Consider the following 144,179-nt stretch of genomic DNA (forward strand, 5'->3'; position numbering starts at 1 on the left):
ATAATTTATAACTTTATTTTACAACTACTCAAGACCAAAGTACAATATATACATACAATTCACATATATTACAATAATATTTACAAGAAAGTGGTATACTCAATATACCTGGAAAAATCCCAAAGCGAAGTTATAAGCAGCCTACTCTGCTGCTTTATCTATCTGTCTACCTGCGACAATAATGAAAAAGCTATCGCTGCATAAAATTTACTCAGTTGTGCACAATAAAAATTTAAAATATTGTATATAAAACATTTATTGACAATTCACAATTCAAATGATTCACAATTTCATGTCACAATTTTCAAAGCTCATATAACACTAATTTGATCAAACAATTTAATAACACAGTGTTGCCAATCAATAACACAACTTAGGTCATGACACAAATTTTCCGAACATGCCGTGTTGTACACCACGACAAGGCATACTCACCCCATTAATCGAAATCAATGAGGGAGGTGGCTAGCTAGCTAATGAGTACTCATCCATACTCAGCTTAGACTGGCAAGTCAAAAAGGGAGGAATATAGTCATATTCACCCCATAAATGAAGGAGAAACATAGTGATATTGCCATGCAAAGGGTGAATCAAAACAATTCCAAATTATAATATTTAAATATTTCATACAAACCACAAATCACATTTTGTCTCAAAATTTTCATTTGCAAAGTAGGCAACACAATAGTTTCCAAATAAAATTCCCAAAGCCAAAACAATAAAAAAACTATTCCTATTACATACTAAATCAAATTTCAATAAGAAATACTTAAATAAGTTTACTATGCACAAACACAATTTAAAACTATAATGTTCAATTGTAATTCAAGCAACAATCAAACAAACATCATTTTCAAATTTCCATTTCTAAAATAAGCAATAAACTTTTCTCAAATAAATTTTCCTAAGTCATAAACTCACAACTCATTTCTCCGAATAAATTTTCTAGTAAAAGTAGTGAATATAAAAGAATTGTGCACAGACCTGATTTGAGTCGCCCCTAGGCCTTGACTCAATGTTTCTTATGCTTTTCAATATCCTTTTCAACTGAAACACAAAATTTAAAGTATTTCAGTACTCAGTTAAATTATTTCTAACAATAAAATCCAATATCTAAATTTTCTTGGTACTATTCCCTTCAATTTATTTCATTAGTCAATCTATAATGTTGACTATTAATACACACTAGGTGAATTAATTTTAATGTTCCTAATTTGTCACACTTTATAGTCTCTAAGTATTGGTATATGTTACCAATTTCGTTTTAAAGCTTATTGCATTTTATTGCCATTTTTCAGATTTCATGGCCAATGTTTACTATCTATTGGACCAAGCTACAGTGTAAATTTAATAGATTTCTCTTCATTAAATTGTTTCTCATTGTGTCTTCTTTAATTTCCTTTTTGAATCACTCCATTTGGAGTTGTATAGCTCAAGTTATGGTTAATTAACCATAACTAGGTCAAATCTAAGTTTTAGTTTCCTTTTTAGGCATTTTCGGTTCTGATTTTACTAATTTATTTGAACTGTTTGTGTAATAACCCTCACCCGTCTATAGTGTAGCCAAGAAAAGTGTGTTACACGGAGTGCCAAAGCACCTGATCTTATCTGATTTCATTATAGTTCTTGATTTATTTATTCAAAAATTTTATTCAAGGTTTAGGCTATTTTTACTTTTATCAAAATCTAACTAATTTGAAAATTTCAAAAATTTTAACGATAATCCGACAAAGTGTCGGCTGTAATTTGGACTAACAGTTCTTCTGAACCTGCCAAAGACAATTCACAACATATTCAAATTCATAGCTCAATTTATCTCAATAATATCTCATCAGTTTCTCAAAATTTCTTAAACTCAATCTCATTCAGAATCATTATGATTAGACAATCAATTCAGACATTAGAATTCTTACATTTCATTAACTTATATAATTTTCCAATTAAGTACATAAATTTGTCAAGTACAGGATATACAAATGAAATCACAATATACTTAGAATGAACAAAATACATAACATGTATAATTATGAGCCCTATCTACATGCATTGCTGAGGAGGTGACAATCTTGAACTTTTCTGACACTTCTGCAGATCTGGACTCCAAAAGTCTCAGTCGACAGTCTACTGGTTTTATCTTCAGTACCTGTGTGAGGAAGCAATTCCATCGCGCTAAGCATTTCTGCTTAGTGGTGCAATAGTATAACAAGAAATAATATATACAAATAAGGAAAGAAATAACTCATAATTTGGATATCCAGGAATCAATTATTCTAACTGTATTGTATTTTAAATCTCTAAGGTTCTGCAAATTGTGTCTTTGTTATGTTTCTGTTGCTAATCTCTTTTACTCATTTCATTCAATGCTTAATTTAATTGTACTGAAATTTTCGTATACTTAACTTAACTTAACTGCCTGAATTGAATAATGTTTTAATTGACTGCCCATGTAACCTATACAATGACCAGACTAGATAAATGGATATACTAGCACTGGGTACCTAGTACCTCGGGCCGTCACACCATCGGTCACAAAGTATCTCCCGGTGTGCAAACAGTGTAGCTAAAAAGCCATATCATCAATCAGGCATTAAGCCGAGTATAATAACACAATCTGTATAGTCATAGGCTATTAAAATCATAGTATGGTATAATAAGCCATAAAACACAATATGACATAAAGTCATTTACAGAACAGCTGTCACAATCCTATTAGCATGCGAACCTATCCAAACTAGTCAACTAGGCAAATTAGGGCATATTACAATGTTACATATTTGATTCTTTATTCATAGGGTTTATACATCTTTATGCCTTTCACTGGTCAATAAAATTATTGACCTTTTTATGCATCATGGACAGGTTGATTCTAGCATCAACATGTCACAATTTACAATTCAATATGTTGTCAATATAATGCAATTTACCCTTTTCACAAGTTGGCATTCATTGCCAAATCACTTCAAGCATCATTTTATGTAATTACCAATTTGCAATTTTAGTGTGCTAGATTGGTCTAGCTTAAAGTCCTATTTCTCTTGGTTTTTAGCTTCTAGTCAAAGAAGCAAAATTGTAGCTCTATGTCTTATTGCACGCGGGGCAAAATTTCAGGTCATTCTGAGTTGTATAGACCAAGATATGGTCAATTTACTAAAGCTGGACAAATTGCACCTTTAGTGCAAAATTTGGTCAATTTTAGGTCACTTTTGGTTCGGCAGTTTTCGTACCCGAATTTGTGCAAGCCATTTGACTTGGTTTTGGCCATTTCTGGGCTTTGGTGTCTTCATAATAATTGTAGATCTATGTCTAAACTAACCATGGTAAAAATTTCAGGTCAATTGGACCTGTTTTGAGTGAGTTATGGTCATCCCAAGGACTACTATTCATATGGTCAAAAATCTGGGTTGCAAGGTTGCTAATCCGGATTTGGTCATTTTTAAGGTCAGTTTCTAGGCAGAATTTTGGCAACATTTCTATATAAAAGTTGGTCTATTTGGTGTCTAGTTTCACCCCCCCATTGGCCTCATACCAATTGGGTTCATAGTTTGGCACTTATGGCCTAATTTAGGTACTGCCTTCAATACACAACCTGCACAAAGCACATACACTTCCAATTTGATATTCCTTATCCTCCTCATTACTTCAATATTCAATCAATAACACTTCCATATATATATTGTACACAATTCCAGCAACAATTTTGGGCAGAATATTCAAGTGCTCAATGCACACAATTCACCATTAAGTTCAACATTCACTTCCACCAAAATTCAACATATCTCAATGTCAATATTACACATACACTTCAACATAATCATACTTCAATATCACTTACACTTGCTGCCCACAATTTAACATTAGCATATTTCATTAATAACTACATGTTCACACACAAATTCATGGTTTAATAGGCTGCCAAAAATGGCAGTTTGCCCAAAGCATCAAGACCCATATTCAAACCCTTAATTCAAGCACTAACATGCACATCATTGGATATTAACTTACTACCACTTCCATTTAAGTTAATCAACCTTAATTTCCATCCATTAGAGGTAAGAAAAACTCAACTACAATAAACTTTCATGGCTGTCCAAAATTAAATATATCAATAACTCATCGAATCCTTCAAATTTCTTCACCATCCATCTCATCTCAACCTTAATACAAACTTTAATGAAGCAAGGGATGAAAAACTAGCACTAACCTTTTTTGAGCTTCACCAAAACTTCATCAAATCCTCTTCTTTTTGCTTCCAACATACTGCCCAAGGTGTGTATGCAAGCTTTGATGAAGAAACTATGGTGAAATGAGGGCTTGAACATGGTTGCATGGTGATGGAGGGAGTTTGGCCATGGTGGACTTCCATGGGGTAGTTTCGGCTGGTTATTTCCCAAGCTTGAAGATAATGATTTCTGCCCAATTCCACTTTGATATATCCCATTTATTTAAGGTTAGTGGAGCACTAACCAATAAATTAATGTTTAATGATTTAAAAGTTTCCTAATTTGCACATTTAGCTCAATTCTTTCACTATTTACATATTGTATCCCATTTTAATTTTTCATGACATTTCCTAAGTGCAATATCATTTATTTTTAATGGACATTTAGGTCAAAAGGCAACTCTAGGTGTCAAATGACCAAAATACCCCACTTCAAGTTATATTCCTGATTTTTCGGTAACACCGATTTTTGTCTGTTTCTCGATTTTTTCGTTTTTCTTTGTACTAATTTATTAATTTTTCTTTAATAACTCTAGTGTTAATTATATTTCAATAGACCTTTACTTACGTCCCGGAATTAAATTCTGAGGGTTCCCCACAGTCCTGGGGTCGGCAACGGCCTTCCCAGTGTGGTCACCCATCACTGCGGTGTCGGCTCGTTTAACTTAGCTTCATTTTCTCTCTTTCATTTGTCTTTGATTTTTCTTGCATTTTCTTCTTATTTGTTTCATCATTATATGTCTGTTGATTATCACCAAAGTGTAGTTCCAGACATTCCGACTTTCTGGGGCAGACATTAACCGTCGGAACAGTAGAATGTACGGACTACGAAAATGAAACACACAATTTAAGTTATTTCAGTACTCAGTTAAATTATTTCTAACAATAAAATCCAATATCTAAATTTTCTTGGTACTATTCTCTTCAATTTATTTCATTAGTCAACCTATAATGTTGACCATTAATACACACTAGGTGAATTAATTTTAATGTTCCTAATTTGTCACAGTTTATAGTCTCTAAGTGTTGGTATATGTTACCAATTTCATTTTAAAGCTTATTGCATTTTATTGCCATTTTTCATATTTTATGGCTAATGTTTACTGTCTATTGGACCAAGCTACAGTGTAAATTTAATAGATTTCTCTTCATTAAATTGTTTCTCATTGTGTCTTCTTTAATTTCCTTTTTGAATCACTCCATTTGGAGTTGTATAGCTCAAGTTATGGTTAATTAACCATAACTAGGTCAAATCTAAGTTTTAGTTTCCTTTTTAGGCATTTTCGGTTCTGATTTTACTAATTTATTTGAACTGTTTCTAATCACATTAAGGTCTAGTATTCTTCATAAGTATTGTTGCCTTATGTCTTAGGGACAACCAAAAATTTTGTTTACCATTTTTCAAGTCTTATAGAATTCTTTATAGACAAATTATTAACTTGGACTCAAAGGTCCTATATTGGCATAGTCCTCAATTAGGTCAATAGTTTGACCTTAAATTCTAACCTTATACATTTATAATTTGAGGAAGTTGTCTAAAACAATGTTTTAGGTCTCTTTCCTAGCTTTCCATATTGGTATGGCTCATTTAAATTGGACACTTCTGGTGGGAGATATGCTTATTTGAATTTTCTGGATTTTATAGTCAAATGTGCTAATTCAAGATTTAGTGTGCCAACTTAATCAAGTTAATTGACTTAGTTCCCTTGATTTTTGGGTTTTGGTCAAATTACCAATATTGTAAATCTATGTCTTATTGAAATTTTGAGACTGATTTCATATCATTTGGAGTTCTATGGACCAAGTTATGGTCATTTTACTATTTCTGGTCAAGTTGCACTTATATTGCAAAGTTTAGGTCATTTTTAGGTCAAAGTCAGTTCGGCCAGTTTTTGTAACCTAAATTTGGCGATCATTTTGACTTGGTAATTGGCATTTTTGGGCTTGGTGGTCTTCACCAAAGTTATAGCCTTATCTCTAGGCTTTCCAACCATATAAAATTTAGGTCATTTGGACCTGTTTTGAGTGAGTTATGGCCAAAAGACTGACTACTGTTCAAATGGTCAATTTCTGGGTTCTCAAAGTTTCAATTCTGAATTAGGTCATTCTTTTATGTCACTTCTAGGCAGAATTTTGGTAGGCTTTCAACATGAAAGTTGGCAAATTTTGTGCCTAGTTTCACCTCTAATTGGCCTTATACCATTTGGAGTCAAACATTTTCATTTATGGCTCAATTTACCTACTATTTTCAACACACACAACCTGCACATGAAATAACACTTCCAATTGTCATTCCTCCTCCTTCCAAAACTACAATTCTGCATTCATGAAACTTCTATATCCATTCATCACATCTCAATTGTGTCAATTTGGGCAGTTTATACAAGTCCTCAATGTACATTATACAACCTCAACTCAACAAGTCAAAACCAACCTAATATATATGAAATAACTAACTAATACATAAGAATTCAACTAGCAATTTTCACCATGTACTTCCACTAATGTATCAACACATTAAATTAATATTTACATTCTTGAAATTAACATTCTTCCATGTAATTCAAGGCTGCCGAAAATTGCAATTTTCCAAGGCCTTCATTACTTCAAGCAAATCTCTAATTCACATGTTTAATCACATATATACATGATATTAATTCACTAACTCTTCAAATTAGTTTAATCAATCTTAATTCCCATGAAATTTATATAAGAATAACTCAATATCTTCCACTCCCATGGCTGCCCAAAATTGAATAGTTCAATAACTCATCAAATCCTTAAAATTTCTTGACCAAATCACTTATCTCAAGCTAAACATAAACTTTACTTAAGAAATGAAGAAGAAATGGATACTTACCTCTTATGAAGCTTGTTAAAAACTCACCAAATCTCTTCTTTCTTGCTGCCAATATCTTTCCCAAGTTGTGTAGAGCAACTTTAATGGAGAACACTTGAAGAAATTGTAGCTTGATCATTAGGAGTGGAGCTTGCATGCAAGGTGTGGCAATGGTGGTTTTAGGATTCCATTTTCGGCAAAGTGAGAAAATGAACAAGAAGATGAGTTTTAGTGCTGATTATCTGGTCCTCATGTGGCTTATACAGTCCACTAATGCTCCACTAACCTTAATTAATTAATTAAATAATTCAAGTTCTCCAAAATTGCACTAATGCCCTCATATTCCCTTAATTCTTTTTATTTATTCTATATATTTGACTTCTAATTTTTAGGGCATTTTCAAAATTTAATAGTACTTATTTTTAATGGACAATTAGGTCAAAAGCCAACTTGGGGTGTCAATTGACCAAAATGCCCCTATTCGGTTTGTATTTCTGATTTTTCGGTAACACCGATTTTTGTCAGTTTCTCGATTTTTCATTTTTCTTTGTACTATTTTTTTTGACATTTATAATGTCATTTATACCTCAATAGATGTTTATTTAATTCTTAAAAATATTTCCCAGGGGTTTCCCGCGGTCCAGGGCTAGTCAACGGTCCTCGCCGCAACTTCCTAGTGTGGTCACCCATCGCTACGGTTTTTGGCTCGTTTAGCTTAATCACATTTCATTTCTCTTATTTTTTTTTCTTTGTTTTTCTTGTATTTTCCTCTATAGTGTTTCATCATTTCATGTCTCCTCACTAACATTTAAGTGTAGTTCCAAGCATTCTAGCTGTCTGGACTGACACTGGTCACCGGAATAGTAGAACGCACTACCGAATATAGGGGTGTTACGATTCTCCCCCCCCCCTTAAAATAAATTTTGTATCGAAATTTTACCTAATTTTAGTCTCTGAACAACTGTGAGTGCTGCCTCCACATATCCTCCTCTCGTTCCTAAGTAACTTCCTGGCCTGAATGATGGTCCATAACACCTTAACCAAATGTATATATTTATTTCTCAACTGCTTCACCTCATGTACTAAGATCTTTATGAGTTTCCCCATTATACGTTGAATTTTAATTCATTCCACCTTTTTAGAGGTAAGCAATTTTGTGTGCTAATGAATCCACTCTTTCTAAGACCTTATGTGATCCTATGGAGTGAGAACTTAGTTTTTCTCCTTTCTATATGATCGTATAATCTTCTTTCCTTTGAATTTGTGTAAGACTTTTAACAATCTAATATAACATTTAATTTGTTTGTATAACACCAATCTTCTCTTACTATTGTTCTGTCTAATATTTTGATTCATGTTTCCTTATTGAATGACCATTGAGGTCATGTTAGAATTACTTATCTAATCATGGGTTCTTTGACCATTCTAGTCAACTATCTTACTCATATTCGTAACATTTCTTTATTACATCTGAACCAATTGTTCAAATTTTTACTTCCACAACTCTTGTATTTATCGATTTTCAATATTATCGTATTCTAGGAAATGTCTTTCGCTAGCAAACTCTTCCAAAACTAATTCCAAAAGACTAGTCACTAACATATCAAAATTTATTTTTATACGAAGGACAACAGGAAGGCAAACAATGCTGGCACTAACATAAAAGTATGCAGACCTCGGGTCAAATAATAAATATGTATATCTTAGTTAAAAATTGAGAAAGTACCAGCAACAATGTCAGAAATCTCAGCCTCTTCCCTCTGCCGCAAAGTGTGTACTCTAGCTAAAGCATCACCTTGTTCTAGCTGATTCACAATACTCTTCTGTACCAAATCAAAGACTACTTATAAACATCCTTATCTTGGCATACCATGAGGAAGCACGTAGCTTTACACAATAATCCCATGTCGGTACTGTGATCTGCAGCTTACAATACAAATATTGAGAATATTACATAGTCACTACGTTATAACCTCATGGACTAGATTTTCTAACATCTTATCTGTACACTTATTTCCTTCTCTATCTTTTAAAGTCATATCAGTGGCCTCTTCATGTAATTATTTAAATTTAAAACTCATTACTTATATTTATGCCCAAGTAACCTATCAAAACACTTGCAGGCGTTACGTATCACCGTCCCTGCAAGCCCCTTCTCGGTCTTTGGTGAAAATTAAGGGTACCTATCAAAGCACCTGCAGGCATTACGTATCGCCGTCCCTGGAAGCCCTTGGGTGGTACCTATCAGAGCACTTTGTAGGCATTACGTATCGCCATCCCAACAAGCCCCCTAATACCGATATTCATTGTCTTTTAAAATCATATCAACCATATATTATCAATCCATGACTTTCCATGTAGGCAGTACTGCTATCTGTAATCCCTAATTGGTATACCAATCGATCCATACAATATACATAAGCCTAGGTTTACCTTGAGCAATTAAGCATTATTAATTGTCTAACAAAATTTTCATGTTCATGTATTGTGGAAAAGGTGGGTCCCATATCACTATTTCATGTGATTTAGCATATGGTGATAACAGAATTTCTATGTCAATGTACAGTGGGAAAGTGGGTCCCACATACCTATTTCAAGTAATTTAGTATATAGTGACTTAGTAGGGATAAGTCAATAATATTTTTCAAGAACCTTTCTTTAGGTTCAATTTCAGGATTTTAACTTTACATATCACTTTGGATGGTTTGTGGCCATTGTTTGGTTCCATTTGCTAAAAGGAAATTGTTTTTTTTATGTCTTGTCTTTATTTCCCCAATGACTATTTGAGCTCTGACTCATAAGTTTCTCCATCTTCTTTATTTCACATTGCCCTTGTGGGGTTGGGTTTGTACTTGGGCTTGGGCTGACAGATTATCAGCCATTTGTTGAAAGAAAGTGGCCATTTGTGTAGTAATTTGTACAGGTGAGGATGGTAAAGTTGGACTTCCGACTCTCTAAGGGGCTGGGGCCTCACCTTGTGCTTCCGCCGTCATAGACTGTTCTATTGTCTTATTCTTCTCTTCCATATCTTTTTATAGGATTTTCTATTTCTTATACAACCAACATAAGGAGATTTCTCTCCATTAGATCATATTTATGATGTAATGTACTGTATGTATCAAACCATGACATTGAGCAGTTGTACTATGAAGGAAAAATATTCAAATTATAGGTCAAAACAGAATTTAAAAACTTGCTCTGATACCACTAAACATGTCACACCCTACACCTCTGTAAGATGTAACATGATCCCATAGTACACCTAATGAATTACCGTACTTCGCCTACCGGTAACCCATTAAATATACTACAATGGATTTTAAACAATTTCTTACTTCTTTTTAAAGTAGTGAGCACTTTTGACAGGAGTTAAAACTTTTTAATCGAAGTTAAATCACACATTAGGTATGAAATAGCCACAAATTTTATAAAAATTTCAGCAGAGTGCCGTCTGTATTTTGACCAAAACAATTCTTCAAAAATCTATAGAAAACACTTTCAATATATTTGTTTCAGTCCCAAACTTCAATATGGCTCAACACAAATCAATGTCCTCAACACAGTTCAAACTCAATTCAATATCATTTTCAGCAATTCCAAAGATAAAGTGCAAAATAAATGAGTATTTCAAAAGCTGAAATAAGAGAATTGTTATACAACATTTGGACAGGCCAAAATAATTTATAACTTCATTTTACAATTGCTCAAGACCAAAGTACAATATATACATACAGTTCACATACATTACAATAATATTTACAAGGAAGAGGTATACTCAATATACCCGACAAAATTCCAAAGCGAAGTTACAAGCAGCCTACTCTACTGCTTTATCTATCTGTCTACCTGCGACAGCAATGAAAAAGCTATTGCTGAGTAAAATTTACTCAGTTGTGCACAATAAAAATTTAAAATGCGATATATAAAACATTTATTGACAATTCACAATTTAAATGATTCACAATTTCATGTCACAATTTTCAAAGCTCATATAACATAAATTTGATCAAACAATTTAATAACACAGTGTTGCCAATCAATAACACAACTTAGGTCATGATACAAATTTTCCAAACATGCCGTGTTATACACCACAACAAGACATATTCACCCCACTAATCGAAATCAATGAGGGAGGTGGCTAGCTAGCTAATGAATACTCATCCATATTCACCTCAGACTGGCAAGTCAAAGAGGGAGGAATATAGTCATACTTACCCCATAAATGGAGGAGGAACATAGTGATATTGCCATGCCAAGTGTGAATCAAAACAATTCCAAATCATAATATTTAAATATTTCATACAAACCACAAATCACATTTTATCTCAAAATTTCCATTTACAAAATAAGCAACACAGTAATTTCCAAATAAAATTCCCAAAGCCAAAACAATCAAAAACTATTCCTATTACATACTAAATCAAATTTCAATGAGAAATACTTAAATAAGTTTACTATGCACAAACACAATTTAAAACTATAATGTTCAATTGTAATTCAGGCAACAATCAAACAAACCTCATTTTCAAATTTCCATTTCTAAAATAGGCAATAAACTTTTCTCAAATAAATTTTCCCAAGTCATAAACTCACAACTCATTTCTCCAAATAAATTTTCTAGTAAAAGCAGTGAATATAAAAAGAATTGTGCATAGACCTAATTTAAGTCACCCCTAGGCCTTGACTCAATGTTTCTTATGCTTTTCAATATCCTTTTCAACTGAAACACACAATTTAAAGTGTTTCAGTACTCAGTTAAATTGTTTCTAACAATAAAATCCAATATCTAAATTTTCTTGGTACTATTCCCTTCAATTCATTTCATTAGTCAACCTATGATGTTGACCATTAATTCACACTAGGTGAATTAATTTTAATGTTGCCAATTTGTCACACTTTATAGTCTCTAAGTGTTGGTATATGTTACCAATTTCATTTTAAAGCTTATTACATTTTATTGCCATTTTCCAGATTTTATGGCTAATATTTACTGTCTATTAGACCAAGCTATAGTGTAAATTTAATAGATTTCTCTTCATTAAATTGTTTCTTATTGTGTCTTCTTTAATTTCCTTTTTGAATCACTCCATTTGGAGTTGTATAGCTCAAGTTATAGTTAATTAACCATAACTAGGTCAAATCTAAGTTTTAGTTTCCTTTTTAGGCATTTTTTGTTCTGAATTTACTAATTTATTTGGACTGTTTGTAATCACATTGAGGTCTAGCATTCCTCATAAGTATTATTGCCCTATGTCTTAGGGACAACTAAAAATTTTGCTTACCATTTTTCAAGTCTTATAGAATTCTTTATAGACAAATTGTTAACTTGGACTCAAAGGTCCTATATTGGCATGGTCCTCAATTAGGTCAATGGTTTGACCTTAAATTCTGACCTTATACATTTACAATTTAAGGAAGTTGTCTAAAACAATATTTTAGGTCTCTTTCTTAGCTTTCCATATTGGTATGGCTCATTTAAATTGGACACTTCTAGTGGGAGATATACTTGTTTGAATTTTCTGAATTTTATGGTCAAATGTGCTAATTCCAAATTTAGTGTGCTAAATTAATCAAGTTAATTGACCTAGTTCCCTTATTTTTGGGTTTTGGTTAAATTACCAATATTGTAGATCTATGTCTTATTAAAATTTTGGGACTGATTTCATGTCATTTGGAGTTCTATGGACCAAGTTATGGTCATTTTACTATTGTTGGTCAAGTTGCACTTATATTGCAAAGTTTAGGTCATTTTTAGGTCAAAGTCAATTCGGCCAGTTTTTGTAACCCAACTTTGGCGATCATTTTGACTTGGTAATTGGCATTTCTGGGCTTAGTGGTCTTCACCAAAGTTGTAGCCTTATGTCTAAGCTTTCCAACCATATAAATTTTAGGTCATTTGGACCTGTTTTGAGTGAGTTATGGCTAAAAGACTGACTACTGTTCAAATGGTCAATTTCTGGGTTCTCAAAGTTTCAATTCCGGATTAGGTTATTATTTTAGGTCACTTCTAGGCAGAATTTTGGTAGGCTTTCAACATGAAAGTTGGCACATTTTGTGCCTAGTTTCACCTCCAATTGGCCTCATACCAATTAGAGTCACACATTTTCATTTATGGCTCAATTTACCTACTATTTTCAACACACACAACCTGCACATGAAATAACACTTCCAATTGTCATTCCTCCTCCTCCCAAAACTACAATTATGCATTCATGGAATTCTATATCATTCATCACATCTCAATTGTGTCAATTTGGGTAGTTTATACAAGTCCTCAATGTACATTATACAACCTCAACTTAACAAGTCAAAACCAACCTAATATATATGAAATAACTAACTAATACATAATAATTCAACTAGCAATTTTCACCATGTACTTCCACTAATGTATCAACACATTAAATTAATATTTACATTCTTGAAATTAACATTCTTCCATGGAATTCAAGGCTGCTGAAAATTGCAATTTGCCAAGGCCTTCACTACTTCAAGCAAATCTCCAATTCACATGTTTAATCACATATATACATGATATTAATTCACTAACTCTTCAAATTAGTTTAATCAATCTTAATTCCCATGAAATTTATAGAAGAATAACTCAATACCTTCCACTTCCATGGCTGCCTAAAATTGAATAGTTCAATAACTCATCAAATCCTTAAAATTTCTTGACCAAATCACTTATCTCAAGCTGAATGTAAACTTTACTTAAGAAAGGAAGAAGAAATGGATACTTACCTCTTTTGAAACTTGTTAAAAACTCACCAAATCTCTTCTTTCTTGCTGCCAATATCTTTCCCAAGTTATGTAGAGCAACTTTCATGGAGAACACTTGAAGAAATTGTGGCTTGATCATTAGGAGTGGAGCTTGCATGCAAGGTGTGGCAATGGTGGTTTTGGGGTTCCATTTTCAGCAAAAGTGAGAAAATGAACAAGAAGGTGAGTTTTAGTGCTGATTTTATGGTCCTCATGTGGCTTATACAGTCCACTAAAGCTCCACTAACCTTAATTAATTAATTAAATAATTCAAGTTCTCCAAAATTGCACTAATGCCCTCATATTCCCTTAATTCCTTTTATTTATTCTATATGTTTGACTTCTAATTTTTATGGCATTTTAAAAAGTTTAATATTACTTATTTTTAATGGAAATTTAGATCAAAAGCCAACTCGGGTGTCAATTGACCAAAATGCCCCTATTCGGTTTGTATTCCCGATTTTTCAGTAATACCGATTTTTGTCGGTTTCTCGATTTTTCATTTTTCTTTGTACTAATTTATTAATTTTTTTTTTTGACATTTCTAATGTCATTTATACCTCAATAGATGTTTATTTAAGTCTTAAAAATATTTCTCAGGATTCCCCGCCTTCCAGGGCTAGTCAACGGTCCTCGCCGCAACTTCTCAGTGCGGTCACCCATCGCTACAGTTTTTAGCTCGTTTAGCTTAATCACATTTCATTGCTCTTATTTTTCCTTTGTTTTTATTGTATTTTCCTCTATTGTATTTCATAATTTCATGTCTCTTCACTAACATTTAAGTGTAGTTCCTAGCATTCTAGTTGTCCAGACAGACACTGGTCACCGAATCAGTAGAACGCACTACCAAATATAGGGGTGTTACATTCCAAACCTACAAAGTCCTCGATATGGCTTCCCACACCTGACACAACCAGAGGTATCTGATCTCGAGCTAGATCTGCTTCCCACCCCAAGGCCTGACTTGATTCTGCTCTAAAACTTATTCTTCTTTTGCTTCTTGCTAAACTTCCCTTCTTTATCCTTCTTAATTCTGGATGAAGAAATAGTCTTATTTAAGTGACTAAACCTGTAACACCCTCCCGGTAGCAACTCCGTACATTCTACTGTTCCGGTGACCGGTGTCGGTCCGGACAGCTAGAACGTCCGGAAAAATATTTAAACTAAAGTCAGGAACCATAATTAACTCAAATATTAATAAGAAAAATTTAGTAAAAATTTTAGAAATAAAATACAACCAAGTTAAACGAGCCGATGCCCTAGCGATGGGTAACCCAGAGGGAAGTTGCGGTTCTCGCAACTAGGAGCCCTAGACCCGTGGAAAAATTCATAAAATAATTTTTGGGACTCCAGAGAAGGGTCATTGAGGTTCCTATGGCATAGAATGCCAAGAAAATACTTAGAAAAATTTTTCAATCGGTACAGACAATTTTGACCCGTTAAGCCAAACGGAGGGCATTTTGGTCATTTCGCCTTCAGAGATGATTTTTGGCCGACTTGTCCAGTTAAGTAAATAATTAATATGACATAAAATATGAATAAACATTACTAAAAATTGAATTGAAAATGAGTAGAGAAAAGAAGAAAAGAAAATGAAGGAAAATGCTTAATTATGACATCACCATGATGTCATTTAAGTGCCCTCCACTAATCACCATTCAACAACACAACAAAGACTCTTTAAAAAGAGAAAAATGGCAAATTAAGAAACCAATTTTCTGGTTCTTCTTCTTCCTCAAAACGTGAACCTCCCCTCCATAACCCTCCATGAAAGTTTCTTTTAATTACTTCCATTTCCCATGAAATTCCACTACTAAACCCTAAGTCACCTTCATTAAAACTTGTCCACTCATCTTGGGAGAGTGTTTGGCAGCCTAGAAAAGGAAAGAAAGTGAAGATTTAACTTGGGAAAAATCTGCCACTTAAAGGTTAGTGCATCTATACACCTAAAACTCCTTACTTTCATGATTAAGGACTTGAATTTAGTGAGAAATTGTAGTTTAAATGAATAAAAGTTGTGTGTATGGCCATCATAAATTTCGGCTGTCCTATTGAAGGAATAGAAATGGAGTGTTTTGATGGACTTAAGGTGGATTAGAGGTTATGTTTAAACCATCTATGCATGTGGTTAGTGAATGGGTTAGTAATTAAGGTGTGTTGTGAAAACCTATAATGGGAACTAGGGTTTTAAGGGTGAAAATTGGACTTGGCATTTGAATTGATTAATGGACATTCTAATGGTCAATTAGTGACCATTTAAGGCAAGTTAATCATAATTTGAAGTGAGTTAATGCATGGCAAAACTGAAATGGAAGGCTGCCTAAAGACAGCAGAAATGAGGCTGAGATTCCAGCCCACTTAGACAGCCATAACTTTGGCTGTGTAGGTCCAATTGGTGTTTGGCCAATTGGACATGAAACTAGGCTTATAATGGCACATTTTTTCTGAAGAAACCATGCCCAAAAGACCAAAGCAAGAGGACCAAAAGTTGGCCCCAATCCGGATACCCTGCAACAGCACCTGCAGAAATGACCAAATGAACAGTAACTGTTCATTTGGCCATAACTCACTGTAGAAATGGTCAATTGACCTGAAATTTTTACAGCAACAAGTTAAGACATAGACAAACAACTTTCATGAAGAAACCTACCCCAAATTATGACCAGAACCTAACCCAAATGGCAGTCACAATCACTGTTCATTGTACTGTAGATTTGGTAATTCTGCAGTTTTTCCAATCCGGCCAGCTGTGGTTTTTGGATAATATCTGGGGCTACAAAACTCCAAATGTAGTGATTCAAAAAAGGAAATTCAACTAGACAAAATAAGGAACAACTTTCATGTTTACTATTTCCTCAAATTCCCACTGCAACAGTGCTTAATGGAACAGTAAAGTTAAGCTTCAAAAACTGAAAATTCTGCTCTCTTGTGTTAAGCTTAGAAATGGTAATGGTAATCAATTCCAACAAGTTTTAAATGTAAAATGTGGTGCATTGGGAGTGTTAAAACCAATGTACCTATTTTCTATCCAAAATTCAACATTTTTGTTGACCAATAAGGTGAATAGTGACACCAAAACTTGAAAATTCAAAGTTTAAAATTTAGAAATGCATCTAGGGGACTTTAAATTGCAATTGGCAATTAATACTAGCAAATGTAAAACTCAAAATGTGGGATCTTGGTGTAATTAGAATTAATATATCCACTAAGTATGAAAAAGTCAACATTTTGGTTGACTAGTAAGGTGAATAGTAATCAAAATAATTAGTAAATTAAGATGAATACCTAGAACCAATTCTAAGCTTAAATGCTTAGAATTGTATGACAAATATGGACTATGCATCCTAGTCAAAATTGTTAAAAAGAAATTAAGGCCATAAATTTGAAATCCATGAAATATTTATGGATTACTTGAAACATGAAAAATAAGTCACCAAATTGATGTGAATAATTAGTTAGGGCTTATATGCCCATCACAAATGGAATTCATAACATATTAATAACTCAACTTGAAATATAAAAATTGTAATTACATGAGTAGATTCTTGAATGTATAAATGAGAAAAGAAAAATGTTTTGAGTACAATGGTATAAAAGGATAATTGATGTGAATTGTGATCATATAAATGATCAAATGAATGTATGAATTATAATCGAAATTTATCATGAAATAATGAAGTCATAAAATACAATATATTAATATTTAATGATATTATGTGCCCTTGTATTGCCTAGACATGTGTGTCAGATTGGATAGTTTGGCATGCCAATAGGGTATTGTTTTAGCAGTACTGCGAAAGGCTTTATGCCTGTATTCATGGCTTTATGCCCGCATTCATGGCTTTATGCCAACATTCATGGCTTTTATGCCCGATTATGTGTTATCATGGCTTTTTAGCCATACTGACTGCATACGTGGTTGACATTCCGCGTCCCATGGTATGACGGCCCGAGGCACCAAGGTGTCCAGTGCCAACGACCCGTTATCCAGTTTAGTCAGCCTGTCATAGGTTACTTGGGCAGTGAAATTTATTGAGATAAGTTAAGAATATTAGCAATTTAAAATATTAGAAATTAAATAAAATAAATGAGTAAGATGACCTAAAATAAATTAGAATAGTTATTTATTAGAAAGAATCGAAATGAACTGGACAGATATTAAAATTTACTTATTATGAGATAATCTGAGACAACCTAGCAAGTATTGGGAAAATGCTAAAAGATTAGCAAAGAAAATTATAAAATAAATAAATATTGCAAATGAGACTTATATAATAATATAAGCATAAATTTATTATTTTCAGATTATTTTTTTTTCTTGTACATTATTACTGTATATTGGCGAAATAAACGCTTCCAAAGAAGACTAAATTAGGATAAAACATATTAAATTTTAGAAACTGCATGTGAAGTATAAATAGATCTTAATTATTTGAATGATGTTTTATTTCTATCTTTATTTGTATATTATTTCCTTGTTCTATTATTGCACCACTAAGCAGCAATGCTTAGCGCGATGGATTTGTTTCCTCGCGCAGGTACTTTGACTAAGATTTTTGGAGTCCAGATCTGCAGAAGTGGCTGGAGTATTCAAGGTTGTCACCTCCTCAGCAATGCATGTAGATAGGGCCCATATAGATCATATTTTGTATTTAGTATAAAATGCTAGATATTGTATTATAATGTAGATTATGAGCAGGTAATTAATAGAAATGTAATGTAATTTAATAAATTAGCTTTTTCATATGTAATTAATTTATATATCATGTAAATTATGAAATTATGTAAATTAAAGAAATTTGAAAATTTTACTTATGTGATTTGAGCATGAATGAGATTGTATGGATTCGAAGACAGATTTGAAATATATAGATAATGCATGGAAATGAATATGAAATTGAGATATATGAATGAGATGTAAATTATGAGATGGTTATGAAATAATTGATGAGATGTGATTTGTAAAATATTATTGAAACTTTCAAACAGGTAAATAGTAAAATACGTCAACTGGTAATAAAATATGGGAAACTCCGCTGGTTTCTCCGTCAAAAAATAATTAATATTAAAATATAATGAGATCAAATTATGAAAGGAATAAAGTAAGATAAGATAGGGTGCTCTGGCACCGAATGTAGCACATTTTGCTCGGCTACACTGTAGTCGGGTGAGGGGTGTTACAAAACCTCCCTACATCTATAGCCTTAGGAATTGTAGACTGTTTAGCCCGTGCACTTTTCATCTTCAAACTCTCTTTAATGATAACCTCTATTTCCATCTTTCTTGGAGCATCTACTATCTAATGAAATTATGGGTTTCTGTAGCCAAAATCAATGAGGATTATTTGGAGTGTAGCCTCTGAGTGTACCTCTTCACTTTCTTCTTATCAATATCATACTCCTACCCCACATATTGTAGAAGGTCAACAAACTTATCTGTATACTCGTTGACACTCATATCAACAATCTGCCTCAACTGCTCAAACTCCATCACCTTCAATTCCCTAGAGCTTTTGGGAAAGCCTAATTAGTAAAATCTACCACAAAGTGAGACCAGGTCATATTGTTGACCCTATCAGCAATTGGAATTGTACCAATATTTTGCCTTCTTACATTTCAAAGTAAAACTGGCCATCTAAATGGCCCTACTGTCACTAGTATCTAATTCATTGGCTATCATTTTGATTTCCTTAATATACCTGAAAGGATCATCTCCTTCCTTGTACTTGGGTGCATTTAGCTTTAAGTAGCCCATCATCTTTACTTTACCTCTACTACTTGTCCCGGTCTTTTGTGTGGGAACTGTAGGGGTTGTAGGGGTTGGCAGTAGCATTTGCTCTTTTGTAACTCTCTCCATGGGATTTATGGTGGTTAAAGAAATATGTGGTGTTGTTGTGGAGAGTATATGGGATATGGATTGAACGGTGGGAAATAAGGTGGGTAGGACATGAAAGAAGGATATTAGGGATAAGCCTAGGGTTTCTAAAACTTCCCTGTTGAGGATATTGATACCTAAACCCATACTTTGGTCCTGGCTATAGAGAAGATACAAACTCTAAATCATCCCTCCACAAAACTATCTTCTCCTGCTCTCCCCATGCCTAAAGGCTTGAGGTTCTCATGCTGCTGTGAAAAGCCATGAGAACTACTTCGTGCATCTACCAACATCCTCAATGTGCTTGTAGTCTCCCTACTGACTTTAAAAGACCTTCTAGGATGTTTTGAAAATTCTCCCCTTCCACTTTTATTTGCTCTCGCCCTGGCAACAGGGTTGACAAATAGTGCTCCAATACCCTCATTCTCGTGTGGAGTGCTGGTCAACCTAGTGGATCATCTTGAACCTAGCATTTCTGAAAGCAAACAATAAGTATTAAGCACATAAAAAGTTCATGTGAAATCACATGAACACACAACCTATAATCAGCCATAGCATGAAACATAACATACATATAACATTCATCATATAACATACAGGGACTTAACCCTACTAGACATGTATTTTCCTAATTGTGCTGGTCATCATACTTCCTTTCACCTCTATTCTATGCTTTTACTAGCATCTAGGTCCACTTATCTAACCTATAGCTCTGATACCAACTTTGTAATGACTCAAGCTAGGAGCCACTAATGGCGCTAGAGATTGAGTCAGCTTAAGGCTGTCAGAACCTGTAGTACGTCTAAAAGCCTGTTAAGCATACACGTGTTCCTAAATCTCACAATCTAAGCATATACCAAACCATTACACTTTAGTTTTTTCATTCATGCTTAAACATTCATAACATAAATGTTGATTCGAAATTCAAACCTTATATACGTAGAAAATCACTAAAGTGTAATTAGTTTATACATACATACTTACATGAGGAGTTAGCTTAGATTTCAAGCATGCATAATTACATCACTTATGCTTAAGATAAAACATTAATAAAATAATGACTACCAGCATAGTAACTATCCATTTACAATTTATATGTCCAGTTAAACACACAACATACATATAAACACTCTACAGCTACTCCTGCTAATCAAGCTCCAAAGAACTCTTCTATTCCTCCACTCCTACACCTGGGGTTAGGGGAAAAGGGGTGAGCTTACACAAGCTTAGTGAGTAAACTAACTAGCATACTTTAAATTTATCATCCATTTCATACATGTGTAATGCAATATTCAACTAGTTTTTCATAGCATAAATTATAACGGTCAAGTTTTAACCACTAGAGGCGCCTTTTGGTAGAATGGCCTGGAGAGTTGGAAGAACTCCAGGGTTGAGCGTGCTCGCTTGAGAGAAATCCTAGGATGGGTGATCTCCTGGGAAGTTCTCCATTCCACCTATGGGATAAAATCGTGAAACTTATGGCCAAAGCAAACAATTCCTCTAATGGTTGGAGCCTGACCATTGCATAAACATTTAACATAGGATGGACTTCTCACTAGTGACTCCCTTAATCCAATATGCCCGGCTCATACAGAGGCTCCTTAAGACTTTCGCTTAAAACATGACGCGTTTCATACACTAGAGGCATCGTAAAGATCTCTTCTTAGATTTTATGGATTCATTACCTACATAACATAACATAGTCATAACCATGGGGGGAGTTAGTGGGTCATCCAAAATCCATCATGCACCAATAATAATTATGCAATTATGCAACATATTTGTGTTTTAAATACATACACCCTAAATAAATATGACATGATGCATGAGGATGATTATAAATTAAATTTAAAAAGTTTACATTTATTAAGGTTAGAATTACTCATCTCTTGTAGCCTATCAACCACCTAACTCAAATGATAACTATCCTTAAATCCTCAACCTTCCGAGTCACTCAAGTCTGATCTTATAGCTTTGGACCCTAAAGAGTTATACAAGGTTTTAAAACTCTATACACATAATAAATATCTTATTCTAGGCCTTTAAGAACCATGAAACCAAGTTTTGGAATCTTAGAAAAGAAGGGAGAAAAAGTCAGGCAGTACCTACTTCAGTTGACGAAGTCTTAGGCTTTGGATGGCCCTTTTTGCCCAATACTGACTATGGTTACTGAATTCTTAGACTTCGGCTGCCAAACCTGAAAAATTTCTAGATTTTTCTGAGAAACTACATGCTTTGGCTACCGAAACTATGGTTATCGGTAGCCGAACCTAGAAATTTCCAAAATTCTCACATACATAATCCTTCTCCCATCAACACCCAAACTCACTCCAAAGTTACAAAACTCATACCAAGCATATAAACAAGTCTCTAGGGCCCAAAATAACTTGAAATCATGCTTAATTCTCACATAAATTAACCAAAACCTCAAATCCTAGGTTTTCCCCAAACCTAACTTAATATATTCAAGGATTCCCTAAAATTCATTAAGGGAAACTAGCCATTTAAGGCTCATAACACTTGACTAAACTAACAATAAACATGCAATTTCAACACAAAATCATAAAACTCTAACCCTAACATGCATAAATTTCCCAAATCTCATTTTAAAAATAACTTCACATGAAATTGAAGTTATATAAACCAAATTCCCCATCAACCTACTTAGATCTACCTATTAGATCAAAAAGAAAATAATGTTACCTCTTTTCTTGGAGCTTAGAGGTGAGAGAACAAAAGACCCAAGGCTTGAATCTGCTCTCTCAAACTTCTAAATGGAAGAATCCGCCTTCAAACTTTGGAAAATGTTAAGGAAATCTCCTCCAAACACTCTTTGCATCTAATAGTTGAAAGAGAGGGAAGAAGAGAAAAACCAAAGTGTTTTGGTAGAAGAACTAGCTTTGGTCCCTTTTATACCCTTGTCAGTAAAGGGACTTTCAGTTGCCAAAAGTCATGCTTTCAACTGTTGAAAGTCATACTGTACAAAAGGGACGCTTAAGTTCTTCACTTCCTTTCTAACCCAAATTTGGGTCCTCCGAAGACCCATACATAACCAAAAACAAACATTTATACACACACACACACACACACATATATATATATACATCTTACCACCACTGCCTTGTCAGTAAAGTTTTAATTTTTACTAGAATATTTCATTAATGATAGATATTCTAACATCAAAAAGTGGAGTGTATTACAATAAATTTGAGTTTTGATAATAAATCTTAAATATCTTAATCATAGTCGAAGATGGTATGTTCAAGCACTGAGTTATAGGAGTTAGTGCTATTTGACTTAAACTAAATAAATTGAATTAAATCATCATAATTTGGTAATTCAATTTGATTTTTATGATGATTCAGTTCGGTTCGATTTTAATTTTTAAAATTTTCAGTTATTTCAATTCAATTCAATTTTGAAGTCAAAAAAATTCAGTTGAACTGAACCGAACTAAAATTCTCCAAAATATAGCATTTTGCAATTTTTATCCTTCATATACTCTTTCACTCTCAGTTTTCAATCTCAAGTCTCACATTCACCCTTCATTGCACCATTCTCTCTTTCACTCTCCTCTACCACTCGCGACTCACCCATCTTGTTCTCCCTTTGTTCAAGCTTTCCCTAATCGACCAACACTCTCAAGTCTCATTATCGTCATCAATCCTTGTCGTCTCCACATTGCCAGCTTTATTGATTGAGGTTTGAAGGTTAAGCCACTCAATTTCCCCAAAGACCCACTGACTCTTCTCACTATCGTGCATCTGGGTCTTCCTTTGAAAACTTAACCCAAAAAAACTCAATATTGCTAACACCTAGGTCTTCCCGGATGTTGTTAGGCACTCGTTGTGATGCTACTTTAGTCTTGAGGTGACTGAATCGACCTCCTCTGAGTGCTCCATGATGCTGCTTGTTTTTCATCGTATATTCTTAGTGTTTGATTTCATTCTCTTCCTCATTCTAGTTTGTATTTTTTGTTTCTTAATTTTTTTTCAATTTGATTTATCATTAAATGGATTTAAGATTTGAGACTTTGATTCTTTATCATGTGACCAAGGGCTTCATTCCAAAAAAAATACGCCACTTGGGGACTTTGTCAGGACTAACTAGTAAAAGGCCTTTTTCATCTCAGATTCTCAGTGTTTGATCTCAATTTCTTCCTAATTCCAGTTTTTATTTTTTTTTCTTAATTTGTTTTTCAATTTGATTTATCATTAAATGGATTTAAGATTTGAGATTGTTGATTCATTTTTGGGATTTCATGGATTGATTTTGGGTTTCCCTTTAATTAGGGAATCACTTATGTTTAATTCATCTTACTTATTTGCCTTTGAATATATTGCCATCTTAATGTTTTATCTCATCATTTATCTCGCATTGATCTTGACTAATTTCTGCATTTGACTCAAAGAAAGCAGAAGAATTTGATCCTTGTTTGCCCATTGAACCTTTATTAGTAGAATGACATGGGCCACATTTTTTAGTAGACTTCCTATTGGCTTTAACTCTTCTTGTCTTCATATTTTTATTACTAGAAAAATCTAGATTTTCACACCCAGTTTTATTTAGTAATGCAAAGTTGCAAACTGGTTTGGGGATGGCAATTAGAGAGTGGGGGAGATGGGAAGAACAGTGTGTGTGATAATTTTGGTGTTCATTAAATCAAATCGAATTGAATTAGTGTGGTTAGGTTCAATTTAGTTTTCTTAGTAGTTCAATTCAGTTTATAAAATTAAGAATTTCAGTTAATTTGATTTTCACAATTCGATTTGATTTTAAACGAATGCTCACTCTACAAGTTAGACTCCGACCGTTATTATAATAATCGATTTTAAATAAAACATTTTTCTCATACATTTTTTAAAATAAAAATACCTTCTCTTTGAATTAAATTTTATATTAATTTTAATAATTAGACTAAAAACAATAATGACTTGAGAAGTAAATAAAACATTATTATATTTTTTATAGTTTCTTTTTCTGATCTTCCTTTCTCCCTTCTCTCCTTTTAATTAAGGAAAGCGTTAAAATTTCTCATTGAAATTAATATCATTAAATGGATGGTTAAATTTTGAATTTCTAGGTTTGGATTTGAATTTTGTTCAATGAAATATTCCATTAAAGAAATGAAGGATATATTTGTTGTGAGAAATTATATATTGAAATCATAATTTTACCTAAATATTCTAAATAATTGACAAATAAAAAAAATTAACATTATTTATATAAATTGTCTTATATAAAATTATGAATTCATAGTACAATTTCTCAAATCAAGAAATTAAGTTATACCTTTGCTTCTTTTTTTTTTCCTCTTTTCTAACAAAGAATCCCAAAATCTAACCCTCTCAACTCCTTAGAACTCCTAGCTTTGGCAAATGCCATAAAATTTAGGAGAAAAAAAAAAACACTTTGTAGTTTCATGATTTAATATTTAAAGGATCGTGATTTAATTTTTATCAAAACAATACCTTGAGATTGTCTCTGTTAATGGTCCAAATTACCCTAACAGTGTTAAATTTTTAATTGTGGCAATTTAAATAATATATTTTAATATAATGGGTCTAAAAAATAATAATATAAAATAAAAGTAAATAATCCTTTTTAAATGCAATGGGTCCCATAAATAAATAAATAAATAAATAAAATTGTCCCATAAATAAATAAAATTTTCCCATAAATAAATAAAAAAAAAATAAAATTTACATTTACAGTATTAAATTTTGATTAATTAAAAAATAAACAAAATGTTTTCTGTTTGTTTCCCGAGAAACAAACAAATGGTATAATTAAAAATCATATTACTTGTAGCTAGAGAATCTTCTTTATTTTACACAAATCATCCAAAAATTAATTAGGTTTAAAATTTTTTATGGGAATAACTATGGATTGATGCTTGGCCGGCGATGACTTTCTCATCAATGCTTTGCCTAGCCCTTTATTGGCTGACAATAGAGCATACTCACTACGACTCCTCCACCACTGATCTCTCTCCCCTCTATAAACTCTTTATCTCACTCAAATTCCAATCTCAAATTTCATAAAATCTCTTATCCTTCCTTCAAAAACTCTTTCTTTTCCTTCATAGAGTCTCTGTTAGTCACACCCATAAACCCACCTTGCTTTCTATTCCAAGAATTCCATGTCTCGAGTTATCTCGACAAACAAAGACGAACATATGATTCTTCTTTCAGTTTTTTGATGATAACTATAAGCCCTATGGAGTGTGGTGTTGTGAGTATTTATGGTGACCCAGAAGCCTCTCAATTTTACAACATTAGGTCCGAAAAGGAGCTGTGTATTGTTGCTATCAATAACAATGTTTTGCAATTTGATAATGTCATTGATTTTTTTTTAATGAATTTCTTAGTACATGAGTTGAAGAAGAAGAAAAAGGAGGAGGAGGAGAAGAGTTGAGAGATTATGGACTCATAACTGCTCAATGATGCTTTTAGAATTAGAGATTAAGTACCTGGTACTTTTGGTAGTAAAATTAATGCTTTTGGAAGTTTAATTTGTTTGCTGAAACTTTGACTTGGCAAGAATGAAATTTGGGAACAGTTGGAACGACGTTCTTCCCTTTCTCAAGAACGTATTATTCAGTTTGTTTATTTAATTTTTTTAATGAAAATTATAATTTTATTTTTTAATTTATTTGTGGGCCATTTCATTTAAAAGATTATTTACTTTTGGAGCCCACTATATTTAAAAAATTATTTACTTTTATTTTTAATTATTACTTTTGTGAGACCCACGATATTATAATATATCATTTTAATAAAAATTAAATCTCGATCCTTAAAGTGTCAAAGTTACTAATGTTGATGAATATTTCTGTGTAAAGGGCAACAAGAGAGCCCTTACTCATAATTATAAGCTAAATAAGCTCATAGATACAGGCACCAAGTATATAAATACATAATATATAATATGCATAAGCAATAAAAAAAAATGATCATGCACTCATCGGATTCATACTATATATATATATATATATATATATATATATGCCCTACATCACTAACCGGCAGATAGGCGTTTGGCCTTATGATTCAACACTTTAACATAGCGACCCATTATTCCTTTGAGCTTCGCTCTCTGTATGATTTCTTGCTTCTATTTCTTCACCCGCTGCTGCTTCTCTTCATTTTCAAAAGATTGAAGCGAAAACTACTTATGGGTTATCTAAAAAAAAATTATAGGGGAAATAAGAATGTATATGAAGTATATATTTTTAAAATTTTATGAATATAAATTAATAGAATAGAAATGTACATAAATATGTAATAAAAATATAATTTAATATTTTATAATTATTGGTTTTTTTAATAAATTTTTTATTTTTAATTTATTAATAATAAATGAATATTATGTGCTATCATCATAATTTGTGAATTAAAAATATTTTACTCAATTCTGTTTATTTTATCTGATATGATAATAAAAAGTGATAATATTTTTCATTAAAAAAATTATTTTATCAAAACATAGATAAATTGAAATTTAATAATAATAATAATAATAATAATAAAGCCAATAAAAAGAGCTAAAATAAAACTCTCATGAATAAATGTTAAAAAGGAAAATGATTTGTCACTTCGTTACCTAGTATATTTCCATGTGCCTATTATAGCTTTTCTTTTTTCAATGATGACTGCCTCTTCCAAAATTTTAGAACCAAATTTAAGATTTTCTGAACTTTCAATCAACCCCTTCTCTCCCTTTTATTCTCAATTTCAATCTTATCAGTATGCAGAGTATAATAATTCTCTCAGAACTGCCATCAATTTTGCACTTGATTGCATCCGTTCTTTAATGGTCGTCAGGTTCAAGTGAAGTGTTCGCTGATTTACATGAACTGAGGGTGGTTCTGATAGACGATAAATTAAATCAATTCTTGCCCATGTGGCTCCTCTGAAGCCTGTAAGAAGTTATTTATTTTATGATTATTTTTTTTTAATCAGAAATTCTTTTATGATTATGAATGTACTGGATATGTTGTTCCTTGGAAATAACATTGTTGCGGAGCATTAATTTTTACTATGCGCAGGCATTTGCTTGTGCTGCCCCAAACATGATTATTATTTCCTCATAGATGGTACAATATACAAGTGGCCTCGCGTTTATAGCCATGGAATGCCATTCGAAGAGGATATGCTACCTGTGCCTTCGAGAAATTTCTCCATGTAATATTTTACAAACACCATAAGAATTTGAATAAGCCTAATTAAAGTCCATATAGGACTTTGCAAATATTTTATTTCTAAATTTTTAAATACTGTAAGAATATTATTCTTTTATATAGAATTTTGCAAATTTAATATTACATAATAGTATTTAAAAAGAAAAAAAGAAATTCCTTTATCATCATTATAATAAAAAAAAGAAATTCTTTTACGATATAAATGACTAATATTACTCTCAAAGTATTACTAGTAAATATAAAAGCGTAAAAACCAAAAAAATATGCGTATATATGTGTATTCATAAATAAGGTGACTCTTAAAAGCTTTGCAAGCACAACTTCAACTATTATTGTCTTGTTTTTATACCAAACAAAATTTTATTAACAAAATAAAAAATATATGGAATATAAGACAAAAAAATAGAAAAAAAAAAGCCAAAAAAAAAAAAAAACCGCCTCCTTGGGGCAAATGGGAAAGAAAGACTGACATTCAAAAACTGGTAACTCATTCACTCCTACCGAAAAAACTAAAACGCGTTCTTCCCTTTAACTTTCAGTAATTGTACAAAAAAATTTTTATTTTTACAGGCGCATTTAAATCCAATTCAAATTGAAATTATTAATTAAATTAACGAAAGAGTCGTACCATACACGTTATATATATATATATAATTTTTTAATTAAAAATATTTTAATATTACTATTTAAAATTTTAAAATATTAGTAATAAATTTTAATTAGATAAGTTAATAATTGTTCTCAAATTAATAAATTTAATAGCAATAAATATTTTTTTTAATGATCATAAATTATTTTTTATATATAATAATAATAAAATTATTTTAAAATAATAAAAATAAAATAAATTTAAAGTAAATTAAATTTTATTAAATGCATAAAAGAAAGAGAAATTTTTTTTAAATATTAATTTTTCTTCAAAGTAAATATGAGTCTTAATTTTAGTGTAATTGACTTTTTAAATTAAAAATTAGAAACATAATAACATGTGATAATTACATTACATTTATTTAAAAAATATAGAAAATATTTAATGTTAAATTTTCTCTTTTAAAAAATTAAAAATTAATGAATATGCATTACTTTTAATAATTCAACATGTTTGAAAAAAATTTAATCATTAATTTCTCATAAAAATTCAAATATGCTTGATTCTAATTTAGAGCAGATATTTTAAAGAACATCAAACTTTTAGTTACAATAATAATTGAATAATCATTATAATATTAGTTAAATTTTAAAATTAAATATTTTGAGTTATCAAATTATTAGTAATTAAATACTAAATTTAATTATAATAAATGTGATCAATAATATTTAACTTTCCTTAACTGTTATTGACTTTTTAAATTAAAAAGTAAGAAACTTGTAATGAATAATAATTATATTTAATAATCAATATTTTTTATATTATTTAAATTTGAAAAATCAAAACAATTAAGAATCGTATTTAAAAATAAAACTATATAATAATTATATATTACAACTGTTTAAGAAATATAGAAAATTTGTTATCAATAAATTTAATTAAAAATTGCTACTTACTATAAATGTGACAAATTTAAAATCCTATCTCTTCTTAAATTTGTTTTATAAAATTTGAACAATATTTTTATCAAAAAGCGAACATGAAATATACATAAATTAATATATGTATGTTTATTAAGTATAATTAATAAATTAATATAATTAGCACTTAATTTTTTCTATCTCTAATTAAATTAAGCTTTTCTAGACATTTGTAATAATAATAATAATAATAATAATAATAATAATAATAATAATAATAATAATAATAATAATAGCTACTTATTATAATATTAAAATATAATAATTATATAATTTGTAACTTACATATACATAATTAGGGAATTAATAACTTAATCATAATTTATAGAAATTGTATCATTAATTAATTTTTCTAAATAATAATAAAATAATATAACATAACATGATTAATATTAATTATTTATTAATATACTATAAAAAATATCAAAAAAAATGAAAATTAGATATTAATATAAATTTATTGTTTACCATAACTATGAAAATCAATTTTTATTTTATTTCATTTTTTCACAATTCATTTTATATAGCATTCAATATATAATTAAAAATATGTATTTATTAAATGAATACTAAAATAAGATTAATAAAAATAAAATAACACTAAAGTAAATTAAAAATTATTAAATATATAAAAGAGAGAGAAATAAAGTAAAATATTTAACTCAATGTGACTACTTTCATAACATAATTTTAAATTATTTTATTAATTTTAAGATATATATAATTATTAAATTTTTATAATTAAATAAAATAATTAAAAATTTAAGAATCATTAAATAAGAAATTTATAAAATTATTAAAATAAGTCTAATATTTTTAATTAGTTAACCATAAAAATTATGATAATAACGGCAATAGTAAAAATAATTAATGGTAACAGTAATGGTAATAATTAATTATATTAATTAATATAATTATTAAATATGATCTCTATATATATATAAAATAAAGAGTATTTCTTATATCTAATTAAATTGAGGTTTATTCGTATTTGTAATAATAATAATAATAATAATAATAATAATAATAATAATAATAATAATAATAGCTACTTATTACAATATTAAAGTAATAATAAAGTAAATAATTTATAACTTATATATACATAATTATGAAATTAATAACTTAATCATGATTTTAAAAAAATTGTATCATTAATTAATTTTTCTAAATGATAATAAAACAATATAACATAATTAATATTAATCAAAGTAATAATATTAATTATTTATTAATATACTATAAAAAATATAAAAAAATAAAAATTAAATATTGATATAAATTTCCTATTTACCATAACTATGAAAATAAATTTTTATTTCATTTCATTTTTCTATAATTCATTATATATATATATATAATTAAAAATATATCATTCATTCCTTATTTTAATTTAGAGCATATATTTTGAAGGAAATTAAACTTATTGAAATTTTTTTTTATTTTTTTAAAAAAATTCAAATATCTCCTGATTCTTAATTCTAATTTTAAACATATATTTTTAAGAAAATTAAACCTAATTATAGGGTGTGTGTATATATATATCTTAATCACCAAGAATCTTGGTCACTGAGAATCTTGGTCCTAATTTAGAGTAGATATTTTAAATGAAATTAAATTTAATTAAAACTATTTAAAAAATATAAATAAAATTTAATGTTGACCTTTCATTTTTTTAAATTAAATATTAATTACTTTTAAAATTTCAATCATTAATTTCTCATAAGAACTCAAATATCCCTTAATTCCTGATTTTAATTTAAAATATATATTTTAAAAGAAATTACACCTAATGAAATTTTTTATCATTAATTTAAAAAAAATTCAAATATCTCATGATTCTCAGTTCTAATTTTCAATAGATATTTTAAAGGAAATTAAACCTAATTATAGTAATTAATAATTTTTTATAATTTAAATTTGGAAGAACATATTAATTAAAAATTATATTTAGAAATTTAAATTAGATAATAATTATATATTATAACTATTTAGGAAATATAGATAAAATTTAATTTTTATTTTTTTAAATAATCTTTAATAATTAGACATCTTTTAAAAAAATTCAATTATTAATTTCTCAAAAATATTTAAATATCGTTGATTCTTTGTTATAATTAAAAATATATATTTTAAAGAAAATTAAATTTAATTAAAACTATTTAGGAAATATAAATAAAATTTAATGTTGACCTTTCATTTTTTTTAATTTAAAGATATTTAAATTTATAAATTATATAATAATTATATATTTCAATTCTTTAGAAAAATACTGAAAAGATTAAACTTTCAAGGCAGAATCTTTTTTGTAGTTACCATTATTTTCTTCTTCTCCTTCGTTTTATTAGTTTTTTGCTTTAAAATAATAATCACCATTGTGATTCTTTCTGAATTCTCACTTCTTCCACCACTCTTTATGGTAATTTTGTTATGTTTTTTTCATTTGACTTTGTTATACTCAGTTTTGTGATTTGTTTCTTATTATGATTGTTGATTTTCTACTTAATTTTTCTGAAAAGAAAAATATTTTAACTTTATTTTAAAAAAATATGGGAAACCTTCCTTACTAAAAAGATTGTTTTTTTTTTTTTGCTTATTCTTTTGCAAGAATATGACCATTCTATTATAATAAAAGTAAAATAAAAATTGTATTTATTTATTTATTTTTAATACTATGGGAGGTATGTTTTATTTGTTGAGGTAAATCTTATGATGGATTTTCCTAGTGTTTAATTTGTAAATTTAATATTATAGTGCTGATTTAATAATATATTTGTGGTACAACCTCCAAATGAAGACACATGGCCTACACTGACTTCTTTACCTCATTTCAAGTCTGAAGAATCATTACAATTCAAAAATGATAGAATTTGGATCACAAAGAATAGAATATTATTTCTTTAATTTCTTGTACTCAAGAAATTGAACTTTGGTATTGATAAAAAAGAAAAAGTGTATTAGGCATATTGAAGATCTTTTTTATGTATATTTAGGCAGTAAAAAGTTAAGTTTCGATTATAACTTAAAAATTAAATGAGGGGAACAAATTGCTACTAATTAAATTGACAAATGAGGTAAGAAAAAAAATTACTAACAATAAATTTAATTTAATATAATTATCATATATGGGAAGTAGAAAATATTGCTAGCAATAAATTAAATTTAATATTGACACTTGACATTGCCACTTAGTGCAGGAGAAAATTTAATTACTTTAAATATTGTCACATGGCATAAATATAATTATTTTAGAATCCTATGTGGCAGCACCAAGGGAATACCACTTTGCTTTATATATATATATATATATATATTGAAATAAGTTTTATATTTAGTTAAATATTAATTTAATTATAATTTATTATATTAACTATTAAAAAATATAAAATAGGAATTAGTTATATTAATGGTTACAAATCCTTTTATTTTCATATAATTTATTCTTAACATATTAATATAGTTATATTGGTTTAATATTATTTGTTAATATATGATTATATTGCGGGAAAGAAATTGTTTACTTTTTTTTATGTATAATTCATAATTTTTTTATTTAACTATATTTTTAACATACTATTATAACTATATTATATTTATTTTATTTGTATTTGTCAAGAATTATACTATTGTAATAAAAAAGGACCTTTTTTTTCTTTTATTTTAATTTGGGTTTTTTTTTTAATTTCCATTTATAGATTTCTGCTACAATTTTTAATTCTTTATGTATAATTATTATTTAGCTTTTTTTTTTCAATTCAAATTAATTTTAAAGACAATCGATTTCTATCCATATTGAATTAGAATTATTAAATAATATAATATTTTATGTTTAAAAAATGCTATATAATTATATTTGAATTAGAATTAGTAATAAGTTAATTAATTTTAATAATTAATAAAAAATGGTCTTAAAAGGAAAAAGACATAAAAAATTAAAAATATTTTGAGTTTGAATCAGGTATTGATAATTTTTTTAAAAACATAAAAGTTACTATTTTTTAGAAAGATATAACTTTTTGATTTTTATAATTTTTAACAAAAAATCAATAATTTTTTTGATAATACGAAAATAATGAATTATTTCTAGAAATTATGAATTTCTTATTTTATTTAATTTTTTTTATAAAATTTTATTTTAAATTATAATAAAATAAATTAATTAAATAAAAATTAAGTATAAATAGGACTAAATATTTTAAATTTATAAAAGTTTTAAAATTAATTTAAATATTAAAAATTAATATAATTATGAAGAATAGAAAAATTAAAAATATTTTATCCCTTCAAAAGTACATTTATTATTCATATTTTTATAAATTATAGATTAGAGGTAAATTATAAATTAATTATATTTTCATTTTTTATTTTAATAAATTATTTTTTTATAGAATTATATATTTAATTAAAGTTAAATATGAGTAGTATTAAAAATTTTAAATTTATATAAATTTTAAAATTAATTTAATAATAAAAATTTCATTATAATTAATTTACTTTTGGCAAAGTCAAGGGAATATAATATGCGAAAAAGGGACGATTACGCAAAGGATCCGAAAGTTTCATTAAGGTCTGCCACATCCAGAGCTTACTGCTCATTCAGATTAAAAGTTTCCAACAGACCAACATAAACTCCTATGTGCCCTGTTACCACCCTATCGCATTGTTATCCAGCACAACCTAACGATAACCCAACAGCTCTAGCCACCTCCTGCTACTCCTGTCATCTTTTCGACCATCCACCATCAAAATGTACTTTATTTTACCGACAAACTAGCTAGGGCAGCTGGTACTCTAATGGTGTGACTCCTTTTACATCCCTAACACTATGATCTGCTTTAAATTAATATATATATATATATATATATATATATATATATATATATATATATATAGTTACAATTTTTTTAATTAATTTAAAAAAAGAAAAAGAGATTAAAAATATTATTTACATTAAAATTACTGCTTTTTAGCATAAAAATATAAATATAATAAATTTTTTCTTTTTTTTTAAAAGAAATCTTTTTTTTTTCTTTTATTTTAATAATATATTTTTTTTTTCTTTATTTTCTTTTCTCTTGTTTTTCTATTAAATTTCTCTTCAATTTTGAGGCAAAGAGGCATGTCAAGTATAAACAAGCTTTCACTTTCTTCATTAAAACAACGAAAGCAAAAGGCACAAGGCTCCCAAAAAGTTCAGAAACAGGCAAAAAGAGGATAAAAACTCTAACCCCAAAATTTTCTCAAATCTTTTTCATTTTCACTTTGTTCTCTCTGTCCTTGTTTGAAGTGAAATGTACTCTGGTCATCTTCTTCTTCCAAGTCCTTCACCTAGGTGTTTCTTATCCCTAAATGCATTCTTCATATTCAAGTTGCTTTGTTAGATAAAGCTCAAAAATCCCGATGCCAAATGGGTTAACGCTACTACTGTAAAACTAGCCTCCTCCTTCTTCTCCTTCTCTTGTTAGCTCTGGTGCATGTTGCTTCGACTTCAAAGTCCCAGCAAGATATAATAAACCAGTGTAATGGGAAGAGCTATTAACATCCCAAATATAACCCTGCAAGAAGATAAAATTCAAGAAATCCCAATAACGGAACAAGTATAAGTACTTATTGAGTTCATTAAATGATATGATAGCTACAGCTGAATCATGATACATGCTAATAGGTTTATCATGAAAATTGCAAACAAGATTGCTTATGAAAAAAAAAAGCAGAACATATTTAAAGGACCTCAGTAGTATCTCACTAGGATGATTATTTTTCTTTTCTAACCAAGAAAAAAAAAAGTAGTTCAACAAAGAAATAAGAATCAAACCCAGTGCTCAATATGTCAGGATGGACATTATATTCCTTCACAAAGACAAAGGGGACAATCCCTTGTGGAAATGCTGCCTGAAAATTCAAATATAATGAATACTCTGTCATCAACTCGGATAAAAAGTAGTCCAAGCATTAAAAAATGTTAATAACTAATCCGTGCCAAATGCACTCATTAAAAATACTCTACCTAAACTGCTTGTATATAGGGTAAGCAGAGTTTAATCTCATAGGGAATGAGTAAATGCAAATAAGAAGATAGACCTTAGAGACACAAAAGGAACTTAAAACAGACAAAATAAACATCTAATTTATCAAATTGAATGTGTAAAGTAAAATAAAGGGGGGTTTTGATTTGTATGTGCTAAACTACTGAAGCTAAACTAATAATTTTAGAATATAAACTAAGGCTAATGATACTTATGAATATTCAACACAACCAGATTACAATAAATTCAGTAAAGAGGGTATATCCACCATGTAACATGTATCAATCATTGACTAAAGATACAAATTTATTCAATTGAGTAAATTGGTTATAGAAGTTAACTACTTCCTTTTCTTTCCTTACATATTAGATTAACCAAGAAGTGTTTTACTGTAACGCCTTCACTTTAGGTAGTTCATACGTTTCATTATTTCGACGACTAATATCTGTTTGGACAGCCAGAATGTCTGGAACTACACTCAAACTAAAAGTGAGGAAATATAAATTGACTGAATAAATACTAAGTAAAATTAAAGAAAAGTAAAAGAAGTAAAGTACAACTCGGTTAAATGAGCCGGAAGTCACAGCGATGGATGTCCCTAATGGGAAGCGACTGTAAAGACAGTTATCAACCCTAGACCCATGGGAAAACCCTGTAAGATAAATATTGAAACTTAATTGAAGGAATTATGAAGATTAAATGACATTAAAAATGTCAAAGAAAATTTAAGAAAATTAAGTCAATTGGTACAGACAAGTATAACTCGATAAGCACAATGGAGGACATTTTGGTTATTTCATCCTCAGTGATGAATTTTGACCTAAATGTCAATTAAAATGAGAGAGATTAAAACACATAAAAATAAATTAAATTATGAATTTATGTATAAAAATGGAAAAAGAAAAGAAAAGAAAAGGAAATAAATAATTACCTAAGCATGATGTCATAATGACATCATTAACAAATTGTGACCAATATAAATTTAACAACTAATTTAAAAGGGATAAGAAGAGATGTAAAAAAGACAAATTGCATTAAAAAGGAAACATTTCTCTTCTTCTTCTTCTTCATGTAGCCGAAACTCCATGGGAGTTGTTTCCAAGCTTTTCCTCACTTCTAAATTCAAATTCCCTCCTTTTTCTCACCCTAAAACCTTTAGTCATCTTTATTAAAAATTAATCTCACACCATAAGAAAGATAGTGGCAGCCAAGAAGTGAAGAAAATTTTAAAGTTTAGCAAGTTTAAGTTGGACACAAACAATGTTAGTGCACTATAAGCTTTTCTTTCACGTATAGGTGTAGTAAGCATGCTAAATTAGGTTGGAATTTCATGAAATTGAAAGAAATTAATAAGGAATTGAATACCCCTAATTTCGGCAGCCATGAGATTAATTGGAGTTTGATGTTTTAAATTGAAGTAGATTAGTTCAATGATGATGCTTGATAAGATTATATGCATTAGAAGTTGTAGGGATTGAATTTGATTGAACCATGAAATTGAAATTAGGGTTTTGACCATAAATTGAGGATTTTGTGCTATGGCTGGAATTTGACCTTGTTGAGATGAATTGTTGATCATTAGAAGTGCTATGAATGTTAATTGAAGTTTGGGAGTTAAGAGAAATTGAATTGAGAGTGTTAATTTTTCATGTAGGAATTCTATACCTATGAGTCTAGCATGTTGGAACTGCCATAACTTGAATTGTGTTGTTTCAATTGGTATAAGGCCAATTGGAAATGAAACTAGGGTCAAAACGCTCCATTTTTTACGAAGAAACTATGCTAAAAAATTGTCCACAACTTGACCTAATTACTGCTTGAATTTGGATGACCATAACCTAAACCCAGAAAAATGATCAAATGAACAGCCATAACTCCCTCTAGAAAGGTCAGAATTGTAACATTTCACTTTAGCTAGTCCGTGCATTCGATTGTTCCGATGATTAATATCGGTTTGGACAGTCAGAATGTCTAGAACTATATGTAAACTAGAGTGAGGAGTCATAAATAGCCCAAATAATGAAAAGGAAAAATTAAGGAAAAATTTTAAAAATGAAATACAATAAAGTTAAATGAACCGGTGCCCCGGCGATGGGTGACTCAACAGGAAGTTGCTGTAAAAATAGCTAGTAGCCCTAGACCTAAGGAAAACCCTGTGAAATAATTCCTGGGATGCCAAAGAAGAGTTACGGCACCCTAGGTAGCATTAGATTGCCAAGAAATGGTTAGGAGAATTTTTAAGATCGGTACAGATACTTTTAGCTCCTTAAGCCAAACGAAGGGCATTTTGGTCATTTCGCCTTCAGAGACGATTTTTGACCAACTTGTCCATTTATGTAAGTGAATTATATGACATAAAATATGAATAAAAATTTATGAAAATTAAATTAAAAATGAGTAGAAAAGAAAGAAAAAGAAAAGAAAGAAAAAGAAAAGAAAGAAAAACAAAATTTAAATTCAATAATGACATAATGATGATGCAATTAAAAAGTGCTTGGCCAATCAAAATTAGACAAGCTTATTCATAAGAGATCAATGAGTTAAAAATGGGAAAAAGCCATCTTCTTCTCTGTAGACCCTTATTTTGTGATTAGTATGTGCATTGAGGCCGTGGGAAACCCGATGATGAAAAAATATATGACTGTAAGATGTAATTGGAGGCATGGTGCTGAATTATTAATTCCGTGGCATGATCTTGAAAAAATAAAAAATAATAATAAAGTTTTTGGGAAATTAATTTAATTAAATTTAAATAAAATTTTATTTTGTTTAAATTTAATATGGGTAGTTCTTAAATGGATCTAATTAGGTTTAATTAGGCTCTATGGGCCTAAGAAAGCCTAGTTATGGATTTTAAATGGGACCCATTTAATTATTTTCTAAAAATTAAAATACAAAATATCTCTCTCCTCCTTGGCCCCACACCTCTTCCTCATTCCCTATTGGTGCCTTCCATTTTTTCCTGTCTTCTTATTGGTTGAAACACCTCACCCATATCCCAGTCTTATTCGAATTCTGCAATCGTAGTTGTTTAAGTCATCTAAACTTTATCAACCTAAGACTCCAAATCCTACCACACCTCTTCCTCATTCCCTATTGGTGCCTTCCATTTTTTTCTGTCTTCCTATTGGTTGAAACACCTCACCTATATCCCAGTCTTATTCGAATTCTGCAATCGTAGTTGTTTAAGTCATCTAAACTTTATCACCCTAAGACTCCAAATCCTACCACACCTCTTCCTCATTCCCTATTGGTGCCTTCCATTTTTTCCTGTCTTCCTATTGGTTGAAACACCTCACCCATATCCCAGTCTTATTCGAATTCTGCAATTGTAGTTGTTTAAGTCATCTAAACTTTATCATCCTAAGACTCCAAACCCTATCACACCTCTTTCCCAAAACCCTATAAATACCCTACTAGAGAAGAGAAGAAGGGGATGATGGGGAGTAAAGAGGAAGAGAAAATTCAGAGCTATAAGAAATTTAGAGATATTTAAGATTCTTTGAGTTCTTCCTTATTTTTTTTCTTTTCTTCAAGAAGATTTCCATACAAGATTTCTGGAAGGTCAGTTTTTATTGTTTTCTTTTCAAGATCTATGCCACACAATTTTTTGATTTTATGCTCTTTGTCTTCAATTTATTTTATATGTTCATATAGATCATGTAATCATGTTTAATTTGAGGGGATACACAACTCTGCATATGTTTAGTTTCTGTCTCTTGTACTTTTATTATTTTCTTTAGTTTCTTTATTTTTTTTTATTACAAACAAAATTGGTAAGTAGCCCTAAGGTAAGTACCAAAGAGGGCATTTGCGTGGAGCTTATATGGAGCTAAATGGGAGTAAGCCAGGGATATCATTACCATACTAGAAGAGAAGAACCTTTTTTAAGGGTACCTTGCCCCAATGGCAACTGCATTTACCAACAAGTAAGTAGCTCTAAACTTCTCGAATAACCATTGGCATGAAATTGTAGTAATAATAGAACTCTTATTTGGTAAATTAAAATTAACCTTGTTTTTAACTTAACTGACTTTTGCATGTAATTAATTTAAATAAATACTTTGTAAATGAAAATTAATCTTATTTGTAAATTAAACTGACATTTGCATGTAAATAAATTTAATTTAATATTTGGTAATTGTAAAATAAATTTGCATGTTAGAAATCTTTATTAGGTTGTGATTGTTTGGGCCTTATGTGATATTAGAATAAATTACACATGTACATAATTAACTTAGTTCAATTATCCTTAGGGTAACTTGGTGAAAATTAATTAATTAGATTAAATAGAAACATAGGGTTATTTGAAATTGAATTTGTTTGTAAATTAAATTCTCAATAATAAATTAATTTTAGTCATCTGGTAAATATCATTTAAATAATTAGCAACCCCATAGATAGGAATTATTTGTGCATGAAAATTGTGTGTAAACAACAACCCTTTTGTGAATTACTTGCGTGTGTAGGATTAGAATTGCATTTTTAGGATAAAGTTTAATAAAGGAATAATAAACAAGACTTCTAGAAACATTAGTAGAGGGTGCACTCGAATTAACGAGGTTAGACCAGGCGTAAGGGGTGCCTAACACCTTCCCCTTACGTACCCACTATCCCGAACCTAGACATTGGGCTATGGTAATGACGGTTGTGGAAACTCTGCAAGAGTAAGTTGCCATCCATGACCCTCGGAAGAAACACTGAATATGTCCCGGTTATTACGGGTGGCGACTCTGTCTATCTATGCCTTCGTGGCATAAATCCTTAATCTTAGTGGTAGTGTTATGGGAAGACGGTACTTACCAGTGGTTTGATTCTATTAGGATTGTATGAAGTGCATGTCTAGGAAATGTTGTCTAAGGAGGTGGTACTTAAGTGAGACCATTGTGACTCCACCATCTTTCCTGGGCATTACCTGGTGCATTTTATATAATTTTAATGGATGATATTTCGCCTCACGCCCCACCCCTACAGTTTGGCGACTCCACTGGGGACTAAATGGATAGTTACTCCAACATGTTTCTATTAGTCTAATATTATTCCTTTGTTAAACTTTTTGCATTGCACTACACTATCACACGGATCACCCTTACCCTTTTAGCCTCGTTAGTACTAGCCAAGGAGACCATGGTTCTACTCGAGCTATGACGAATTGGTGAATGCTAGCACCCCATGCCCGTACCTTCGAGTATATAAAAGAGCCACAGCTCCGGCTGTTGTGCTTAATGGACAAGCTCTAGCATGGGTGACCCTTTTCCTACCCAATAAAGCCCATGAGCCATAGATTTCAACCCTAGGTACCCCGTAGATTTTTGTTGTGCTGGATTCGTATCCTTACTGTTCAAACTATAAGTTTTAGTGGTAGTTGAGATGAACCTGGGCCTATGCATAAACCCAATGTATGTATAGGCCCAAGTCCATTTTAAAACTCATGTTAAGCAAGAGGATGCTTACTTATGGTTAAACTTTAAGGATACAAATCATTTGTTTATAGAGTAAAGGTCGTCCTGGACCACCTCCTGTTGGTGCGTCTAGTGTACCGTAGCCTAGGATAGAATTTTTTTCCTTACCCTACACGTGAGAGTTGAAGGTATAAGGGGGCGAAGATTCAGTTCTGGAGACATTCTTTTCGGTTTATCATTTAGTGTTTGGTCAGATTTTGAGTTTGGTTTATACGGTTCGGTTTTGATTCAGTTTTGATCGTATTCGTACGGTTCGGTTTTGGTTTTGTAAAGGCAAAGGTAAAAATGAAAGTGCATATTCATGCATTCATGCATTGCATTTGTACATAGCATAAGATGTTAAAACCTTGTAATTTTTTTTTCTCTTGTAGTAAACATAGCTTTAGAACACATCAGGAAGACTTCTAATCAGGTCACTTGGGTTAGGGAGGGAAAGAGATTAGTAAGAGTTACACCTGCGCAAGCTAAAATGGAAGACACTAAGGTCATGTTTAGACAGATGCTTGAAGAAGCTTTGAATGCCAAGATGGCTGAGCTTGAAGGAAAAATCATGGCCAACTTTGAGAAGAAGTTAGAGATGGGTGGGCCTAGTGATGTTCAGGTGAAAAGGCCTGAAGAAGAGACTAGTAAAAAGAAGGCCTTTGATGACGTTTGGGATGAAGAAGATTATCTCCAAGACAAGGCCAAAAAGAAAGAAAAGGGGACAAGTGAGGAGATTAGAGTTGTTACTGAGATGATGGAAAAACTTCAGGCCAGTGTGAAAAAGCAAGTTGAATTTACGGGAATGGGGCTGTTAGATGCAGATGACTTTGACATCCAGTTGGATGAAAATCTACCTGAAAAATTCAAGATGCCTGATTTGGCTAAATTCGATGGTACTGGTGACCCAAAAACCCACCTCAGGTCTTATCTTATAGTCATGAAAACAACTGGTTTGACTAAGAACCAAGTCACTCAGTTCTTTTCTATGTCACTAGAAGGAGTTGCATCTTCATGGTATCATGGGCTAGAAGCCACTGTGAGAAAAGATTGGGAGGAGCTAGTTAGGAGATTTGTGCAACAATACTCCTATAATACAGCTTTAGATGTTACCCTGAGAGACTTAGAGACCACTAGGCAAAAACCAAATGAAACCTTTTCAGAGTATCTATTGAGATGGAGGAAAAAGGCCATGAAGATGACCAATAGGCTTGCTGAAAAGGATCAAGTGCGATTGGTAGTGAAAAGTCTGCAGCCTATTTATTATGAGAAACTTTGTTATTATCCCTTGGCTACCTTTGAACAGCTATATGATGCTGGGGTATTTGTGGAGGATGTATTGAACAATGAAAAGAAGAGTTATCAGCCCAAGAGGGGAGGATACCAGTCAGCTGGCAACATTACTGGGGAAAACAAAGTCATTGAGGTTCAAACCGTGTCCCGCACCCCTAGAAAGTTCTCTCAATTCAACCAACCTCTATCTAAAGTCTTCGAGCGACTCAAAGCTCGGGGTCTCCTCCAACCCTTGGCACCTAGACCACCACCAAACCCACTACCACCCAATTACAATGCTAACCTATATTGCCAATTCCATCAAACTCATGGCCATGACACTGATAGATGTTTTCGGCTAAAACACGAAGTTCAGGACCTGATCGATGCTAAGAAAATAGCTGACCCAGAAAATCGACCCAACACACGCACCAACCCAATGCCCAACCATAATGTTCCACCTCCACCAGGACTTTACATGATTTCCACCACCTCAATTGATCCTGACCAAATTCTCAACCTTATCCAACCTATCCAAAAGCTTGATGAACCTCAATCTGTAATGGCAATTGATATTTGGGATAGTTCCAGTGATGAGGAAGGTTTGTTAGATGTTTGGGTTGATTCGCGGAGAGGAAAAGAGTAGGGTGAGCCACATGACCAAGAGTGATAGATATTATCTGATCCACCCATGGAGAAGGACAACGTGAAGGGAAAACCAAGGTGTTGGTGAAGAGGACACGGATGAAGAGGATGATCGGTTCCTTAGGCAATTGAAAAGGACTCGGGCTAGCGTAGCATGCAGGAATTGCTATTGGCATCGAGAAAAACGTAATCGCACTAACCAAGGCCACGAGTGTACTCAAGGTCTCCACGGAGATAACTCGGAAGAGATTGCCAAAGTTGTGCTTATAGAAGATGGGGTCATATTACTTTCTCGATCATGATCTCCCGGTGAGGAGAAACCATAGCAGGGCTCTGTTTGTGACCGCTGAGGTTGGAGGGTGGAAAGTGCCTTGTGTGATGATAGATGATGGGTCAGCCATCAACGTATGCCCTCTGAAGATTTTGCCAAAATTAGGAATTTCTATGTCTGAACTAACTGGTTCTGATCTGGTTATCAGGGCCTATGATGATTCAAAGAGAAACGTGATAGGGGTATTCAAGACTATGGTTAAGGTGGGGCCTATAGAGGCGAAGTTGAGTTCACTGTGCTAGACATCCCCATGACATTCTCCTTACTGTTGGGTAGAATCTGGTTCCATCCCTTAGGTGGAGTCCCCTCTACACTCCACCAAAAGATCAAGATCCCGCACCAAGATGGTGTAATCACCGTCAATGCTGAAAGAGATGGGGAAGTAGCTATGCTGCAAGTGGATGGTTTGGTACCACTATTGTCTGGTTTCCAAGTTGCTGGGATCTATGGAGACTGGATGGACCCTAGGGTGGCCACTATGATGAAAGAGATGAAGTTTTTTCCTGGCATGGGTTTGGGAAAATGAGCTAATGGCTTAGTGACTTTTCTAGAAATAAAGGGGCAGATCACTAGATATGGGCTGGGCTATCAGCCAACTGAAGATGAAGAGGGACTCAAGCCCACCAAGTTTATCAGGGAAGGCACAATTGCATGGACTGATGACCAGGAGCTGCCGCATGTTGAGGAATTAGAACAAGAAGTCAGTACCATCAAGTTAAGGTCTGCATGGAAGCCAAGCTCTTGGACCTACACCCCTAAGTTTGAGTCTGTCTTTTGTAATGCTCACAGTAGTGATACTGATATTGTTATTTCTGATGTACTTGATGACGATTTTGAGGCAAAGTTAAATAATATGACTAGTCCTTTTGCTTACTTGTTTGATGTTCATCCTAATGGCTACACGCATGGCATTCATAATCATTTAGAATCTATTTCTGTTAATGCATTAAAATCAATCTCTATTAATTTGGGTACACCAGATGATCCTAAAGACATTAAGTTAGCTGAAGATTTAACCCAAAAAGAAAGAAATAAATTTATAGCCTTATTAATAAAGTACCAAGAAGCATTTGCCTGGTCTTATAAAGATATGCCGGGAATTGATCGAGATATAGTACAACACAAGATCCCCACAGACCCTAACATGAGGCCAGTAAAACAAAAGAAGCGTCGGCTTAGGCCAGAATGGGAAGAAAAGATAGCTCAAGAGGTGAAAAAGCTCATTGAGGCTGATTTCATTGAAGTAATTGAGTATCCCGAGTGGTTAGCCAACATTGTGCAGTCCCAAGAAGGATGGGCGAGTTCGGATGTGTGTAGATTATAGGGACCTGAATAAGTCTACTCCTAAGGATGATTTCACATTGCCTAACATTTATGTGATTGTTGACAGTGCTGCTAGCATGGCCATGAACTATTTCATGGATGGTTTTTAGGGATATAATAAGATCATCATGGATTTGATAGATAAAGCAAAGACACTTTTATCCGAATGGGGACTTATTGTTATAAGGTCATGCCTTTTGGGCTAAAAATATTGGTGCGACTTATCAGAGAATGGCTACTATGTTATTTCATGACATGATGCACAAAGAAGTTGAAGTATATGTGGATGACATGGTAGTAAAATCCCCAACTAGGGAGAGACATTTTGAGGCATTAGAGAAGTTCTTTCAGAGGCTCATCAAGTATAAATTGAGACTGAACCCTAGCAAGTGTGTGTTTGGGATCACTTCAGGCAAGCTGTTAGGGCATATGATTAGTAGAAAAGGGATTGAGGTTGACCCAGATAAGGTGAAGGCAATCCAGGAGATGCCAGCCCCGAGAACAGAAAAAGAGATTAGAGGTTTCTTAGGAAAATTACAGTACATCAGTAGGTTCATAGCTAGGCTCACAACTACCTGTGAACCAATTTTTAAGCTACTAAGAAAGAATCAGCCAGTGGTGTGGAATGAGCAATGTCAAGAGGCATTTGAAAAGATAAAGCAGTACTTGAGCAATCCACCAATTTTGTCACCACCCATCCCTAGCATCCCTCTAATCCTCTACCTATCAGTGGAAAACATGGCCCTGGGGGCAATGTTGGCACAAGAAGTAGAGAATCTGGAGAGAGCCATCTATTACATCAGTAAGAAACTCCTTGCTTATGAGGAGAATTATTCACTAATAGAAAAAACCTGTCTGGCTGTAGTATGGGCAACTAAGAAGTTAAGGCACTACTTTCAGACCCATCGAGTTATTGTAGTATCCCGGATGGATCCTTTAAAGTACCTATTTGAAGTACCGACGCTAGTTGGAAAATTGGCCAAATGGTTGGTCCTACTGTCTGAATTTGATATTGTGTATGAGACTCGAAAAACCATCAAAGGGCGTGTAGTCGCCGAATTTCTTTCTGAAAATCCAGTTAATGAAGAGGAAGAAGTCGAAACAGCCTTCCCGGATGAGAGTCTTAAGCTAGTAGAGGTCCAGCCATGGAAAATGTACTTTGATGGGGCCATGAATAAGAGCGAAGCCGGTATAGGGGTAGTTTTGGAAGCATCGAATGGAGAACAATTGTTAATGTCAAAAAGGCTATGTTTCCCAACCACTAATAATATTGCAGAATATGAGGCTTGCATTTGTGGCCTAGAGGCATTAATAGCTGTTGGGGCTAAAAATGTGGAGGTGTTTGGAGATTCAATGCTAGTAGTTTCCCATATTAAAGGTGAATGGGAATTGAAAGAAGAAAAGTTGAGGCCATACCTAGAGTATGCTAGGAAACTATTATTTAGCTTTGAGGAAGTGACGATGAAGCACATGCCTAGAGCTAAGAACCAGATGGCTGATGCTCTAGCCACGCTGGCATCCTTATGGGAGAAGGGTGATCAAAAGTTGACCCAGCCAGTTATCCTGATGAGGAGTAGAATCCCATGCTATGAAGGGTTAATAATAGCACATTTAGATCTAGAAGATGAGATGAAATGGTATGAGGACATAAGAAGATATTTAGAGGTAGGAGAATACCCACAGTCAGCCAATAGTAGGGATAGAGCTACAATTCGTAGATTAGCCACTCAGTTCACTTTGGCTGGGGGGCAACTCTACAAAAGGTTCTTCGAAGGACTATTGCTCTTGTGTGTGACAAAAAGCGATCGAGCGGATAATGGAGGAAGTACATGCAGGAGTGTGTGGTCCTCACATGAACGGAAGGGTATTAGCGGGCAAAATTTTAAGATTGGGCTATTACTGGTCTACCATGGATACTGACTGCGCTAAATTTGTGAAAAGATGCCATGAGTGCCAAATCCATGGGAATTTGAATCACCTACCGTCCAGTGAACTCTACAGTATGACTTCACCGTGGCCATTTTCAATATGGGGCATAGACATTATTGGGAAGATTTCTCCCACGGCTTCTAATGGCCATAGATTTATCATTGTGGCAATTGACTATTTCACCAAGTGGGTTGAAGCTGAATCTTATAAAGTAGTAGGGGCCAAATAGATAAGTAAGTTTGTGCGAAAGAACTTGATTTGCAGGTTTGGGGTACCCCATGAGATAGTATCAGATAACGGCAGCCAATTCAAAGGTGATTTCTTAGAATTAATTACTGAATTCAAGATTAAGCATCACAAGTCTTCACCGTACAGGCCACAGACTAATGGAGCAGTAGAAGCAGCAAATAAGAATGTGAAAACCATTTTGAGAAAAATGGTTGAAACCTATAAGGATTGGCCTAAGAAGCTCCCTTATGCTCTTTGGGGTTATCGCACTACTACAAGAACATCCACAGGGGCAACTCCATTCTCTTTAGTGTATGGGACTGAAGCAGTGCTATCCATTGAGTTAGAGGTCAAATCCTTGAGAGTGATACTAGAAGCTAAGATTCTGGAAAATGAGTGGGCCCAGAAAAGATATGAAGAACTAGCTTTGATTGATGAGAAGAGGATGCGAGCCTTGTATCATATGCAGGTTTATCAAAGAAAGATAGCAAGGGCCTTTAATAAGAAGGTAAAGCCAAGAAAGATCAAAGAGGGAGACATGGTTTTGAAACAAGCTCGACCCATCCCTTTTGATCCAAGAGGAAAGTTCAAGCCAAATTGGGATGGTCCATACATAGTCAAAAAGATCTTGTCAGGGAGGTCTTTGTAAGAATATCAGACCTGGATGGGAATGAATTTCAAGAACCAGTCAACTTAGACAAGCTCAAACGGTACTTTGTGTGAGATAGGCCCGTTAGGCTGTAAACTTACAAAAGACGGTCTAGGCAAAAGTAAGGGTCAAAAAAAAAAAAATGCTAGATTGAAAACTTGCGAAAGGCGGTCTAGGCAAAAGGAGAGATGAGAGAAGATCTGGATGGAAAACCTGAAAAGGTCATTCAGCAGGTTATAAAGCTTATTTCTAACTTTGGAAGGTTAGAAATTTGGCAAAACCTAATGTAAGAGAGAGTAATGGTGTACTTGAATAAATAAAGAATTTTTTTTATTGCATTAACTAGGAATGGATTTTATTTAATTATGATCGCGAATGTTTGTGCCTTGAGGGATACATCAAATGATTAAGTAATTGAACTGCATTGTTTTGATTTAATCTATGCCTTCTAAAAAAAAAAAAAAGGAGCTTGCTAGGTGGAAAACCCGAAAGGGCCGCTTAGGCAAAAGTTAGAGCAGGCCCGCTGAGATGAAAATCCAAAAGGACATTTCAGGCAAAAGTTAGGGCACAAAGAATGGAGTTCATGAAAGAGAAATGAGTCAAGATAGAAACCATGGGGGGAGAGAAGAAAAAAGAAAAATCAGAGAGAAATTGTATTGTGACCTTAAGGAAGTCTTTTTTTGGTGAACAATTCTTTTAAAAAACTTTGAGGCTATAAGAAAGTTTTTGCAAAAAGAGATCCCCCAGAGGACTAAGTTTTTTTAAGAATCTTTAGTAAAATCAGCATGCCCATGATAGGAAGTAGCATACAGGAAACATAAAAATCAGAGAGAATTTTGAGACCCAATCATTCTAAATTTTTCAAATCATGACAGATATTTTTTGGTAAGTCCTTAGACGTTGTTTAGGGCGCATGACATAGTTGTGTAAGGCATAGAAGAACATGCATCAACATGTCACCTGTGGGTGTGTAAGGCGTAGAATAACATGCATCACCACAGTTTCAATTGTCGAACTACGAGGGGGTCTGATTCTTCCTCAGGATAGCGAGGGGGATACGTAGGTAGTTTAGGACCGCTGTCCTAAATACGAACCCACAACATTTCATGACAGATATTTTTTTGGTAAGTCCTTAGACGTTGTTTAGGGCATATGGCATAGTTGTATAAGACGTAGAAGAACACGCATTAAAATGTCACCTGTAGGTGTGTAAGGCATAGAAGAACATGCATCACCACAGTTTTAAGTGTCGAACTACGAGTGGGTCTGATTCTTCCTCAGGATAGTGAGGGGGATACGTAAGTAGTTTAGGACTGCAGTCCTAAATACGAATCCACAACATTTCAAATCGCAGTTGCCAGTATCATGAGACCGTAACTAGTCTCATGACACAGAGTGTATCGACAGAGCAAGATGCACTCAATTTTCACATGACACAGTTATAATTGTTATGAGACTGTAGCTAGTCTCATGACGCAGAGTGTATCGACAGAGCAAAATACACTCATTTTTCACATGACACAGTTATTACCGTTATGAGACTGTAGCTAGTCTCATAACATAGAGTATGTCGACCGAGCAAGATATACTTGATCTCCATAGCCAATATTTCATAGTTATTAGAAATTTGAGTTTCACTTTGACGAAACTTGAGCAATGCTTTCACATTGATTTCAACTTTCGCCAAAGTGGGGGGCAAACTGTAGACCCTTATTTTGTGATGAGTATGTGCATTGAGGCCGTGGGAAACCCGATGATGAAAAAATATATGACTGTAAGATGTAATTGGAGGCATGGAGCTGAATTATTAATTAGTGGCATGATCTTGAAAAATAAAAAATAATAATAAAGTTTTTGGGAAATTAATTTAATTAAATTTAAATAAAATTTTATTTTGTTTAAATTTAATATGGGTAGTTCTTAAATGGATCTAATTAGGTTTAATTAGGCTCTATGGGCCTAAGAAAGCCTAGTTATGGATTTTAAATGGGACCTATTTAATTATTTTCTAAAAATTAAAATACAAAATATCTCTCTCCTCCTTGGCCCCACACCTCTTCCTCATTCCCTATTGGTGCCTTCCATTTTTTCCTGTTTTCCTATTGGTTGAAACACCTCACCCATATCCCAGTCTTATTCGAATTCTGCAATCGTAGTTGTTTAAGTCATCTAAACTTTATCAACCTAAGACTCCAAATCCTACCACACCTCTTCCTCATTCCCTATTGGTGCCTTCCATTTTTTTCTGTCTTCCTATTGGTTGAAACACCTCACCCATATCCCAGTCTTATTCGAATTCTGCAATCGTAGTTGTTTAAGTCATCTAAACTTTATCACCCTAAGACTCCAAATCCTACCACACCTCTTCCTCATTCCCTATTGGTGCCTTCCATTTTTTCCTGTCTTCCTATTGGTTGAAACACCTCACCCATATCCCAGTCTTATTCGAATTCTGCAATTGTAGTTGTTTAAGTCATCTAAACTTTATCATCCTAAGACTCCAAACCCTATCACACCTCTTTCCTAAAACCCTATAAATACCCTACTAGAGAAGAGAAGAAGGGGATGATGGGGAGTAAAGAGGAAGAGAAAATTCAGAGCTATAAGAAATTTAGAGATATTTAAGATTCTTTGAGTTCTTCCTTATTTTTTTTTCTTTTCTTCAAGAAGATTTCCATACAAGATTTCTGGAAGGTCAATTTTTATTGTTTTCTTTTCAAGATCTATGCCACACAATTTTTTGATTTTATGCTCTTTGTCTTCAATTTATTTTATATGTTCATATAGATCATGTAATCATGTTTAATTTGAGGGGATACACAACTCTGCACATGTTTAGTTTCTGTCTCTTGTACTTTTATTATTTTCTTTAGTTTCTTTATTTTTTTTTTATTACAAACAAAATTGGTAAGTAGCCCTAAGGTAAGTACCAAAGAGGGCATTTGCGTGGAGCTTATATGGAGCTAAATGGGAGTAAGCCAGGGATATCATTACCATACTAGAAGAGAAGACCCTTTTTTAAGGGTAGCTTGCCCCAATGGCAACTGCATTTACCAACAAGTAAGTAGCTCTAAACTTCTCGAATAACCATTGGCATGAAATTGTAGTAATAATAGAACTCTTATTTGGTAAATTAAAATTAACCTTGTTTTTAACTTAACTGACTTTTGCATGTAATTAATTTAAATAAATACTTTGTAAATTAAAACTAATCTTATTTGTAAATTAAACTGACATTTGCATGTAAATAAATTTAATTTAATATTTGGTAATTGTAAAATAAATTTGCATGTTAGAAATCTTTATTAGGTTGTGATTGTTTGGGCCTTATGTGATATTAGAATAAATTACACATGTACATAATTAACTTAGTTCAATTATCCTTAGGGTAACTTGGTGAAAATTAATTAATTAGATTAAATAGAAACATAGGGTTATTTGAAATTGAATTTGTTTGTAAATTAAATTCTCAATAATAAATTAATTTTAGTCATCTGGTAAATATCATTTAAATAATTAGCAACCCCATAGATAGGAATTATTTGTGCATGAAAATTGTGTGTAAACAACAACCCTTTTGTGAATTACTTGCGTGTGTAGGATTAGAATTGCATTTTTAGGATAAAGTTTAATAAAGGAATAATAAACAAGACTTCTAGAAACATTAGTAGAGGATTGGCACTCGAATTAGCGAGGTTAGACCAGGCGTAAGGGGTGCCTAACACCTTCCCCTTACGTACCCACTATCCCGAACCTAGACATTGGGCTATGGTAATGACGGTTGTGGAAACTCTGCAAGGAGTAAGTTGCCATCCATGACCCTCGGAAGAAACACTGAATATGTCCCGGTTATTACCCGGGTGGCGACTCCTGTCTATCTATGCCTTCGTGGCATAAATCCTTAGTACCGTGGTAGTGTTATGGGAAGACGGTACTTACCAGTGGTTTGATTCTATTAGGATTGTATGAAGTGCATGTCTAGGAAATGATGTCTAAGGAGGTGGTACTTAAGTGAGACCATTGTGACTCCACCATCTTTCCTGGGCATTACCTGGTGCATTTTATATAATTTTAATGGATGATATTTCGCCTCACGCCCCACCCCTACATTCTCCAGCAATAATCTGCCATCCCAACACCTCCTCTCCATTTCCTTTATTTTTCCTTCTTTCCACCATTAAAGCACTATCACCAAGCTTCCAAACACCTACCTTCCTTCACTAAAATTGTTGGTAGCCTTGATAAACCTCCATAGCTAGCCATTAAACCCAAGGAAAGTGGGAAGAAAGTGAAGGAAAATTGAGGATTAACCAAGAGAAAATTCTGCTCACACAAGGTTAGTGCATAAAACAAGTTCTCTTCCTTCTTTAATCTTTGTAAGCATGCTAAATCAAGTATAAATTGCATGAAATCAAAAGAAAATCATGAGTAAATGGAACCTCTAAATGTTAGCAGCCATGAGAAAGTTTGAGAATTGTTGGTTTTTACTGAAATTAAGTGGTTATTTATGTTATTGATGAGTATAGATGATGGATAAAGTGATTGGTATGAGTTTGGGGTTTTGGATTTAGGGTTTGGGGCAAAAATTTGGGTTTTGCTCATGTGTTGGTAATGGAAGTCCTCATGGTCAATTAGTGACCATTTGGCTGTGTTTGATGAGGAATTGAAGTGAATTGTGGCTTTGGATTTGAGGTTGGGTATGCTGCCTCATAGGACCTGCAGGGCTGGATGTGAGTCCAACAAGTTTGGGGCTTTATAACTTGAGTGGTGTAGGTTCAATTAGTGCAAGGCCAATTGGATATGAAACTAGACACATAATGCCACAACTTTAATGAAGAAATCTTACCCAGAAAACAAACTTAGAATATCCTAAAAATTGACCAAATTCGGGTAACCAATTCTAGACCTGGTAAAAGTGACCAAATGAACAAACTGTTCATTTGGCCATAACTCAATGTAGAAATATCCAATTGACCTGAATTATATATCAATGGAAGATTAGACAATTTAAAACAACTTTCATGAAGACCATAACTCTAAATTATGTATGGAACTAAATGAAATTGTCCATCAAAGTCAGGACACCAAAATTGCCAGAATTGATTCTGCCCAGAAATTCTAGAAAAATTACAATCCGGCCAGTTATGGTAATTTGGCCACAACTTGAGCTAGAAAACTCCAAATGGAGTGATTCAAAAAGGGAATTAAAGAAGACACATAAAGGAACAACTTTTATGAAGAAAAGTTTGCAAAATTCTCACTGTAGAATTGCCTAATAGAACAGTAAACTCTAGCACCCAAAACTGAAATTTTTTATTTATTTCCTATTGGTTTGAAGTATTGATTGGCAACCAATGCCAACACTTTTGTGAACCAAAATGTGCTAATTTCATGTTGTTAGAACCCATGTAACTATTATGTATGAGAAAGTCAACATTTTGAATAAATAGTAGGTGAATAGTAATCCTAAAGACATAAGAAATAATATTAGAAATTTATTCTTCTGCTAGTAATAAAAATTAAAACATTATAAATTATAATTAGAACATATAATGAAATAATGATACTTATAAACCCTTAATGGTATTTATGTGCCCATGTATTTGCCTAGATACGTGTGTCAGATTGGATAAATTGGCATGCAAATAGAGTATTGTTATAGCAGTACTGCGTAAGGCTTTATGCCTGTATTCATCGCTTTATGCCCGCACTCATGGCTTTTATGCCCGATTATATGTTATCATGGCTTTTTGCCATACTGATATGTTATCATGGCTTTTTAGCCATTCTGACTGTATACGTGGTTGATGTTCCGTATTTCACGTCCCATGGTATGACGGCCTGAGACACTGCGGTGTCCAGTGCCAATGACCCGTTATCCAGTTTAATCAGCCTGTCACAGGTTACTTGGGCAGTGAAATTTATTGAAATGAGTAAAGAATAATAGCAACTGAAAATATTAGCAATTAAATAAAAGAGTAAGAGTATTTAAAATAAATTAGATTAGTTATTTAGTAGAAAGAATTGAAATGAATTGAAACAATATTAAAATTTAATTATTATGAAATAATCTACGATAACCTAGAAAGTATTAAATGAAATAATAAAAAGATTTGTAAAAGAGATATAAGTATATTACTATTGTGAATTTAGGAATAAATTGCTTCTTAAGATGAATAAATTAGAACGAAAGATAGAAATTAGAACGAAAGATAGTTGATACTAAAAGTATTATATTAAATTAGATTAAATTTCAGAGTATCCAAAGTATAATCCATTTCTTTCTTTATTTGTATATTATTTTCTTTGTTATATTATCGCACCACTAAGCAGCAATGCTTAGCTCGATGGATTTGTTTCCCTCGTGCAGGTATTGAAGATAAAGCCCAGTGGATATTAGACTGAGATTTTAGAGTTTGGATCTGCAGAAGTGTCAGAAGTGCTCAAGGTAGTCACCTCCTCAGCAATGCATGTAGATAGGGCTCACATTAGTCATATTATGTAATTTGTGCATTATAATTATTTATTATATTTTAATGAAAATTAGGAAATTGTATGTAATATGCACTTGATGTAAATTATGAATTTATGTACTTAGTTTTCAAATTATGTAAACTAATGAAATTGAGAATTTTGATATATGTAATAAACATGAATGAATTTGAATAAATGAGTATGGATTTGAATTACATAATGATTTTTGAAATGATGATATGAGTATGGATGAATTATTGTATGAAAATATTGTTGAGATTTTTAAACAGGTAAATAGTAAAATACACCAAATGGCAATAAAATAGGGAAAACAGCACTGGTTTCTCCTTAGAAAAATAATTGATATTAAAAAATAACGAGAACAAATTATTATAAGAATAAAGTAAGATAAGATAGGGTGCTCCGGCACCGAGTGTGACATGTCTTGCTCGGCTACACTGTAGACGGGTAAGGGGTGTTACATTCATTGGTATCAGAGCACGGTTTAGGCGTTTCTGGGTCTAGATAGAGTTCATACCATGCATTGCATTCATATGGGTCGAGTTGACACTAATGCAGATCTTCGACTACATACATCAGGTAAATTTTGAGGATGAAATTTTTGTTAGAGGGGAAGAATTATAACACCCTTACTTTAGCTAGTCCGTGCATTCGACTGTTCCAATGATTAATATGGGTTCGGACAGTCGGAATGTCTAGAACTATATGTAACGCCCTCATTTTACATAGTCTGTACATTTGACTGTTCTGGTGACCTAAAGTCTGCTCGGACAAGTCAGGATGTCTGGGACTACACTTCAGTGATAATAAACAGACATAAAATGATGAAATAAAGAAAAAGAAAATACAAGAAAAATTAAGGAAAAATAAAAGAGAGGAAATGAAACTAGGTTAAATGAGCCGGCACCAAAGCGATGAGTGACCGCACCGAGAAGTTACGGCGCAGGCAATAGCCGACCCCAGGACTGCGGGAGACCTTTGGAAATAATTTTTGAGACATAATTAAAAGCCAAATGAGGTGTAATTGACATTAGAAATGTCAAAGAAAATTAATAAATTAGTATAAAGAAAGGTGAAAAATCAAAAAGACCGACAAAAATCGATATTACCGAAAAATCTGGAATGCAACCCGAAGAGGGGCATTTTGGTCATTTAACACCTAGAGTTGGCTTTTGACCTAAATGTCCATGAAAAATAAGTAGTAATAAATTTTGAAAATTGAATGAAAAATGAGATTAAAGATAAAATGTGATTAAGGGAAATTAAGGGGTGAAAATTGGGATAATTGAAAATTAATGATTAAACTATATTAAACTAAGTTAGTGAAGCACTAAGTGGGATATTAGTGGACATATATAAGCCAAAGTGGACAGAATTCATCTTCATCTTCAACCTCACTCCATTGTGCCGAATTGCTCCTCCCATAAAACCTCCATGGCAGAATGTTAAGAGCTTCCATAACTCCACCATTTTCAACTCAAAACCTAAGGCTCACTTCATTAACTTTAATCCTCACATCACAAGGAAGCAATTGATGGTAATTTGAAGAAGAATAAGAGAAGTTTTAACAAGCTCCAAATAGAGGTAAGTGTCCATTTTCTTCCCTTGCTTAATTAAAGTTTGTATTGAGGTTATGGTGAGTAGTTTGGTTGAAAAATTTGAGGAATTGAGTGAGTAATTGATGTGTGTAATTCTTAGCAGCCATGAAAAGGGAAGGTAAGTGAATTATTCTTATATGAAATTGATGGTATTTGATGGGAATTAGTGTGGATTAAAGTAAATTGTAAGGTTAGTAATTTAATCTCATGTGTAAGTTGTGATTAAGCTTTAGAATTGGGGTTTCAAGAAAAATTGAAGGCTTTGGCAAATTGTGATTTTCGGCAGCCTTGAGTTCCATTGGAGAGTGTTGATTTTATGAATGTAAATATTGATTTAGGGTGTTGATACATTAGTGGAAGTATATAGCAAAAATTGCTAATTGAATTCCTATGTGTTAGTTAGTTATTTCATATACATTATGTTAATTTTGACTTTTTGTGAATTGAGGTTGTGTAATGTATATTGAGGACTTGTATAAACTGCCCAAGTTGACAAATTTGAGATGTGATGAATGATATAGAAGTGCCATGAATGCAGAATTGTAGTTTGGGAGAAGGAGAAATGACTATTGGAAGTGTAAATTCTCTTATGCAGGTTGTGATTGTTGGTAGTGTATAAATTACGTTATAAGTGTAATGTTGTAACTCCAATTGGTATGAGGTCAATTGGAGGTGAAACTTGACATAAAATAGGCCAACTTTCATGTAGAAGTGTTGTCCAAATTCTGCCTAGAAGTGACCTAAAAGAATAACCAAATCCGGAATTGCATGACATGAAAACCCAGAATTTTTACCATATAAACAGTAGTCAGTATTTTGGCCATAACTCACTCAAAACAGGTCCAAATGATCTGAAATTTATACCATGGAAAGCTTAGACATAGAGCTACAACTCTTATGAAGACACCAAAGCTCAAAAATGACCAGAACCAAGTCAAAATGCTTTCAAAAGTTGGGTTACAAAAACTGGCCGAATTGACTTTGACCTAAAAATGACCTAAACTTTGCAATATAAGTGCAACTTGACTAGTAATAATAAAATGACCATAACTTGGTCCATAGAACTCCAAATGATATGAAATTAGTCCCAAAATTTCAATGAGACATATATCTACAATATTGGTAATTTGACCAAAACCCAGAAATCAAGGGAACTAGGTCAACTAACTTGATTAAATTGGCATACTAAATTTAGAATTAGCACAATTGACCATAAAATCCAGAAAATTCAAATAAGCATATCTCCCATAAGAAGTTTCCAATTTAAATGACCCATGCCAATATGGAAAGCTAAGAAAGAGACCTAAAACATTGTTTTAGACAACTTCCTCAAATTATAAATGTACAAGGTCAGAATTTAAGGTCAAGCCACTGACCTAATTGAGGACCATGCCAATATAGGACCTTTGAGTCCAAGTTAACAATTTATCTATAAAGAATTCTATAAAACTTGAAAAATGGTAACCAAAATTTCTAATTGTCCCTAAGACATAGGGCAACAATAATTATGAAGAATTCTAGACCTTAATGTGATTACAAACAGTCCAAATAAATTAGTAAAATTAGAACCGAAAATGCCTAAAAAGGAAACTAAAACTTATATTTGACCTAGTTATGGTTAATTGACCATAACTTGAGCTACACAACTCCAAATGGAGTGATTCAAAAAGGAAATTAAAGAAGACACAATGAGAAACAATTTAATGAAGAGAAATCTATTAAATTTACACTGTAGCCTAGTCCAATAGACAATAAACTTTAGCCATAAAGTCTGAAAAATGGCAATAAAATGCAATAAGCTTTAAAATGAAATTGGTAATATATACCAACACTTAGAGACTATAAAATGTGATAAATTGGGAACATTAAGATTGACTCACTTAGAGTGCATCAAAGGTCAGCATTATAGGTTGACTAATGAAATGAATTGAAGGGAATTTAGATATTGGATTTTATTGTCAGAAACAATTTAACTGAGTACTGAAATACTTTAAATTGTGTGTTTCAGTTGAAAAGGATATTGAAAAGCATAAAGAACATTGAGTCAAGGCCAAGAGGCGACTCATCAGAGATTTGTGCACAACTAGTTTTTAATTGATTTTGTTCTAAATATTTCATATGATTAAATGAAGTTATTTTCCTTATGTATTATGTTTGTCAAGTATTAGATTTAATTCAATGATTATTGAAATTGTTATAGTATGTATGAATTTAGCTTTGTGAAATAGTATTTCAACAAGTATTAAGTATTGTTGTGGATTAAATAAATTATGTTTTGAAAAATTGTGATAGAATATATTTTGAATTGTGATGGGCAATTTGCATGGAAAAATACAAATTTATATTTTGAATTGTGATGAGCAAAAAAAATTATTGGATATTGAAATTGACTTTGAATCGAATTGTGTTGTGATTCATACTCACAAAAAGGACAAAGAGATTCACGATATTATTTTGTATCTCACTATAGATACTTGACCAGGTTATTACCCGTCTATCTCATTTGTTGAGTAGACAATGGAGTTAGCTTTGTTTTGATTAGAATGGTACGTGCACAGGCTTAGATTCTCCTTTTTATTAGAGGTTAGATATAAGTTTTTATGTTATGGCCCTTTCGGAAGTTTCATTATTGTGATGTGTACTGTGCACGATGATTCAACCTCACCGACCATAGGGAGTTAGAATCCGATTTGACCTCCCCGACCATAGGGAGTTAGAATCACCCCGAAGATGGCCCTTGCGGACTAGTCTTGCATAGTTAGTGAGATAAAGAATGATTTTTGAATAGTAAAGAATTTCTATTTCAAATGGAATTTATGTATAATTGATTTTTTTGGAATTAATCTTTATTTCCATGATTGCTGAAATTACTTTAAATGTCAAGTTATGATTTGATAAATTGAATTTCTTGCTCAAAGTCATTTTAACTAACGATTTATATTATTGGTAATGAAGATTTTGACTTTTGAAATTTTATTGAATTTTGAGACTTTCAAATTAATTGTTATAATTTTGTCAATATATATCGTACTATGTTTTAAATTATAGTTGTGCACCACTGAGTTCATGAAACAACGGAAGCGTGAAAAACACAAGTTTATACCATTGAATTCAAAAATTTTTCACCTAGGGTCACATGCATCATGCAAGATTTATTTTTATCTATTTGATTTCAATGATAAACAACATATTAAAACTCTTTTAATATGTTTTTAGATCTGTATTTGCCATTTAAGATTTTAAAATTAATCAGATTAATTTTAGAACCCTAGATTAAATCAAGAACGATTACACTAACCTCTTGATACACTGCAGCGTGTCTACGCCTTTGAGATTCGTCTTCAGGACACCAGATGTTGTCTCTCTAGCTTGTCCACACCAAGAACACCTATGGCAGCCCTTGAACAGCTTCTAAAGCTTTTTCTATTAATTAGAAATTCAAGTTCTGCCTTTTAAGAGATTAGAGATGCAAACAGGACACTAGAAACAATTTCTAGTGTTCTTAATTCAAGAGATTGATGGCTAATCTCTTTGAATTGATGAGATGAAGAAGCATAGATGAAAAGCCTCAAAGTGACGTGACAAAGGAGAGGAGTGGCTGTTGGTTACTTTTCCTTTCATAACAACACTTAAATAGCTAGGTTAACACATTAAACCCTTGCCACATGTCACCCTTTGATTAGCTCTAGGTTTAAGTGACCCAATCACATTGTGCCAAGTGTCAAACCTATATTTAATCTTGATTTTAATCATCTTACATGATTAAAAAACATTTGGCAAGCTTATGTGTAATCCCATATGTCACCATCTCATGATGCCATGTGTCACACTGTGAAATGACCAAAATGCCCCTGTGTCTTAATTTTGAGTTCTTAACCCAAAATAATTATTTTTCTTCTTCTAATCAATTTATATCAAATATAAATTAATTAATTAATCTATATTAATTAATTTCTCATTAATTAAATTCATATTTAAACACTTTAAAAATAAATTTATTAAATATAAATTTAACTTATACTATACATCCAATAATCTAGATTTGGTTTCAAGTCATGCTAGGGACTTTGCAATTTAATTGCAAACCAAACCTATTTAATTAATCAATTAAACTCTTTAATTAATTAATTAATTAAATCATATTTAAATAGGTGATAACTTGTGTATGTGTGTGACTTACTAGGCTCATCACTAATTGGCAATGAGACATGATATCAACTCTTAATATCATCAGAACTCTTTCTTACCATAAATGACTTCTCTAAATCATTTTATGAACCTCATAGACCATGGTTAACACCTAGCATAGCATGCCATGGCCACCCAATTAGTAATAAGATTTACCTTAAATGAACCTATAATCATATGTTACCATGCACTAGAATCTCTCTGTTACAAAATCCCAACTCAAGCTGGAGTCATGGTTTATGTCAAACTCCATTTGCTATGAATATTATGTTCTCTTTTAATTCCAGTTCTTGATTAAAAAGATTTTCTCATCAGAAACTCTTTTCTGAATAAATCTATCTGTCCTGGCCAGGAACTTGAAACATCAAGAACAATTAAATGAACATAGGATTTTATCTCTGTTTACTTAGAGGAACAGATTCCATCTTGATCAACACCTATCTCCATATATAACTAGTAGGAGCCAACAGATGCCCATATACCCATACACAGTACAAGTATGAAAGCAGTATCAAACTCAAACTACCTATATACAAGATAACTGTGCTATCTCAGGTCTAAAGATTATATGTACTGATATGATTTATGACAAAACATTGACAATAGTAAACTCCATGTGCTTGTCATAAGTGTCACTGGTTTGGCCTACTTATCATTTATAAGTGCCTATCATGTTTGTTATATGGCATGAGATTCACCATTCCATCTTATTTATATCTCATATAAATAACTTGGGAACAAACATGAATACAATCTTTCTGGATAAGTCATGTCCTTATTATGAAGTATCCTCGATTGAGAACCTATTTATGATACTTTGTGCTAGAAATATTGTCACTCATATTCTTAACAACTTAAGAATAATATTTTTAACAAAATATCAATGGACCTTTTCTATTACACATAAATATATTATGTAAACGGAAAAGTGGAAATGCCTTTTATTAATAAAAATATGTACAAGATACATACTAAATGATATGATCTAGGGCATACTACTAACAATCTCCCACTAGCACTAGAGCCATTCATTACAATATCTTAGACCTATCTTCTCAAGATGTCGGTCTAACTGAGTCTGTGACATAGGCTTAGTGAATGGATCAGCTGGATTTTCAGTTGATGCTATTTTCTGCATGGCTACATCGCCTCGCCCAACTATTTCTCTAATAATGTGGTAGCGCCTTTCTATGTGTTTGGATTTCTGGTGAGACCTTGGTTCCTTAGCCTGTATGACTGCTCCATTATTGTCACAGTGTAGTGGAACTGCTGACTCAATGGAAGGAACTATTGTAAGTTCTGTCACGAACTCCTTTATCCAAACAGCTTCCTTTGCGACATCGATGCGACAATATACTCACCTCTATAGTGGAATCTGCGGTAGTGCTCGCTTGGAACTCTTCCAACTGACTGCACCTCCATTACAAATGAACACATATCCAGAGGTAGACTTTCTATCATCGATATCTGATTGGAAATCAGAATCAGTATAACCATCCAATTGCAAGTCTCCACCTCCATAAATCAAGGATAAATCCTTAGTTCTTCTCAAGTACTTAAGGATATTCTTGACAGCTATCCAGTGTTCCAAACCTGGATTGGATTGATACTTGCTAGTCAAACTAACAGCATATGCGATATCCGGCCTAGTAAACAACATTGCATACATTAAACTTCCAATAGCTGAAGCATATGGAATCCTGGCCATCTTATCTCTTTCTTCAAGTGTCTTTGGAGACATCTCTTTAGAAAGATGGATACCATGTCTCACTAGTAACAATCCTCTTGGAATCAAGCATGTTAAACCTCTTTAACACCTTTTCCAAGTATAGACTTTGGGATAAACCAATTATTCTTTTCGTTCTATCTCTCTATAGATGCGAAATCGCAAGAATATAGGTTGTCTCCCCTAAGTCTTTCATGGAGAATGTATTTGACAACCATACCTTTATAGTTGTCAACATACCTGTGTCATTACCCATCAATAATATGTCATCCACATATAAGACAAGGAAAGTGATAGCATTGTCACTAACCTTCTTATATACACATGGCTCATCCTCATTTTTGATAAAACCAAAGGATTTAATGGCTTCATCAAAACAGATGTTCCAACTCCTCGAAGCTTATTTCAACCCATAAATGGATCGCTTTAGCTTGCATACCTTGGAACCATCTTGGGATTCAAAACCCCTAGGTTGTTCCATGAAAATGTTTTCTTCAATGTATCCATTGAGAAAAGCTGTTTTGACATCCATCTGCCAAATCTCATAATCATAGTATGCAGCTATTGCTAATAAAATCCTAATTGATTTAAGCATGGCAACAGGGGAGAAAGTCTCCTCATAGTCGATTCCTTGCCTTTGGCGAAACCCTTTCGCTACTAGCCTTGCCTTATAGGTCTCTACCTTTCCATCAGAACAAATTTTCTTCTTGAAAACCCATTTATTCCCTATAGGTACAATACCTTCAGGTGGGTCAACAAGATCTCAAACTTGATTCTTATACATGGAATCAATTTCAGATTTCATAGCATCAATCCATTTTGAAGAGTCTATATCTGATATAGCTTCTTCATAGGTAAGTGGATCATCTCCATGATCTACTTCTTCATGAGTAGACAACTCTTATTCTTCTTCATGAAGAAAACCATATCTCACTGGTGGGTGAGATACCCTGGTTGTTCTATGAGGAACAGCTGTAGATGTTTCATCAACGGGTATAGGTTGACTAGATGGATCTATATCCATCTGATTTGTTGGTTGGTCAGAATTCTCCAATTCTAACTCTATTTGCCTTCCTTTGCCTCCTACTTGAACAAATTATTGTTCAAGAAATGTGGCATATCTATTTATCACAACCTTTTGTGAAGTAGGCAAATAAAAATAATATCCAAAACTATCTTTTGGATATCCAACAAATCGACCTTTTTCTGATCTGGTCTCCAATTTATCAGTGTTTAGCTTTTTGATATAAGCTGGACAACTCCAAATCTTAACATGCTTAAGACTTGATTTTCTTCCATGCCATATCTCATAAGGTGTGAAAGAAACTGATTTTGATGGAATCCTATTCAAAATATACAAAGCTGATTCTAATGCAAATCCCCAAAAGAAGATTGGCATATCAGTATAGCTCATCATACTACGTACCATATCCAATAGGGTACGATTTCTCCTTTCAGATACACCATTCAGCTGTGGCATTCCTGGAGGATTCAGTTGAGAAACAATGCCATCCTCTCTCAAGTATTCATCAAATTAAGTACTCAAATATTCACCTCCTCGATCTGATCGAAGAGCTTTAATACTCTTTCCTGTTTGATTTTCTACTTCAGATTTAAATTCCTTAAACTTTTCAAAGGATTCATGTTTGTATTTCATCAAATACAAATACCCAAACCTTGATTTATCATCAGTAAAGGTAATAAAATAATGAAAACCCCCTCTAACCATTTCTTTAAATGGACCACATACATCACTATGTATTAGCTCCAAAATATTTTTAGCTCTTAGCCCTTGTCCAACAAAGGGTGATCTAGTCATTTTGCCCTGAAGGCAAGATTCACAAGTTGGAGTAGGCTCAGAGCCCAATGAGGATAAAATCCCCATTTTCTCCAGTTTTGCAATCCTATCTTCTGCAACATGACATAACCTTAAGTGCCAAATATATTTTGAACTTGAGTTGGTTTTCACCATGGCATTGCATTCTTTTAGATCACTTGCATTCAATTTGTGTTTGTCATTATTATCTAAATAATAAAGACCATCATTCATATAACCCGAACCAACATATTTATTTCCAAAATAAATATTGCAAACATCATCTGTGAACTGAAATTTATAGCCATTTCTAGTCAAACTAGATATAGAAATGATGTTGTTAAAAGCATCAGGTACATATAAAATATTATCCAAACACAAAACATGTCCAAACATGTAAAAAGATTTAGATCCTATGGCTAAAGCTTCAACAGTTGAGCCATTGCCAATCCGGACTCTAATATCTTGAGAACGCAAGTCGCTCTTGTTTGCTAGTTTACGCATATCATTAGAAATGTGAAGCGCACGATATCTAAAACCCAAGCTGTAGATGAACTATGAGTATCATCAGAATCTAAATAACAAGATATGGACATACCTTCCGAAGGTGTATCCTTCTTGTCCTTCAGAGAAGCAAGATACTCTGGGCAGTTCCTTTTCCAGTGCCCATCTTTTTGGCAGTGGAAACACTTTCCTTTGCCTCCATCAGCTTTAGTCTTCCTTTTCTGTTTAGCTATTTTCTTAGAAGGACTAGAAATCTGAGGTTTCTTTTTCTTATTGCCTTTCTTCTTGTTAGACTTTCTAGCAGAAGAAGATGCAACCAAAGCTACCTCTTTTCCTTTATTGCCTGGCATATTCTTTTGGGCAATAACTAGCATGTTGAGTAAACCAGCTAAGGTGCATTCCTGTTTAGTCATATGGAAATTTATCACAAAATTGCCAAAAGACTTGGGAAGGGGGTGAAGGATCAAATCCGTCTGTAGTTGGAAATCCATGTTGAAGTCAAGATGTTCTAATTGCTCAATCAGCCGAATCATCTTGTGGACATGATCCCCAACATTCTGTCCCTCAGACATCCTCATACGGAATAGCTGTCTAGATATCTCATACCTAGCATTCCTGCTGTGCTCACCATATAACTCTTGTAGGTGAAGGAGGATCTCACTCGCACTCTGCATGTTCTCATGTTGCTTCTGTAACTCGTTACTCATGGAAGCAAGCATGTAACACTTAGCTCTCATATCATGCTCCTTCCACTTATCCAAAGTTTCATGTTCCTCTTGTGTGGCCTCTGGAGGTAAGGGACCAGGAACATTTGAATCTAGAACATATCCTATATGTTCAAGGTTCAGGACAAGTTTCAAATTTCTTAGCCAATCAGACAGATTAGGTCCTGTCAAACTATTGTGATCAAGTATGCTTGCAAGGATATTGGATGGTGGTGGTTGTTTTGTGCTCATTTTTATCAGAAAATTAACTGCAGAAAATAACCAGATTAATTAGTAAATGTATCATGTAATTAACCAAAATGATTATGGTCTTTTAATCAAATTGGTCCTCCCACTAACTTAGCGAATCCTACACTTCCAAAGTAGAAAACGGAAATCCTAGTTGGATAGATTTCTGGTGGGTGATTGAATTCTTATAATTCTATTGATCATCCTCAGGTACATCCATTATTGGAATTACAATAAACTATAAGTGAGCAACTCCTTGCCCATCACATCTCATGTGAGGTTCAATCCTTTACCTAGCCCCTAATGCTCAAAATCTCAGGTACATCCATTATTGACTTATCTTGCATTAGTTAAGTTGATCCCATTGAGCCAGTAATTATGCTAATAATTTTAATGTCCTCAGGTACATCCAATATTGGCCACTAAACCATTTACATATTTACAACATCTCATGCTTAACAATTATTCTTAAGAAAATCTCTTAAATTAATTGCATCTTATGCAACTATTTAAAATTTCTTAAAATAATTGCCCCAATGGAGGGCCTATGTTATAATTACTTTAATTATAGCATTTCCAACTTAATCATTTGTTTGGAAGATTTTATGGTCATTCTAATTACTATTAAGGTCTCACTTTGCACACTATCCATTAGCATGCATATATCATATAATAGCATACATTCCCATACATCTCATGCATTCATGGATAAGCAATAAATATGGTATGATCATGGACTTTCTAAGGGATTCAATTCTGAGCCACCAAGAATTGAATCAGGGCATTCCTAGGTGCATTTCATTCATTCATTCATTTTACAAGAGTTGCTGAAGGAGTACATAATCAACACTTGATCTTGAATTCCTCCCACTGGTCCCACCAATGCTCTTGACCTCCTTGAACTTCTTGCAATCCAATATTACATAGTAATCCTTGGCATACCAAGGCGAATTTACAAGAACTTAAATAAATGAAATTACAACCCAAAAATTATTACAAACTTAATAATACATGCCCAAAATAAATTAAAATAAATTAATTAATTTACAATCCCAAAGAAACATAAAAGAAATAAATTCAATCACATTGGTCTTTTATAGTCCATGATCATCTATCATGCATATCACTATTTAACAATTAAATAAAACATACATGCTTAAATTAAATTGAATATCTCATATTCAACTTAAAAATCCAGATTTGAATATAATTCAAATAAATTTAAAAATTCATATTTGAATCTCATTCAAACAAATTTAAAAATTCAGATTTGAATCACATTCAAACAATTTTAAAAATTCAGATTTGAATCATATTCAAACATTTTTAAAAAAATCAGATTTGAATCACATTCAAATATTTTTTAAAAAATCAGATCTGAATTTTATTCAATCAATTTTAAAAAATCAGATTTAAATATGATTCAAAAAACTTTAAAAATTCAGATTTGAATCACATTCGAACAACTTTTAAAATTCAGATTTGAATCACATTCAAACAATTTTTAAAATTTTGATTTGAATCATAATTTAATTGTGTGATTAAAAATCCTAATTCAACGTTTTAATTAGTCATATGATGAACCTTTCATCATGCAACAATTGCAGAATTTAATAACAACCATGCGCACCATGATCTTCCCAAGCCATGCGCACCATGTTGGAGTTCATCAAGCTTGCCGCCACACTTCTTGATCCAACCAGCAATGGATCAATCATCTCATGATCAAATCACACAATTAAATCATATAATCAACAATCTAAATGGCAAATATAGTGGCTCTGATACCAATTGAAAGAACGGAAGCGTGAAAAACACAAGTTTATACCATTGAATTCAAAAATTTTTCATCTAGGGTCACATGCATCATGCAAGATTTATTTTTATCTATTTGATTTCAATGATAAATAACATATTAAAACTCTTTTAATATGTTTTTGGATCTGTATTTGCCATTTAAGATTTTAAAATTAATCAGATTAATTTTAGAACTCTAGATTAAATAAAAAACGATTACACTAACCTCTTGATGTACTGCAGCGTGTCTACACCTTTGAGATTCGTCTTCAGGACACCAGATGTTGTCCCTCTAGCTTGTCCACACCAAGAACACCTATGGCAGCCCTTGAACAACTTCTAAAGCTTTTTCTATTAATTAGAAATTCAAGTTCTACCTTTTAAGAGATTAGAGCTGCAAACAGGACACTAGAAACAATTTCTAGTGTTCTTAATTCAAGAGATTGATGGCTAATCTCTTTGAATTGATGAGAGATGAAGAAGAATAGATGAAAAGCCTCAAAGTGGCGTGAAAAAAGGAGAGGAGTGGCTGCTGGTTACTTTTCTTTTCATAACAACACTTAAATAGCTAGGTTAACACATTAAACCCTTGCCACATGTCACCCTTTGATTAGCTCTAGGTTTAAGTGACCCAATCACATTGTGCCAAGTGTCAAACCTATATTTAATCTTGATTTTAATCATCTTACATGATTAAAAAACATTTGGCACGCTTATGTGTAATCCCATATGTCACCATCTCATGATGCCACGTGTCACACTGTGAAATGACCAAAATGCCCATGTGTCTTAATTTTGAGTTCTTAACCCAAAATAATTATTTTTCTTCTTCTAATCAATTTATATCAAATATAAATTAATTAATTGATCTCTATTAATTAATTTCTCATTAATTAAATTCATATTTAAACACTTTAAATATAAATTTAACTTATACTATACATCCAATAATCTAGATTTGGTTTCAAGTCATGCTAGGGACTTTGCAATTTAATTGCAAACCAAACCTATTTAATTAATCAATTAAACTCTTTAATTAATTAATTAAATCATATTTAAATAAGTGATAACTTGTGTATGTGTGTGACTTACTAGGCTCATCACTAAATTGGCAATGAGACATAATATCAACCCTTAATATCATCAGAACTCTTTCTTACCATAAATGATTTCTCTAAATCATTTTATGAACCTCATAGACCATGGTTAACACCTAGCATAGCATGCCATGGCCACCCAATTAGTAATAAGGTTTACTTTAAATGAACCTATAATCATATGTTACCATGCACTAGAATCTCTCTGTTACAAAATCCCAACTCAAGCTGGAGTCATGGTTTATGTCAAACTCCATTTGCTATGAATATTATGTTATCTTTTAATTCCAGTTCTTGATTAAAAAGATTTTCTCATCAGAAACTCTTTTCTGAATAAATCTATCTATCCTGGCCAGGAACTTGAAACATTAAGAACAATTAAATGAACATAGGATTTTATCTCTATTTACTTAGAGGAACAGATTCCATCTTGATCAACACCTATCTCCATATATAACTAGTAGGAGCCAACAGATGCCCATATACCCATACACAGTACAAGTATGAAAGCAGTATCAAACTCAAACTACCTATATACAAGATAACTGTGCTATCTCAGGTCTAAAGATTATATGCACTGATATGATTTATGACAAAACATTGACAAGAGTAAACTCCATGTGCTTGTCATAGGTGTCACTGGTTCGGCCTACTTATCATTTATATGTGCCTATCATGTTTGTTATATGGCATGAGACTCACCATTCCATCTGATTTATATCTCATATAAATAACTTGGGAACAAACATGAATACAATCTTTCTGGATAAGTCATGTCCTTATTATGAAGTATCCTCAATTGTGAACCTATTTATGATACTTTGTGCTAGAAATATTGTCACTCATATTCTTAACAACTTAAGAATAATATTTCTAACAAAATATCAATGGACCTTTTCTATTACACATAAATATATTATGTAAACGGAAAAGTGAAAATGCCTTTTATTAATAAAAATATGTACAAGATACATACTAAATGATATGCTCTAGGGCATACTACTAACAGTTCACCACTCAGTGATAGCTTTGTATGTTGTCGCAGGTGAAAAGAGTATAGAGTAGTTGAGTAAGCTTCTTTGAAGATACATTCAGATCAACTCCAGGTATATCATAGGTATATCCATGTACATAGGTTTTGATGTATGCATGTAATAATATGTATGTACATTATTTGAGCAGTTGTATAAAAACTCTTGTAAAATATTTTAGTATGTAATTAAGTGCAAATTATTATAATGTAAATTTAAGATTTCATTTACCTGTATAGTTTTGTAATATTAATTTTTGAGTCCTGTAATCAATAAAATGTTTCTTTTATGATGAGGTTGGTTTGAAAATGAATTGATTTGATTATTGAGATTTGAATTGTGAGATGAAATGAAGTCTATTGGGGTTGTATTTGAGAAATCATATTGGGAGTGTTTTCCTTTTCAGGTTTGAAGAACTGTTTTCTCAAAATACAGCCGGCACTCTGCCAAAATTTTGAAAAATTTTTATAACACCAGATTTTAATCGATGATTTAAATTTCACAAGAATTGTTTTAAAATCCCTTATAGCATATTTAATGGGTTACCGGTAGGCGAAGTACGATAATTCATTAGGTGTACTATGGGATCATGTTACATCTTATAGAGGGGTAGGGTGTGACATGTTTAGTGGTATCTGAGCAATGGTTTTAAAGTAAATTTTGAACTGTGAATTTGAAATCTTTTTGTTAGTAAATACAACTGCTCAAATGTTTGATACATATAGTACATTTACATCATAAATATGAACTAATGAAGAGAAATCTTTTTGTGTTGGTTGTACAGAAAATAGAAAATCCTGTGAAAAGATATGGAAGAGAAGAATGAGACAATAGAACAGTCTGTGATGGCAGAAATACAAGTTGAGGCCCCAGCTCCATAAAGTGTCGAAGGCCCGACTGTATCAGTTTCACCGGTACAAATTACTGCACAAATGGCCCAGCAAATGGCCACTTTCTTTCAACAAATGGCTGATACACTGTCAGCTCAAGCTCAAGCACAAACCCAACCCCTACAAGGGCAGCATGAAATAGAGAAGAGGGAGAGACCTATGAGTCAGAGATCAAATAGTAAATTAGGAAAAAGGAAGAACACTGGAGAGCTTAGTGGTTATGGATTTGATAGAGGTGGATCTTCAGGGCAGAAGCCACCAAGGTCCAGTCGTCAAACAACTAGAAATTCCTATTCTACTCGTATTTTCCATGTTTGTGGCAAACTACATGGGGGTATTTGTCGTAAGGCCACTGGAGCCTGCTACAATTGTGGAAAGCTTGGACACTTTGTTAGAGATTGTAGTAGAGCACCTCGATCTGCTCTCCGGAGTTCACAGACAGTCGGTCAGAATCGAGATAGAAATAGAGTTGGTACTCCTCACAACCATAACACAGTGAATCAATAGTAGCGCACCAGTCGGAGCGTCCACTATGCGCTAAAGAGAAAGAGTAGAAACTTTGGATGTAGCTGCTGGTAAGTTCTTAATTTTTGAAAGAAACAATTAGTTATTATTTGATCCCATCACTACTTAGTTTTGTGTTAGTGTTAGAACTATATGTTCTGTTGCTATTCCTTTACATGGGAATAAATTTTGATGCATTAGTGATTAGTCCTTTAAGATAAGGATTGTGATAATAAGTGAAATTAGTTTTAGAAGAGTTTGTCAGCGAAAAGTATTTTCTAACACACCATAAATTATAAAGCTAATTAGCGAGCCTACTTAATGTAAGGCAAAAGGACCTAAAAGTAAGTTTCAGTAATAGACTTGCTCTAGACGAGGGTAAAGATATTACAATTAGTAATTATTAATGGATAATGTAATCAGAATAAGTTTAGGATATAAGTGAACTCAAGAAGGATAAGATATAAGAAAATTTGATCTATTGGAATATATCATAGTAACTATGCAATGTTATTGATATTTATATTGTAAGCTACAAATTACAGTACTAACTTGAGATTATTGTGAAGAGCTACGTACTACTCGATAGTACACCAAGATGAGAATAATTGCCAATGGCATTTATTTTGGTATAGTTATGCCAGGATAGAATTTTATTGTTAGAAATGAGTTTGGAAATCCTACTTAGGGATTTAAAACTCAAAAGTTAGAATATCGAAAGGTTATAGTTCAGTACAAAAGGAAGTAAGTTATAGAATATTGATAAATAAAAGAGTTGTGGAAGTGAAATTTTGAATAGCTGGTTCAAATGTAATAAAGAAATGTTACGAATATTAGTACAGGAGTTGACTAGAATGGTCAGAGGGCCAAATTAGAATAATACCGAGGTATAGTGGATTTCTTAGGGGTGATAAGCGGTGCTAAATTTTGACTCGATAGTCGAGTCAAGGAATTGAGTCAAGGAAGAAGATAAGACCGAGAGATGAACTAATTAAAGTTAAGTTGTGGAATGAAAAGAGAAGTAAATAGGAAAGTAAGTATGAGAATTGGTCAGAACATAACCTGGAGGGTGCTATGTCTCTACTCCAAGATGATGCGTATTAATGGTGGAACACAATATCCAGTGAGGTGCAGTCAGAGCAAAGACGACTGAGATTTCACAGAAGGCTATTTCTGAGACGGTCGAAAGGCTCGAAGTAAGGGTGACACCATGGGTGTGTGCCATGAAGGCTAGAGAGGAGCTGAACCTAGATATTGATGAAACAACATAAAGAAATGAGGAAGCAAGGAAGTAACAGATACATCAGGTAAATTTTGAGGGCGAAATTTTTATTTAGAGGGGAAGAATTATAATGCCCTCATTTTACGTAGTCTGTACATTTGGCTGTTCTGGGGATTAAAGTAAATTGTAAGGTTAGGAATTCAATTTCATGTGTAAGTTGTGAATTAAACTTTTGAATTGGGGTTTAAAGAATTATTGAAGGCATTGGTAAATTGCAATTTTTGGCAGCCATGAAAGACATAGAAGATTGTTTAATTCTTATATGTAAATTACTATTTGGGAAGTTCATTAAGTTAATTTCATGTACTAGTACTTGATGTCATGTGTATGGTTGATTTTGATTAGTTGAATTTAGGTTTTGACTTGGTTATTTGAGAATTTTATGATTGGTTGAACAATTGACCTAATTGGATTGAGATTGAGTAAATGTATATTGCTGGACACTTGAACAATTGAGTTTTGTTTGATATTGAACAATTAAGGTGTTGTTGGACAATTGACCTAAATGCAATGTGAATGATGTCCATTAGAAGTGTCAATTTTCAATGCAAAGTATGGTTAGTAAGGGCAGTATGCATTTTAGGTTATAAGTGAATTTGTGTGACCCCAATTGGTATGAGGCTAATTGGAGACAAGACTAAACATAAAATAGGCCAACTTTCATGTAGAAGTGTTGCCTAAATTCTGTTAGGAAAGTGACACTAAAACTGACCTAATCCGGAATTGCAAACTTGGTAACCCAGAAATTGACCATTTAAACAGTAGTAAGTCCTTTGGCCATAACTCACTCAAAACAGGTCCAAATGACCTAAAATTTATATCGTTGGAAAGCTTAGACATAGGGCTACAACTTTGGTGAAGACCACCAAGCCCAAAAATGCCAATTACCAAGTCAAAATGATCGTCAATATTGGGTTACAAAAACTGGCCGAATTGACTTTGACCTAAAAATGACCTAAACTTTGCAATATAAGTGCAACTTAACCAGCAATAGTGAAATAACCATAAATTGGTCCATAGAACTCCAAATGACATGAAATTAGTCCCAAAATTTCAATAAGACATAGATCCATAATATTGGTAATTTGACCAAAACCCAAAAATGAAGAGAACTAGGTCAATTAACTTGATTAAGTTGGCACACTAAATATGGAATTAGCACATTTGACCATAAAATCAAAAAAATTCAAATAAGCATATCTCTCACTAGAAGTGTCCAATTTAAATGAGTCATACAAATCTGGAAAGCTAAGAAAGAGACCTAAAACATTATTTTAGACAACTTCCTCAAATTATAAATATATAAGGTCCGAATTTAAGGTCAAATATAACTTCCTCAATGTGATTACAAGCAGTCCAAATAAATTAGTAAATTCAGAACTGAAAAATGCCTAAAAAGGAAACTAAAATTTAGATTTGACCTAGTTATGGTTAATTGACCATAACTTGAGCTATACAACTCCAAATGGAGTGATTCAAAAAGAAAATTAAAGAAGACACAATGAGAAACAATTTAATGAAGAGAAATCTGTTAAATTTACATTGTAACTTGGTCCAATAGACAGTAAACATTGGCCATGAAATCTAGAAAATGGCAATAAAATGCAATAAGCTTTAAAATGAAATTGGTAACATATACCAACACTTAGAGACTATAAAATGTGACGAATTGGGAATATTAAAATTAATTCACCTAGTGTGTAGTAATAGTCAACACTATAGGTTGACTAATGAAATGAATTGAAGTAAATAGTACCAAGAAAATTTAGATATTAGATTTTATTGTTAGAAACAATTTAACTGAGTACTGAAACACTTTAAATTGTGTGTTTCAGTTGAAAAGGATATTGAAAAGCATAAGGAACATTGAGTCAAGGCCTAGAGGCGACTCAAATCAGGTTTGTGCACAATAATTTTATATTCACTGCTTTTACTAGAAAATTTATTTGGAGAAATGAGTTATGAATAATTTTTATTGCTTTAGCTTTGGGAATTTTATTTGGAAATTATTGTGTTGTCTACTTTGTAAATGGAAATTTTAAGATAAAATGCGATTTGTGGTTTGTATGAAATATTTAAATATTGTGATTTGGAATTATTTTGATTCACACTTAACATGGTAATATTACTATGTTCCTCCATTTATGGGGTGAGTATGACTATATTCCTCCCTCTTTGACTTGCCAGTCTGAGGTGAGTATGGATGAGTACTCATTATCTAGCTAGCCACCTCCCTCACTGATTTCGATTAGTGGGGTGAGTATGCCTTATCGTGGTGTACAACACGGCATGTTCAAAAAATTTGTGTCATGACCTAAGTTGTGTTATTGATTGGCAACACTGTGTTATTCAATTGTTTGATCAAATTTATGTTATATGAACTTTAAAAATTATGACATGAAATTGTCAATTATTTTAATTGTAAATTGTCAATAAAAATTTTATATACCGCATTTTAAATTGTTATTGTGCACCACTGAGTAAATTTTACTCAGCGACAGCTTTTTCATTACTGTCGTAGGTAGATAGACAGATAAAGTAGCAGAGTAGACTGCTTGTGACTTTGCTTTGGGATTTTGCTGGATATATTGAGTATACCACTTCCTAGTAAATATTATTGTAATGTATGTGAACTGTATGTATATATTGTACTTGGTCTTGAGCAGTTGTAAAATAAAGTTGTAAATTATTTTGGCTTGTCAAAATATTATATTATAATTCTCTTATTTCAGCTTTTGAAATGCTCAGTTATTTTGCACTTTATCTTTGGAATTGCTGAAATGATATTGAATTGAGTTTGAACTGTGTTGAGGACACTGATTTGAGTTGAGTCATATTAGAGTTTGGGATTGAACATATATATTGGAAGTTTTTTTTACAGGTTTTTGAAGAACTATTTTGCTCCAAATACAGACGGCACTCTGTCGAAATTTTTATATAAATTATTGATACTTCAAATTTGTTATTTGGTTTCACTTCAGTTAAAAAAAAAGAATTTAACACCTGTTAAAAGTGCTCACCACTGTAAAAAGAAATAAGAAAAGGTTTAAAATTCCTTGTAGTGTATTTAATGGGTTATCAGTAGACAAAATTTGGTAATTCATTAGGTATACTATGGGATCATGTTATGCCTTATGGAGGGGTAAAGTGTGACATGTTTTAGTGGTATCAGAGCAAGTTTTTTTTTTAATTTTGTTTTGACCTGTAATTTGAATATTTTTCCTTCATAGTATAATTGCTTAATGTCATGGTTTGATACATATAGTACATTACTTTATAAATATGTACTAACAGGAGGAAATCTCCTTATGATATTTGTTTAGGAGGTATAATATCCTCTAATTGCCTATGGAAGAAGGGGACCGTTCAGTCGATCAATCAGTAGAGGCTGAGGTATAAGGGGAAGCCCTAGCCCTTCAAAATGTGAGTGGATCAGCTGCACCAACCCCCTCAATACCGCAGTTCCTTGCTCAATTTGCTAAGCAGATGGGTGCGATGTTCCAACAGATGGCTGATAACATGCCCACTCAAGCCCCACTGTAGACACCAGTAGTACAACCACAGCCTTTAGCTAGGCAGCACGACAAACTGATTAAGTATGAGGCTACTGAGTTCAAGGGGATAGTGGATCCACTAGAGGCAGAACAATGGTTAGAAAGGATGGAAAGAGTTTTTAGGAAGCTGCACTGCACTAATGAGCTAAAGTTTGAATACTTAGTCTCACTTCTACAGGGGGATGCATATGACTGGTGGAAAACCATTTCCCACAATTTGGTGGAACCCCCAGTGCTGACATGGGACGACTTTCTCAGAGAGTTCAGACAAAAATATGTCCCAGATGCCTATGTAGACCAGAAGCTACAGGAGTTCTTAAGCCTAAAACAAAGGAATAAAACAGTGGCAGAATATGAGAGAAACTTCTCTCGATTGAGTCATTATGCAGGAAGCCTGCTTACCACTCCTAGAGACAGATGTAAAAGTTTTGAGGCCGAGTTAAGGCCTAGTCTAAGAATGCAAGTTGTGGGCTTCCGACACTAGAATTTCTCAGAGCTAATATCGCAAGCCCTGGAATTGGAAAGAATTGAGAATGAAGAAACAGATAAAAAGGGTACAGAAGAAAAAGAGAAAATTAGAAAGACTACTGATCAAGTTCCTGATAGTGGGTTAGGAAAGAGAAAGCACTTTAGAGGATCTAGCTCACACGAATCGGGTAGAGATAGATCTTCTGGACAGAAACCACCTCGATCAGATCAGCAAACTCAGCAGAAACCCAGAAATGCGCTGTCGGATCGACTTTGTGAAACTTGTGGTAAACCACATAGTGGGGTATGTTATAGAGCCATAGGAGCATGTTTTAATCGTGGAGAGACTGGTCATTTTGCTAAGGATTGTATAAATCCATGTCGTTCTGGATTATTTACTACACCAGAGGGATCAGCCCAAGTTTCTACCCCAAGAAGTTCACCATCAGTTAGTAGAGGCAGAGGTCGAGGTAGGGATAGTACACCTGGAAGTCAGAGTACTATGAATCAGCCAGAACAAGGTGATGCTCTAGCTAGAGTATACACTATGCAGTAGAGGGAAGAGGCTGAGACTTCTGACATTATTGCTGGTACTTTCTCAATTTTGAACTGAGATATATATATGTATTGTTTGACCCAGAGTCTGCATACTTTTATTTTAGTGCCAACATTGTTTGCCTTCCTACTGTCCCTCGTATAAAAATAAATTTTGATATTTTAGTGACTAATCTTTTTGGAATTAGTTTTGGAAGAGTTTGTTAGCGAAAGACATTTCCTAGAATATGATAAATTATTGAAAATCGATAGATAAAGGAGTTGTGGAAGTAAAAATTTAAACAGTTGGTTCAGATATAACAAAGAAATGTTACGAATATGAGTAAGATTGTTGACTAGAATGGTCAGAGGACCAATGATTAGATAAATAATTCTAACATGACCTCAATGGTCATTCAATAAGGAAACATGAACTGAAATATTAGATAAAACAATAGTAAGAGAAGATTGGTGTTATACAAACAAATTAAATGTTGTATTAGATTGTTAAAAGTCTTATACAAATTCAAAGGAAAGAAGATTATATGATCATATAGAAAGGAGAAAATAAATGTATGACTATTGTAAGAAGACTATTGGGTAAAATTTCGCGAGCAAAATTTATTTTAAGGGGGGGAGAATTGTAACACCGCTATATTCGGTAGTGCGTTCTACTGTTCTGGTGACCGGTGTCTGTCCAGACAGCTAGGATGCCTGGAACTACTCTTAAATGTTAGTAAGGAGACATGAAATAATGAAATACAATAGAGGAAAATACAAGAAAAACAATGAAAAAATAAGAGCAATGAAATGTGATCAAGTTAAACGAGCCAAAAACCGTAGCGATGGGTGACCGCACTGGGAAGTTGCGGCGATGACCGTTGACTAACCCTGGACCGCAGGGAACCCTGGGAAATATTTTTGAGACTTAAACAAACATCTATTATGGTATAATTGACTTAGAAAATGTCGAAGAAAATTTAATTAATTAGTACAAAGAAAAATAGTAATTTGAGAAATCGACAAAAATCGGTGTTACCGAAAAATTGAGAGTACAACCCGAGGAGGGGCATTTTGGTCAATTGACACCTAAAGTTGATTTTTGACCTAAATGTCCATAAAAAATTAGTAGTGTTAAATTTTGAAAATGCCATAAAAAATAAAATGAAATTTATGTATAAAATGTCATTAAGAGAAATTAAGGGGGAGTAAACTTAGGATAATTAAAAGTTTAATTATATTAACATATATTTTAAGTTAGTGGAGCACTATGGGATTATATAAATAACCAAATGGACATGTGTATTCCCATTATCTCTTCTTCTTCCTCATTCTTCACTTTGGCCGAATCCAATTGTTCCCAAAACCTCCATTTTCGTCCCAAGCAAAAGCTTTCATTCACCTATGATTAAGCCATGGAATCATCAAGTCTTCTTCATTAAAGTTGGAGTATACAACTTGGGGAAGATATAGGGAGCAAAAAGAAGGAGTTTTGGTGAGGTTTAACAAGCTTCAAAAAATAGGTAAGTGTCACCTTGCCCCTCTGTGAGGCATAATATGATCCCGTAGAATACCTAATGAACTATCGAACTTCACCTACCGATAACTCATTTGGTACACTACAAGGGATTTTAAAACCATTTTCTTACATTTTGGAAGTGGTGAGCATTTTGGTAGGAATTAAAATCATTTATTCAAAGCTTAAAAACTAGTAAAAATTTTTTTCCATTTTTATTTTTCTGCAAATTTTGTAAAAATTTCGGCAGAGTGCCGTCTGTATTTTGAGAAAACAGTTCTTCAAATACATGAGAAAAACACTTCCAATAAATTTTCCACAACTCCCAACCTCCAAATAATCTCAAGTTAACACAATTCAATTCATTCCACAATTCAACAAAAAATTTATCAACTTAAAATATTTCATAACTTCATTCACAGTGCATATAGTACGAAATTCACAAAAAGAAAATCCAAAATAACATTATTATAATTTATTGTACAACTGCTCAACTTTACATTGATACATAGAATACTACAATGTTTACATCAAATAATTACAAGGGCATAAATAAATACTCGTACAAAAAGGATAAGTGAAGTCCACTATCTCAGTAGTAGCTCACTCTATTGTTTTCTCCTTGCCCTTATCTGCGACAGTAAAATAAGCTATTGCTGAGTATAAAAATACTCAGTGGTGCACAATAAAAGTTTGAAATACAATACATAAAATATTCATTGACAAAACACAATTTAAATATTGCACAATTACATTTCACAAATTATCAAAATTCATTATAGCACAATTTTGGGTCAAATAATTTAATAAATACAGTGTTGCCAATTCATACACAACTTAAGCCATGACACAAAATTTCTGATCAATGCCGCATTGTACACCACGATAAAGCAATCTACAACCCCATCAATCGAAATCAATGAGGGAGGTGGCTTGCTAGCTAATGAGTACTCATTCGATCTATAACCTCAACTGGTAAACCAAAGAGGGAGGAAAATAATCGATCTCAACCCCATAAATGGGGGAATAATATGGCACTGTCATGCTAAGTGCAAATCTGAAATCAATTTAAAACAATTTATTTAAATATTACATACAAAAATCAAATCAATTTTCAAAGTTATATTTTCATTCACACAGTGGCAACACAAAAGTTCTTAAACTCATAATGCGTACTAAATCAATTTTTCAATGATAAAATGCTTAAATAGGGTTTATTGTGCACAAACCTGACGTGAGTTACTGCTAGGCCTTAACTCAGTCTTTTGTCCCTTGCGGGTCTTTTTCAGCTAAAACACAAAATTTATAGTGTCTCAGTATCTTTGCCTCATAATAATTCCAATAATTAATCTCATTATGCTTAAACTTCATTCTTGAATACTTTCATGTTGAGGTTACTATTCTGTAACATCCCCATTGCACATGTTCTGTACGTTCTGTTGCTCCAGTGGTTAAATAACAGTCTAGACAAGTCAGGATGTCTGGAACTACACTTCGGTGATGGTGAACAGACATATAATGATGAAATAAATAAAAAGAAAATACAAGAAAAATAAAACAAAAATGAAAGAGAGAAAATGAAGCTAAGTTAAATGAGCCGGCACCGCAGCGATGGGTAACCGCACTGGGAAAGCCGTTGCCGACCCCAGGACCGTCGGAAATCCTCTGAATCTAATTTTGAGACATAAATAAAGGTTTATTGAAATGTAATTGACACTAGAAATATCAAAGAAAAATTAGTAAATTAGTACCAAAAAAAAATGAAAAATCGAGAAACAGACAAAAATCGGTGTTACCGAAAAATCGGGAATATAACCCGAAGTGGGGTATTTTGGTCATTTAACACCTAGAGTTGCCTTTTAACCTCAATGTCCATTAAAAGTAAATGATATTACACTTTATAAATGTCATGAAAAATTAAATGGTGATACATTATGTAAATAGTGAAAGAATTGAGCTAAAGGTGCAAATAATGAAAGTTTAACTAATTAAACAATTAATTTAGAGTTAGTGCTCCACTAACTCCAGCCTTGGGACATTTATCTAAGTCATTAGTGGGCAGAAACCACTTCATCTTCAACCTTCCACAAGCTAGCCGAATTTCCACCATGGAAGAACTCCATTGCCGCACCTTGCTCTACCTCCATGCAAGCATGTTCTAGCCATCCTTTCCACTTCTTTCCTTCATTAAAGCTTGCATACTCACCTTGGGGAAGATATTAGCAACAAGAAAAGCAAGATTTGGTGAAGTTTTGATAAGCTTGAAAAGTGGTAAGTGTCCAAAACCTCTCCCTTGCTTTAGTAAACCTTGTGTTTAGGTTGAGGTAAGTATTTTGGTGAAGAGAAATGAAAGAAATAGTTAGAAATGGACTTGTCCATTTTTGGCAGCCATGAACCTTTATTGAGCTTGTTATTTTTACTTCTAATGAATGGAAACGAAGGTTGATTAATTCAAATGAAAGTTGTAGTAAGTTTATATCTAAGTATGTGCATGTAGTGTTTGAATTAAGGGTGTGAAATGGAACCTTGATGCCTTGAGCAAACTGCCATGTTTGGCAGTCCCTAATAGCATGAATTTGTGTGTGAACATGTAGTTATTAATGAAATATGCTAATGTTAAATTGTGGGCAGCAAGTGTAAGTAATATTGAAGTATGATTATGTTGAATTGTATGTGTAATATTGACATTGAAATATGTTGAATTTTGGTGGAAGTGAATGTTGAGCTTAATGGTGAATTGTGTGCATTAAGTGTAACACCCTCACTTTAGCAATTACGTACATTCTACTGTTCTGGTAACCGGTATTGGTCCGGACAGCTAGAACGTCTGGAAAAATATTTAGGCTAGAGTGAGGAGTCATAAATAACTCAAATATTAATAAGAAAAATTTAGGAAAAATTTTAGAAATAAAATACAACCAAGTTAAATGAGCCAGGGCCCTAGCAATGGGTAACCCAGTGGGAAGTTGCAGTTCTCACAACTAGGAGCCCTAAACCCGAGGAAAAATTCATAAAATAATTTTTGGGACTCCAGAGAAGGGTCATTGAAGTTTCTATGGTATTAGAATGCCAAGAAAATGCTTAGAAAAATTTTTCAATCGGTACAGACAATTTTAGTCTGTTAAGCCAAACGGAGGGCATTTTGGTCATTTCGCCTTCAGAGGTGATTTTTGACCGACTTGTCTAGTTAAGTAAATAATTATTCTGACACAAAATGTGAATAAACATTACTAAAAATTAAATTGAAAATGAGTAAAGAAGAAAAGAAAAGAAAATGAGAATAAATGTCAATTTTGACATCATATGATGTCATTTAAAGGAATTCCCACCAATCACATTAAAGCATCACTTAAGTAAGTAATAAAAGAAGATAAATAACACCAAAAAAAGGAAAAAGCAATATGCTTCTTCACCAAATTAAAGACCAGTCGTCTCCCTCTTCTCCCATTGCCAAACCTCCATGAAAGCTCCACCAAAGCTTTATAACTCACCAAATCTCACCCCAAAACCCTAAACACCCTTCACAAAAATTAACCCCTACATCAAGAGAAAAGTTTTGATTATCATAAAGTAAAAAAATTCTAAGGTTTATACAAGCCAATAAAGAGACCAAAGAGGTTAGTGCATGTTAATTACTTAATCTTGTTTATTTCTTAAAACTTAGTTTGAATATGAACAAATAACTAAGAAATTAAGATAAATCATGTGTGAAATTGAGAATGGACTTTTAGCCAGCTTTATGGGAGTAGTAGTTGATGGTTTTAATGGATTTAAAATGGCTTAGAAATGGTGTTGATGTGTAGACAAAAATTTGAAATGGATTAGTATGCCTAATTGACGTGTGTTGTGTGAACCTTGAATTTGAGCTAGGGTTTGGACACAAAAACTTGGATCTTGTTCATGTGTTGGTGAATGAAAGTTTAAATGATCAATTAGTGACCATTTGGCTGTGTATGATGAAGAATTGAAGTGAGTTGTAGCTTGGGATTTGAGTTTGGCTAAGCTGCCTTGGGTGACCTGCAGGTCTGGATATGAGTCTAGCCTGTTTGGGCAGCAATAACTTGAATTTTAGAGGTTCAATTGGTGTTTGGCCAATTGTACATGAAACTAGACACATAATGGCACAACTTTGGTGAAGAAACCATGCCCAGAAAACCAAACCAAGTTGACCAAAAGTTTGCCCTAATCCGGGTGACCTGCAATCTGCCTGGGCAAAATGACTAAATGAACAGTGTTTGGTCATTTGGCCATAACTCAATGTAGAAAGGTCCAATTGACCTGAAATTTTACCAGAAACAAGTTGAGATATAGACCAACAACTTTCATTAAGCAACCTGACCCAAATTATGACCATAACCTAGTCAAATTGCCAACCAAACTTAGGTCACCAAATCTGGCAGAACCAAATTGCCCAGGAAATCTGGGTACAGGTCACTCCGACCAGTTATGGTAAAATGACCATAACTTGAGCTAAAAAACTCCAAATTGAGTGATTCAAAAAGGGAATTAAAGAAGACACAATAAGGAACAACTTTGATGAAGAAAGGTTAGCCCAGTTTTCACTCTAAAATTGTCCAATGGAACAGTAAATTTAGGTAATAAAAACTGAAAATTTAGAAATGCATCTAGGGGACTGTAAATTGCAATTGGCAATTAATACTAGCAAATGTAAAACTCAAAATGTGGGATCTTGGTGTAATTAGAATTAATATATCCATTAAGTATAAAAAAGTCAACATTTTGGTTGACTAGTAAGGTGAATAGTAATCAAAATAATTAGTAAATTAAGATGAAGACTTAGAACCAATTCTAAGTTTAAATGCTTAGAATTGTATAACAAATGTGGACTATGCATCCTAGTCAAAATTGTTAAAAAGAAATTAAGGCCATAAATTTGAAATCCATGAAATATTCATGGATTACTCGAAACATGAAAAATAAGTCACCTAATTGATGTGAATAGATAGTTAGGGCTTATATGCCCATCACAAATGGAATTCATAAAATATTAGTAACTCAACTTGAAATATAAAATTTGTAATTACATAAGTAGATTCTTGAATGTATAAATGAGAAAGAAAAAATGTTTTGAATACAATGGTACATGTGAATCATTGTTTAGAATTGTGATCAATATGAATAACATAATGAATGAATAAATGAACCATATTAATGTATGAATGAGACATTAATTGTCATTATTGTAGAAAGGAGAAGTATTTTGAGTACAATGGTATAAAAGGATAATTGATGTGAATTGTGATCATATAAATGATCAAATGAATGTATGAATTATAATTGAAATTTATCATGAAATAATGAAGTCATAAAACACAATATATTAATATTTAATAATATTATGTGCCCTTGTATTGCCTAGACATGTGTGTCAGATTGGATAGTTTGGCATGCCAATAGGGTATTGTTTTAGCAGTACTGCGAAAAGCTTTATGCCTGTATTCATGGCTTTGTGCCCGCATTCATGGCTTTATGCCAACATTCATGGCTTTTATGCCTGATTATGTGTTATCATGGCTTTTTAGCCATACTGACTGCATACGTGGTTGACGTTCTGCGTCCCATGGTATGACGGCCCGAGGCACCGTGGTGTCTAGTGCCAACGTCCCGTTATCCAGTTTAGTCAACCTGTCATAGGTTACTTGGGCAGTGAAATTTATTGAGATAAGTTAAGAATATTAGCAATTAAAAATATTAGAAATTGAATAAAATAAATGAGTAAGATGTCTTAAAATAAATTAGAATAGTTATTTATTAGAAAGAATCGAAATGAACTGGACCGATATTAAAATTTACTTATTATGAGATAATCTGAGACAACCTAGCAAGTATAAAGAAAATGCTAAAATATTAGCAAAGAAAATTATAACATAAATAAATATTGCAAATGTGACTTATATAATAATATAAGCATAAATTTATTATTTTCAGATTATTTTTCTTTGTACATTATTACTGTACATTGGCGAAATAAATACTTTCAAAGAAGACTAAATTAGGATAAAACATATTAAATTTTAGAAACCGCATGTGAAGTATAAATAAATATTAATTATTTGAATTATGTTTTATTTCTATCTTTATTTGTATATTATTTCCTTGTTATATTATTGCACCACTAAGCAGCAAAGCTTAGCGCGATGGAATTGTTTCCTTCGCGCAGGTACTGAAGCTAGAACCCAATGGACGTTTGACTGGGAATTTTGGGAGTTTTGATCTGCAGAAGTATCTGAAGTATTCAAGGTTGTCACCTCCTCAGCAATGCATGTAGATAGGGCCCATATAGATCATATTTTGTATTTTGTATAAAATGCTAGATATTGTATTATAATGTAGATTATGAACAGGTAATTAATAGAAATGCGATGTAAATTAATTAATTAGATTTTTCATATGTAATTAATTTATATATTATGTAAATTATGAAATTTTGTAATTATTTTGTAAATTATGTAAATTAAGGAAATTTGAAAATTTTGCTTATGTAATTTAAGAATGTTTACATATGAATTGAGTATGAATGGAAATGTATGGAAATGATTATGAAATTGAAATGTATGGATGAGATTTGAAATATGAGAAAATTATGAGAATGATTGATGAGATAATTATGATTAGCATGGATAAGATTTTATTTTAGAAATATTGTTGAATTTCAAATAAGTGAATATTGAAATACGCCAAACGATAATAAAATAGGGGAAACTCCGCTAGTTTTTTCGTCGAAAAATAATTGATATTAAATTAAATGAATTCAAAATTATCTAAAAAAAATAAAGTAAGATAAGTTAGGGTGCTCCGGCACCGATTGTAGCATGCCTTGCTCGGCTACACTGTAGTCGGGTGAGGGGTTTTACATTAAGCACTTGAATATTCTACCCAAAATTGTTGCTGAAATTGTGTACAATATATATATATGGAAGTGTTATTGATTGAATATTGAAGTAATGAGGAGGAGAAGGAATATCAAATTGGAAGTGTATGTGCTTTGTGCAGGTTGTGTATTGAAGGCAGTACCTAAATTAGGCCATAAGTGCCAAACTATGAACCCAATTGGTATGAGGCCAATGGGGGGTGAAACTAGACACTAAATAGGCCAACTTTCATGTAGAAATGTTGCCAAAATTCTGCCTAGAAATTGACCTTAAAAATGAGCAAATCCGGATTAGCAAACTTGCAACCCAGATTTTTGACTATATGAATAGTAGTCCTTTGGATGACCATAACTCACTCAAAACAGGTCCAATTGACCTGAAATTTTTACCATGATTAGTTTAGACATAGATCTACAATTCTTATGAAGACACCAAAGCCCAGAAATGGCCAGAACCAAGTCAAATAGCTTGCACAAGTTCGGGTACAAAAACTGCCGAACCAAAAGTGACCTAAAAATTGACCAAATTTTGCACTAAAAGTGCAATCTGTCCAGCTTTAGTAAATTGACCATATCTTGGTCTACACAACTCAGAATGACCTGAAATTTTTCCCCGCGTGCAATAAGACATAGAGCTACAATTTTTCTTCTTTGATCAGAAGCTAAAACCCAAGAGAAATAGGACTTTAAGCTAGACCAATCTATCATACAAAATTTAAGAATTTGACATTTTACATATATTGATGCTTGAAGCATTTGGCAATGAATGCCAACTTGTAAAAATGGTAAATTGCACTATATTGGCAGCATATTGAGATATAAATTGTGACATATTGATGCTAGAAACAACTTATCCATATTCCCTAAAAAGGTCATCATATGCATTGACTTGTGAATTATATAATAGTTAGTAAACTCCAAAACTTGAAGAATTAAACAATTAATTTATAATGTGCCCTAGTTTTCCTAGTTGACTAGTATTGTCACATCCTACCCCTCTGTAAGGCATAACATGATCCCGTAGTATACCTAATGAATTACCAACTCCGTCTACTGATAACCCATTAAACACACTACAAGGGATTTTAAAAACTTTTCTTACTTCTTTTACAGTGGTGAGCACTATTTACAGGTGTTAAAAACTTTTGTGAACTGAAGTGAAACAGCTAACTCATTTGGACTATTTGGAATTTCTGTAAAAATTTTGGCAGAGTGCCATCTGTAATTTGGATAAAACAGTTCTTCAGAAAACCTGTAAAAAGCACTTCAATATATTTCCAAATCTCAACTCCAACATATTTCTCAACACAACATATTTCTCAACTCAAATCCATAGTGATTTTTCAAAGACTGAGATACAAGAAATATAATACAATTTTTACAAGTCAAAATAACTCATAATTTACTTACAACTTCAAAACACTTTTAATTTACAACTGCTCAAAACCAAAAACAATATATACATACAGTGGTTATATATTACAGTACAAAATGCAAAATGTGGTATACTTGTTATACCCGATAATCTCTCGCTGGATGTACTAGCAGCCTAATCTGCTGCCCTGTCTGTCTGTCTACCTGCGACAGCAATAAAAAGAAAGCTATCGCTAAGATAATGTCTCAGTGGTGCACAACATTAACCAAATACAACTTTAAATCACAATTCATAAATCATTTAAATGATGGATACGTAAAATCATAGTTAAATTCAAGACAATGAATGTCAGAAGGAATTTAACACAATATCATAATAAATCTCAGAGATAAAAACATAGTTAACTTCAAAAGACAGTAAATGTCAATAAGGATTTAACTCCATTTCACAATCTCATAATACAATTCAATAAATCACACACAGCTTAATCATGTTCCAAAGTTCAATTCATCCCAAAAGTCGATGACTAATGAGGAATAACATAGCTAGCTAGCAAAATATGAGTACTCATCCAATTCGTCCTCAACAGGCACACACCTCAACACTTCAGCCAGAGAGGGAATTCAATTCATCCCACTAGACAAGCTAGCGAGGAATACAATCAATATACATGATAGCTATGGTTTCAAACCATTTCTAATGCTTTTCAATCAATAAGTATCCATCAATATCATTCAAATAATTTCTCACAATTTCAAACCATTTACAGTGCTTTTCAAGCGATAAATATCCATTCAAACACATTTCCACAATTTAAAACAATAATGTACAAATAGCCATAATTCATTTCAATTGAAAAATTCAAAAGAAATAGTTGTTGTGCACAAACCTCTGATAACTGTCTCCTGGTCTGGACTCAGTGTTTCCTTCCCTTTTCCTGAGTCTTTGCTAACTGAGAAACACAATTTGAAGTGTTTCAGTACTTAATTAAACTGTCTCTAACAATAATGTTGGATAAATAATTCACTGAATGCTATTATTTGCTTAATCAGCCTAATATATCAACCCTCGATGCATTCTAGGTAAATTAGGTTTTAATGTTATTAATATGTCACATTCGATAGTCTTTTAGGGTTGGTACATGTTACCAAATTCATTTCCGTGTATACTGCATTTTCTTGCAATTTGCTGGATTCCGGGATACTAGTTTGACCTAGCCGGACGACCTAGTTCCCTCGGTTTTTGAGTTTCGGTCCAAACTACAAACTTGTAGATCTATGTCTTATGGAATGCGGGGCAAAATTTCAGGTCATTCTGAGTTATGTAGACCAAGTTATGGTCATTTTACTATTGCTGGTCAAATTGCACCAAAATTGGTCATTTTAGGTCACTTTAGGTCATTTTAGGTTCGGCCAGTTTTTGGACCTGAACTTGTGCAATTGTTTGACTTGCTTATGGTCATTTCTGGGCTTTGGTGTCTTCATAAGACTTGTAGATATGGGTCTTAACTATTCATGGTTAAAATTTCAGGTCAATTGGACCTGTTTTGAGTGAGTTATGGCCTAAACACTAACTGCTGCCCAAATGGTCAATTTTCAGGCCTCAATTGCACTTAATCCGGATTTGGTCATTTTTCAAGCTACCTTGCAAGCAGAATTTTGGTAAGCTTTCTTCATGAAAGTTGGCACATTTTGTGCCTAGTTTCACCTCCAATTGGTCTCATACCAATTGGAGTCACACAATTAAAGTTCTAGGCCTAAAACTCAAACTGCCTTATTACAATTCTTGCATACACATCAAGCATCACTTTTAACACTTACCAAACTTAACATTCAAACCAATTCTGGTTGTACCACAACCTAAACATAATTTACAACATATTATAGGTTATTTTGGCCGCTTACAATTACATTCAATGTGCACCAACAAGTGCAGAATTTGTCCAATTCAATTTACAACAATTCAATCACCAATTCATGCTCATTTACATGTCCCACTTCACACCACCATACATACACTCAAACTGCCATAACAACCAACACATTTTAACATCATTATTCCATAAACCAAGCATGAATTCCAGCATTCCTCAAGAGTTAGCAAACTGCCACAATGGTACACTTACATTCCATTACTTTCCAAGCTTTAAATCTCATTTTACATTTACATATACTAAGTATACATTACCCAATCAATTTCCTACACAATATACATTTAATCAATCATTTAATTCACAATTTACAAGCACAATTAAACTGCCTTCAAGGTGCTTCCATGGCTGCCAAAAGAGCACATTCCCATTCAACATCAAAACTCAAGAATTTCTCCATAAATCAAACACCCATAATATCCTTACAAACTTTAACAAAGCAATAATAAAAAACTCAAACTTACCTATTGTTGAGACTTGTTAAATCTTCACCAAATTTCTTCCTTTTTGTTCCCTATAATCTACCCAAGAGTTGTGGACCAAGTTTAATGAAGAGAATTTATGGTTTTATGTTGAAAATGGGAGAGAATTAAGCTTTGCATGGAAAATTTTCCATGGAGAATTGGGAGTGACAATCGGCCATTGTTGGAAGCTTGAAGAAAATGAGTTAGTTAGTGGAGAAATCTGCCCATTTAATGGTTATTATAATCCTTAGTGCTCCACTCACCAATTATAAACTATATTATATGTTTAAATGTGTTAATTAGTCAATTTACCCTCCATTTTTACTATTTACATTAGGTACCCCTAAATTAATTTTTCATTATATTTTCCAAGTGTAATATTATTTATTTTTAGTGGACATTTAGGTCAAAAGACAATTTGGGATGTCAAATGACTACAATGCCCCTGTTCGGTTGCATTCCCGATTTTTGGGTAACACCGGGTTTTGTCCGTTTTTCGATTTCCCACTTTTCATTGTATTAATTATTTAATTTTTATTTAATATTTCTAATGATATTTATACTTAAATAGGGGTCTATTTAAGTCCTAAAAATATTTTTCAGGGTTCCCCGCGGTCCAGGGCTAGTCAACGGTCCACGCCGTGACTTCCCGGTGTGGTCACCCATCGCTAGGGTTCTCGGCTCGCTTAACTTGATTATATTTCTTTGCTATTATTTTTTCTTTGTTTTTCTTGTATTTTCTTTTCTTGTATTTCATTATTTTATGTCTGCTCACTCATATCGAAGTGTAGTTCTAGGCATCCTAGCTGTTCGGACAACACTGGTCACCGGAACAGTAGTACGCACTACCGAACATAGGGGTGTTACAAGTATGGATAGGTTGACATGCCAATAGGATTCTGACAGCTGTTCTGTAAATGGCTTCATGCCATACTGTGTTTCTACGGCTTATTATGCCGCACTGTGACTTTAATAGCCTATGGCTATACATATTGTGTATTTATTCTTAGCTTATCGCCAGATTGACTATATGGCTTCTTAGCCACACTATTTGCACACCGGGAGACACTTTGTGACCGATGGTGTGACGGCCCGAGGTACTAGGTACCCAGTGCCAGTACATCCGTTTATCCAGTCTGGTCAGTATATAGGCTACACGGGTAGTAATTCAAGTACTATTAAATTCAAATACATAAATCCAGTCTACTGACATACAGCACCACCAAAAATTCGTAAACACTTTATTTACTTTATTTTAGTGTATATTTCTTTATATTTGGCACCACTAAGCAAAATTGCTTAGCGCGTTGCTTTTGTAACTCGTAGGTATTGGAGACACAGCTGGGGAGCCCAGCAGACCTATGACCGGGTGAGACATCAGATCTGCACAGGAGTCCAGAGTTATCTGCACTGCATTGCATACATGGTAGGACTTAGGATATCTTGTATTTTGTACTTTTGTTGTATCTTTGAAATTTGGCCTTGTATTTTGTAATATTATGAAAGCTTTAAAGTTTGTAATATCTTGTACTTATTAAATAACATGGAAATTTTCTGGATATATTTGAATTATTATGGACTGTATTATGGAACTGTTTAATGACTGTAAAAGTCTATTGACTTTACTGAGAAATATTTGAGATTTTTATATTATCATATTAAATTGTTTTCAACAGGTTTGGAAGGACAGTTTGTCCGAAATACAGATGGCACCTTGCCAAATTTTTATTACCATTTTTAAAACACTAATTTTATCAAAGTGTGAAAATAGAACCAGTATGCTATGAATAGCACATAAAGACTTCTTAAAATCAAATTGAGTTTAGAAAATGTGATAATCATAGACTAAGTGCTTCAGCAAGCCGTGTAGTACGCCTTGCTCGGCTATACTGTAGACGGGTGAGGGGTGTTACATATTCATAGTACTATTCAAGTCAAAATATTGACTTTCTTATGCCTAATAGGTATGGGAAGTCCAACTATACTCACATACCACATTTTGGTCACCAATTTTGTTGCTTTTGGTTGTTTTCTCAAAACTTAAGTCTTTTAAGCAAAATCGCCAATTTTTAGTTTTGGTGTCTTAGATTGCACTGTTCCATTGGTCATTTTGCTATTAGAATTGGGCTAAGATTTCTTCATAGAAATTGTTCCTTATTGTCTTAAATTTATTCTCCTTTTTGAATCACTCCAATTGGAGTTTTATAGCTCAAGTTATAGCCATTTGAATCATGGCTGCCGGATTGGACTTACCTAGATTTTCTGGGCAAATTCTGGTTCTAGCAGTTTTAGGTCACCAAATTTGGGTGGCCAAATGACTTGGTTAAGGGCATAATTTGGGTTTATGTTCTTCATGAAAGTTTTAGGTCTATATCTCAACTTTCCACTGGTAAAATTTCAGATTTCAGGTCATTTAGACCTGGCTAGCCCAATTTATGGCCAAATGAACAAATACTGTTCATTTGGTCATTTTTGTACAGGTCAGATTGCCAATTCCAGATTTGGTCAATTTGTTCACTAGGTTTTAGTCACTTTTTGGGCATGATTCCGAAATGAAAAATGTTCCATTTTGTGTCTATTTTCATTCTCAATGGACCTCATACCAATTGGACTTGTAAATTTTTAGTTTTGGTCCCTAAAAGGGACCTTGGTCCTGCTGCTTGCAGCATGACCCTAAACAATCCGAATTTGCATTTGGTTCCAACACTTCTAACATACTCCAATTGGTCACAAATAACCATTTCTCACCTCAAACCAAGTCCAACACACCATTTAACACATTCTCACATTTTTGTCTTCCAAACCCTAGGTGCGAAACCCTAATTCACCAATTTGTTACACTTAATTAATTCTAAGCATGCCAACATCACTTCCACACTCATACAAACTTACCTACACTTTTAATTCAATCAAAACACATGTATACACCCATCAAACCCTAGCTGGCCAAATTTACTTCTAGTCCTCCAACAATTATTTTCATTTCATTTTAAGCATATTTCCAAGTTCTTCATGCTATAAATACTTTAATTAAACTAAAAATTTCAAGTGAACTCACTAACCTTGAATTGTAGAATTTTCTTCCTCTTCAACTCCTTTATTTCTTCTTTCTTTCTCCTTAACTCTTGATTTCTAGTTGCCCAAACAAACTTTAATTATGGAACTTGCAATTTCTATGGCTGAAATTTAGTTTCTTCAAGCTCACAAAAGAGCTCTAATGGAGGTTTTGAGAGGGAGAGGGTGAGAGTGAGAGGGACGGTAACCTTGCAAGAAGAAGAAGATGATTTTATTTTTTTTTTCTTTTACTTTTATATATTTATCAAATCTTTTTGACTTAGTCAAATTTTTCGTTAATTTAAAATTTAATTATGATGTCATGGCTTATGTCACCCTATGATGTCATAATTTTTCATCCCTTTTCCTTTTTCTGTTTCATTTATTTTTCTTTAGTTCTTTAATTTAATTCTCGATTCTAAAATGTTCTTTTCTCTAATTTTATTTGACAGTTAGGTCAGAAGTCAGCTCTTGGGGTCAATTGACCAAATTGCCCCTCACCGGTTCGACCCGGTTTGCAAATAATTCAATATTTCTTTCGGATCACTGACCTAATTATTTGACTAACTTAACAATTCTTTTTCGTGATTTTCTCTTTTCCACTGTGTTCGCAATAGTCCTAAGGACTGCAGCGTCACATTTTACAGTTCAAAATTTAAGTTTAAATCGACCTCGCAGTTCTTCCCGATAAGGTCACCCATCGCTGTGACTTTCGGTTCATTTAACTTCTTATGTTCTATTTTTCTTATTAATACTTAACCAATTGACAATTACTAATTATTTGTGTTTAGGGCTTATCTAGTTGTCTTAAGTATGGTTCTAATCCCCTTAATTATCCGGACCGACACCGGTCAGCGAAACAGTGAAATATACCAAGCTATGTAAATAGGGGTGTTGCAATTCTCCCCCCCATTAAAATAAATTTTGTCTCAAAATTTTACCTGGTATCAGTCTCTGAACAGCTGTGGGTGTTGTCTCCTCATGTCCTCCTCTTGTTCCCAAGTAGCTTCTTAGCCCGAATGATGGTTCCACAGCACCTTCACCAATGGTATTTGCTTGTTCCGTAGCTGCTTCACTTCATAAGCCAGAATCTCTATGGGTTCTTCCTCATATGTGAGGTCTGGATTCACTTCAATTTCTTCTACTGGTAGTACATGAGATGGGTTTGATCGATACCTCCTCAACATAGACACATGGAAGACATTATGTATCTTTTCTAACTCTGGAGGTAGTGCCAAACGATATGCCAAAGGACCCACTCTTTCCAAAACCTCATATGGCCTAATAAAACGAGGACTCAGTTTCCCCTTTCTGCCGAATCTCATAATTCTCTTCCAAGGGGAAACCTTGAGGAATACTTTGTCACCCACTGCATATTCAATATCCCTTCTCTTCAGATCAACATAGGACTTCTGATGGTCTGATGCAGTCTTAAGTCGATCTTTGATCACCCTGATTTTCTCCTCAGTCTGCTGAACAATTTCGGGCCCAATCATCTTCCTTTCACCCACGTCATCCTAACACAATGGGGTTCTACATTTTTTGCCATACAAAGCTTCATATGGAGGCATCCCAATGCTTGATTGGTAGCTATTGTTATAAGCAAACTCAATCAAAGGCAAGTGTGTGTCTCAACTGCCCTCAAACTCAATCACACAAGCCCGTAGCATGTCCTCCAAAATCTGAATTACCCTCTCAGACTGGCCATCTGTCTGTGGGTGGAATGCCGTACTAAAGTTCAATCTAGTTCCTAGGGCTCTCTGAAGACTACCCCAGAATCTAGAAGTGAACCTAGGATCTCTGTCAGATACGATGGATACTGGCACTCCATGCAGTCTCACAATCTCATCAATGTACAACTTGGCCAATCTTTCTAAATTGTAGTCCATCCGAACTGGCAGAAAATGAGCAGACTTGGTCAGTCTGTCAACTACAACTCATACTACATCATGACTCTTCTGTGTCAGTGGAAGTCCCATCACAAAATCCATCGTTATTCTCTCCCATTTCCATTCTGGTACTGATAGTGGATGTAACAACCCAGCGGGTACTTGAAGCTCTGCCTTCACTTGCTGATAAGTTAGGCATTTAGAAACAAACTTTGCCACATCTCTTTTCATACCCATCCACCAGTAATGCTCCTTTAGCCCTCTATACATTTTTATACGACCAGGGTGCATGGCAAAATGAGACTCATGTGTTTCCTTCAAAATGATCTGCCTCAAATCAACATCATTAGGAACACACATTCTACCTTGATGTAGTAGCAGACCGTCATCTCTTATTGAGAATTCTGGTTTCTTGCCCTGTCGAACTTCTTCCAACAGCTTTTGATACTTCTGATCATTCTGAGCAGCCCTTCTGATCTGATCAATCAACACTGGCTATACATGCCATGCAACTGTTGTCTGCCCCTTATCATTAATCTCTAAACTGGCATGTAATGATCTCATTTCATGTACCATAGACAAAGGAGTAACTCGTAGACTTGCCATAGTCTTGCAACTTAAGGCATCAGCCACAACATTAGCTTTCCCTGGCTGATAGTATATCAGACAATCATAGTCTTTTATCAACTCTAACCATCTCCTCTGTCTCAAATTCAACTCTTTTTGAGTGCCCAAATACTTCAAACTCTTATGATCTGTGTAGATATAGCACTTCTCCCCATACAAATAATGTCTCCAGATCTTAAGAGCAAACACAATAGCTACAAGCTCCAAGTCATGTGTCGGATAATTCCTCTCATGCGGTTTCAGCTGGCGTGATGCATAGGCAATGACATTTCGATCTTGCATCAGTACACAGCCTAACCCATTGTGAGAAGCATCGCTATAAATTGTATATTCTTTACCCAGAGCAGGTAAAGTCAGGACTGGAGCCTCCGTCAAACATTTTTTCAATTCATCAAAACTCTGTTGGCATTTGTCCATCCACTGAAATTTCACATCTTTCTAAGTAGCTTGGTTAATGGAGATGCCAACATGGAGAATCCTTTCACAAAATGGCGGAAGTATCTAGCTAACCCAAGGAAATTGCGAATCTCTGTGATATTTCTGGTGTCTTCCAATTAAGGACAGCTTCTATCTTACTAGGATCTACCTTAATACCATCTACGGATACTAGATGCCCCAAGAAAGATATTTCTTTCAGCCAAAATTCACACTTCGAAAATTTAGCGTATAGTTGTTTCTCCTTCAAAGTTTGCAGTACAATGCGCAGATGTCTATCATGCTCTTCTACACTCCTCAAATAGACCAATATATCATCTATGAATACCACAACAAACTGATCGAGGTATGGTTTGAAGATAGTGTTCATCATATCCATAAAAGCAGCTGGAGCATTAGTTAACCCGAATGGCATGACCAAGAACTCATAATGGCCATAGCGGGTTCTAAAAGCAGTTTTAGGAATACTCTGCTCTTATCATTTCAGCTGATAATAACTTGATCTCAAGTCAATTTTGGAGAACACAGCTGCATCCCTTAACTGATCAAATAAGTCATCAATGCGAGGTAATGGGTATCTATTCTTTATTGTCACCTTATTCAACTATCGATAGTCAATGTATAACTGGAGAGTGCCATCCTTCTTCTTTACAAACAATACTGGCGCTCCCCAAGGTGACACACTTGGGCGAATAAAGCTCTTGTCAAGCAGCTCTTGCAACTGCACTTTCAACTCTTTCAATTCTGCAGGTGCCATTCTATATGGTGTTATAGAGATTAGGTCCACACCAGGCATAATATCAATTTCAAACTGAACTTCCCTTTCTGATGGTAATCCTGGCAATTCATCAGGAAACACATTCGGAAAGTCACATACCGTAGGGATGTCCCTCAATGCTGGACTACCCACTTGGGTGTCTATCACATGTGCCAAGTACGCCTCACACCCCTTCCTAATCATTTTTCTGGCCAGTGAAGTTGAAATAATGTTTGACGAAAATAACTGCCCCTCCCCATGTATTACTACATCACCATACTAAGGGAGACCAAAAGTGACTGTCTTCAGTCTATAGTCAATCATTGCATGATGCTTGGCTAACCAATCCATGCCCAAGATAATGTGATTTTTGAAGGGCATTTCAATCAAATTAGGCAAAAAAAGTGTGTCCTTGGATCACCAGAGGACAATCCCTATATAATATATTTACCCTGACCTCCTGGCCTAATGGACTAGTTACTAGCACATCATAGTCCATTGGTACACACTGAATAGTAGTAGAACACATCACACTAGCACTGACATATGAATGTGTGGAGCCAGGATCAAACAACACATATACATCTTGGTCAAGGATGGAGAAAATACCAGCTACTACGTCTGACATTTTAGCCTCCTCCCTCTGACGCATTGTATACACTCTGACTAGTGCGCCACTGGGTGCTGGCTGGTTAACAGTACTTTGACTTCCAAGAGTGTTACCAGGACCCCTACCTCTGCCTCTACCTCTACCAGCTGGCTGTGACCCTTTAGGTGTAGAGACTTGGGCTGACCCTTCAGATGTAGCAGAAGGTCCAGATCGGCGCGAACTAGTACAATCCTTAGCAAAATGTTCACTCCCTCCACAGTTATAGCATGCACCTATGGCCTTGAAACACACCCCACCATGTGTTCTACCACAGGTTTCACACTGCCAGATTGATAAAGATCCTCGAGAAGCTTGTTGGGTCAGCTGACCAGACCGGGGTGGTCTTTGGCCAAAGAATCTGCCTCTGCCAGATCTATGAGAGCTAGATCCCCCAAACTGTTTCCTCTTCCCTGAACCACTTTCAGGTGCTTGACCAGTAGTCTTTTCAGTCTTCTCTTTCTCTTGTGCACCCTTCTTCACTGCCCCTTCTGATTCTATCCTTTTTAGTTCCAGGGCTTGTGAAATCAGCTCAGAAAAATTCTGGTGTCTGAATCCCACAACTTGCATTCTTAAGCTAGGCCTCAACCCAGCTTCAAACCTCTTACACCTATCTCTGGGGGTGGAGACTAAGCTTCCAGCATAGTGGCTTAGCCTAGAAAAGTCCCTCTCATACTCTGCTATTGTTCTACCCCCTTACTTCAGGCTCAAGAATTCTTGCAATTTCATATTTACATAAGTATTAGGAAGTCTGTCCATGTAAACACAGGTGGCTCAACAAGGCTGTGGGGGATAGTCTTCCACCATTCATATGCATCCCCTTGCAGAAGAGATACCGAATATTCAAATTTTAATTCTTCGGCACGCTGTAGTTTCCTGAATACCCTTTCCATTCTTTCCAACCACTGTTCTGCCTCCAGTGGATCAACAGTGCCCTTAAACTCGGTGGCCCCAAATTTCATCAATTTTTCATATTGCCGAGCTGAGGACTGTCGTTGTGCTACAGGTGCTTGCATCTGAACTTGAGGTGGCACATTTCCCGCCATTTGTTGGAAAAACGCAGTCATCTGCTGTGCAAACTGAGCAGGAAACTGTGGTGCTGGAGTAGGAGCTGGAGTGGCTGACCCACTCACGTTTTGGAGTGCTGGGACTTCCCTTTGAACCTCAGCCTCAACAGATTGTTTCACGGAATGATCTCCCTCTTCCATTCCATTTCCCAAAAATTTCTACTTCCTGAGATCAAACACAAGGAGGTTGACGTCCTTTAGTGCATATTCATGATGTAAATATGTCATATGTATCAATTAAAGACACTTGAGCAGTTGCACTTATCAAAGAAATATTCACATACATAGTCAAAATTTTTTGCAAAACCATGCTCTGATACCACTAAAACATGTCACACCTTACCTCTCTGTAAGGCATAACATGATCCTGTAGAATACCAAATGAACTATCGAACTTCACCTGCCAATAACTCATTAGGTGTAACACCCTCCCGGTAACTACTCCGTACATCCTACTGTTTCGGTGACCGGTGTCGGTCCGGACAGCTAGAATGTCCGGAAAAATATTTAAACTAAAGTGAGGAACCATAATTAACTCAAATATTGATAAGAAAAATTTAGTAAAAATTTTAGAAATAAAATACATACAAGTTAAACGAGCCGGTGCCCTAGCGATGGGTAACCAGAGGGAAGTTGCGGTTCTCGCAACGAGGAGCCCTAGACCCGGGGGAAAAATTATAAAATAATTTTTGGGACCTCAGAGAAGGGTCATTGAGGTTCCTATGGCATTAGAATGCCAAGAAAATATTTAGAAAAATTTTTCAATCGGTACAGACAATTTTGACCCGTTAAGCCAAACGGAGGGCATTTTGGTCATTTCGCCTTCAGAGGTGATTTTTGGCCGACTTGCCCAGTTGAGTAAATAATTATTATGACATAAAATATGAATTAATATTGATGAAAAATTAATTTGAAGCTAGTAGAAAAGAAAAGAAAAGAAAATGAAAGAAAATGCTAATTATGACATCATATGATGTCATTTAAATTTCCTCCACCAATCACAATTTGTTAAACTTATTAAAAGAGATAAAAGAGACCAAAAATATGAAAAACCAATCTGCATCTTCAACCTTGGGCAGCCTAAAAAAACGTTGAGAGAGAGAGAGAGAAGAGGTTCCACCATTAAAGCTCATTTAAGCTTCATTTCTCTCTTGTTTCCACTACTAAACCCTAACCCCTTTCATTAAACCTTGACCATATCACTTGGGGAAGCTTTTGGCAGCCAAGAAGAAGAAGGAAAGTGAAGTTTTAGCTTGAAGAAATCTGCCCTACAAGAGGTTAAAGTGAGGTTAGTGCTATCCTTTCACTCACACTCCTTTAATCCTTGTTAGAGCATCATTTTAAGTTAAGAAATTGTAAGAATTTGAAGTGAATTATATGTGTTAGGGCATCTTCAATTTTTGGAAGCCCTAAGGAAGGATGTGGTTGATTGTTTTAATGACTTTAGAATGGATAGAAATGATGTTTAAGGTATGAATATGCATGGATGTTGAATTAGTGTGCTAATTGAGGTTTATGGGTAATTTAAATTGGACATTAGGGTTTTGAGAAGTGAAACTTGGATTTAGCTTATGAAATTGTGAAAGAAAATTATAAGGGTCAATTAGTGACCATTTTAGGTATGTTGACCATGAATTGGATGAAAAATAGTGTAGCCAATTGAATGTGTAGGCTGCCTTCTTAGTGCAGCAGAGTGACTGAAATTTCAGTCCACTTGCACAGCCATAACTTTGGCTGTGTAGGTCCAATTGATTTTTGGCCAATTGGACATGAAACTAGGCTTATAATGGCACATTTTTGCTGAAGAAACCATGCCCAAAAGACCAAAGCAAGAGGACCAAAACTTGGCCCCAATCCGGACACACTGCAACAGCACCTGCAGAAATGATCAAATGAACAGTAACTATTCATTTGGCCATAAATCACTGTAGATTAGGTCAATTGACCTGAAATTTTTACAGCAACAAGTTAAGACATAGAAAAACAACTTTCATGAAGAAACCTACCCCAAATTATGACCAGAACCTAACCCAAATGGCAGTCACAGTCACTATTCAAACCTGCAACTCTGCAGATTTTGATTTGAACAGTAATGTTTGGATGGCTATAACTCTCTCTAGAAAACTCGGATTTAGTCGATTCTTAAACTGATGGAAACCTAAGGCATAGTAGAACATTTCATATGAAGAAAGTTAGACCAAATTATGAACTTAACTTGGTCAAATTACTGACCAAAGTTGGACCAAAATCTGCCAAAACCCAAAAGTGTAGCATGAACAGTGCACGTGAACAGTAAACTTATTTTGGCCATAACTTGAGCTACAAAACTCCAAATGGAGTGATTCAAAAAAAAGAAATTCAACTAGACAAAATAAGGAACATTTTCTATGAAGGAAGTTTTGTCAAATTCCAACAGTAGATCAACCAATAGAACAGTGCAACTTCGGAGCACCGAAACTTAAAATTGGCAATTTTGCCAAAATGACCTAAGCTTTGAGAAAGTGACCAAAACCAACAAGTTTTAAATGCAAAATGTGGTACATTGGGAGTGTTAAAACCAATGCACCTATGTTCTATGCAAAAGTCAACTTTTTGTTGACTATTGAAGTGAATAGTGACATAAAAACTTGAAATTCAAAAATTGAAGAATTCAAAAGTATCAAATGCCCTAGTAGGCCTAATGTGATTGGTTTGGATAGGTTGGCATGCCAATAGGGTTCTGATAGTAGTACTGCATATGATGTATGGCTTCATTGCCATTCTGTGATGTGATAGCCTATGGCTATACTGATTATGATGTTTTACTTGGCTTTATGCCTTATTGCTTATATGGCTTATTAGCCATTCTGTTTGCACACCGGGAAACACATTGTGACCGATGGTGTGACGGCCCGAGGTACCTGGTACCCAGTGCTAGTTTACCCATTTATCCAGTCCGGTCAATTTGTATAGGTTACTTGGGCATGGAAAAGTATAACTGTAATTGAACTGATTGTTAAAGAAAATACGAAAATTAAATATCAGAAATGATTACGATAGAATACAAAGAAACTCAAGATCATGAAGAAAATAAATAAACAAAATGCATGAAGAAGTTAATATCATAAAACGTAATTAGCCCTTGACTAAACATTAAGTTGGTAATTATTCAGTTCTTATGAACACAATGGCTAAGAAATTATGATTTTCATTTGCATATTATTTCTTTCTATTTTATTATTTGCACCACTAAGCTTTATGCTTAGCGCGTCGCTTTGCAACGCGCGTAGGTAATCGAAGATCTTGATCGAGAGCCGTGAGACCACGATTGGGTAAGTCCATCCTGCAGATTCGCATAGTGTCCGTGTCACCTCACAAGCTCTGATTGCATTGGTAGGACACTATGTGTCATTTTGGTATTTTGTAATTGATCTTATTTTCTCATGTGTAAATGAACTTATGAAATGTAATTTGATGCTCATGTAAATAATGAGAATTGTGTTTGTAAATGAAAAAATGAATGTTTATCTGTGATATATATATGATTATCACATGAAATGAATGATTGAGAAATGAATGTGAACTGAAAAATATTGAGATTTTGATAAATGGAGTTGAGATGAATGAATAAGAATATAGGAAGTGTTTTTCACAGTTCCAAGAATGGTTTTCTCCATTTTTAGCGGTACTCTGCGGATTTTCTTTAAAATTTTCGAACCTCAAATAAATTACAATTTCAATAAATGAATTATATTTCACAAATTATTTTCAAAACTATGATAAAAATGAATTAAGATAAAATAGAGTGCTCAAGACAATCGAGTGGCATAACTTGCTCGGCCACACCGTACTCGGGTAAGGGGTGTCACATTTAGTGGTATCAGAGCACGGTTTAGGCGTGTCTGGGCCTAGATTGAGTCCATACCATGCATTGCATTTGTAAGAGTCGAGGTGACACTAATGCAGATCTGTTTATCTTTCTTATTTTGAATAGGATATGGACCCTTCATCTCGAGAGCAATGAGGAGGAAGTGGAGAGTCATGCTCCACCAAAGAAGTGAGACTGGGGCATGAGAGAATGCTTCGCCACTCAAGCGAGCTGCTCAGCCTCCACAGCCATGTTTCAGCAAATGGCCGATTTCTTTAGACAAATGGCCGGTAATGCCAAGACCACCACCTCCACCACTCCACACAGTAAATCACATCCGGAAAGGCTAAGAAAGTTTGGAGCGGTGGATTTCTATGGAAAGAGAGAAGATGACTCGCTGGTAGAAAATTGGTTGAGCAGGCAGAGTCTTAAAACAACTCCACCGCACCCAGAGCGTAACTTAGAAGTCGTTGTATCCTTGTTACAAGACGATGCCTACGAATGGTGGGACACTGTGTCCAGTGAAGTGCAGCCAGAAGCTGTAACTTGGGGCTTCTTTCTTTCAGAATTTAAGAAGAAATATGTGGGTAATGTATACCTAGAAGAGAGAAGAAGAGAGTTTATTAACTTGAGGCAGAGACAGTTGTCAGTGGCCGAGTATGAGAAGGAATTCGTAAGATTGAGCCGCTATGGAAGGGAGATAGTCCCTAATGAAGCCGAAAGGTGCAAGAGATTTGAAGAGGGACTAAATGACAACATCAAGATCCAGCTCACTGCCTTGGGAATCAAAGAATTTACCAAGCTAGTGGAAGCTGCAATAAAGGTTGAAAAGGTAAGAATCAGTGAGCAGACTGTAAGGGAGAGAGCAGAAGAGGGGCCTGTGATACCAAGTATACCAACTGATTGTAAGAAGTTTAAGGGTTCTAGTTCACAAGATCAGACAAAGGGCCACAGAGGCCAGATTGGAATATCTATAGCTAGTTCCCCGGGCACAATAACAAGGGGATCAACCCTAAAGCCTGAATGTATGCATTGTGGTAGAAGACACAGAGGGGAGTGTCGACTGTTAACTGGAGAGTGTTTCAAATGTGGGGCTACGGATCATTTCATAAGAGATTGCCCTCAGAGGAGTGGTTCAATAGCTCCGGTACAAGTTGATAGACCTTCCCCTATAGTTCAAAGGGGTAAAAGATCGGGTAGAGCAGAAACGGCTGACTTTACACAGAAGATTGTTTCTGAGACAGTTGAAAAGCCCGAAGTCAGGGTGGCACCACAAGTATATGCTATGGAAGCTCAGGAAGAGCCAAACCTGCATAATCGATGAGGCGATACAAGGAAGTGAAGAAACAAGGAGGTAGCAACTCCTCGATTACTTAAGTCAGGTAAATTTCGAGGACGAAATTTAAATTAGAGGGGAAGAGTTGTAACACCCTCCCGGTAACTACTCCGTACATCCCATCAAGCTTTTGGTGATCGGTGTCGGTCAGGACGACTAGAATGTCCGAAAAATATTTAAACTAAAGTGAGGAACCATAATTAACTCAAATATTGATAAGAAAAATTTAGTAAAAATTTTAGAAATAAAATACAAACAAGTTAAACGAGTAGGTGCCCTAGCGATGGGTAACTGAGAGGGAAGTTGCGGTTCTCGCAACGAGGAGCCCTAGACCAGGGGGAAAAATTATAAAATAATTTTTGGGACCTCAGAGAAGGGTCATTGAGGTTCCTATGGCATTAGAATGCCAAGAAAATATTTAGAAAATTTTTTCAATCTGCATGCATAATTTTGACCCGTTAAGCCAAACAGAGGGCATTTTGGTCATTTCGCCTTCAGAGGTGATTTTTGGCCGACTTGCCCAATTGAGTAAATAATTATTATGACATAAAATATGAATTAATGTTGATGAAAAATTAATTTGAAGCTAGTAGAAAAGAAAAGAAAAGAAAATGAAAGAAAATGCTAATTATGACATCATATGATGTCATTTAAATTTCCTCCACCAATCACAATTTGTTAAACTTATTAAAAGAGATAAAAGAGACCAAAAATATGAAAAACCAATCTGCATCTTCAACCTTGGGCAGCCTAAAAAAACGTTGAGAGAGAGAGAGAGAAGAGGTTCCACCATTAAAGCTCCTTTAAGCTTCATTTCTCTCTTGTTTCCACTACTAAACCCTAACCCCTTTCATTAAACCTTGACCATATCACTTGGGGAAGCTTTTGGCAGCCAAGAAGAAGAAGGAAAGTGAAGTTTTAGCTTGAAGAAATCTTCCCTACAAGAGGTTAAAGTGAGGTTAGTGCTATCCTTTCACTCACACTCCTTTAATCCTTGTTAGAGCATCATTTTAAGTTAAGAAATTGTAAGAATTTGAAGTGAATTATATGTGTTAGGGCATCTTCAATTTTTGGCAGCCCTAAGGAAGGATGTGGTTGATTGTTTTAATGAATTTAGAATGGATAGAAATCATGTTTAAGGTATGAATATGCATGGATGTTGAATTAGTGTGCTAATTGAGGTTTATGGGTAATTTAAATTGGACATTAGGGTTTTGAGAAGTGAAACTTGGATTTAGCTTATGAAATTGTGAAAGAACATTATAAGGGTCAATTAGTGACCATTTTAGGTATGTTGACCATGAATTGGACTGAAAAATAGTATAGCCAAGTGAATGTGTAGGCTGCCTTCTTAGTGCAGCAGAGTGACTGAAATTTCAGTCCACTTGCACAGCCATAACTTTGGCTGTGTAGGTCCAATTGATTTTTGGCCAATTGGACATGAAACTAGGCTTATAATGGCACATTTTTGCTGAAGAAACCATGCCCAAAAGACCAAAGCAAGAGGACCAAAACTTGGCCCCAATCCGGACACACTGCAACAGCACCTGCAGAAATGACCAAATGAACAGTAACTGTTCATTTGGCCATAACTCACTGTAGATTTGGTCAATTGACCTGAAATTTTTACAGCAACAAGTTAAGACATAGAAAAACAACTTTCATGAAGAAACCTACCCCAAATTATGACCAGAACCTAACCCAAATGGCAGTCACAGTCACTGTTCAAACCTGTAACTCTGCAGATTTTGATTTGAGCAGTAATGTTTGGATGGCTATAACTCTCTCTAGAAAACTCGGATTTAGGCGATTCTTGAACCGATGGAAACCTAAGGCATAGTAAAACATTTCATATGAAGAAAGTTAGACCAAATTATGAACTTAACTTGGTCAAATTACTGACCAAAGTTGGACATAAATCTGCCAAAACCCAAAAGTGCAGCATGAACAGTGCACGTGAACAGTAAACTTATTTTGGCCATAACTTGAGCTACAAAACTCCAAATGGAGTGATTCAAAAAAAGAAATTCAACTAGACAAAATAAGGAACATTTTCTATGAAGGAAGTTTTGTCAAATTCCAACAGTAGATCGACCAATAGAACAGTGCAACTTCGGAGCACCGAAACTGAAAATTGGCAATTTTGCCAAAATGACCTAAGCTTTGAGAAAGTGACCAAAACCAACAAGTTTTAAATGCAAAATGTGGTACATTGGGAGTGTTAAAACCAATGCACCTATGTTCTATGCAAAAGTCAACTTTTTGTTGACTATTGAAGTGAATAGTGACATAAAAACTTGAAATTCAAAAATTGAAGAATTCAAAAGTATCAAATGCCCTAGTAGGCCTAATGTGATTGGTTTGGATAGGTTGGCATGCCAATAGGGTTACGATAGCGATCGCGTATGATGTATGGCTTCATTGCCATTCTATGATGTGATAGCCTATGGCTATACGATTATGATGTTTTACTTGGCTTTATGCCTTATTGCTTATATGGCTTATTAGCCATTCTGTTGCACACCGAGACACATTGTGACCGATGGTGTGACGCCGAGGTACTGGTACCGGTGCTAGTTTACCCATTTATCCATCCGGTCAATTTGTATAGGTTACTTGGGCATGGAAAAGTATAACGTAATTGAACCGATTGTTAAAGAAAATACGAAAATTAAATATCAGAAATGATTACGATAGAATACAAAGAAACTCAAGATCATGAAGAAAATAAATAAACAAAATGCATGAAGAAGTTAATATCATAAAACGTAATTAGCCCTCGACTAAACATTAAGTTGGTAATTATTCAGTTCTTATGAACACAATGGCTAAGAAATTATGATTTTCATTTGCATATTATTTCTTTCTATTTTATTATTTGCACCACTAAGCTTTATACTTAGCGCATCGCTTTTGCAACGCGTAGGTAATCAAGATAATCGATCGAGAGCCGAGACCACAGATTGGGTAAGTCCATCCTGCAGTTCCGCATAGTGTCCGTGTCACCTCACAGGCTACAGTGCATTGGTAGGACACTAGGTGTCATTTTGGTATTTTGTAATTGATCTTATTTTCTCATGTGTAAATGAACTTATGAAATGTAATTTGATGCTCATGTAAATAATGAGAATTGTTTTTGTAAATGAAAAAGTGAATGTTTATCTGTGATATATATATGATTATCACATGAAATGAATGATTGAGAAATGAATGTGAACTGAAAAATATTGAGATTTTGATAAATGGAGTTGAGATGAATGAATAAGAATATAGGAAGTGTTTTTCACAGGTTCCGAAGAACGGTTTTCTCCATTTTTAGCCGGTACTCTGCCGGATTTTCTTTAAAATTTTCGAAACCTCAAATAAATTACAATTTCAATAAATGAATTATATTTCACAAATTATTTTCAAAACTATGATAAAAATGAATTAAGATAAAATAGAGTGCTCCGGCACACTGAGTGGCATAACTTGCTCGGCTACACTGTAGTCGGGTAAGGGGTGTCACATTTAGGACGCCTTTTTTATTGTCACACCCCGGCTTAGTGGGCCCCAGCTCAAGCCCCTCTATGGGTGGGTATCTTGCCAGCGTACCCCTCTAGAGGCCGGCGATGCGACTCAAATCGGTACTGTCCGCTTTGGTGGAGTTCAATCCCTTCGCCCTGTAGAGCTAGGATTCGAACCCATATCACCTCACGGATTTGCTTCGCCTCTTACCAATGCAGCTCAATTGGTAAGAGGCGAAGCAAATCCGTGAGGTGATATGGGTTCGAATCCTAGCTCTGCAGGGCGAAGGGATTGAACTCCACCAAAGCGGACAGTACCGATTTGAGTCGCATCGCCGGCCTCTAGAGGGGTACGCTGGCAAGATGGCCACCCATAGAGGGGCTTGAGCTGGGGCCCACTAAGCTGGGGTGTGACATTAGGTACACTACAAGGGATTTTAAAACCATTTTCTTACATTTTGGAAGTGGTGAACATTTTGGTAGGAATTAAAATCATTTATTCAAAGCTTAAAAACTAGTAAAAATTTTTGTCCATTTTTATTTTTTCGCAAATTTTATAAAAATTTTGGCAGAGTGTCGTCTGTATTTTGAGAAAATAGTTCTTCAAATACCTGAGAAAAATACTTCCAATAAATTTTCCACAACTCCCAACCTCCAAATAATCTCAAGTCAACACAATTTAATTCATTCCATAATTTAACCAAAAATTTATCAACTTAAAATATTTCATAACTTCATTCACAGTGCATATAGTACGAAATTCACAAAAAGAAAATCCAAAATGACATTATTATAATTTATTGTACAACTACTCAACTTTATATTGATACATAGAACACTATAATGTTTACATCAAATAAATACAAGAGTATAAATAAATACCCGTACAAAAAGGATCAGTGAAGTCCACTGTCTCAGTAGTAGCTCACTCTGCTGTTTTCTCCTTGCCCTTATCTGCGACAGCAAAATAAGCTATCGCTGAGTATAAAAATACTCAGTGGTGCATAATAAAAATTTGAAATACAATGCATAAAACATTCATAGACAAAACACAATTTAAATATTGCACAATTACATTTAACAAATTATCAAAACTCATTATAGCACAGTTTTGGGTCAAATAATTTAATAAACACAGTGTTGCCAATTCATACACAACTTAAGCCATGGCACAAAATTTCTGATCAATGCCGCATTGTACACCACGACAAAGCAATCTACAACCCCATTAATCGAAATCAAAGAGGGAGGTGGCTAGCTAGCTAATGAGTACTCATCCGATCTACAACCTCAATTGGTAAATCAGAGAGGGAGGAAAATAATCGATCTCAACCCCATAAATGCGGGAATAATATGACACTGTCATGCTAAGTGTGAATCCAAAATCTATTTAAAACAATTTATTTAAATATTGCGTACAAAAATCAAATCAATTTCCAAAGTTACATTTTCATTCACACAGTGGCAACACAAAAGTTCTTAAACTCATAATGCATACTAAATCAATTTTTCAATGATAAAATGCTTAAATAGGGTTTATTGTACACAAACCTAACGTGAGTCGCCTCTAGGCCTTAACTCAGTCTTTTGTCCCTTGCGGGTCTTTTTCAGCTGAAACAAAAAATTTATAGTGTCTCAGTATCTTTGCCTCATAATAATTCCAATAATTAATCTCATTATGCTTAAACTTCATTCTTGAATACTTTCATGTTGAGGTTACTATTTATAGTACTATTCAAGTCAAAATATTGACTTTCTTATGCCTAAAAGGTATGGGAAGTCCAACTATACTCACATACCACATTTTGGTCACCAATTTTGTTGGTTTTAGTTGTTTTCTCAAAACTTAAGTCATTTAAGCAAAATTGCCAATTTTCAGTTTTGGTGTCTTAGATTGCACTGTTCCATTGGTCATTTTGCTGTTAGAATTGGGCTAAGTTTTCTTCATAGAAATTGTTCCTTATTGTCCCAAATTTATTCTCCTTTTTGAATCACTCCAATTGGAGTTTTATATCTCAAGTTATAGCCATTTGAATCATGGCTACCGGATTGGACTTACCCAGATTTTTTTGGGCAAATTCTGGTTCTGGCAGTTTTAGGTCACCAAATTTGGGTGGCCAAATGACTTGGTTAAGGACATAATTTGGATTTGTATTCTTCATGAAAGTTTTAGTCTAAATCTCAGCTTTCCACTGGTCAAATTTCAGGTCATTTAGAGCTGCCTAGCCCAAGTTATGGCTAAATGAACAAATACTATTCATTTGGTCATTTTTGTACAGGTCAGATTGCCAATTCCGGATTTGGTCAATTTGTTTATTAGGTTTTGGTCACTTTTTGGACATAATTCCTAAATGAAAAATGTTCTATTTTGTGTCTATTTTCATTTCCAATTGGCCTCACACCAGTTGGACTTGTAAATTTTCAGTTTTGGTCCCTAAAAGGGACCTTGGTCTTGTTGCCTGCAGCATGACCCTAAGCAATCCGAATTTGCATTTGGTTCCAACACTTCTAACATACTCCGATTGGTCACAAATGACCATTTCTCACCTCAAACCAAGTCCAACACACCATTTAACACATTCTCATATTTTTGTCTTCCAAACCCTAGGTGCCAAACCCTAATTCACCAATTTGTTACACTTAATTAATTCTAAGCATACCAACATCACTTCCACACTCATACGAACTTAACTACACTTTTAATTCAATCAAAATACATGTATACACCCATCAAACCCTAGCTAGCCAAATTTACTTCTAGTCCTCCAACAATTATTTTCATTTTATTTTAAGCATATTTCCAAGTTCTTCATGCTATAAATACTTTAATTAAACTAAAAATTTAAAGTGAACTCACTAACCTTGTGACACCCCTTACCCGTCTATAGTGTAGCCGAGCAAGCTATGTCACATGGTGTACCGGCACACTCTATTATACCTTAATAAATTGTCATCAATAATTTTGATTATAGCTTGTGAAATATGTTTTATTTAAGTCATTAGTGAAATTATAATTTATTTGAGGTTCCGAAAATTTTATAGAAAATCCGGCAGAGTACCGGCTAAAAATGGAGAAACCAGTTCTTCGGAACCTGTGAAAAACACTTCCTATATTCATATTCCATCATCTCAACTCCATTTATCAAATTCTCAACATTTTTCAATCATTCATTCCTCATATACAAACAATAAATAAATGCTCAAGTTTTGCATTTATAACCATAACTTTCATTATTTACATAAACATCAAAATACCTTACATAAATCCAAATACATATGAGAAAATCAAAATTAATTACAGAATGCCAAAATGACACCTAATGTCCTACCAATGCACTGCAGAAGTTGAGGTGACAAGGACACTGAGCAGAACTGCAGGACGGACTCACCCAGTCTGTGGTCTACTGGGCTCACGATCGGGATCTCCAGTACCTACGCGTGGCAAAAGCAACGCGCTAAGCAATGATGCTTAGTGGTGCAATAATATAATAGAAGAAAATAGCAAGAAATTAAATGTGTATGGAATGTGTATGCTTTTTTTGTTTGGTATTGGTACATTCGTGATTTCATTAACGTTGTTCACTTTTATTCATTTGGTTGCCCCAAGTAACCTACACTAGACGCATCGGATGGATAACGGTAACCGCACTGGGTACCTAGTACCTCGGGCCGTCACACCATCGGTCACTTATGCATCTCCGGTGTAAATGAGCGGCTAACAAGCTGTAAATAATATCAGGCACAAGGCCAAGTCTTAATACAAAGTCAGAATGGCTAAAAGCCATGAAATCACAGAATGGCATATTGCCATGTGCAGTACTGCTAACTGAACCCTATTGGCATGCCAAACTATCCAAACCAATCATGTTAGGTATACTAGGGCATTTGAAACTTTTAAATTCTTCAATTTGTGCATTTCAAGTTTTGGGGTCACTATTCACCTCATTGGTCAAAAAAAATGTTGACTTTTGGATAGAAAATATGTGTATTAGTTTTAACACCCCAAACATACCACATTTGGTGTTTAAAACTTGTTGGCATTAAGTGTTAATACCATTTCAAAGTGTAAACCCACACAAGCAGAATTTTCAGTTTTGGTGAGTCAACTTCACTGTTCCATTGGACACTGTTACTGTGGGAATTTGAAGAAATGTAAAACATGAAAGTTGTTCCTTATTTTGTCTAGTTGAATTTATTTTTTTGAATCACTCCATTTGGAGTTTTGTAGCTCCAGATATGGTCCAAAAACCCAAGCTGGCCAGATTTGCATTCTGCAGAAAATACCATATCTACAGTAGCATGAACAGTGATTGCCATAGCCATTTGGGTTAGGTTCTGGCCAGAATTTGGGGTAGGTTCCTTCATGAAAGTTGTTTGTCTATGTCTTAAATTGTTGCTGTAAAAATTTCAGGTCAATTGACCAAATCTACAGTGAGTTATGGCCAAATGAACAGTTACTGTTCATTTGGTCAATTCTGCAGAATCAGTGCAGGGTGTCCGGATTGGGGCCAAGTTTTGGTTCTCTTGCTTTGGTCTTTTGGGCATGGTTTCTTCAGCAAAAATGTGCCATTATAAACCTAGTTTCATGTCCAATTGGCCAAACATCAATTGGACTAACACAGCCAAAGTTATGGCTGTGTAATTGGACTGAAATTTCAGTCCATTTCTGCTGTCCTAGGGCAGCTTACTCCTTCTCTTTGCAATCCCATTTTTCAGTCCAAATTGTGCTCAACATACCTAAAATAGTCACTAATTGACCATTAACAAGTTCTCTAACAATTTCCTAAGCCAAGTCACATTTTCACCTTTCCAAACCCTAATGTCCAAATCAATTTACTCATAAACCTTAATTAACACTACTTAGTTCAATATCCATGCATATTAATACCTTAACCCTCATTTCCAGCCACTCTAAGTTTATTAAACAATCAAACTCAATCTTCCATAGGGCTGCCGAAAATTGAAGGTACCCTTAACACATGTAATTTACTTCAATTTCTTAAAATCTCTTAGCTCAAAATGATGTTCTAACTAAGATTACAAGAGTGAGAATAAAAGTGTAGCACTAACCTTGATTGGGCAGAATTTCCAAAGCCCTAAACTTCACTTTCTTTCCTCTTGTTGGCTGCCAAAAGGTTTAGCAAGGTGCTAGGGCAAAGTTTAGTGAAAGGTCTCTAGGGTTTTAGGGTAAAATGAAGAGAAGATTGAAGGTTTGGATTGTTCATCAATGGAGGGTGTATGGGAGAGGTTTCGGCTGCACTAAGGAGAGAAGGATGGCTGCTGCAAATTTTGGTGAATTTAGTCTTCATTTAGTCTTTTATTTAGTTAGTCAAAGGATGGCTAAATTGTGATTGGTTGGTAATTATAAATGACATCACCATGATGTCATAAATAGCCTTTTTCCTCAATTTCTTTTCGTTTCTCCACTACTCATTTTCATTTTATTTTCTATTAATTTTTCTTGATATTTTTTGTCATATTAATTATTTTCTCTACTGGGGGAGTCGGCCTTAAATCAGCTCTGAAGGCAAATTTACCAAAATGCCCTACGTTTGGCTTAACGGGTCAAAATTTGCTGTACCGATTGAAAAATTTTCTAGGTATTTTCTTGGCATTCTAATGCCATAGGAACCTCAATGACCCTTCTCTGGAGTCCCAAAAATTATTTTATAATTTTTCCCGTCTAGGGCTCCTCGTTATAGAACCGCAACTTCCTCTCAGTTACCCATCGCTAGGGCACCATTGCTTAACTTGGTTGTATTTTATTTCTAAAATTTTTACTAAATTTTTCTTATTAATATTTGAGTTAATTTTGGTTCTGACTTTAATTTAAATATTTTTCGATATTCTAGCTGTCCGACCGACACCGGTCACCGAACGATGAGGATGTCTGAGTGGTTATCGGAGGGTGTTACAACTCTTCCTCTAATTAAAATTTCGTCCTCGAATTTACCTGATGCAAACAGTTGAGGGAATGTTGCCTCATCGACTCTTCACTTTCCCAAGTTGCCTCCTCGGTGTTGTGGTGCCTCCAAAGCACTTTCACCAATGGAATTTGCTTGTTTCTCAACTCTTTCACTTCCCGAGCCAAGATCCGTAGAGGTTCTTCTTCATATGTCAAATCCATTGTATTTCAATTTCTTCTCTGGAGATGACATGTGAAGGATCTGAGCGGTATCTTACGAGCATAGACACGTGGAACACATTGTGGATCTTGTCCACTACGGTGGTAAAGCTAGACTATAGGCCACTGGACACACACGTTCAATTACTTCATATGGGCCAATGAACCTAGGGCTTAACTTACCTTTCCTTCCAAACCTCAACACTTTCTTCCATGGTGACACCTTGAGGAACACTTTGTCGCCAACCCCATATTCTATTTCTTTTCTCTTTAGGTCGGCATAAGATTTACATGTCTGCGAGGCAACTTTGAGATTGGCTTTGATTGATTTTACCTTCTCCTCACTGTTTCACTGTGTCCGGCCCTACCGCTTGTCTTCGCCAATTCAGTCCAAAGACACTGAGTTTTACATTTTCTCCCATATAGTGCTTCATACGGAGCCATTTGGATACTAGCTTGGTAGCTATTGTTGTATGCAAATTCTGCCAGTGGGAGGTATCTATCCCAACTTCCCTCAAACTCAATGACACAACTCCTCAGCATATCCTCAAGAACCTGACATATATTTCATGTTATTGTTATCATTTTAATTCATTATTTGTACTAATTCAATTGGTTCAATTGTTTACCTGGATTACTCTTTCGAATTGCCCATCCGTCTGAGGATGGAAAGCTGTGCTGAAATGGAGTTGTGTACCCAAGGATTCATGCAACTTCTTCCAGAATCTCGATGTAAACCTCGGGTCTCGATCAGATATGATGGAAAGTGGAATTCCATGCAGTCTAACTATCTCACTGATATACAATTCTGCTAACTTCTCCGGAGTAGTCACCCTAACTGGCAGAAAGTGTGCTGACTTTGTCAATCTATCCACTATCACCCATGCTGCATCATGTTTCTTCCGGGTGAGAGGTAGACCACTTACAAAATCCATGGTGACCCGATCCCATTTCCATTCAGGTATGCGTATAGGCTGTAGCAAACCCGATGGAACTTGATGTTCTGCCTTGACTTGCTGACATGTCAAACATTTAGTCACATAGTCACTATGTCCTCTTCATACTGTGCCACCAATATCAAGCTTCGGTTATAATACATCTTTGTACTACCTGGTTGCATAGCATAAACACATGTGTGTGCCTCTTTAAAAATACTGGCCTTCAATTCCCTATCAACTGGTACACACAGTCTTCCTAAATAATACAGACACCCATCTGCCTTCACTTCAAAGTCAGTTGCTTTTCCTTCTAGGATTTTGCTCATAATGGCCGTTAGCTTCTCATCTACCTTCTGCCCATCTAAAATCTGTTGTAACAGGTTTGGCCTCACTTGCAATTCAGCCAAAATAGCTCCATCTCGAATCAAAGTTAGACGGGTATTCAATGATCTCGTAGTCGTGATGGATTTCGCCAAAGCATCAAGAACTACATTTGCCTTCCTGTGATGGTAGTCAATTACACAATCATAGTCCTTTAGGAACTCAATCCATCGCCTCTGTCTAAGGTTGAGCTCCCTCTGAGTTGGTAAATATTTTAGACTCTTGTGGTCTGTGTAAATGTAGCACTTTTCCCCATACAAGTAATGCCTCCATATCTTCAGTGCGAAGATAATTGCTGCAAGCTCTAGATCATGGGTAGGGTAATTCTGTTCATGTGGCCTTAACTGCCTGGAAGCATAGGTGACCACCTTCCCCTCTTGCATCAATACACACCCCAACCCATTATGTGAGGCATCACTGTAGACCACAAAGTCTTTTCTTGACACTGGCTGTGTTAACACTGGTGCCTCTGTCAATATAGCCTTCAACTTCTCAAAACTGGTCTGACACTTGTCATTCCAGTCAAATCTGACATTCTTGTGTAATAACTTGGTCATTGGAGCAGCTATTAGGAAAATCCTTCACAAATCTTCTATAATACCCACTAGCCCCAAGAAGCTTCGACCTCGGTTGTATTCTCGGGAGGCTTCCATTCCATCATCGCTTCTATTTTCTTGGGATCCACCTAATCCCATCACCGACACTATGTGTCCAAGGAATGCAATCTCATTCAACCAAAAGTCACATTTGGACAACTTAGCATCTGACTTCTTTTCCCGCAGGTTTGCGTAACAATCCTCAAATGTTCATCATGTTCTTCCCCGGTTTTGGAGTACACGAATATCATCAATAAAGACCACTACGAACCGATCCGGTATGGATGGAAGATACGGTTCATAAGGTCCATAAATGCGCCGGTGCATTTGTTAGCCAAAGGGCATCACCAGAAACTCATAATGCCCATACCGGTCCCGAATGCGCCTTGGGCACATCTACATCCTTCACTCAATCGATGATACCCTGATCTGAGATCAATCTTAGAAAATACTCCTGCTCCCTTTAACTGATCAAACAGATCATCAATTCTAGGCAACGGATATTTGTTTTTCACAGTCACTTTATTCAACTGCCGATAATCAATACAAAGCCTCAAAGTCCCATCCTTCTTTTTCACAAACAGCACTGGAGCTCCCCATGGTGACACACTGGGGCGTATGAACCCCTTATCCAGCAACTCTTGCAATTGAGTTTTCAACTCCCTCAATTCAAAGGTGCCATCCTATAAGGAGCAATAGAAATGGGTGTCAGATCTTACAGTTGTCTCAATAGCAAACTCGACTTCCCTTTCTGGTGGCAAACTAGGCAATTCTTCAGGAAATACCTCTGGGAAGTCCCTTACTGTGGGTATGTTACTCAGGTTTGGCTTAGCCTGCCTAGTATCCACCACATGTGCTAGGTAGGCTTCACAGCCTTTTCTCATCATTCTTCTTGCAACTGTGGCTGAGATGACATTGGACAAGAAATCTGTCCTTTCCCCCACAATTGTGATCTCATTACCCTCTGAAGTTTTTAGAGAAATTCTCTTCAATTTGCAATCAACTATTGCCTGATGACGTGACAACCAGTCCATTCCCAATATCACGTCAAACTCATGGAAGGGCAACTCAATTAGGTCTGCTAAGAATTCATACCCCTGAATCCTCAACGGGCAACCCTTGTATACTTTGTTCACTACCACACTGTGGCCCAATGGATTAGTGACCAGAATGTCTTGGTCACTCTTCCCTACCAATATCCCCCTTTCTACGGGTAGTTTGATGCAAATGTAGGAATGAGTGGATCCTGGATCCACCAATGCATGCACAGGAGTATTGTAGAGGAGAACGCACTCGATGACGTCCGGCATCTTGCTCCTCCCGAGCTCGTGGCATAATTTCCGGCAGTGGTCCGTTATCCGCCTTCTCGCCGCTCGATGTGCCTCCGAGATGGTCCCACGCCTGGATTTACGGACCTTCTACCCTTGGTGGTGCAGGAGCAGTCTGCATCGCTTGTGTCTGAGCATTGTAGAGTAGTTCTGCGTGGGCGCTTCTTGATTGATGTTCTGTCGACCCACATCTCAAACAGGCACCGATTACTCCAACACTCCCCTTGTGCCATTTAAGGCGGTGTGGACATGCGTAAGATGTTGGGGCTGGTCCTCGATCCCCATCCTCGGAGAGCGCGCCACCGATGGTGTGGACTGACCTCTCCTAGGGGTGAACTGTGGCCTGGGCCCCTGAGACTGACCCTGACCATGTGGCTGAGCTGAACTCTGTGCAGGTGGACCCTTGAACTTCTTTCCAAATGCAGGAGCTGAACTAAACTGACTAGGTCCCCTCTTCTGCTGTCTCTTCCTTCTGGTCTGCTCACTGATTCTCACTTTTTCAACCCTTATTGCTGCTTCCACTAGCTTGCTAAATTCTGTGATTCCCAAGGCAGTGAGCTGGATCTTGATATTGTCATTCAGTCCCTCTTCGAATCTCTTGCACCTTTCAGCTTCATTTGGGACTATCTCCCTTCCATAGCGGCTTAATCGGACGAATTCCTTTTCATATTCGGCCACTGACCACCGCTCGCCTCGGGTTAATAAACTCTCTCCTTCTCTCTTCCGTATACAAGACCCACATATTTCTTCTTGAATTTGGAGAGAAAGAAGTCCCAAGTTCTGACTTCTCGGCTGCACTTCATCGACACGTTGTCCCACCACTCATATGCATCATCTTGCAAAGAAGGATATGGCGACTTCAGGTTTTGCTCGAGTGCGGTGGAGTTGTTTTAGGACTCGCTGCTCTGCATTCAACCAATTTTCGGCTGCAATGAGTCATCTTCTCTCTTGCCATAGAAGTCCACAGCTCCAAACTTCCTTAGCCTTTCCAGGTGTGATTTCTGCTGTGGAGCTGGTGGTGGTGGTGGTGGTGCTGGCATTACCCCGGCCATTTGTCTAAAGAAGTTGGCCATTTGCTGAAACATGGCCTGTGGAGGCGAAAGGTGCTCGCTTGAGCTGGCGGAGCAGATTCTCTCATGCCCCCAGTCTCAGCTGCTGCAGGTGGAGCATGACTCTCCACTTCCTCCTCAACGGCTCTCTGAGATGAAGGATCCATATCCTATTCAAAATAAGAAAGATAAACAGATCTGCGTTAGTGTCACCTCGACTCTTACAAATGCAATGCATGGTATGGACTCAATCTAGGCCCAGAAACGCCTAAACCGTGCTCTGATACCACTAAATGTGACACCCCTTACCCGTCTACAGTGTAGCCGAGCAAGCTATGTCACACGGTGTACCGGCACACTCTATTATACCTTAATAAATTTTCATCAATAATTTTGATTATAGCTTGTGAAATATGTTTTATTTAAGTCATTAGTGAAATTATAATTTATTTGAGGTTCCGAAAATTTTATAGAAAATCCGGCAGAGTACCGGCTAAAAATGGAGAAACCAGTTCTTCGGAACCTGTGAAAAACACTTCCTATATTCATATTCCATCATCTCAACTCCATTTATCAAATTCTCAACATTTTTCAATCATTCATTCCTCATATACAAACAATAAATAAATGCTCAAGTTTTGCATTTATAACCATAACTTTCATTATTTACATAAACATCAAAATACCTTACATAAATCCAAATACATATGAGAAAATCAAAATTAATTACAGAATGCCAAAATGACACCTAATGTCCTACCAATGCACTGCAGAAGTTGAGGTGACAAGGACACTGAGCAGAACTGCAGGACGGACTCACCCAGTCTGTGGTCTACTGGGCTCACGATCGGGATCTCCGAGTACGCGTGGCAAAAGCAACGTGCTAAGCAATGATGCTTAGTAGTGCAATAATATAATAGAAGAAAATAGTAAGAAATTAAATGTGTATGGAATGTGTATGCTTTTTTTGTTTGGTATTGGTACATTCGTGATTTCATTAACGTTGTTCACTTTTATTCATTTGGTTGCCCCAAGTAACCTACACTAGATGACTGGACTGGATAACGGGTAAACTGGCACTGGGTACCTAGTACCTCGGGCCGTCACACCATCGGTCACATATGCATTTCGGCAATGTAATGGCTAACAATGTCAGAATAATATCAGGCACAAGGCCAAGTCTTAATACAAAGTCAGAATGGCTAAAAGCCATGAAATCACAGAATGGCATATTGCCATGTGCAGTACTGCTAACTGAACCCTATTGGCATGCCAAACTATCCAAACCAATCATGTTAGGTATACTAGGGCATTTGAAACTTATAAATTCTTCAATTTGTGCATTTCAAGTTTTGGGGTCACTATTCACCTCATTGGTCAACAAAAATGTTGACTTTTGGATAGAAAATATGTGTATTAGTTTTAACACCCCAAACATACCACATTTGGTGTTTAAAACTTATTGGCATTAAGTGTTAATACCATTTCAAAGTGTAAACCCACACAAGCAGAATTTTCAGTTTTGGTGAGTCAACTTCACTGTTCCATTGGACACTATTACTGTGAGAATTTGAAGAAATGTAAAACATGAAAGTTGTTCCTTATTTTGTCTAGTTGAATTTCGTTTTTTGAATCACTCCATTTGGAGTTTTGTAGCTCCAGATATGGTCCAAAAACCCAAGCTGGCTGGATTTGCATTCTGCAGAAAATACCATATCTACAGTAGCATGAACAGTGACTGCCATAGCCATTTGGGTTAGGTTCTGGCCAGAATTTGGGGTAGGTTCCTTCATGAAAGTTGTTTGTCTATGTCTTAAATTGTTGCTGTAAAAATTTCAGGTCAATTGACCAAATCTACAGTGAGTTATGGCCAAATGAACAGTTACTGTTCATTTGGTCAATTCTGCAGAATCAGTGCAGGGTGTCCGGATTGGGGCCAAGTTTTGGTCCTCTTGCTTTGGTCTTTTGGGCATGGTTTCTTCAGCAAAAATGTGCCATTATAAACCTAGTTTCATGTCCAATTGGCCAAACATCAATTGGACTAACACAGCCAAAGTTATGGCTGTGTAATTGGACTTAAATTTCAGTCCATTTCTGCTGTCCTAGGGCAGCTTACTCCTTCTCTTTGCAATCCCATTTTTCAGTCCAAATTGTGCTCAACATACCTAAAATAGTCACTAATTGACCATTAACAAGTTCTCTAACAATTTCCTAAGCCAAGTCACATTTTCACCTTTCCAAACCCTAATGTCCAAATCAATTTACTCATAAACCTTAATTAACACTACTTAGTTCAATATCCATGCATATTAATACTTTAACCCTCATTTCCAGCCACTCTAAGTTTATTAAAAAATCAAACTCAATCTTCCATAGGGCTGCCGAAAATTGAAGGTACCCTTAACACATGTAATTTACTTCAATTTCTTAAAATCTCTTAGCTCAAAATGATGTTCTAACTAAGATTACAAGAGTGAGAATAAAAGTGTAGCACTAACCTTGATTGGGCAGAATTTCCAAAGCCCTAAACTTCACTTTCTTTCCTCTTGTTGGCTGCCAAAAGGTTTAGCAAGGTGCTAGGGCAAAGTTTAGTGAAAGGTCTCTAGGATTTTAGGGTAAAATGAAGAGAAGATTGAAGGTTTGGATTGTTCATCAATGGAGGGTGTATGGGAGAGGTTTCGGCTGCACTAAGGAGAGAAGGATGGCTGCTGCAAATTTTGGTGAATTTAGTCTTCATTTAGTCTTTTATTTAGTTAGTCAAAGGATGGCTAAATTGTGATTGGTTGGTAATTATAAATGACATCACCATGATGTCATAAATAGCCTTTTTCCTCAATTTCTTTTCTTTTCTCCACTACTCATTTTCAATTTAATTTCTAGTAATATTTCTTCATATTTTATGTCATATTAATTATTTACTCAACTGGGCAAGTCGGCCAAAAATCACCTCTGAAGGCGAAATGACCAAAATGCCCTCCGTTTGGCTTAACGGGTCAAAATTGGCTGTACCGATTGAAAATTTTTTTTAGGTATTTTCTTGGCATTCTAATGCCATAAGAACCTCAATGACCCTTCTCTGGAGTCCCAAAAATTATTTTATAATTTTCCCCCGGGTCTAGGGCTCCTCGTTGCGAGAACCGCAACTTCCCTCTGGTTACCCATCGCTAGGGCACCGGCTCGTTTAACTTGGTTGTATTTTATTTCTAAAATTTTTACTAAATTTTTCTTATTAATATTTGAGTTAATTTTGGTTCCTGACTTTAATTTAAATATTTTTCCGGACATTCTAGCTGTCCGGACCGACACCGGTCACCGGAACAGTAGGATGTACGGAGTGGTTATCGGGAGGGTGTTAGAAACCTTGAATTGCAGAATTTTCTTCCTCTTCAACTCCTTCCTTTCTTCTTTCTTTCTCCTTAACTCTTGTTTTCTAGTTGCTCAAACAAACTTTAATTATGGAACTTGCAATTTCTATGGCTGAAATTTAGTTTCTTCAAGCTCACAAAAGAGCTCTAATGGAGGTTTTGAGAGGGAGAGGGTGAGGTGAGAGGGACGGCAACCTTGCAAGAAGAAGATGATGATTTTATTTTTTTTTCTTTTATTTTTTGGATATTTATCAAAGCTTTTTGACTTGGTCAAATTTTTCATTAATTTAAAATTTAATTATGATGTCATGGCTTATGTCACCCTATGATGTGACTCTCGGCTCATTTAACTTCTTATATTCTGTTTTTCTTATTAATACTTAGCCAATTGACAATTACTAACTATTTGTATTCAGGGCTTATCTAATTGTCTTAAGTGTGGTTCTAATCCTCTTAATTATTCGGAGTAACACCGGTCACCGGAACAGTGAAATATTCCAGGCTATGTAAATAGGGGTGTTACAGTAAGTGTCCATTTTGTTCCCTTGCTTAACTACAACTTATGTTGAGGTTGTGGGTAGTATTTTGGTTGAAAATTTGAAAGAATTACTTGAGTAATTGTTGGGTATAACTTTCGACAGCCATGGAAAGGAAAGGTGAGCTGATTATTCTCACTTGTGATTGATGTTAATTGATGAGAATTAGTAAGGATTAAAGTAAATTGTAAGGTTAGGAATTCAATTTCATGTGTAAGTTGTGAATTAAGCTTTAGAATTAGGGTTTGAAGAATTATTGAAGGCATTGGTAAATTGCAATTTTTGGCAGCCATGAAAGACATAGAAGATTGTTTAATTCTTATATGTAATATTTGGGAAGTTCATTAAGTTAATTTCATGTACTAGTACTTGATGTCATGTGTATCATTGATTTTGATTAGTTGAATTTAGGTTTTGACTTGGTTATTTGAGAATTTTATGATTGGTTGAACAATTGACCTAATTGGATTGAGATTGAGTAAATGTATATTGCTGGACACTTGAAAAATTGAGTGTTGTTGGATATTGAACAATTGAGTTGTTGTTGGACAATTGACCTAAATGCAATGTGAATGATGTCCATTAGAAGTGTCAATTTTCAATGCAAAGTATGGTTAGTAAGGGCAGTATGCATTTTAGGTTATAAGTGAATTTGTGTGACCCCAATTGGTATGAAGCTAATTGGAGGCAAAACTAGACATAAAGTAGGCCAACTTTCATGTAGAAGTGTTGTCCCAAATTCTGTCTGGAAAGTGACACTAAAACTGACCTATTCCAGAATTGCAAACTTGGTAACCCAGAAATTGACCATTTGAATAGTAGTCAATCTTTTGGCCATAACTCACTCAAAACAGGTCCAAATGACCTGAAATTTATACCATTGGAAAGCTTAAACATAGGGCTACAACTTTGGTGAAGACCACCAAGCCCAAAAATGGCAATTACCAAGTCAAAATGATTACCAAAGTTGGGTTACAAAAACTGGCCGAATTGACTTTGACCTAAAAATGACCTAAACTTTGTAATGTAAGTGCAACTTGACCAGCAATAGCAAAATAACCATAAATTGGTCCACAGAACTCTAAATGACATGAAATCAGTCCCAAAATTTCAATAAGACATAGATCCACAATATTGGTAATTTGACCAAAACCCAAAATTCAAGGGAACTAGGTCAATTAACTTGATTAAGTTGGCACACTAATATTGAATTAGCACATTTGACCATAAAATTTAGAAAATTCAAATAAGTATATCTCCCATCAGAAGTGTCCAATTTAAATGAGCCATACCAATCTGGAAAGCTAAGAAAGAGACCTAAAACATTGTTTTAGACAACTTCCTCAAATTATAAATGTATAAGGTCAGAATTTGAGGTCAAATCCATTGACCTAATTAAGGACTATGCCAATATAGGACCTTTGAGTCCAAGTTAACAATTTGTCTATAAAGAATTCTATAAGACTTGAAAAATGGTAAGAAAAATTTTTTGTTGTCCCTAAGGCATAGGGCAACAATACTTATGAAGAATGCTAGACCTCAATGTGATTACAAACAGTCCAAATAAATTAGTAAAATCAGAATAAAAAATGCCTAAAAAGGAAACTAAAATTTAGATTTGACCTAGTTATGGTTAATTGACCATAACTTGAGCTATACAACTCCAAATGGAGTGATTCAAAAAGAAAATTAAAGAAGACACAATGAGAAATAATTTAATAAAGAGAAATCTATTAAATTTACACTGTAACTTGGTCCAATAGACAGTAAACATTGGCCATGAAATCTAGAAAATGACAATAAAATGCAATAAGCTTTAAAATGAAATTGGTAACATATACTAATACTTAGAGACTATAAAATGTGACAAATTGGGAACATTAAAATTAATTCACCTAGTGTGTATTAATTGTGAACATTATAGGTTGACTAATGAAATGAATTGAAGGAAATAGTTCCAAGAAAATTTATATATTGGATTTTATTGTTAGAAACAATTTAACTGAGTACTGAAACACTTTAAATTATGTGTTTCAGTTGAAAAGGATATTGAAAAGAATAAGGAACATTGAGTCAAGGCCTAGAGATGACTCAAATAAGGTCTATGCATAATACTTTTTATATTCATTGCTTTTACTAGAAAATTTATTTGGAGAAATGAGTTATGAATAATTTTTTATTGTTTTGGCTTTGGGAATTTTATTTGGAAATTATAGTGTTGCCTACTTTGTAAATGGAAATTTTGAGATAAAATGCGATTTGTGGTTTGTATGAAATATTTAAATATTGTGATTTGGAATTGTTTTGATTCACACTTGGCATGGCAACATTACTATGTTCCTCCTCCATTTATGGGGTGAGTATGACTATATTCCTCCCTCTTTGACTTGCCAGTCTGAGGTGAGTATGGATGAGTACTCATTATCTAGCTAGCCACCTCCCTCATTGATTTCGATTAGTGGGGTGAGTATGCCTTGTCGTGGTGTACAACATGGCATATTTGGAAAATTTGTGTCATGACCTAAGTTGTGTTATTGATTGACAACACTGTGTTATTCAATTGTTTGATCAAATTTGTGTTGTATAAGCTTTGAAAATTGTGACATAAAATTGTGAATTATTTTAATTGTAAATTGTTAATAAAAGTTTTATATATTGCATTTTAAATTGTTATTGTGCACCACTGAGTAAATTTTACTTAGCGATAGCTTTTTCATTGCTGTCGCAGGTAGACAGACAGATAAAGTAGCAGAGTAGGCTGCTTGTGACTTTGCTTTGGGATTTTGCCAGGTATATTGAGTATACCACTTCCTAGTAAATATTATTGTAATGTATGTGAACTGTATGTATATATTGTACTTGGTCTTGAGCAGTTGTAAAATAAAGTTTTAAATTATTTTGGCTTGTCAAAATATTGTATTACAATTTTCTTATTTCAGCTTTTGAAATACTCAGTTATTTTGCACTTTATCTTTGTAATTGCTGAAAAAGATATTGAATTGAGTTTGAACTGTGTTGAGGACACTGATTTGAGTTGCGCTATATTGGAGTTTGGGATTGAACAAATATATTGGAAGTGCTTTTTACAGGTTTTTGAAGAACTATTTTGCTCCAAATACAGACGGTACTTTGCCGAAATTTTTACAGAAATTATTGATACTTCAGATTTGTTATTTGGTTTCACTTGAATTAAAAAAAAAAAAAATTTAACACCTATCAAAAGTGCTCACCACTGTAAAAAGAAATAAGAAAAGGTTTAAAATCCCTTGTAGCGTATTTAATGTGTTATCAGTAGACGAAATTTGGTAATTCATTAGGTTTACTACGGGATCATGTTATGCCTGTGACAGGGAAAATGTGACGCCGCCGTCCTTAGGACTATTGCGAACACAATGAAAAAGAGAAAATCACATAAAAGAATTTTTAAGCAGGTCAAATAATTAGGTCAGGGATCCGGAAGAAATATCGAATAACTTGCAATCAGGATTAGACCGGCGAGGGGCAATTTGGTCAATTCACTCCTAGAGGTAATTCCTAACCTAACTGTACAATAAAATCGGAGAAATAAAAATTTTGGGATCAAGAATTAAATTAAAGAACTAATGAAAAAAAAGAAAGGAAAAGAAAAGAGAAGAAATTAAGAATTATGATATCACCCTAGTGACGTAAGTATAACGTCATAATTAATTTTCTTTTTATTTACTAATTTGATCAAGTCAAATTTTGAGATAAATATACACAAATAATAAAAAAAAAGCCATTTGGTCTTTTTCTTCCTCTTGATGCCGCCACCTTCTCTCTCTACACTCTTTCATTTTTTTTTTCTTTGTCTTCCTCCATTAAAGCTCATTTTGAGCTTTAAAAACCTTAAATTCCTCCATAACTAACGTAGCTCCTTTGGTTAAACCTTATAATTGAGACTTGAAAAGAAGATTTAGAGAAGAGAAAGTGGGAAAAAAATTAAAGAAATTGAAGATTGAAGAAGCTTCCTTCAAGGTTAGCAAATAAACACTTAAATTCTCTTTAAGATTATATTATATGCATGATTTAGTTTAGAAATTGTGAGAAAATTTAACAAAATCAAACATGGTAGGATGATTAGGGATTTTCAGCCAGCCATAAGTAGGGTTGGAATTGAATGAAATTGATGCATTTGAATGGTTGTTTAGGTTGAATTATGTATGTAGACCATGGATATATACTTTGATTTCATTAGATTTTAAACTTGTGGAATTAGGGTTCTTGAACACTTTGAAAATTGGAAAAAAATTGGAGAATTGGTCAATTGATGTAATTGACCTTACTTGAGTTGAGAAGTGGTCAATTGAGACCATTTGTGGTGTGTGTGAATTGGTAGAACCAAATTGTAATTCGGATTGGTTAGTGTACAGATTCTGGCAGCTTGACCTAGGTCCCTTTCAGGGACCAAAACTGAAAATATACCAACCCAATTAGTGTGAGGCCAATTGAGAATGAAAACAGACACATATTGGCACATTTTTCATTTCGGAATCATGCCTAGAAAATGACGATAACATAGTTAGGTCAAACCCGGGTGTAGTGCACAGCCACTGTACCAAAATGACCAAATGAACAGTGTTTGTTCACTTGTCCATAACTTGGGCTATATAGGTCCAAATGACCTGATTTTTGTGGCATTGGAAAGGAATGACATAGCACTACAACTTTTATGAAGAACACCAACCCAAATTCTATCTATAACTCAGTCATTTTGCCACCCAAATTTAGTGGTCTAAAACTGCTAGAACCAAATTAGGTGCCCAGAAATTTGGGTTAAACCAATCCGGCCAGCCATGTTCAAATGGCCATATCTTGCGCTACAAAACTCCAAATGGAGCGATTCAAAAAGGGAAGTAAAGTTAAGACAATAAGGAACAAGTTTTTTGAAGAATACTTTGCTAAATTCTCATAGCAACATGACCAATGGAGCAGTACAAAATAGGATATCAAATCTGGAAATTTTGAAATTGTACCAAAGAAACATAAAATTTGAAGAAACAATCAAAACCAAAAAATTTGGCATCTAAAATGTGGTATGTGGGTATAATTATATTTCCCATACCTATTAAACATAAGAAAGTCAATATATTGACATGAATAGTAACCCCAAAATGAAAAATTTCAAAAACGTTAGTTTAAGCATGTTATGGCCAGAATTGAGCATATAGGAATTAATTATTGGATTTATTGTGAGATAAGATACTGAAACACTATAAATTACGTGTTTCAGCTGAAAAAGACCTAGAAAAGGATAGGAAAAACTAAGTCAAGGCCTAGAGGCGACTCATATCAGGTTCATGCATAATAACTTTTCACTTTCGATTTGCTATTAGAAAATTTATTTGAATACATTTTGGAGCAATTTATGCTAAACAATGCCTTGAGAAATGTTTTGTTGCCTACTTTGTAAATGGAAATTTGAAATGAAAATTGATTAATGTTTTGCATGAAATGTTGAATAATATGATTTTGAAATTATTTTTGATTCACACTTGGCATGGCAGTCCCTTACTATGTTCCTCCTCCACTTGTGGGGTTGAGTTTGATATTTGATCATTTTCTCCCTCTCTGGCTTGCCAGTTTGAGGTGAGTTTGGATAAGTACTCATTAGCTAGCTAGCCACCTCCCTCATTGATTTCGATTAGTGGGGTGAGTTTGCCTTGTCGTGGTGTACAACACGGCATGTTTGGAAAATTTGTGTCATGGCCTAAGTTGTGTTATTGATTGGCAACACTGTGTTTATTAAATTGTTTGATCAAATTTGTGTTATATTAAGCTTTGAAAATTGTGATTTGTTATAAATGTGATTTGAAAAATTGTGAAATGCGATTGTGAGATTTTTGAATTATGAATTGTTCATAAATGTTTTATATTATGCATTTTACATTTTATTGTGCACCAGTAATAGCTTCTTTTGTTGTCACAGATAGAGACAAGGAAAAAGCAGCAAGGTAAGCTGCTGATTGTGGGGGCTACCCAGAGACTTTTATACGGATATTTGATTATACCATTGTAACTTCTTGATGTAAATAATTTTGTAGTCATATATACTTTTGTAATTGAGCAGTTGTACAGTTAATATGTGATCATATTGTCTTTTGGCTTTTTATGTCTGTGAATTAATTTATGAATTTAATCATATATTTTGAATGCAATGGGAATGAATTTATTTAACTGTTTTGAAAATGTTATGAATTGTAGAGATTGGATGGATTTGTTTGAGAGTTTTGGTGGTTGAAATGGTGAAGTGTATCATTATTGGAAGTGTTTTTCTATAGGTAAAATTTTCGATTTTTGCAAATACTGCCGGCATTGTGATGAAATTTTTTCAGAATTTGCGAAAAAATAAAATTGGTCAAAAATTTTACATAACTTTTCAACTTCAATTAAATATTTTTAGTTCATACCAAAAATGCTCACCACTTTCAAAAAGTAAGAAAATGGTTTTAAAATCCTTTGTAGTGTACTTAATGGGTTATCGGTAGGTGAAGTTCGGTAAGTCATTAGGTATACTACGGGATCATGTTATGCCTTATAGAGGGGTAAGATGTGACATGTTTTAGTGGTATCAGAGCATGGTTTTGAAATGAATTTTGATTGTGCATGTACATATTTCCTTTACTAAGTACAACTGCTCAAGTGTCTTAAATTGATACATATGACATATTTACATCATGAATATGCACTAATGGAAGTTAACCTCCTTGTGTTTCATCTCAGGAAGTAGAAATTCTGGAAAATGGAATGGAAGAGGGAGATCATTCCGTAGAGCAATCTATTGAGGCTAAGGCCCAAGAAGAAGCCCCAGCACTCCAAAACTTGAGTGGGTCAGCCACTCCAGCTCCTCCTCAAGCACCGCAATTTTCTGCTCAGTTTGCACAGTAGATGGCTGCGTTCTTTCAATAAATGGCAGGAAATGTACCACCATAAGCTCAGATGCATGCACCAGTAGCACAACCACAGCCCCCAGCTCGGCAATATGAAAAATTAATGAAATTTGGGGCTACTGAGTTCAAGGGCACTGTGGACCCACTAGAAGCAGAATAGTGGCTAGAACAAATGGAAAGGGTATTCAGAAAGCTGCACTGTGCTGAGGAATTAAAATTTGATTACTCAGTATCTCTTCTACATGGGGATGCATATGAATGGTGGAAGACCATCCCCCATAGCCTGGTTGAGCCACCTGTTCTTACATGGGCAGATTTCCTGAGGGAATTCAGATAGAAATGGGTCCATGATACCTATGTTGATATGAAATTGTAAGAATTTTTGAATTTGAAGTAAGGGGACAAGACCATAGCAGAATATGAACGGGATTTTTCAAGACTAAGCCATTATGCTGGAAGCTCGGTCACCACCCCTAGAGACTAGTGCGAAAGGTTTGAGGCTGGGTTGAGGCCTAGCTTGAGAATGCAAGTGGTTGGGTTTTGACACCAGAATTTTTTTGAATTGATTTTACAAGCCCTAGAACTAGAAAGGATTGAGTTGGAAGGGTTAGTTAAAAAGAGCACACAAGAGAAAGAGAAAACAGAAAAAGTTACTAGTCAAGCTACAAAAAGTAGTTTGGGGAAGAGAAAACATTTTAGAGGATCTAGCTTGTGCGAATCGGGTAGAGGTAGATCTTCTGGATAGAAACCACCCCAATAAGGTCAGCAAACTCAATAAACACCCAGAAATACGCTGTCGGATCGACTTTGCGAAACTTGTGGTAAACCACATAGTGGGGTATGTTATAGAGCCATAGAAGCATGTTTTAATTGTGGAGGGACTGGTCATTTTGCTAAGAATTGCGTAAGTCCACGCCGTTATGAATCATTTACTACGTCAGAAGGATCAGCCCAAGTTTCTACCCTAAAGAGTTCACCGTCAGTTGGTAGGGGCAGAGGCAGAGGTAGGGGTAGTACACCTGGAAGTCAGAGTACTGTGAATTAGCCAAAACAAGGTGATGCTCCAGCTAGAGTATACACTATGTGGCAGAGGGACGAAGATGAGACTTCTGACATTGTTGCTAGTATTTTCTCAATTTTTAACTAAGATATATATATGTATAAAAATCAATTTTGATATGTTAGTTACTAGTCTTTTTAAAATCAGTTTTGAAAGAGTTTGTTAGTGAAAGACATCACCTAGAATATGATAAATTATTGAATATTGATAGATAAAAGAGTTATGGAAGTAAAAAGTTAAATAGTTAGTTCAGATGTAATAAAGAAATATTATGAATATTAGCAAGATTATTGACTAGAATGGTCAGAAGACCAATGATTAGGTAAATAGTATTGGTTAAAGTGCTATGGACTATTATTTAGACTATGAAGCTACGTAGAAATGTGAGAAAGACATGAGAAAACAAAACGTATGACTATTTTAGGATGAATATTGAGTAAAATTTCGTGGACGAAATTTCTTTTAAGGGGGGGGGGGGGAGGAGAATTGTAACACCTCTATTTGCATAGCCTGGTAAATTATATTGTTCCAGTGACCCGCGTCGGTCCGGACAATTAAAAGGACTAGAACTATGTTTAAGACATATAGAAAAGCCCTGATCGAAAATAAATAGTGATTACCAGATGGAAAAGTAAAAATAAGAGAAACAAAGCATAAAAAGTTAAACGAGCCAAGGGTCACAGCGATGGCTGACCTTACCGGGAAGTGACTGCGAAGTTAGTCCTAACCCAAATTTTGAACTGGAAAATGTGACGCTGTGGTCCTTAGGACTATTGTAAACACAGTGGAAAAGAGAAAATCACAGAAAAGAATTTTTAAGCAGGTCAAATAATTAGGTTAGGGATCCGAAAGAAATATCGAATAACTTGCAAACCGGATCAGACTGGTAAGGGGTAATTTGGTCAATTCACCCCTAAAGGTGATTTCTGAACTAACTGTCCAATAAAATCAGAGAAATAAAAATTTTGAGATCGAAAATTAAATTAAAGAACTAATGAAATAAAAGAAAGGAAAAAAAATAATAATTATGATATCATCCTGGTGAGGTAAGTATAACCTCATAATTAATTTTCTTTTTATTTACTAATTTGACCAAGTCAAATTTTGAGATAAGTATACACAAATAATAATTTAAAAAAAAAAGCCATTTGGTCTTCTTCTTCCTCTTGATGCCGCCACCTTCTCTCTCTACACTCTCTCATTTTTTTTTCTTTGTCTTCCTCCACTAAAGCTTATTTTGAGCTTTAAAAACCTTAAATTCCTCCATAACTAACCTAGCTCCTTTGGTTAAACCTTATAATTGAGACTTGAAAAGAAGATTTGGAGAAGAGAAAGTGGGAAAAAAATTGAAGAAATTGAAGATTGAAGAAGCTTCCTTCAAGGTTAGCAAATAAACACTTAAATTCTCTTTAAGATTATGGTCATATGCATGATTTAGTTTAGAAATTGTGAGAAAATTTAACAAAATCAAACATGGTAGGATGATTAGGGATTTTTGGCTAGCCATAAGTAGGGTTGTAATTGAATCAAATTGATGCATTTGAATGGTTGTTTAGGTTGAATTATGTATGTAGACCATGAATATATACTTTGATTTCATTAGATTTTAAACTTATGGAATTAGGGTTCTTAAACATTTTGAAAATTGGAAAAAAATTGGAGAATTGGTCAATTGATGTAATTAACCTTACTTGAGTTGAGAAGTGGTCAATTGAAACCATTTGTGGTGTGTGTGAATTGGTAGAACCAAATTGTAATTCGAATTTGTTAGTGTACAGATTCTGGCAGCTTGCCCTAGGTCCCTTTCAGGGACCAAAACTGAAAATTTACCAACCCAATTAGTGTGAGGCTAATTGGGAATGAAAACAGACACATAATGGCACATTTTTCATTCAGGAGTCATACCCATAAAATGACCATAACATAGTGAACAATTAGGTCAAACCTAGGTGTAGTGCACTGCCACTGTACCAAAATGACCAAATGCACAGTGTTTGTTCATTTAGCCATTACTTTAGCTATACCGATCCAAATGACCTGATTTTTGTGGCATTGGAAAGGTATGACATAGCACTACAACTTTCATGAAGAACACCAATCTAAATTCTGTCCATAACCCAGTCATTTTACCACCTAAATTAGTGGTCTAAACCTGCCATAACCAAATTAGGTGCCCAAAAATTTGGGTTAAACCAATCTGGCCAGCCATGTTCAAATGACCATATCTTGAGTTACAAAACTCCAAATGGAGTAATTCAAAAAGGGAAGTAAAGTTAAGACAATAAGGAACAAGTTTTGTGTAGAATACTTTGCCAAATTCTCACAGCAATGTGACCAATGGAGCAGTACAAAACAGGACATCAAATCTAGAAATTTTGAAATTGTACCTAAAAGACCTAAAATTTGAAGAAACAATCAAAACCAATAAATTTGGCACCCAAAATGTGGTATGTGGGTATAATTGGATTTCCCATACCTATTAAACATAAGAAAGTCAATATATTGACATGAATAAGAACCCCAAAATGAAAATTTTCAAGAACGTTAGTTTAAGCATGTTATGGTTAGAATTGAGCATATAGGAATTAATTATTGGATTTATTATGAGATAAGATACTGAAACACTATAAATTGTGTGTTTCAGCTGAAAAAGACCTAGAAAAGGATAGGAAAAACTGAGTCAAGGCCTAGAGGCGACTCACATCAGGTTTGTGCACAATAACTTTTCACTTTCGATTTGCTATTAGAAAATTTATTTGATTACATTTTGGAGCAATTTATGCTAAATAATGCTTTGAGAAATGTTGTGTTGCCTACTTTGTAAATGGAAATTTGAAATGAAAATTGATTAATGTTTTGCATGAAATGTTGAATAATATGATTTTGAAATTTTTTTTTATTCACACTTGGCATGGCAGTCCCTTACTATGTTCCTCCTCCACTTGTAGGGTTGAGTTTGATATTTGATCATTTTCCTCCCTCTCTGGCTTGCCAGTTTGAGATGAGTTTGGATGAGTACTAATTAGCTAGCTAGCCACCTCCCTCATTGATTTCGAATAGTGGGGTGAGTTTGCCTTGTCGTGGTGTATAACACGACATGTTTGGAAAATTTGTTTCATGGCCTAAGTTGTGTTATTGATTGGCAACACTGTGTTTATTAAATTGTTTGATCAAATTTGTGTTATATTAAGCTTTGAAAATTGTGATTTGTTACAAATGTGATTTGAAAAATTGTGAAATGCGATTGTGAGATTTTTGAATTATGAATTGTTCATAAATGTTTTATATTATGCATTTTACATTTTATTGTGCACCACTGAGTATTTTTATACTCAGCGATAGCTTCTTTTGTTGTCGCAGATAGAGACAAGGAAAAAGCAGCAGGGTAAGCTGCTGATTGTGGGGACTACCCAGAGACTTTTGTACGGGTATTTGATTATACCCTTGTAACTTCTTGATGTAAATAATTTTGTAGTCATATGTACTTTTATAACTGAGCAGTTGTATAGTTAATATGTAATCATATTGTCTTTTGGCTTTTTATGTATGTGAATTAATTTATGAATGTAATTAAATATTTTGAATGCAATGGGAATGAATTTATTTAACTTTTTTGAAAATGTTATGAATTGTAGAGATTGGATGGATTTGTATTGATTTAGAGTTTTGGTGGTTGAATTGGCGAAGTGCATCATTATTGGAAGTGTTTTTCTACTGGTAAAATTTTTTGGTTTTTGCAAATGCTGCCAGTACTCTACTGAAATTTTTCCAGAATTTACGGAAAAATAAAATTGGTCAAAAATTTTATACAACTTTTCAACTTCAATTAAATGTTTTTAGTTCATACTAAAAATGCTCACCACTTTCAAAAAGTAAGAAAATGGTTTCAAAATCCCATATAGTGTACTTAATGGGTTATAGGTAGGTGAAGTTCGGTAAGTCATTAGGTATACTATGGGATCATGTTACGCCTTACAGAGGAGTAAGCTGTGACATGGGTGACCCAACGAGAAGTTGCTGTAAAAATAGCTAGAAGCTCTAGACCCGAGGGAAACCTTGTGAAATAATTTCTGGGATGCCAGAGAAGAGTTACGGTGCCCTAGGTAGCATTAGAATGCCAAGAATAGGTTAGGAGAATTTTTAAGATCAGTACAGGCAATTTTGGCTCCTTAAGCGAAACGGAGGGCATTTTGGTCATTTCGCCTTCAGAGATGATTTTTGACCAACTTGTCCGTTTATGTAAGTAAATTATATAACATAAAATATGAATAAAAATTTATGAAAATTAAATTAAAAATAAGTAGAAAAGAAAGAAAAGAAAAGAAAGAAAAACAAAATTTAAATTCAATAATGACATAATGATGATGCAATTAAAAAGTGCTTGGCCAATCAAAATTAGACAAGCTTACTTATAATAGATAAATGAGTTAAAAATGGGAAAAAGCCATCTTCTTCTCCAGCAATAATCTGCCGTCCCAACACCTCCTCTCCATTTCTTTTATTTTTCCTTCTTTTCACCATTAAAGCACCATCACTAAGCTTCCAAGCACCTACCTTCCTTCACAAAAATTGTCGACAGCCTTGATAAACCTCCATAGCTAGCCATTAAACCCAAAGAAAGTGGGAAGAAAGTGAAGGAAAATTAAGGATTAACCAAGAGAAAATTCTGCTTACACAAGGTTAGTTCATAAAACAAGTTCTTTTCCTTCTTTAATCTTTGTAAGCATGCTAAATCAAGTAGAAATTGCATGAAATCAAAAGAAAACCATGAGTAAATGGAACCTCCAAATGTTGGCAGCCATGAGAAAGTTTGAGAATTGTTGGTTTTTACTGAAATTAAGTGGTTATTTATGTTATTGATGAGTATAGATGATGGATAAAGTGATTGATATGAGTTTGGTGTGTGTATGCCATGAATTGGAATTTTGGAGTTAGGGTTTGGGCCAAAAATTTGGGTTTTGCTCATATGTTGGTGAATGGAAGTCCTAAAGGTCAATTAGTGACCATTTAGCTATGTTTGGATTTGAGGTTGGGTATGCTGCCCCAGAGGACCTATAGGGCTAGATGTGAGTCCAGCAAGTTTAGGAAGCTGTAACTTGAGTGGTGTAGGTTCAATTGGTGTAAGCCTAATTGGAAATGAAACTAGACACATAATCCCACAACTTTGATGAAGAAACCTTGCCCAGAAAATAAACTTAGAATACTCTAAAAATTGACCAAATCCGGGTAACCAATTCTAGACCTGGTACAAGTGACTAAATGAACAGTATTTATTCATTTGGCCATAACTCAGTGTAGAAATATCCAACTAATCTGAATTATATATCAATGAAAATCTTAGGCAATTTAGGAAAACTTTCATGAAGACCATTGTAACACCCTCACTGTATCCATTCCGTACATTCTACTGTTTCGGTGATCGGTATTGGTCTGGATAGCTAGAACATCTAGAAAAATATTTAAACTAAAGTGAGGAACCATAATTAACTCAAATATTAACAAGAAAAATGTTGGAAAAATTTTAGAAATAAAATACAACTAAGTTAAGTGAGCCGGTGCCCTAGCGATGGGTAACCCAGTGGGAAGTTGCGGTCCTCGCAACTAGGAGCCCTACACCCGAGAGAAAATTCATAAAATAACTTTTGGGACTCCAGAGAAGAGTCATTGAGGTTTTTATGGCATCAGAATGCCAAGAAAAGGCTTAGAAAAATTTTTCAATCAGTACAGACGATTATGGCTCAATAAGCCAAACGGAGGGCATTTTGGTCATTTTGTCTTCAGAGATGATTTTTGGCCGACTTGTCCAGTTATGTAAATAATTATTATGATATAAAATATGAATAAATATTGCTAAAAATTAAATTAAAAATAAGTAGAGAAGAAAAGAAAGAAAATGAAAGAAAATGTCAATTATGACATCACATGATGTTACTAAAGCACTCCCACCCAATCACATTGTGACACATGTCCATAAACCACTTAAAAAGCATAAAATGGGCTGAAAAATTGAAGAAACCAATCTGTTTCTTCCCTTTCCCATTTCCAACCGTGACTCTCTCATCTTCCCTCTCCCTAATCCATTCCTCCATAAAAGCTTAAGGCAAGCTTGAGACAACCCATCAAATCACCTCTAAACCCTAACTTCTCTTCATGAAAAATTGTCCCTACCACTAGAGCAAGCCTTGGACAGCAATTTGAAGAGGAAAAAGAAAGGTTTTGGCAAGCTTGGGAGTAGCTGCAACAAGGTTAGCGACCAATCTCCTTCCATTTTTGTTTAATTCATGTTTATTAACATAAGATAAATGGAAATTGTAAGAAAAACAAAGTAAAACTTATGTATATTCACCCCTACAATTTTGGCAGCTTAGGGTTTGATGAATTTACTTGAAGTAAAGTGTTTATGAGCTACCCATAGCATGAGATGAGTGCTTGAACATGTAAGAGTAAGTGAAATACAAGTGTGATGCATTAATGAACCTTGAAAATGTGGACACTTGAACAACATTAGGGTTTGCTCATGTAATAGTATGTTAACATTGTAATGGTCAATTAGTGACCATTTGAATGTGTGTGAGGAGGAATTGAAGTGAGTAAGGATGTTGGAGTTGAACTTAGGCATGCTGCCCTTGGTGACCTACAGGACTGGTTGTGAGTCCAGCATGTTTGGGCAGCTATAAATGGAGTTGTATAGGTTCAATTGGTGCAAGGCATGAAACTAGACACATAATGGCACAACTTTGGTGTAGAAATCCTGCCTAAAGAACCAAACCAAGTTAACCTAAAATTTTGCCAGTAGATAGCTGAGACATAGACCTACAACTTTTATGAAGAAATTAAACCCAAATTTTGATCATAACATGTTCAAAAACTGACCTGCAGTCAGTGTACAAAACCTGCAGAATTGGTTCTGCCCAGAAAAATTTGGAAAATTACAATCCGGCCAGTTATGGTCCTTAGGCCGTAACTTGAGCTACAAAACTCCAAATGGAGTGATTAAACAAAATAAATGTAATTAGACACAATAAGGAACAACTTTCATGAAGACAATTTTGCCAAATTCCTACTGTACAAATGACCAATGGAACAGTAAACTTAGTGCTTGAAATCTGAAAATTGTGAATAACTAACACTAAGCTTTGAAATGGAATTGGCAACTAATGCCAACAACTTTGGAATGCAAAATGTCGTATGTTGGTGATATTTGAACCAATATACCTATTATCTATGAAAAAGTGAACATTTTAATTGTCTAATGAAATAAATAGTAACCTTACATATAAAGTACAAATATTTAAGAAATGACTTTGTAATATGCCCTAGTAGGCCTAATGTGATTAGTTTGGATAGGTTGGCATGCCAATAGAATTCTGATAGCAGTACTACATATGATGTATGGCTCCATGCCATTCTGTGATGATAGCCTATGGCTATACTGATTATGATGTTATACTTGGCTTTATGCCTTATTGCTTTTATGGTTTATTAGCCATTCTGTTTGCACACTGGGAGACACATTGTGACCGATGGTGTGACGGCCCGAGGTACCTGGTACCCAGTGCTAGTTTACCCGTTTATCCAGTCCGGTCAATTTGTATAGGTTACTTGGGCATGGAAAAGTATAATTGTAATTGAATTGATTATTAAAGGAAATAAGGTAATGAAATATCAAGATAAAGATCAAGAAAGATTACAATAAAACAAAGAAGCTCAAAATCATCAAGAAAACAATTAACAAAATGCATGAAGAAGTTAACATCATAAAATGCAGTTAGCCTTCAATTAAATAATAAGTTAGTAATTGTTCATTTCTTATGAACACAATAACTAGGAAATTATTATGTTTATTTGCATATTGTTTTTTCTTATATTAATGGCACCATTAAGCTTTATGCTTAGCGTGTCACTTTTGTAACGCGTAGGTACTGAAGATTTGGACAGAGAGCCCAGTAGACCACAGACTGGGTAAGGCCATTCACAATCCTGCATAGTGCCCGTGTCACCTCACAGGCTACAGTGCATTGATAAGACACTAGGTCCCATTTTGTATTTTGTGATTTTTGTAAGTTTTATAATTAAACTCTTATTTTATCATGTATATTTGAAACCTATGTAATATAATTTTGTATTAATGTAAGTATTTGTAACTTTGTGTTTATAAATAACATATGAGAATTTATTTATGATTTGAGCATGATGATAATGTGAAATGAATGGATGACAAATGGAGGAATTGTTAAGAAATTGTTGTAAATTGATGTGATACAAATGGAGTTTGAGAATGATTGGAAATTATTGAAAGTGTTTTTCACATGTTCCAAAGAACTGTTTTCTTCATTTTTAGCTGGCACTCTGCCGAATTTTCTGAAAAATTTTCAGAACCTTAAATTAATTCATAATTTCAATAAATAAATTAAATGGCATAAATTTCACTTTGTGACTAATAAATGAATAAATAAATATATTAAGAAAGAGTAAATTGTAATGAAATAAGATATAGTGCTCCGGCACACTATGTGGCATATCTTACTTGGCTACACTATAGACGGGTAAGGGGTGTCACATTTAGTGGTATCAGAGCCCGGTTTAGGCATTTTTGGGTCTAGATAGAGTCCATACCATGCATTGCATTTATAATATAACACCCCTCACCCGACTATAGTGTAGCCGAGTAAGGCGTGCTATAATCAGTGTCGGAGCACCCTAACTTATCTTACTTTATTTTTTTAATAATTTTCAATTCGTTTAATTTAACATCAATTATTTTTCGACGGAGAAACTAGCGGAGTTACTCCTATTTATTATCGTTTGGTATATTTCAATATTCACCTGTTTGAAATTCAACAATATTTTCAAAATAAAATCTTATCCACGCTAATCATAATTATCTCATCAATCATTCTCATAATTTTTTCATATTTCAAATCTCATCCATGCATTTCCATTCATACTCAATTCATATGTAAACATTCTCAAATTACATAAGTAAAATTTTCAAATTTCCTTAATTTACATAATTTACAAAATAATTACAAAATTTCATAATTTAAATGATATATAAATTAATTACATATGAAAAAGCTAATTAATTAATTTACATCGCATTCCTATTAATTACCTGTTCATAATATACATTACAATATAATATCTAAGCATTTTGTACAAAATATAAAATATAATCTATATGGGCCCTATCTATATGCATTGCTGAGGAGGTGACAACCTTGAATACTTCAGACACTTCTGCAGATCAAAACTCCCAAAATTCCCAGTCAAACGTCCATTGGGTTCTAGCTTCAGTACCTGCGCGAAGGAAACAATTCCATCACGCTAAGCATTGCTACTTAGTAGTGCAATAATATAACAAGAAAATAATATACAAATAAAGATAGAAACAAAATTTAGATAATTAAGATTTATTTATATTTCACATGCGATTTCTAAAATTTAATATGTTTTATCCTAATTTACTCTTCTTTGGAAGTGTTTATTTCGCCAATGTACAGTAATAATGTACAAAGAAAATGATCTAAAAATAATAAATTTATGCTTATATTATTATATAAGTCACATTTGCAATATTTATTTATGTTATAATTTTCTTTGCTAATCTTTTAGCATTTTCTCAATACTTGCTAGGTTGTCTCAGATTATCTCATTATAAGTAAATTTTTAATATCGGTCCAGTTTATTTCGATTCTTTCTAATAAATAACTATTCTAATTTATTTTAAATCATCTTACTCATTTATTTTATTTAATTTCTAATATTTTTAATTCCTAATATGCTTAACTTATTTCAATAAATTTCACTGCCCAAGTAACCCATGACAGGCTGACTAAACTGGATAACGAGTCGTTGGCACTGGACACCACAGTGCCTCGGGCCGTCATACCATGGGACGCAGAATGTCAACCACGTATGCAGTTAGTATGGCTAAAAAGCCATGATAACACATAATCGGACATAAAAACCATGAATGTTGGCATAAAGCCATGAATACAGGCATAAAGCCTTTCGCAGTACTGCTAAAACAATACCCTATTGGCATGCCAATCTATCCAATCTGACACACGTGTCTAGGTAATACAAGGGCACATAATATCATTAAATATTAATATATTGTGTTTTATGACTTCATTATTTCATGATAAATTTCAATTATAATTCATACATTCATTTGATCATTTATATGATCACAATTCTAAACAATGGTTCACATGTACCATTGTATTCAAAACATTTTTCCTTTCTCATTTATACATTCAAGAATCTACTTATGTAATTACAAATTTTATATTTCAAGTTGAGTTACTAATATTTTGTAAATTTCATTTGTGATGGGCATATAAGCCCTAACTATCTATTCGCATCAATTAGGTGACTTATTTTTCATGTTTCAAGTAATCCATGAACATTTCATGGATTTCAAATTTATGGCCTTAATTTCTTTTTAACAATTTTGACTAGGATGCATAGTCCACATTTGTCATACAATTTTAAGCATTTAAGCTTAGAATTGGTTCTAGGCCTTCATCTTAATTTACTAATCATTTTGATTACTATTCACCTTACTAGTCAACCAAAATGTTACTTTTTCATACTTAATGGATATATTAATTCTAATTACACCAAGATCCCACATTTTGAGTTTTACATTTGCTAGTATTAATTGCCAATTGCAATTTAAAGTCCCCTAGATGCATTCCTAAATTTTCAGTTTTTATTACCTTAGTTTACTGTTCCATTGGAAAATTTTAGAGTGGAAACTGGGCTAACCTTTCTTCATCAAAGTTATTCCTTATTGTGTCTTCTTTAATTCCCTTTTTGAATCACTCCATTTAGAGTTTTTTAGCTCAAGTTATGGTCATTTTACCATAACTAGCCGGAGTGACCTGTACCCAGATTTTCTGGGCAATTTGGTTCTGCCAGATTTGGTGATCTAAGTTTGGTTGGAAATTTGACTAGGTTATGGTCAGAATTTGGATTTGTATTCTTCATGAAAGTTTTAGGCCCATGTCTCATATTTCTTCTGGTAAAATTTCAGGTCAATTGGACCTTTCTACTCTGATTTATGACCAAATGACTAAACACTGTTCATTTGGTCATTTTGCCCAGGCAGACTGCAGGTCATCCGAATTAGGGCAATTTTTAGGTCAACTTGGCTTGGTTTTATAGGCAGGCTTTCTTCACCAAAGTTGTGCCATTATGTGTCTAGTTTCATGTCCAATTAGCCTTGAACCAAATGGAGTAACATAGCTCAAGTTATGACCCTCGGAATACACTGGACTCAAGTCCAGTATTCTGGCACAATGGGGGCAGCATACCACTTTCAATTTCAAGGCCATAATTACTTTCAATTTAGGGTCAAACTTCATCAAATGGTCACTAATTGAACATTAGAACTCCAATTAACCATTCAAACACAATATCTCCAATTTTCATACTAACCCTAATTAATCAAATCTCATTCTCATACAAACTCAAAAAGATTCAACTCCATTCAACTCCAATTCATATGTATACATTAATTGACATTAATATACAAACTTAATTGAAATTAAACCATCAAAACCCTAACCCTATCTTGGCTGCCACAATTCATACATACTCCTACATAAGTGTTTTATTCAATTTCTTAACAATTTCTCACTCACTTGAACTTCCTAACATGGAATAAAAAGAAAAATGTAAGAGTTAGCACTAACCTTTTTTTGAGAAGAATTCTCTCAAGTTTAAACTTCACTTTCTTGGCATTTCTTGGCTGCAAAACACTCGTACAAGGTGTGGGGATAATTTTTATTGAAGGGATCTGGGGTTTTTGGTGCAAAATAAGCAAGGTTCCCAAGCTTGGAAGCTTGAACTATGGTGGAAACCTTCTCCTCTCTCTCTCTACGTTTTGGCTGCCCAAAGGATGAAGATGGGAGTGTAGATTGGTCTTTCATTTTGTCTCTTTTTAATTAGTTTTTATCCCTTTTAATTAGTTTGTCAAGTTGTGATTGGGTGGGGGCATGTTAATGACATCATGTGATGTCATAATTCCCAATTTCTTTTATTTTTCTTTTCTTTTCTTTTCTACTCATTTTCAATTCAATTTTTAACAATATTTATTCACATTTTAGATCATAATAATTATTTACTTAACTGGACAAGTCGGTCAAAAATCGTCTCTGAAGGTGAAATGACCAAAATGCCCTTCGTTTGGCTTAACGGGCCAAAATTGTCTGTACCGATTGAAAAATTTTTCTAAGCCTTTTCTTGGAAATCTAATGCCATAGAAACCTCAATCACTCTTCTTTGGAGTCTCAAAAATTATTTTATGAATTTTCTCCCGGGTCTAGGGCTCCTAGTTGCGAGAACCGCAACTTCTCACTAGGTTACCCATCGCTAGGACATCGGCTCATTTAACTTGGTTGTATTTTATTTCTAAAATTTTTCCTAAATTTTTCTTATTAATATTTGAGTTAATTATGGTTCCTCACTTTAGTTTAAATATTTTTCTAGACGTTCTAGCTGTCCGGACTGACATTGGTCACCGAAACAGTAGACTGTATGGACTAGCAAAAGTGAGGATGTTACATACAAGAGTCGAGGTGACACTAATGCATATATGTTTTTCTTTCTTATTTTGATTAGGATATGAACCCTACGCCACAGAGAGCACTAGATGAGGAAGTGGAGAGTCGTGCTCCACCTACAGCTGAGACTGGGGGCCAGGGAGAACCTTCTCCAACAGCACCAGCAGTACCTGCACAGCCTCCGCCAGCTATGTTTCAGCAAATGGCTGAATTCTTTAGACAGATGGCTGGGGTTATGCCACTACCACCACCTCCACAGCAGAAATCCCATCTGAAAATGAGAAAATTTGGGGCTGTGGACTTCATTGGTAAGAAAGAAGATGACTCGGTGGCGGCTGAGAATTGGCTAGACTGTACCATAAGGGTATTGAAGCAACTGCATTGCACCCCAGAGCAGAACTTGGAGGGTGCTATGTCCCTACATCAAGATGATGCCTATCAGTGGTGGGACACTATATCTAGTGAAGTCTGGCCAGGACTGGTAACTTGGGATTTCTTCCTTGCTGAATTTAAGAAGAAATATGTGGGTAGTGTATACCTGAAAGAGAGAAGAAGAGAATTTATTAACCTGAGGCAGAGACAGTTGACAGTGGCAGAGTATGAAAAAGAATTTATCAGAATGAGCCGTTATGGAAGGGAGATAGTCCCTAATGAGGCCGAGAGATGTAAAAGATTTGAAGAGGGGTTAAATGATAATATTAAAATAATGATCACTGCCTTGGGAATTATGAACTTCACGAAATTAGTTGAGGCCGCACTGAAAGTGGAAAGGGTCAAAGTAAGTGAACAAAATAAGAAAGACAGGCAGCGTAAGAGGGAATTTGGACCAGGGCAGTCAAGTTTACCGACTGATAGTAAGAAGTTTAAGGGTTCTGGTTCACAAGATTAGACATAGGACCAGAGAGACCAGATTAGAATATTTATAGCTAGCTCCCCGGGCATAATAATAAGGGAATCAGCCCCAGAGCCTGAATGTATGCATTGTGGTAGGAGACACAGAGGGGAGTGTCGACTGTTAATTGGAGAGTGTTTCAAGTGTGGGGTTATGGATCATTTCATAAGAGATTGCCCTCAGAGTAGTGGTTCAATAGCTCCAGTACAAGTTGATGGACCTGCCCCTACAGTTCAAAGGGTTAAAAGATCGAGTAAAGCAGAGACGGCTAACATTCCACAGAAGATTATTTCTGAGACAGTTGAAAGGCCCGAAGTCAAGGTGGCACCACAGGTATAATTTATGGAAGCTCAGGAGGAGCCAAACCCAGACATTGATGAGGCGATACAAGGAAGTGAAGAAACAAGGAGGTAGCAACTCCACGATTACTTAAGTCAGGAAAATTTCGAGGACGAAATTTAAATTAGAGGGGAAGAGTTGTAACACCCTCACTGTATCCATTCCGTACATTCTACTGTTCCGGTGACCGGTGTTAGTTCGGACAGCTATAACATCTGGAAAAATATTTAAACTAAAGTGAGGAACCATAATTAACTCAAATATTAATAAGAAAAATGTAGGAAAAATTTTAGAAATAAAATACAACCAAGTTAAGTGAGCCGGTGCCCTAGCGATGGGTAACCCAATGGGAAGTTGCGGTTCTCTCAACTAGGAGCCCTAGACCAGGGAGAAAATTCATAAAATAATTTTTGGGACTCTAGAGAAGAGTCATTGAGATTTCTATAGCATTAGAATGCTAAGAAAAGGCTTAGAAAAATTTTTCAATCGGTACAAATGATTTTGGCTCAATAAGCCAAACGGACGGCATTTTGGTTATTTCGTCTTCAAAGATAATTTTTGGCCGACTTGTCCAGTTAAGTAAATAATTATTATAACATAAAATGTGAATAAATATTGCTAAAAATTAAATTGAAAATGAGTAGAGAAGAAAAGAAAAGAAAATGAAAGAAAATATTAATTATGACATCACATGATGTCACTAAAGCACTCCCAGCCAATCACATTGTGACACATGTCCATAAACCACTTAAAAAGCATAAAATGAGCTGAAAATTTGAAGAAACCAATCTGTTTCTTCCCTTTCTCATTTCCAGCTGTGACTCTCTCATCTTCCCTCTCTCTAACCCATTCCTCCATGAAAGCTTAAGGCAAGCTTGAGACAACCCACCAAATCACCTCTAAACCCTAACTTCTCTTCATGAAAAATTGTCCCTACCACTAGAGCAAGCCTTGGACAGCAATTTAAAGAGGAAAAAGAAAGGTTTTGGCAAGCTTGGGAGTACCTCCAACAAGGTTAGCGATGAATCTCCTTCCATTCTTGTTTAATTCATGTTTATTAACATGAGATAAATGGAAATTGTAAGAAAAACAAAATAAAACTTATGTATATTCACCCCTACAATTTTGGCAGCTTAGGGATGGTTAGGGTTTAATGAATTTACTTGAAGTAAAGTGTTTATGAGCTGCCCATAGCATGAGATGAGTGCTTGAACATGTAAGAGTAAGTGAAATGCAAGTGTAATGCTCAATGAACCTTAAAAACGTGGACACTTAAACAACATTAGGGTTTGCTCATGTAATGGTATGTTAATATTGTAATGGTCAATTAGTGACCATTTGAATGTGTGTGAGGAGGAATTGAAGTGAGTAAGGATGTTGGAGTTGAACTTAGGCATGCTGCCCTTAGTGACCTGCAGGACTGGTTATGAGTCCAGTAGGTTTGGGCAACTATAAATGGAGTTGTATAAGTTCAATTGGTGCAAGGAAAATTGGACATGAAACTAGACACATAATGGCACAACTTTGGTGAAGAAATCCTACCCAGAAAACCAAACCAAGTTGACCTAAAAATTGTCCTAATTCGGGTGACTTGCATTCTGCCTGGGCAAAATGACCAAATGAACAGTGTTTATTCATTTGGGCATAACTCAGTGGAGAAAGGTCCAATTGACCTGAAATTTTACCATTAGATAGCTGAGATATAGACCTACAACTTTTATGAAGAAATAAACCCAAATTTTGATCATAACATGTTCAAAAACTGACCTACAATCAGTGTACAAAACCTGCAGAATTGGTTCTGCTCAGAAAAATCTAGAAAATTGCAATCCGGCCAGTTATGGTGTTTAGGCCATAACTTGAGCTAAAAAACTCCAAATGGAGTGATTCAAAAAAAGAAATGTAACTAGACACAATAAAGAACAACTTTCATGAAGACAATTTTGCCAAAATCCTACTGTACAAATGACCAATGGAACAGTAAACTTAGTGCTTGAAATCTGAAAATTGTGAACAACTAACACTAAGCTTTGAAATGGAATTGGCAACCAATGCCAACAACTTTGGAATGCAAAATGTCGTATGTTGGTGATATTTGAACCAATATACCTATTATCTATTAAAAAGTGAATATTTTAGTTGACTAATGAAATGAATAATAACCTTACATATAAAGTACAAATATTCAAGAAATGACTTTGTAATATGCTCTAGTAGGCCTAATGTGATTGGTTTGGATAGGTTGGCATGCCAATAGGGTTCTGATAGCAGTACTGCGTATGATGTATGGCTCCATGCCATTCTGTGATAATAGCCTATGGCTATACTGATTATGATGTTATACTTGGCTTTATGCCTTATTGCTTTTATGGCTTATTAGCCATTCCGTTTGCACACCGGGAGACACATTGTGACCGACCTGAGGTACCTGGTACCCAGTGCTAGTTTACCCGTTTATCCAGTCCAGTCAATTTGTATAGGTTACTTGGGCATGGAAAAGTATAATTGTAATTGAATTGATTATTAAAGGAAATAAGGAAATGAAATATCAAGATAAAGATCAAGAATGATTACAATAAAATAAAGAAGCTCAAAATCATCAAGAAAACAATTAACAAAATGCATGAAGAAGTTAACATCATAAAATATAGTTAGCCTTCGACTAAATAATAAGTTAGTAATTATTCATTTCTTATGAACACAATAACTAGGAAATTATTATGTTTATTTACATATTATATTTTCTTGTATTATTGGCACCACTAAGCTTTATGCTTAGCCCGTCGCTTTTGCAACGCGTAGGTTCTGAAGATTTGAACAGAGAGCCCATTAGACCACAGACTGGGTAAGGCCATTCACAGTTCTGCATAGTATCCGTGTCACCTCACAGGCTACAGTGCATTGGTAGGACACTAGGTCCCATTTTGTATTTTGTGATTTTTATAAGTTTGGTAATTAAACTCTTATTTTATCATGTATATTTGAAACCTATGTAAT

The 144,179-nt window shown here is 34.2% G+C and overlaps 1 protein-coding gene across 1 annotated transcript; it reads left to right on the forward strand.

Moving 5' to 3' along the window:
- Positions 1-44,936: 44,936 nt before the first annotated feature.
- On the forward strand, positions 44,937-46,427 carry LOC131178366 (uncharacterized). The gene has a single exon (XM_058143328.1). It carries the CDS (start codon positions 44,937-44,939, stop codon positions 46,425-46,427), a length of 1,491 nt encoding a protein of 496 aa, XP_057999311.1.
- Positions 46,428-144,179: the final 97,752 nt, after the last annotated feature.

The sequence above is a fragment of the Hevea brasiliensis genome, chromosome 3 (genome assembly GCF_030052815.1).
Source record: "Hevea brasiliensis isolate MT/VB/25A 57/8 chromosome 3, ASM3005281v1, whole genome shotgun sequence".
NCBI lineage: Eukaryota > Viridiplantae > Streptophyta > Magnoliopsida > Malpighiales > Euphorbiaceae > Hevea > Hevea brasiliensis.

What these genes read in the sequence shown, in the direction of transcription:
- LOC131178366 (XM_058143328.1), top strand. Translation starts at nt 44,937, where the DNA reads ATGATTAGTAGAAAAGGGATTGAGGTTGACCCAGATAAGGTGAAGGCA.